We start from the raw sequence: 144,179 nt of genomic DNA on the forward strand, positions 1-144,179 counted from the left end.
TTGAAGAGGACTTGACCTATGAAGAGGTCCCAGTTGAAGTCTTCATATGTAATTCATATGGAATTACCCTCATCTTTTTCATTCTACTCAACCCTAAGGTAATAAGTCCTCTATGCTCACGTATTTAAGACTCTTATGTTTGAGTTTTTCAAGTCTTCATATGTATGCATATTCATGAATTTGAATTTTAAAGTTATGTTTTATGCAAAAGCTTAAAGGTTTCATGTTTGATGCATTTCAATTGTCATTATATATATGTTGGGTTGCTAGTCCTCGTGCCATGTCCTCTTCTATGTCAAATGGTTCTCATTTAAGGATGAATATTTCCAAGGGGGAGATAATGTAAGATCCTAAAAAAGTGAAAGGTCATAAATCAAGGAACCAAGGATAAATTTTCAGAGGGGTTGCAGAAACTGGCAACTGAGCCGACCACGAAAGTCGTCACGGACCGTGGTAAGAACCACAGGCTATGGTGAGCCACTGTGGCAGAGATTTAGAGACTCAAACTGCAGGGGACGAACCACGATGGAGGACCACATCTCGGTGCAGGAGTCATCAGCCTGCCCCGATACAAGAGTCATCAGATTCTATGTAATAGCTTTCATGGTCTTAAATATCGGTTGTGGTCACTTCCCCACAAAATGAATGTTCTAAGGGTTCTTACGATGATTTATCATGCATGCATCCACTTATGCACATTGCTTATAAATGTCTTTCTTTATGTTTCTTAATTTCATAGCATACTTACATACTTAGTACATTCAAAGTACTAATGCATATTTTTGCCTACATGATATCACCATGTAGGAACCGGCATTGCCCTACACTCTCCTCCTCATGTCTAGATTAATCATCGAAGGCTACTACTAGTGGTGAGTTTCCATGATACGGTAATAACACTCCTACCCTTTTCTGGATTATATTATGTTTAGATATTGAGTTTCACTTTGGTATATTTGATTAAATCTTGAGGGTGAGCTAGAAACATGTCTTAGCCCCCGCCAACTCTTAAAATGTAGAAGGGTATGTTGGACATAGTAAGTGACATTATGTTGAGTTTGACTCTTGTGTAATGTGAAGTCCCTTAGTCCCTATTATCCCCTTTATGTTTCCGCTTTTTGATTATCATTGCTGATGAATTGCTTGATGAATGCTAAAAGGCTTGGGTAAGGTGCCTCCAGGAGATTCATTCACCATGTCACATCTAGGCCCTAGGCTTGGGTCATGATAGATACCCTCATCTATTCATGCCTCCTAATGCTGATGTTGCTGGTAATATTCCTCTCTTATCCTTGAATCGAAGTTCATTCCAAGTTGAGTAATTGATATATATTCCTGAGTAGGAGTAGTTGATTATTCAAATGTCTAATTGTTGAATTCTTGATTGTATTAGTTCCTTGACTAAATCCATAGCTAGGTCTTTATTCGAGGATGAATGATTCCAAGGGGGAGATATTGTAACATCCTGTGTTATCCTAACCTAAGCTATGCTCAAAGACTAGAAGAAAAATTTGACTGAACAATAGACCATGAGAGAGGTCTATAATTCGTAGACTTTTTTATGAGTCGTAGGAATGACTCGTAGATCTCCCCAACACTTAGTAAAAATTTTGATTCGGAGAAGCCTTCCTACGAGCTACCATAACGAGTCGTGATCATTTCTATGGTTCTTAGAAATGACTCGTAGAAGCACCTAACACTTAGCCAAACAACAGAACTAGAGGGAAAGTCTACGAGTGGAATGGATGAGTCATCGAAATTCCTACGAGTTGTAGAAGTGACTCATAGAGAAAACTTCAAAGACTCAGAATATCAGGCTTCTCAGAAATCTGCAGGACGATCCAAGTCTACGACTCATCTAGTCTTTGATGACTCGTAGGCCTAGTTGTAGACCACCCTTTCTTCATCCCAATTTCCATGATTGAAGATAACGACTTATAGAAGTTACGACGAGTTGTAATGACGACTCATAGGTGGCTAATTTCAGGTTTTTAACATGAGTAGATTAAATTGTTTCCACCCCTCTTAGGCTAAAACCCTGATATTTTAAGACTAAAATAAGTCCCTTATCAGTACTTTGTATGCATAATACTCTCATTAACACTTAGATTACTTAGGATCTAGGATTTGAGGAGAGAAGAAAGGCTAGAGTTTAAATTCTTCAAGCGAGGTCTTCAAACTCTTGATTGTTCTTCGAGTCCAGGTATGTAAGGCTGAAAAAAAGTATGGATTTTTTTCTTTCATATGCCCATGATTGTGATAGGTAGACTGTGAATGGATTGAGTCCCCATTAATATGTTCTTGAGAATTTCCTTTTTAAAATTTACATATTTTAATGATTATTGATAAGTTCAATATTTTCCACAAATGAATTTCCTTGAACGTATAATTTGAACTACTTGTTTCATAAATTTTAAGAGCATGCTGATTGATATTGAATTGTATATGCCTAAGGATTGAGTCTAGAGCCTTGAATTGTGAATGTATGATTGTGACTGTGATATGAGTATGATGATAGTGTTGATGAACGGATAGTTCGATATATTTTCACAATCTAACCCAAGTGAATGGTCTCAACTTATTATTGTCATAAGTGATTGTCTAAAATATCCCTTAATCAAATGATTGGGAAAGATTGGGATTTTAATTGGTTGAGAAGATTGATTGATAAAACTGATGGATTGAAAGAGTCCAATAGAGACTTATTGATTTTCTTTGATTTGGATTGATTGTCTTATGAGCTTTGATTCTTGGGAGGAGTATCGAACACCAAATTGTGTAAGAGTAAGTATTAACTAAAACCCAATAACTACGTTGCTAAATGTAGGAGAGGATTGAACCATTAAGTCGAATGTTTTCTAAATTATTATCTGACATGATAGGCCTTGATTGGTTTTGGATTTATGATTGTTTGATTCGTTCTTACCTTGGCAAGGTATTGAACGAATGTGGTAACAACCTCGAATTGTTGTACTATCACTGGCTCATAAGTGATAGTTGTCGGATAAGAGAAACTTCCATATAGGTCTTGATAGTGCTCTGATTGGATTGGATTGGATTGGAATAGATTGGATTGTATTGTATATGATTGGTCTTTGTCTAAATCTTATTCTTGTTTAGAGTTAGGACATCTTGATTGAGTTGTTCACCTTCCCGATTTGAGATCTCTGAGTTGATTTGATTCTACCTTGATGTATGTTTCATTCTGCTATTCTACATACTCGTATATTTTATGTACTGACGTCCATTTGGGCCTGTGTCATTTTATGATACATAGATAGGTACCAGATATCATCAATAGGCTCATCGTTGAGGATATATCCCTATTCAGCTTATTGGTGAGTCCTCCCTACTTCTAGAGGATTCCATATTTATCTTTCTAGATTTTGAGTTTAGTTTTATTCATTTGATTTGAGGCAGCCATGAACCTGTCATTGGCACCATTTAGATGGTTGATAGAGGCTTCATAGACTAGATTGTGATGTTGCTGATTTATATCGTATTTGACTAATTTCTTTCATACTAGTTTATTGATTGGATTTGATAGATGGTTGGCCTTTGGCCATATTTTATGAGTAGTTTCTTGATAAGTAAGTCTTCCACTAATAGAATATGATTGAATGAAAGTATAATTGGACTAAGTGGTTCGCTTGAGGACCCACAATGGTCTTCAAGTGCCGGCCACATGTAAGGTACACTCTCAAACTATTCTGAGAGACCATACGAAGGTTAAGCTCATGGCTCTTAAGTAGGGTGGCATGACAGTGGCTTTTTATGAGGCTAAGTTTTATGCCTTATCTAGATATGCTACACATCTAGTGACTACAAAGAGGGAGAGGATCCATTTATTCGTCAAGGGATTAAATCCCGAGTTACATATATTTTCTGTTCAAATGACCTCTGCAGGTAGAAGCTTCAATGAAGAGATAGACTTTGTAAAGAAAGTGGAAGGAGTCTGACAAGATGAGAAGGACAAGGTTTTGTCTAAGAAGACCAAGAGTATATGCAACTTCAATGGTTATTACTCTAGAGATTCAGATAGACCAGAAATTGTAGCCCAATCAATTTTGTCTGCCATGCCCGCTTCTATAGGTGGTTACGTAGGGACTCCACAACAGAATCCTACTCAGGGTGGTCAAGGAGTTTCTTTTGCATCGGGTAGCAGGACATCTTTTGACCATGCTTGTTTTATTTGTGGGGAGTTAGAGCATGTAAGGAGGACTTGTCCCCATCTTAGCACTACTGATCCTGCGTTGTAGCAGACTTGAGTAGTGGTATCGGCAAGTGGAGGTAATAATGGTAGAAAAAGTCCACAAGGTAGGCGAGGAGGAAATCAGAGAGGCCATGGTAATGGTAATGCAGGGACAGAAGCAGTCAGCCAGGCAGAGAGGTTGCCTATCAAAACGACAGGGTACAGTTTTATGCTTTTTTGGACAAGATAGAGGCTGAGGCATCTGATGCGGTGATTACAAGTAGTATTTTGGTTTGTGACCGGATGGCTAATGTTTTCTTTGATCTGGGTTCTACTTACTCCTATGTGTTAGTACGATTTGCCTTGGGTCTTGGTATGAATTTTGATATTCTTGATGTCCCATTTCTACTCCAGTTGGAGAGTCTGTTGTAGTCACCCATGTCTATCGTTTTACCAAAAGGTCGCCATATGTTCCAGCATTATTACAAGTTTTAATAAAGTGGGAGATGTGTTGCCTTAGGTTCCCTCTATCCTCAAATTATTGTAGCTTTGGTGGTTGATAGTTTGTGGGGATAGATAGACAATTAATTTATCTGGTATATGGCTTGGAGTAATATAATGAACTTTTTGGAGTTCCGCTATATTGAGTTTTGATGGTGTTTATTATCATGTCTTGTTACTGTTGAAAAGATAACACCGCAGTTGAAACAAATTGTTTCTCCTTTTGAAATTTATACTTAGATAGAGATTCCTCAACGTCCTTATTTTGTGGATTGAAGCCAGACGGACAGGTAGGGACGTGATTTGACTCTCCAGATGCGAAGTCCTCCAACTTGTTCATAAGTTGAGCAATATGAAAAATTTTATCGTCAACAAACTTTTTCAAGGCTTCAATGGTTTGCTCCATCATTGCAAACTTCTTTTCCATGTCAGTTGAGTCAGTCACCAAGGCATTGATATTCATTAAAGTTAGAGAATCTGTTGAATCATCAGACTCACCAAAGTTGGAGCCAATTTGAGAAAGGTCTCTAAAGAACATGGGTGTGAGGTTATCCTCAAGGGTTGTAGTTAGGACCGTCATATGAGAGTCGTTATCTTTCACTGTTTTCAAAGAAGTGAAGTATTCAAATCCATCTAAGTCACAGATCTTGAACTTTCTTCGAGTAATTGAGCCAACATGACTAAGATCAGCAGATACAACAGTAGTAGAGTCCTTTCATAAAACATCACTAGTCTTTCTGAAGGCCATTATAGTAGTTGACTTTGTAGTTTCTGATTTACAAGAGAAAGAGACGAAGAGCAGAATTGATTCCACTAGGCGTGCCAAAATTTGTTCTCAACAAATTTTTAAAGTATCGAAAATTAACTGCAACTAAAAACAAATAAAAGAAAAAGGTAATTTTTATTGATGAATTTGTGAGTAAAATATAACAAGATATACTATTCTAGCCTAGATCAAGTTTGAGAACCAAGAGAAAATTTGAAGAAGGCCACTTCTTAGTGACCACAAGTGGGGTCCTACAGCTCGTAAAAAGTCCTATGAGTCATAGGAGGCACCCGTAGGTCCTTCCCATACTTAGAGAAATCTGAGTTTCTTTCAACCCACCCTATGAGTGGATTCTACAGCCCGTAAGAGTTCCTACGGACCATATGTGAGACTCAGAGACTCAGAATCTCTTGTGTGAAAGACGAGCCCTTTCGACGATCCGTAGAAGGTTTTACGATCCATAGAGATGGACTCGCAGAACCCACCCTCTGAAAATACCCCAGAACTTTTCCTACGAGTTAGCAGGATGATCCATCTCAGTGTCAATAATCCATAGAAGGGTGGTCGTAGACCCAATATCCAAGTTCTAGTAGGTCCTTATTTTGAATAATATTTCCTATGAGAGACCTTCTACGGTCCGTAGGAAGTCACCCGTAGCGGATCAAACCCAATTTAATGAGGAGCATTCTAATCTTTTCCCTACTTTTTTCAAACTTAACTCAAGCCGTTTTGAGACTAAATTTAGTCCCTTATCAGTATCCAACAAGGTTTTTCATTCATTAACAATTAGAAACTTTTGAGATCAAGAATTGGAGAGAAGGAGAAGAGCTAGGGTTGAAGAGTTTCAAGTCAAGTCTCCAAATTTTGACTAGATAATATTCGTTCCAGATATGTAAGGCTATCAAAATATTGGACTAAGTTCGTCCTCATGCCCTACATATTCCTATAGTCAAGTTGAATTTGAATTTGAGTTTCAATTCCAATAAATTGAATTCTTGAGTTGTTTATATAAAAAAAATTATTGAGTTATAGTATATGTTTGATTATACTTTATTGAGTTGAGTTTTGAGACTATGGATTCATGTTTGCATTCACATGAACCCTAATTGAATCTTGCATTTAATTATTTTATGCATTGCTTTGAGTTAGAGAATGATTATTTTCATTATTTACTTGAAAAAAGAGTTGAGCATGAGTTGAATTGAGAAGTCTCTTAAATAATATTTTGAGCATGAGTTGAGTTGAGAAGTCTGTTAATCATATTTTGAGCATGAGTATAAATACTTTTAAACACTTATTTTGAGATTACTTTTAAAAATTTATTTTGAGATTGAGTTGGGAAGCTAATTCATACTTTAATGCATTCATTGAGTTGAGATCATATCTATTTTTAAAAAATGAGATGAGTTGAGAAGAATTGAGTTTTGACTAAAGTCCAAAAGAGACTAAATGAGTTAATTGAGTAAATATACTCACTTGAGTTATAAGAATAATAAATTATATTTTTGAGAGTAGTATTGAGCACCAATTTGGTTAAGACTATAGCACAACTTGAAATCCCATAAACTACGTAGCAACTGTAGGATAGGATCATACTGTTCATTTGGACGACTCCTTATTGTCCCAAAAGAGGATTTTTCGTGCATCCAAAGATGAGTTGCTCCCTTACCTTGGCAATGTATTCGACGATTGTGGCAACGACAACAGTTCGTTGTATCATCACATAGCTCATAAGTGATGTTTGTCGGTTAGAGAAACTCCCCAAGAGTAAAACATTATATTTTCATATACTGAGTTACATTCACTGCTTCATGACTTTTAAAGCATTGTTTTATTATATTGCATGTTTCATTGAGTTGAGCTATTTTTAGAGTTGAGTTCCTTTAAGTTGAGTATCATGAGTAATTTTTCTTTCACCTATTTTACATACCGTACATTCCATATATTGATGTCATTTGGCTCTACATCTTTTTATGATGCAGGCACAGGTGATAAAGATCCTCAATAGACTCACCATTGAAGATCAGCTTTCTACTCAGCTTTGGTGAGACCTCTTTGCATTCGTAGGAGGTCTTGAGTCTTATTTCAGTCTTTACTTTTAGTCCTTTATTTACCAGTTCGATGTAGTCATGGGCCTTTCCCAATACCTATTTCAGAGTCAGTTAGTTAGAGGTTTCATAGACTAGTCAGATAGAGTTTCATTCGTTTGAGTTGTGTTTTGAAAACATTGAGTATTTCTATTTTGTATGTGGGGGGAGGAGGGGAATCATCAGTTCTTTTACTTTTATGATGCCCATCTGAGTACTTTTGATAGTTAAAGTCTTCCGCTTAGTGAGTCAATCAGGCCAAGAGTTCGATTGGGAACCAATAATGATTTTTGAGTGTCGATCACGCCTAGGGTGTAGACTCATGGCTTGACATAAAATTTTATTACTTTCTTGATTTTTTTCTCCTAAACTTCTCCAAGATTCGAGGGCCTTCGATAGCATAATTTTTAAATTTTTGGATGATTTGGATATCCTAGAGATGTATTTCAATCGTCGGGAATGTTGGTTAGTGCTTCGTTGCTTCGAAAAGATCTAAGGAAAAAATTTTGTCTATCACTCTTTGGAAGAACTATGCAGTAGATGTTGTAGCTTTCTACAATACTTGCTCCAATGCTTGTTGTAGTGTTTTCAGAGTGCCTTTGAATGTCATGTATATCCTCTATTTATAGTTGTAGGGGGGTGTACAAGGTTTCTTAGGATTAGTCAAAAGATGTCATTTTGATACTTGGCGGATTGTGATTGGTTCTTGAATTTGACTAGGACTACCACATCGTTTGGACACGTGACGTTATCTTGTTAGTCTTGGATGCCGAGTCAATGTGGCACGTGGCATGGGTTTGGGCTACAAGATGTAATGGACCTTGGACTTGAATTTATTAAAATGGACTAAATAATTTATAAAGCCCAAATTAATTAATCAACCAAAATGAACATGAATTAAATACAAAATTTTGTATGAACTTAACCTGATAAAATTTATGTCTATAAAATATTTTTAAAGAATGAATGAATGAGTCGATTTCCCCTCGATTTTTTGGATCAACTCAGTCCGTTGATTTTCTTTGATCGATATATTTTTGCACTATTTTTAATAGTGTAAGAAAAACACTGATTTTTCAAGAAATTTTTTTCGTGGAAAATATTCTTCTTCCTAAAAAGACTCTAGATCTAGCTTGTGCACGGTTCAAAACTTGTTAAAGGTCTTTTTCTTTCTTGCTTCTCGTCCTGCCCATCCCTCCTCCATTAGAATTTACTAGGATTGGCTAAATCGAACCCAATCCGCTGAAATCATTCAAGTTTGATCATTCATTAGTTCAACCTATTTCAACTCATTAAAGATAGTAGTGATATGTAGCTTAAATTTACTCATGGAAAATTTTGCCAGAATATTTTTAAAAAGACATTTTAAAAATTGATATATTATAAATAGTCATAATAAAGGAAAAAATAGTTTTATTAGGTACTAAAATTTATAAAAGAACAAATAAAATAATTAAAATTTAGTAGGAATTAGACGAATTTGGTTATGACCCGCATTTTAGCTCATTTCAGTCCAACCTATTTAAATCCAAATAGTTTTTTTATTAACTCAATACAATTTAATCCGCCCAAAATCAATCTAACTCACCTATTTGGCAACTCTAACATTTACTAAAGGGAAAAGACTCAAATATGTCATCGAATTTTGGAAAAAGACTCATTTATGTCATCTGTTAAAAATTTGGTTCATCTATGTCATTGCCTCTATGCCCTTGCCGTTTGAGAAAAGGCTCATTTATGCCATTATTTTTTAACTCCGATTTTGCAAAACCACCCAAACAACTTTTAACATTTTTCTGTTGGAATTTTGAATCAAATATACTTTTTTTGTTTCTTCTTGTTTAAGAACACATGAAGAACACCAAGAACTCTAAATTTTCAACTTTTTAAATTTTTCACGAAATCACCTCAAATTTCAATAGTAGCATCCCTCCGAGCTAGATATCAAAATTCAATATCTTTTGAACTCAAATTCAATCTAATCCAACAAGACGCTTAAAATTTTTTCAAAGTTTCAAAACTTTAACCTCCTTTAATGGTAGAATTTTCTCCACAACTCCAAATCACTTGAAATTTTAAACATAGAGATAGTGAACTTTAACATCAAAGGAGATTGAATTTTTGAGTTGTGTCAAAAAATCCATCATTAAAAGAGGTTTAAGTTTTGTAACTTTGAAGAAATTTTAAGTGTGTCTTGCTGGGTTAGATTGAATTCGAGCTCAAAAGATATTGAATTTTGATATCTAGCTTGAAGGGACGCTACGATTGAAATTTGAAGTAATTTCGTGAACAATTAAAAAAGTTGGAAATTTGGAGTTCTTGGTGTTCTTCACGTGTTCTTGAAGAAGAAGAAGCAAAAAGAGTATATTTGATTCAAAATTTCAATAGAAAAGTGTCAAAACTTGTTTGGGTAGTTTTGCAAAATCGGAGTTAAAAAATAATGACATAGATGAGTCTTTTCTCAATTAACAATGACATAAATAAACCAATTTTTTAACGAATGACATAAATAAACTTTTTTTCAAAGTTCAATGGCATATTTGAACTTTTTCTCTTTACTGAAAACAACTATTGGGGAGCAAAAAGAGAAAAGGGAACCACATTTGGAATATTAGAAAATCTAATGTTTCCAAATTGGTGTTAGCTTACAAGTAAGGCATGCAGCCGCAATAGTTATTTGTTTCATGACCAATCACTTTTGTGAAAGTGATGAACAACTTGATGATTACTGCATTGCAGCCTGTCATTTTATTAGTTTATGGACACTAATTTTTGGATGGTCCATGTCCACTTGACCACATTTTAAAATCTGTACATACATTGTACTGATTCTGACCAACTTCAAGTGTCAAAATCAGCCTAGGTCGTTGTAAACATACTTTCAGAGTTATGTGCACCCCCTTCTTCTTTTTTTTTGCTCAATTTGTTTCACAAATTTATCATTTTAGGACTAAAATTAGTTGGATATCACTATTAATAGCTTGTTATCTAATTTTAATTATTCAGTCATTTTGGCAAATAACGTGAAAGAGATTGATTGAGTTATTCTTGGAGTTCTATAGATTATTTTTTTTAGAGTGGACATGGAGCCGTGAATAATAGGGGAAGATAAGGTAAGAGAGCGAGAATTTTTAGTGAAATTGGAATCCTACGTTAAAGTAACACTTGACCATTGCGACTCTAATCCCAAAAGTTGAATGAGTTACGGTTTATTAATGCTTCATTTGGTCATAAAAGTTATTCACTTTTTTCTAAAATAACTTTTTAAAAAATTTGAAAATCAATGTATTGTCCATGAAAATGCAAATTCAATTTGCAGTTGTATTGCAAATTTGGAAAACAACATATAACTGTCATCCAATTCACTTTTCACTTTTGAAATTGTATAAATATGACATTATTACAACTTCTTCTTTTTTCAAAAAATAAAACCAAACACGACGCTATCTTCAATTCTAACTTCATAAATTTCAAATAATATGAAAACTATTTGAAATATATGGCCAAACACCACTTAGATTTTTTTTTTAATGCCTTGGAAGTTTGAACTTTTCTTGAACGTGTAGCCATTATGAGCTAGTCAATGTTGGGCCTATTATTATGGATGGCAAATGACAAATGCCAAACAAGAATAAGAAATGAGAAAATTAGATTAAATGATCGTTGGGTCAAAATCTTTTATCCAATGACATAGATGAGCTTACCTCTTAAAGGAGAACTTCCCCATTGACGGCTCACGAATATGAGTCCCACGTTTAGGAGAAGAAAGTACAATCACGACAAAACTTATTTGGAACAAATATATTAAGAACCACATTTGCTCAATGTTAAAATTTGATGTGCTGAAAACGTGAATCGTTTTGAATGAATAATATATGAAAAGACTTGAAACGTGATAGGAGCTCATCCCCATACTTTTTTAATAATATTTTTTGTTTATGTATCCAACACAAGAAAATAAGTAAAACAACTCACTTGTTTTCCTTGAAATATTTTCTTTTTTCTTACTTGTTCCGAACACACCCTAAATTGAATAACCTTTTTACCTTTTAATCTTTGCCCTGCCATCTACTTGTGCTTAAAGAAAAACTTGAAAGACACAAGACAATAAAATGTAATCATGAAGATTATAAAACCCTTCAACAAGCAATGCTTTTCTTGATTTTCTATTTTGGGAATATTTGAATGAAAATTCTTGCATTGCTAAGTAGGCAAAGGCATTTTGGTTCTGTCCCTCAACTTTAATCAAACACCACTGTGTTTTCCTCCTCTTTAAATCCAAGCTAAATTTCATATTGTATTCATTAAATAAAAAATTCTTATCAACTTTTTCCTTGTTGATCATGGCTGACTCAAATTTTGTTGATAGGGAGAAGCAAAAGCAAGCAGATAATGATATCAAGGACATGATCTCTTCTCTGACAAAACGCCTAGCCGGCCTCCAACGCGTGCACAAGGCAGCAGGAGACTCAGGCCAGAATCTTCAAGCTGGTGATGATGAAGATGATCATGGCACCAGAATCATCACTCTAGCTGGAACCAATGTGGGAGCCAGCATGCGCGGTGAGATGGATGAGAAAGCTGGCCTCGACGGTGTTTCACCAGGGGAACATGAGCCCTTAAAAACATATGTGAACAGCAATTTCCAGTCCATCAACAATTCCATCATGATGGGTGGTAGTTATTGTACTAATGACCCTGGTGTTCATTTGGACATCTCTGATTATGTGGATGAACAAGTTCCAACACCACAAGGACATAAAAACAAGAAAGGCAAGAAAAGTAAGCATCACAATGAACAGTCAGAATAGGCTTATGCCATAATCAAGAAATGTTCAATGATCAAGAAGCTGCTATAAAATTTCAAACTAATACTCTCTCCATATGAATAAACACCATAGCTTAGTTGAGTTCTGTGTGTTTCCTTCTTTTTTTCAAGGTCTCGTCTCTTGGCATGGAATTCCTGACAAGAACAGTCGCGATTACAGCCATTCGACTAGAGACCCAGTATTGATGCTTATCCTTATATATCAGAAAGGCAATTGAACATTTGTATTATTTTTAATGATCATAACATCTTATTAGATCTTTCTGCTATTTCTACTTCTCTCATATTAGTTGCAAAATATCTTATCTGCAGCCAATTTGAGTACACACTTGATTCTTAAAATTGACAGATTTAATAAGCTCTTTCCTTGAAGAACAAAAATGAACGATAAAAGCGCAGTTTTTTTATTACAAAAGCTAAGGTTAACAAAGAAAACTCGGAAGACGTATTGAAGTACTTATTGATAAAGTTGACATCAAGGGATCCTGGATTCAGAATTGGTTTCTAGATCTTTGAAGGGTAGCTCCTTCTCTTTTTTCTCTTCAGTTTCATGGACAACTTTTTGCATTTCTCTGTTCTTGCCCCAAAGCAGAAAGTATAAACCAGCAATTACAATAGCCGATCCAATTACACTGATCATGATTTGTTTACAAGGAAATTAGTTACTTTTAAGATGATTATTTGAAAAAATGGTTAAAAAAGAATTTAGAAGCTTTAAACTGTTGTAATCACCTTCCAAGATGGAGTTGTTCGTGTAGAATGGGAACGTCTAACAAGGCTGCCATAACTTGGACAAGAGGACTGAATGCTGCAGTGAAGACTGGACCCCTCTTCTTGACACACCATGACATTCCCACATAGCACATTCCTGAACCTATTAATCCCTGGCTTGGGAAAACTCATTGGTGTCAAGTAGAAACCAAAACAAGATAAAATTAATCAGTGGTAAAGTATACTCTTTCGAACTCAGAAGATAATAATGAGATAATTAAGTCTCCATTTTGTGTTTTGAAGTCATGCCATGACGATCTTCATTGTTATACAACATAGAAAGAGCTTCTCTACTTTTTGTCTCGTACGTTCCCTTTACAAACTAAAAGGAAAGGACATCTTTTGGTTCATAGAAGACTTGGCTTTTCTTTTACCTGCACATAGGAACCAATAAAAGAAATACTAGCATCTGAAGTCCAAGGAACTCTAATTTTCTCAAGCATCCAAGATTTTTGTTAGATTCCCAATTAGATGCTAATTGTCACAAGTCATTCAGAATTCCTAACGAATCCGTGAAAATCCTCTTATAACTTCTAAATTTTCAAGCACATACAGTAATGAATAACGCTATCTGTGGTGCTTCATATCTTTGTAAATAAATTGGTTGAACTGCAAACACTGAGAGATTAAAAAAAAAGGACAATGAGAAAGAGAGATTTCGAAGGATATAAAATTCCACATGAGGGACAGGAAATATCTATTTCTGCTACTTAGGAAGATAAGAACCTGTATTAAGTGAACTTACAGCATAGAGGATACTCAGCATATCTATCTTTTCCTTCGGAACCCAAATGGATAGTCTTCTGTCAATGGAAAAAGTCAAGACAGCCGATTGTATGGCGCTAAAGAAGGTCATAATAACAGTGCTAGAGTACTTGCATGGATATTTCTTTCCAATAAATGATTGGAGAAGGAACCACGAAGACCACAAAAGTGTCCCAGCAAACATGGCCAGAGAACCAAGGATCCATCTTTCCTTTATTTTCGAGGAACTAATGTCTCCTTCCGAGGATGAAGATACAGATGGTTGGTCTGAAAAATGAACCAAAGGGATGCCTTTGTAAAAAGTCAGTAAGAAGGCACCTCCAACACATACTAGTGTACCAATCGCTTTGGCTATTCCACTTCCGTGTTTGATGTTGATAGTCTCTAACCTGCATCAGTTTCATACATAACGGAGGTAAATTATCATTGGTAGGATTAGAAAATAGAGCAATTTAAGGCTATTTGTTAAATTTGAAATGAGAAAACCATAGCTTTCATACCCAAAAGGTAATGCCATAAGGAATGTGATCACAGGAACCATGTTGAGAAAGGCACATGAGAAAGTTGCAGATGTGTATTCCATGCCAAGAAGGAATAAGTATTGCGTAAGAGATGCCCTACAAAAATGATGTAACATATGGTGAAAATATTAAACAAGAAAACATAGCCATGAAAAAGAGACAATAACTTAGAAGATTATAGAGATCATTCCGACTTACCCAACAATGGCACTCAAAAAAAGGTTGCACAAGATTTGAGGGGTGAGTTTTGGTCTGGTGTTCCTGCAAGAAGCAATAAGTTGCATGTTCAGAGGAGGCAAAAATTTTACCATTTATTGGAGATGGAAATCTTTCTAAGAGACAATATTCATACTTTTCCAGAAAGAAGGCAACTGGGGCTAAAAAAATGGTTGAAATGGCCTGCCGATAAGTTATGAAGACCAAATGGTTCATCCCGTCCAGTATAATCTTCTTGAGAAGTATGTTACTAATAGCAAAAGCAAAATCGATTGTCAACATAATAAAAATAGGGTACCATTCCACATAGCTCTTCATCTGAGTATTTCCCTTTCAGTCAATACTTTTAACTTCTTTCTCTTAATCTGCCTCTTATTTGAATTATCGTAGCATGTTTTTAAACATGAAGATGAGATAAGACATTTAAAGTTCCACATGAACTTTAGTGGAGTAAAGAAAGTGCACACGGAGAAGGGATTAATTCCTGCAATCACATCAATGCTTTTATTCCACCAGAAAAAGTTGACATTTTGTTTAACATCATAAACTCCATCATTTTCCTTTTCTTTGTTTGAAAGATTACAGTTTACTCTATTTCCTTACTTTTGACTGATCCTTTCCATCATAAGCAAACTGATTGGGAATAAGTAACCATATTAATAAATTCACTGGTCTATAAATTAATTTATGTTTAGAACATTTAAAATGGGAGTCAACCCACTGATCCAAAAAAAAAATCCATTTTGGTATATAGAAGATAGTGTAGCAAGCATCTTGTGGGTGGGGGTCAAATAGAAATGATTCCCCTTCTTGCAGCATAGTATAACATCTAATGCATTTTTTATGTCTTGGTAACCTAAGCATCTAATGCTGCTTTTAGAACTTATATCCAGGCATCTTCAGAGTACAACAAGGGGACACAGAACAATTCATCATATTCATATAATAATACCTTAACTGTTCACTATTTCAAAATTCTTTAACACTACCTGATGGGACCAGGTATTTTCCTTACCACACAAACTCATAGAGGGAGGAGAGGAAATAGTTTTTAAGCAATAAATTGACTCGAAATGGGCTGAATAAAAGCTCGCGTATAATGGAATGACATTGTTGTCAACATTGTTAAAGAAATAAGTTAACTTGAGCATTACTCACGATACTCTATTACAGAAACTAGTTTAGAAAGCAAATCAAGATCAAGGAGAGTGATTCCACAGTATAATTTTCATGTATTACACGTACACCTTGTGACAAAGCGGGGTGTATGATCCGGAAGGACTGGAACTACGATAAAACTTTTCACCTTCAAAAGGGTCCATTCATGTGGACCAAGAAAGCATCCATATGCTTCAAGGATTTTTCCACATGAAAGAGCTAAAAGGGCGGATCAAATCTCTACTTTCTTGTACAGTTTAAAAGCGCCAAAAAAAGAAATATCCCACTTTGTTTGCAAGATATGAGGGCCACCAACAGAGGAGAATAGCTACATTGGTTATAAGTCACACCAGTGCTTTTAACCAGTAACATCACATTGATCTTTTCAATGGAAAGTAGGGGGTGGGGTGGACAATAGACATTCTTTCGTGTCCGTTATCTTAATCCTTATTCTTTTGTTCCATATCTAAGGTATTGAGCTGGAATCCTTCATTTCCTTTAGCAAAAGTGAGCCACACAATTATTTCCTAACAACTATTCATGCATTAAGAGGCATGGAACTAGTAAACAGAACCCTGCTAATTTCCTCTATTGGCATACTGAAGTTAAATGTGATGAGATTCTCTATTTCCATTTTTGGTTCCATATCCCAGATATCAGATTTTCTGGATGCTCATATTCTACATTGTAAGCATAACCTTTTATACAGAAATCAAATCTCATCGCTGCTCTTATTGCAGGCAGGTTCTTTCCCATCCACACAAATACTCTTCCGCAACATGCAACTTATTGTGTAAGCGCAAAGCAAATCATCATAACAGAGATTCTTGTTTTTAGCTCCATCTATTTGGTAAGAGCCTAATGACTACTCTTAAGTCTAACCTTAATTTAGGCCTTCAGTCATGGAGTGTTAACTCTGTTCATGTGAAAGCATAAGTCCATTTTTTTGCAAACATTACATACATATAGAAGGACCTTCTAAGAATATCCAGGTCTTAATGAGTAAGAGTTAAAATCAGATTATAGAGACTATGGAGAAATTAAAGTGTTCCTGGCAATATATGATCCACAGATGATAGTGAAATTTCATCCAGATAAGTAGGTTAATTGATCAAAATCAAGTATAACCAAATGATTATAAGTAACCGTCTAATGCACAAGATATCCACAAGTCTCAGTATTATCAGACAAACCAGAAGAAATACCAGCTGCAAGACAACTATAAGCCAAATACTATCTGCACAAGTTGATGGATTTTCCCTGCCTAAAAGTACGCATCAAAATAATGCAGCTGCAATGGAGCAGATGCCGCGCAGCTCTGTGCGATGTTCATTGTAATTTTTTCCTTTAACCATCCAGTATTCATAGCCCAACGACCTACTAATCCTGATTCACTCTAGGTAGATACACAAAGAGGAGCAGAGTACTTCCTACCAAAAGGTACTCCATTTCCACGTTCAAACCGAAGACCTCTAGTTAAGAATGGGGAAATCCCAACTACTGTACCCACTCTTTGCTGGTAATATACATTATGATTGCTTCTTGTTGAAACATGTCAATGGCTTTACACGAACATGATCTCGTCAAGATCCACCCTACAAAGTATATAAAAAGTCAAAAGATATATCAACACACCATTTTTGGTTTTTATTTGAATCAACAGTATAAGCCAAGTGTCCCGGTAGTGGAACACAATATCCTTTACTGTTATCTAGTGCTACTTATGCCACAGTGAACCCTAATATCTTTGCTTACAGTTATCTAGTGCTACTTCGTAGTGCTTAAAATTTTAATCATTCAGTTCTTTTCTTGTCTGGATTTGAGCAATTTGACCCCTTAGGTATTTTCCAAAGATAGAAAGACTGACCCTTTCAGATATTTTTCCAACAGAACCAGACTAGAAACCTAAGCTAATGCAGGAACATTGTCTTTAGGTTATCTACATGCGAACTGAACCAAATAATAAGTAGTTCATGACGTCCGAGATGCTTTTATGCAGAACATGCCATAATAAGTTATATCGATCTTCACACTTTGAGAAACCCGTAACGAAAAAACTTGTTATTTTTCTTTCTAAATGTTGGAGTTTCAGTTTTTGTCAAGATGTATCAAGTGCCAGAAGGAAGAGGTAGGAGGATATCATCAAGAAAAAATATTAACTGTTCCTTGGACCAAAACATGTTTGACAAACAAATTGGAACCAAGGCAAGGTGATGAAACCATAAAATCAGTGGTAATACTACTACAGAAATATCCACAAAAAACTAGAGCAAACATATTGCACCAACTTAGGTTCTATATATATATAAATTACTGCCCAGAAAGGAAGAATATGCTAGCAATGGTTGAAGCTAAGCAGTGCTCAGGGAGTCCTGGTATTTCAACAAACTAGATATACTAATTCAAATTGGAGATGAACAGCAAGGAGAAAATGTACTTTTTTGAGGGGTTCAAATGATAAAATGTAGTCTCTTTTCTTCATTTTATTAATTTCTTTTAGATAAATTTCCATTTAGTATATCATGTGTATCAAAAATCATGTAAGCTCAAGGCAAATGATATTTTAGCAATGGCCAGAAGCACAAGGATCCAATGCTATCCATTAGTCATATATTTAGACGGCAAATGCACTGGGGTGGAAGGAATGCCAAATGCTATTTCCAAAAAATGAAAAGGAAAATCCTTAGCATTTCTCAGCATTCAGTGTCTCTTCTGGACTCATCTTTTGCGAATTCAAAAAATGATACACAAACTCCACCACACAAGTCAATTCATCCTCTTGCAGGACTTGAACATCATTTACAGTGGAAAAATGAAGTTACTCTGGCCCTATCCAAGAAACACTCAGTAGTTCAAGATTCGCTTACATGCTTCAATTAGTATGAGTTAAGAAGCTCAAGAAGTCTTTTGATGCAAGACTCCACGGATCTCATGAAATTTTTTACATCTCACATTAGATTTTGGATCAACATGAACACTTAACCCCTCAGTACTGTTGGGAAATAAAATTCAGAAAAAGAGCAAGGGAATCTAACCAGACTCGTCAAAAAACTAGTCAGAAAATGAGATAAAAATCATGACCAACGGGGCAATTCAAATATCCAAAGATGAAGAATAGCATGGAGAACATTGTCTAACTCAACTGAAATTTAAATGGTTATCCAGAATCCTTCATCATAAAGTAACATCAAAATGCAAATCTATTTTTCTACTCTTGTCTAGCTTCAACTTTCTTCTTCTGCCAGAGGCGGTCCATTGCGCTGTCAGCATCACCCTGCAAAGATGAAACAACAAGATTGAAATTATTTTAACATCAGCTGAATGCCAAAGCATACATGTAAGTTAAATGGCCTGTTCAAATACTAAAGACAAACTTTGAATGCAGAAAGGAGTTAAGGGCAGATTAAAATTAGACATCCCAATCTATCTTGGATTGCTTAGGAAAAGCAAGAACCTAAACTTCCTCAGAAACCTAATGACACTTCCATCACATAGAGGAAACAGCCGTAAGATGTCTTGTTCATTATTTTCATGACATGAAAAAAGTTGAGGTTCTTACTTGAGAAGAGTTATGTACCTGAGCTGCTTTGACTTGGAAACTTTAACGTCTAAGCAGCTTAAAGTTCACTAAATTTTATGCCAGTGTACATTACAGACTATCCTTGCAACTGCATTGGTCCTTTTTTTGGGCAACTCCGAAATATTAAATCATGATTCACCAAGATGGTATCATATACAAGGTACATTTTTACATCAAATCTCAAAAATGCAGCTACCTTATACATTATCTATTAGTATATAAATTTACCAAAGGAATTACTAATACTAAAGAGAACAATCATAAATTAACCGGGAAAGAACTATCAACTTCAATGGCAAAAGTTAAACAGGTATTATAATCAAAGGGAAAAAGTACCTGAGCACGGATGAAACCACAGAGAGCAAAAGTTGTGAAACTGCCTGTGTACACACCCCTATCATCCAAATGACCAACATTAAGTTGAACAGAAGCATGATCCTTTGAGGTGATAAGCCTATTCGTAGCAGAACTGCAATTGTGGGCATATGTTAGCTAGATCACAACATGCAATTACACAAACAATGAATTAAAAAAACTCAAGAATCAAGCATACCATTTCCTGGGGATGTAAAGATCCATGTTTTGTCCCTCGTCGTTCTGCATCTTGGCTGGGTGTTCTTGGGTACTGAAATCAAGCTTTAACAATCTCTTTTTTCACAACAAATACTAAATCAGCAATAAGAAGGAAAACAAGAACCTTTCTAGATTCAAAACGAAACATTAGTCACTATTCTTCTTCATACATGATTAAACTGAAAATGCACAATTCATCATAAGTAAAAGCTCTCTCCATCACCAAGAACAACCTTTTTAACAACACAAAGGGTTGGATTTAACAAAGACACCAGAACATAGGATTTTCTCAGGCTTTAAAAGAAGCTTGTTATTCTACTCATAGGCCATTAAAATTTCCGGGATTCAACTTGAAGTTTCAAGAATTTGAAAAACAGCAAAAAAGGGTTTTCACTTTTTCCACCCCAAATTATTCATTAAAGTCAAAAATAACTCCAATTTGTATTCGTGGGCAAAACACCCACGTATTATGCCGCTTCTATAGAATATTCCCATTCATCAATAGCATAGTTTTTCAAACATACAAAAATTCTGAAAAGCAGAAAGTAGATTTGTCTCGTAGCAGTGTCGCAAGCAAAAAGAGAGAGAATTCTCCGTATAAAAACAGAAAGCAAACAACCAATAAGTGGCGTACCTGACTGAAATTAAGGGAGAGCTCTTCAATAGGGGCAAAGTGTGAAGAAGGGAAGGAAAGGGCAAAGCCTCCATTTAAACAGATGAGAATTTTTATCCACCCTAGTTGCTCTGTGTATACCCTCTGGGCTTATTTAGTCTCCTAGGCCCAATAACTTTTTCAAGTGGTCCGGCTATTTTTAGAGGATGAAAAAACTAGTTCCCAAAACTAAATGATGGAAAATAAAAGGGCAAACAATAAAAATCACACTAGTTTAAGGGTTAATTATTTGTCTTTTCGTGAGTGTTTGGTATTACAATTTCTATCATGTTTTAATCTCTAAATACATGTATTTGGAGTGTTCAGATTCATGTATCTCGGATACATGCTAAGCAGATATATCTAATTATGTAATATAACTGAAACATAGTAATTTAGGAGCAAATCACACATATAACGACTTAATCTATCGTATCACTAATAAAAAATATTCTAAATTCTTCTCATTTTTTCGAGCGTGATTTAGGGGGGTGATTAAGAGGGTGGATGCATAAGAGCTCTATTTTAGTCGCCCTACCTTTCAAGGTGGGGGTTAGGTTTGTGTACACTCTACCCTCCTCAAACTCACATGGTGGGATTATACTGGATTTGTTGTTGTTGTTGTATTAAGAGGATGGATGCATAAGAGCTCTATTTTAGATTAATTTTAAGAAGTGTTGTATCTCAATATCTCACTTCAAATATGGTACAAAATTATTAAATAGTGGAATAATAGGTGATATTTGAAAGTATGAGTTAAATTAGTAGATATGGAATGAATGTATGTCTAATTAAATAGTTTTTCCTAAAGAGAAGACATAAAGTGACACCTAAAATTGTCCTGAATTTTTAAAAAGACACCTTAACTTTGCGGACATCCTATTGCCTCATGAAAGTAAATACATCTATAAATAGACCATTTTGACCCACTTTCTCCCCATGTATGTTTTCACACAGATAACGCGCGTGAATGAGAAACTTTGCTTCCAAGAACAAATTAAAAAATCCCACATGTCAATTCTTTTTCTATTATTTAATTACCTCATTTTTAAATACACCATCTTCCCCAATTCTTTCAAAAGAGACATTGAAGTTTTTTAAAAAATTATTTCTCTCTCAAACGAAATCAGCCCAAAAAAGTAAGAACTTTCTAACTTCTTGTTAACTTCCAGCCGTTCAAGGTTTAATATCTTCTTAATTTCTTTAAAATTTTCAAGAAATCAAGAAAATTTAAACTTTTTATTAAATACTAGATAAATATGAAAACTCTAACCCGTTAATCTTGAATTCCTTATTTCTCAACTAGTCCTCCAAGAAATATAAACGTCGTAATTGAAGCAACCCTAAGTAGATATTCTTCAATTTCGTGTGTAATTTCAGAAGGAAAAAGAAGAAGAGAAAAGTGAGAAATGAAAAAGAAAAGAAAAGAAATATTGTTTATGTTGGTAGGTGAAACGTATCGGGTCGGATTAAACACGCATTTTGTTAATATTTAAATTAAATTAATTAATGAAAAGGGAGTGTGCATCACGAGCATATTCAAATTCTAGGATTAGAAAATGGATCAAAATGGTCTATTTACAAAGGTATTTAATACTTTTATGGGGTAATAGGACATCCGAATAGTTAAAATATCTTTTTGAAAATTTGGAACAACTTCAGATGTCACTTTATGTCTTTTCTCTAAATAAAATAATCAAATGGACCGAATTAAAGTGCAAAAAAGTGTACTTTTCTATCTTTAACGTATCTTATGCATTGAGTAAGAATAAATTTACTCCAGATACAATCTAAATAAAACTTCAAAAATCACTAGAGATTCTCACGAATCAGTACGATGACGTATGTCTTTCTTTGGGAGGCTATATTACATTTTAGAAAATTCTATTCTTTGATTTCTTATCATGCGTTATTCGCCTGGTCAAACTTTTAACACCTCCTCGTTCCATTTTCTCATTGAGAGTGAGTAGATATACTCGAATTCACACGCCAATAGTTGAGGCTAACATCGCACGGTATGGTACAAGACTTTGTAATGGGAAAAAAAGAGGTAGAAGTCTAAGGGATGAGTGGACAAAATTAGACTATTGTTATGATTCGATGACAAATGTAGTGAAGTTGTGATTTATTCTTTTGGCTCGATAATATTCTCCAAGAAATATGAATAATAGTGTGAAGAACTTCATAATTGTCTTATATTCTACGATTAATTGTTTAGTAAGGGGAGGAGTTCATGTATGGCATGATCGATATCAAAAAGAGAGTTAATGATTGAAAATGGTACGATTAGTGGAATAACTAGGTAATAAGCATCGTGACTTTAAAGACTATAATTAAGAAAGTTTGACATAACAAGACGGGCCACTCGAGGTATGATGAGGATTGAAATATTTTAATGGAGATTGAAATTTCTACTACATTCTTATGGTAGAAGTATATCAACAAGGATATGACAGTTCACTGTTAAGATTGATACATATATACTATTATCTTAAAGAAGGGTCAAAGTTATGGAGAATCAACGAATCGGTTAAGACAAAGATTGTAAGACATGAAAATCGCCTTTTTTATACGGAGGTTTAAGGTGGTATAGTTACTTTTAGGATTTGTATGAAGAGTATACTTTCTATATTATGAAGTGAAGGTGCAACAACGAATTTGAATGGTTTGAGATTTATGATACGACAATCATAATGGTACAATGCTTACTTGATTAGGGCCACGAGATATGCTAAACTTAGTTATCGACTGGGGTTTATGAAATGATTAGCTGGATATGGGTGGGTGACATAACCATTGAATAAAGACTGGGAGTAAAGAGTTCTTGATGGAAGGTGGTTGTTGGCTTTGGTCCATGTGGAAGAAAATTTCTTATGAGGATTGAGTTTTATAGAATATGCATTGATGATTCTTTTGTTAGGAGAATAATTACATATTCTCTTGAGATGAAGACAAGGATACATGCTATTTGGGGGCAAAGAATGATTGATTTGTGTAATGCATTGTTGTTACTTGCTGAGTAGACGCATATAGTACACTATATGTCACGATCCAACTATCGAGCAATGTAGACACCTACTCTAACACCTAGATAGAAGAATTCTTACCATCCTGATGACTAACTAGTAATGCAAAAGTAAACTAAAACATATTTAATGCCTTAATATAATAAGAATTAACGTCAAAATTTGTTCAATAGAAAACTTTTACAAAAATGGCTAAAAACCTCCCAATGAACTAGTCTAAACAGGTACAAGAGCTTCTAAAAATATGAATAATATGAAACCAGACATAATTCAACCATAAGGAAGAAAAGAGTTGAAGCTGTCGGAGATCGCCATTGTCTTTACCTATGAAACATCACTGAATCTGCAACCAGATTATATCAAGTGGCATAAAAAGAGTTGTATTAGCACAAGCAACACGTATGGGTAGGCATCATTGGCAACCCAAATCCTATATATAATCTCATCTAGATATTCAGAAGAATACATACAACATGAAGTTATGCACCCCACTCCCATAACAACAACCCTTACTGCCAGATATATCTTCCATGCATTCATACACTCTATCCCAAGTCCTACTACCCCATTCCGCTATCAACTCCAGTACTAAGAGTCAACCTACCCTTCGTATTCTATCATAACTTGACCCTCTATCACACTAAGGGCTCCCAAGCCTACCCTTCTTACCAAACACTTGGAATTACCTCCCTAAATCCAATCCCAACCTCAATATTTACTAACCATTCTTGATAACCGGTCCATCACCCCTCACTTAAAATCCCTTGTCAATACTCCTAGCCCTTGGCTCCCTAGCTAATTCAGTGAAACACATGCAATTCCCTTCCTTAACCATATTGACATACATAAATCACTCAAGATAGTAAATATAAGTAAAATACGAATCAACAACTTGGCTTAACATGCCCAATCCATAACAATAACTCGTACATAAGTTCAACACATCTTTCAGGTACAAGTACCCCCCAAAGATTCTTAAATCTTTTTCTACGGTGTTTAATATGTCATCTAGTATACTCAAGAACCACCCCATTATTAAACCACAATAATTTGTCCACTCATGGGCCGTCATATAGTAGTACATCATGATAAATTAAGTTGGTTTGCTCATGGAACCAACACATAGAAAATAATTAAATATGTACCAGCGTGGTACTCGAGCCAACCATTTAGTAATTTATACCATGCATGGTATTTGAGCTAACCAATAGATATCCTATACCAGGCGTGGTACCCAAGCCAATCAATAATCTATATCAGTGTGATTCCCGAGCCAATCGATAATCTCAACATCACACAATCACAATCATAGAATACAACCACACTTGCAAACTACAAGTAGTTAAGACAAGTTCATTACATGAGATTGGCAATAAGATAGCATATCACATTTATCCGTTTCTCTCCCTAATCAAGTACTATACCAGCAATACTAAAGAAACCATTGCGCACACACACATGGGTAGGTTAGAAATTAATTCAAGCATCTCCTACCTTAGGTGACCCTTCCAGAGAATTTCCCCAGCTCTTACTCTGAGTACCCACAGGTTTCCATCCATAGAAAAAACACCCAACAACAGTCACAAGGCCAACATTAGTAGCGAACCACCTTACCACCCTAAATAGCAACAAACACACATCTAATCATCCTGACTCTGTGTTCGAAGGCCTATGCATGAAATCTCTATCAATCTACCACGTATTATGTATTTAGAGACATGTCTTAACTATTTAGTTAAGTCTGGCCTACTTGGACATGAAGCAATTGTTGCGAAACTCTGAACACGAGCTTTCGGCTTCATGGGGGTGAATCCTAATAGAAGTAGGATTGGAATCCATGTTTCCCATTTGTGTTGGAATCCTTCCTCTCTATTGTTCCCAAGCTTGGAGCAGCATAGGATGGTTTTTGGAATAACCCTCGTCCTTTTTTCTACAGAAAAGAAGGAGACAGATTATAAAATATGTGTTTTCTATGTTCTGGTCCTATCAGCCCTTCTACAACGGCATGACAACCACTATAGCTGTGGCACCATAGCTAGAAAATTTCTGCTATGGCGGGTTCAAAATTCAAAATATTTGTCGTATCACCCAATTTAATTTGGCAGCATATTTTGCAAATTTTTTAGGGTCCCGCATGAGGTAGATTTTTGAATAATGACGGAACAAGACATTATAATAAATACCAATTTAACCATTATTCTTCCCGAAATAATCTTTAAGATGGCCAAAAAAAATCGATCGTGGAATACTATCGATCTATTTTGACAGTGTAAAGATAGGATTATTGCCTTACACAAACTATGGAAAATTCCCATATCTCCAGATACCCTAGTAGGCTAGGGCCTTGCTAATATACCATTTTAGGAAGATTAAACGAACGAAACAACTAAAGTTTCCTGCCTATCGACCTGGACCTTGCTATAGCGAGAATATTCTCATTATAGAAGTGCTGCTATTGCGATTGATGGGCCTCTATAGTGGGTCAAAACTCAAATATCGGGTCCCATTCCTCACCCTTTTCATTCAAAAACTCAGTTTTCTCTCATGATCACTTTTCTCTCGATGTTAAAACTTAGAAAATGGTCACATCCCCTACTATATTTCTTCATTATATGCATTTTGATTGTTGAATGCTAGAAATAGGGTGAATAGACTATGTATTGGGATGGTTTTTGAAATTTGAATATGTTGCTTTGATTTGGCCAAATTGTCGAAGCATGGGTGTTTTCCTTATGTTTACAACGCTCCTACAATATTCTAGCTGTAAGATTATGGGTTTTACAGTCAAATATGAGTTCAAAATGGTGGGGGAAGGTAAAGGATTGTTCTTGGTTGATACTTAGATTCGGAAGATATTTAGGAGTTATAATGCCAAATTTTTGCATGAAATAGTAGTAGGCACTTTAAAAACACTGATATAAAGTTATTTTGTTAAAAATGAAATTTTTGGGTCAACAGGTGCCATTTAAGCACCTCTTGAACTACTAGAATGATGAAGGTCGTTGATGTGGCCTTGCTATCCTATAGAGAAAGAATTCCTACTATAGCGACCTCGTGACAACAGGAGAAATTTCGCTATAGCAGGAGGATGTAGATAGTAGTCTCCCAGTCCGTCCAAGGGTGGAATTTTTCTTTGAATTGATTTTTCCTTGCATTTTATGAGTTCTAATCCACCCATTCATAATTTTTTGCAGATTCTATGATTCGATGACTACTAATCCAAAGCAAGATATACCCTTCGTGAGGTTTCCCAATGACACTAGTTGGGAGAGATAGTAGGATTATCAAATAACAAACTTCTATTTTGAGAGGGCCTTCACACGCATGATGTGGCAGAGAAAGCTAGCAAATTCCATGCTCAGCTTGAAGAGTCTGGTTAGGCCCCTTTGGTGGAGGCTCCCCTTACCACGCGTTAAGGCTGGGTGAAAAAGTTCTATGCCCTTCTTCTTACTGTCTGTTGGGATGACCCCAACCCTACTATATTTATCCTAGGAGTGAACATCCCTATGGATGTTCAGACTATCAATGAGGTACTAGAAGTGTCGGAGGTTTCAAATGATACTTATAAGGCTAAACTCTAGAAATGGACATGAAGTGGTCAAGGGATACACTAATTAAGGAAGAGTTTAGGAGTCGGGTATACTGGCCCACTACTGAGGGCATCACCAGCCTTTACTTCACAGCTGATCTAGGAAGTGTCTTAATTTGGTATCCCGAAAGATTCCCACATCGAGAAACCTCACCGATGTGACCTACCCTCGAGCCGTGTGGTGGACTTTGCCATATATGGCATTAAGCTAAGCTTTAGGACTCAGATTGTGTCAGAATGGAAAGACTTCTACTGGGGAAACAAGAAGGCTTATTTTCTTCCTGGACTAGTAAAGGCACTATGCAAGCGGGTTGGGGTGCCTGTAATGGATACCGACGTGGATCTATGCATGGATCCCCCTTTCAACCCTCTTTAAGTAAAAGTGGTTGGTTCTAAAGGAAAGAAAGGGAGAAAGGTGGGCGAAACATAGAGTAACCAGACTATGGAAGAGTCAACTGATAATGATGAAGATCCAGCCCCTCCTTCCAAGCCCCAGCCATAACCCCACATTGCTAGTAGCTATCTGGAGGGGGACTTAGCCGCTTGGAGGTGCCCCTACTGGAGTCACAACCCCATCTCCCTCTTCCCAAGACTATGCAGCGAGCCGTAGAGAGCTTGATGAGGAGAAAAGGAAGAGGCGTTCCCTAGATCTCATGCTTGCTTGGATGTGGAAGACCGTCAAGGTCATGTTCAGCTATGTCTCCCCTAACCAGGATCTCCCTAGCTTACGTCTGAAGACTTGTAGGAGTTACTCTTTTTGAGTGATACAAAGGAAAAGGACTCTAGATCTTCCGGCTAAGATTCTTCCCCCCCTCTTTTATTAAAAGTTATGACTTATTTTGGTTTTTGCCCCCGTTTGGGGTATGTACTAGACATATTTTCCCTTTCCTTATTTTAGCTTATGGATGCTGGTTTCTAACATTATTCACTATATATGCATGCTAGTTATTTTTGATCAACTTCCATTATTTCTACAGCAGCTCTAAATGAAAATTAGAGATTTAAAATGCCTCGGTAATGGAAAATGAAATAGGGGAAATTAGGAAAACAATCATTTCCTGCCCTCCCTGCTATAGTGGCTGACACACTGCTAAATTGACCTGTGCTATAGCGCAAAAATACTGCCATAGAGGAATGTCATAGTGGATCAGCCTCACTATGGAGGCCCTGATGAGGTTAGCCCAAAAATGAATTAATTTTTTTTGCAAAGTTCCCTCAACTCTCAATCCCTATAATCAATATTAATCCTGAAATTGCATTGTAGTTTCAAAGATAACCTCATACCTAACCCCAACAATGCATGTAAAGAATTTCGCACCATGTTAACATAAAATCAATCATGCAACACAACATAATGTTGTTCATCACATTGCATTCCCGCGATTATACTATAATTGCCTTTTTTCCCTATGGTTCCTAACCAAGTACGACTATCCCAAAATTGAAGTTTCTCTACAATCACAATTCATTTTGTTCCCTTATCAACGATCAATACATGCTCAAAATTTTTAACTTAATGGTTTTTTTAATCTACATAGTAACTTATATTCAACCCCTCACATAACCAATTATGACCTTTTCGAGACTACAACCCCACAGTCATACGGGCAGTTATACTTCACATATTTGCATTTATTTAGGCAATACCATGCACATAAAAACAATTATTAAGATTTGTCACTAAATTAAATCATGTTTAGTACTCTTTATTCGCATCATGAATGACCATTAGCAAATCATCCATGCATTTACATAACCTCTAAGGCCAGATACCAATTTGAACCTTCTTGGTTTCTACTTCCCTTGCTTTTGCCATTTTAGCCTGAACAACGATATTCAATTTACTTCATTGAGATACCAATTGGAATATGGAGATACCAATTAAACTCAACTCATACAAGCAAGTAACATACCATACAAAAGGAGTGAAGAAGTCAAATAATTTCCTAAAATGCTTCATAGTTCCTAGAAGATTAAATGTGGACGTTAACACACCAATCCTTAAGACTCTATTCCACATTTGTTCTCGTACTGAAAGATCGATAACCTGGTCTCTGATACCAAATTGTCACAATCCAACAATTGAGTCATGTGGGCACTACTCGAACACCTAGATAAGAGAACCCTTTCCACCTTGATGACTAACTAGTAGTGCGGAAGTAAACAAAAACATAATGTAATGCCTTAATATAATAAAAATTAACCTCAAAATCCATTCAATAGAAAACTTTTAGAAAAATGGTTGAAGACCCTAGGAACTAGTCCAAATAGGTATAAGAGCTTCTAAAAATATGAATAATATGAAAACAGACACAACTTCCACTATAAGGAAGGAAGGAGTAGAAGCTATCGGAGATCACCATCGTCTTTACCTTTGAAGCATCAATGATACTGTGACCAGACTATACCAAGTGGCATAATAAGAAAAGTATTAGTACAAACAAAACGTACTGATAGACATAATCAGCAATTCGAATCTATAACATAATTTAATGTAATTATTCAGAAGAAGGCATACAACTTGAAGTTATGCACCCTGCTTCCCTAACAGCAGTTGTTACTAGCAGATATACCTTTCATGCATTTATACACTCTATTCCAAGTTCTACTACCCCATTCCTCTTCCAGCTCTACTAATAAGTATCAACTTATCCTTCATATCTTGTCATAACTTGACCCTTTATCACATTAAGGCTTCCCAAGCCTACCCTTCTTACCAAACACTAGGAATTACCTCCCTAATCCATTCCCAACCTCAATATTTACTAACCATTCTTGATAACTGGTCCGTCACCCTCACTTAATATTCCTCGCCAACACTCTTAGCCTTTAGTTCCTTAGCTAATTCCGTGAACCACCTGCAATTCCCTTCCTTGACCACATTGATCAAGCCTCTTAGAATAACTAGCATGACTTAGAATAATATAAAAATCATCACAACAAAATGCAAAAAATAAGTCTTAAATATAGATGTCTCAATAAATGGGATATCTAAACATAATATCCAAATGAATGAAAAACATACTAGTCTGACATAGCCTTTACTACCATAGGCTGTCATAGAACAATTCCTAACTCACCTAAACCAATCTGAAACTAAAAGCAATAAAATAAATGACATCATATGGGTGGTTACGCCCTTAAAAAATGAAGACTCACCAAATAAGGTAATGCTGATCGGATGCAAGTACTAACCATGGGCGTGAGTAGGAGTGTCGTGACCTATAATATAAAATAATATAGGCAAAGAAGTATACAGTCAGTACTATGCAACATATTAAGTATGGAGAATATGCAATGCATGCCATAAATATGAAAATGCAATTGCCATGCTAAAATAGTAAGAAAACCTTTAAACATCATGAAAAATATAAGACATGGTCAATACAAAATAACTCGTAAGGAAATCATAGTGAAGCATAACATAGTGAGAATCATAAGTCATAGTGAGAAAAACCGTTAACTGACATAAACCATGTGAGTTATAAAATGGAGTCCGGTATCATACCTTCCGCATAGAAAAGAGATTGTCCTACTTGCCAAGGTTAGGACCATAAATATGAGCTATTATGGATCCAATAGCTAGAGTCAATTAATACTAAGTCTTACGGGGGCATATAGTTGTGGGATATGAGATTGCTACTAGAGACTTGACCTCTACTTATGGGAGAGCCTCCATCCCAATATCTATTTGGTGCTAGGTCAACTCTCAATGGAATAGTTATAAGCATAACATAATTTCATCATAGCATACTTGAAATCATAAGCATAGATCCTTTACCAAATCATGATTCATAACATTTCATAAGATACTTATCTAAGTATCAAAATCATGATAAGATCACATGGAAAACCTTCATGATAGCATACTTTGCAATGAAGCAACCTATGTCTTCATAGAAATCGTAATTGATTCTTTTCATAAAAATATCCTTGAATCATAGTTCGTAAATTTATGATGCATGCATAATTCATAAGCATAGTTCATACTCATAAAATAGACATAATGCATGGGTTCTTATAGAGTTCATCAAAATATGTAATTAAGACCCATTCATGCATAATAAGATTATTGAAATTGAGTAGGAGCATAATTAACTGAACCCAATGCAAGATCATCAAAATACCTAGGACTTAGGAAGAAATTATAAGAGGAATTGAAAATACTTTGGGACTCTATGGATGGAAGATGATCCACATATGAAATTCTCACATATCTCACTTAAATCTAGCCTTGGAATTTGAGAGGAGACTCAATTTTTTGAAACCCTAGCTTGGAGAAGAAGATGACCCTTGGAGAGAAAACCTTTGAATGTCTTAAAGAATATTAGGAGAATGGGAGTGAATGGGGGAAATTAGAAGGATTTGGGTAGATATAGGTGGTGCAATGTAGTCCGAAACAATATATCTTAATTGTTAAATGAATGGAAAATGTCCAAAATAACCCTAGAATTAATCTGCTATAAGTGACCTACGGTCGGACCCTTTCCACTAGTCATAGGTCACACCACGGGTCGTCAAAATGGTTTGTAGAAACCCTGTCCAAAATTTGAAGTTACTGGAATCATCTAATGACCTTGCTCGATAGATTCGTCAAACACACTCGTCTTGTACAACTTAAAGTTCCAACTTTTCCAATTTCTCTAAATCTCTACCTATGAACCCTCCTATTGGTCATAGGCCAATCTACAGACCATCATGTTGGTTCATAGAAAAGCTTTAGAGACTTGACATTTGTCAGACCTCAGCACCCTACCTATGAGTTCCTCCTATGGTCTGTAGGTCATTTATGGACCATAAGTGGAGTTCGTCAAAATTTCTAAAATATTTCCCAAGTGTTTGGGCTTCCTATGACTGCCCTGCTACGGGTCATAGACTTTTATATAGACTATAGGTTATTTTGTAGAAGCCTGCACCAGCAACATTCCTACAAATTTTCCTTTATTCTCACTTTCCAACTTTCGGGGTATTACAATATCTCCCCCTTGAGAATATTCGTCCTCCCATGAGACTCAAGCTAGCATGAATAGAGTAGAAAAGAGATCTAACAACCCAACATGAATACAAAACACATCAAAAATATATTAAAACATGGAGTAATCAACCCCAAGCTAAAATATGACTTTAAAATTGATTTCATGAACATGCATACATATGGAAACATGAGAATAACTTAGATGCATGAATCTAAAAGAATAAACATGAGGAAGAAATACCTCAATATGAAACTAAAGTGGAAGAATAGTGATGAGGATAATGGGACATCATATTGGCTTCGGCCTCCCAAGTAGCACCCTCAACTAGTTGATTCCTCCAAAGGACTTTAAAGGAAATAACTTATTTATTCCTCAACTTCCGGATTTGATGATCAAGAATCTTAACTGAAACTTTTTCACAAGATAGACTTTCTTTTACACCAACACTCTCCAATATCACAATAGAAGTAGGATCACCAATACACTTCCTCAAAAAAGGGACATGAAAAATCGGATGTACCGATGTCAATTTCAAAGGAAAATCCAACTCATAAGCCACCTTATCGAAGTGTCTCAAAATTTGATATGGGACTACATAACAGGGACTAAGCTTCCCTTTCTTTCCAAAATATATCACCCCTTTCATAGGCGATATTTTCAAGTAAACCCAATCATTCACTTCAAACTCAAGCCCTCTTCTTCTCACATTTGAATAAGATTTTTATCAACTTTGGACAGTTTTCAACCTTTCTCTAATGAGTCAAACTTTATCCATGGCTTCACAAGCTAACTTGGGCTCTATCAAAGCGACCTCGCAACCCTCAAACCACCTAATAGAAGATCTACACCTCCTACCATAAAGAGCCTCGAACAGAGCCATTTGAATACTAGAATGATAACTATTATTATAGGAAAACTCAATCAAAGGAAATGGTCATCCCAATTACCCTTGAAGTCAGTCACATAATCTCTCAATATATCTTCCAAAGTATGAATAGTCCACTCGGCTTGACCATCGTTCCGAGGGTGAAAAGTTGTACTAAGCTTAACTTGAGTACCAAGACCTTTTTGAAACAATCTCAAAAACTGAGAATTAAACTAAGTACCTCAGTTTGAAATGATAGACAATAAAACATTATGAAAATTAACCAACACTCGAATATTAAGCCTAGCATAATCCTTAGCCAAATAGTAAGTCTAAACGAGAAGAAAACACACTGACTTTGTCATTCTGTCTACAACAACCCAAATTGATTCTTGTTGATGACGCGTACGAGGCAATCCCGTGATGAGGTCCATATTCAATTCTTTTCACTTCTAAGTAGGAATCTCATTGTCTTTAGCCAAACCGCTCAGTTTTTTATGCTCAACATTTACTTATTGACAATAAGGACACTTAGCCGCAAATTCTGCAATATCCTTTTTCATGCTTTTACACCAATACATTTCCCTTAAATTATGATACATCTTAGTGGATCCCGGTGAATAGAATATTAAGAACTATGAGCTTCGAATAATATTATTTCCCTCAAGCTATCAACATCGGGAATACATAATTGACCTTGGTAACGAAGCACATTATCTCCCCCTTAAGAGAAAGCGTCAATGGCTTTTTTGGAAACCTCTTTCTTCAATTCAACCAAGGTTGGATGACTATCTTGTTTTGCCTTCACATACGACACAAGAGATGACTCTGAGCTATATTTCATAATAACACCACCCTCTTCAGAATCAACCAAACCAGCTAATCTATGCATATCTTGAACCAACTTCTTTTTCTCATCCTCAATCTAAGAAACACTCTTAATGGACAATCTACTAAGAGCATCGGCAACCATATTTGCCTTTCCCGAATAATAAAGAACACTCATGTCATAATCCTTCAACAACTCAAGTCATCTCTTTTGATGAAAATTCAAGCCCTTTTGCTTGAACACATATTGCAAACTCTTATGATCGATGAACATATTCATATTAACACCATAGAGATAATGTCTCCAAATGTTTAAAGAAAACACTATTGTCACTAACTCCAAATCATGAGTCGGGTAGTTCTTTTTGTACATCTTAAGTTGCCTAAAAGCATAAGCTACCACCTTCCCATTTTTCATCAACACACAACCAAGACCAACCCTCGAGGCATCAAAATACACAAAAAAAACCATTGGATCCTTCAGATAAATTCAAAACTAGGGCGGAAGTAAGTTAAACTTTCAACTCTTGGAAACTCTTCTCACATGCTTCAAACCATTAGAATTTCACCTTATTTTGAGTCAAAGTAGTCAAAGGCGAAGTAATAGAGGAAAATTATTTCAAAAACCATTTATAGTAACCGGCTAAGCCCAAGAAAATTTGAATATCTGAGGGAGAAAAGGGTCTAGGACACTGCTTAACCACTTTGGTCTTCTTAAGATCAACCCTTATACCATCACCAAAATAATATGGTCAAGAAACGCCACCGACCTCAGCCAAAACCCATACTTGGTAAACTTAGCAAATAATTGACAACCATCGAGAACTTGCAAGACAATTCTCAAATGATCGGCATGCTCGTCCTTACTCCGAGAATAGACTAAAATATCATTAATGAACACAATTATGAACATATCCAATTATTGCTTGAATACCCTATTCATCAAACCCATAAAAGTTGCGGGAGCATTTGTTAGTCTAAAAGAAATAACCAATAATTCTTAGTGATCATACCGAGTTCTGAAGGTCATCTTCAAAATGTCATATTCTCTCACTCCAAGCTAATAATAACCGGATAAAAGATCAATTTTGAAAAGTAGCTAGCACCTTGAAATTGATCAAGCAAGTCATCAATCCTTAGGATGGGATATTTATTCTTGATAGTGACATTGTTCAATTGTCGATAATCAATACACATACATAGAGAACCATCCTTATTTCGGACAAAAAGAACTGTAGTACCCCATGAAGAGATACTCAGTCTAATGAAGCCATTATCCAAAAGGTCCTTTAACTGATCTTTTAACTCCTTAAGTTTGGCCGGAGCCATTCTATAAAGAGGAATATTGATATGCTGGGTATTTGGGAGAAGATCAATATCAAAGTCACTTCCCTTTTGGGAGGAATATGAGGAGAATCATCAAAAAACACTTTTGGCAACTCATTCACAACAAGAATTGACTAAAGAGTAGGGGTTTTAGAATTTGCATCCCTCACTCGTACTAGATGATAGATGTCACCTTTAGAAATAATATTCTGAGCTTTAAGGCATGAGATAAATTGGCCCTTAAACAAAGAATTATTATCCTTCCACTCTATCAATGGTTCATTAGGGGATTAGAAATTAACCATCCGTGTTCTATGGTACATTGAAGCATAACAAGCATGAAGTTAATCCATATAAGAATATTTGTCATATCAAGCTCTACAAGGTCAATTAAGGTGCTTTTATGAAAACTTGAGACCAGACAATTTTTCCTACTTTTCCTACCTCCCATCCTACCAGCCTGAGACCCTCCTCAAATTCCCTAGTGACTACCTCTATGGCATTGACCTTGAGCATCGCCCCTAGTAGGAGGTGTTGCAGTTGAAACTAGCTGAGCTGCCTATAGAGTAGGCTTAATCATACCTTGCCAAAGACACTCTCTAGATCAGTGGTCAAGCTCACTACACTCAAAACAATCCTGAGAAGAACATCCACCATGGCCCAGAGAACCCGAATGTAAGCCTCTCAAAGTTTGACCACCAAATATAAAACACACGCTATAAATTTATTCATAGGATCTCTAGATTCGCAACTATAAATGGAGCATATTTTGATAATTGAATAAATTAGATACTCTCTCACGCTCATATTGCCTTGATTAAGATTGATGAACTCTTGAATCTTGGCCTATCTTAGTTCAAGGGGGAAGAAACGGTCAAGAAAGAGACCTTTGAACTCTTGAATCTTGGCCTTGCTTGAAAACCCTTAAACCCTAGCTTTCTTTTTTATCTCCAATCGCTTCTCTCGCAAGTTCTAAGTAAGAATAAGAGGAAAACCCATGTGGGTAAGTTAAGGGACTGATTTTTAGTCTATAAGCGTGTAAGGTTCAGTATGAAAAAGGCGAGAAAAGACAAGGATGCCCTTCATTAAAATTGGGTCGCGCACCTTCACAGAAGGCCACTATCGCCTGTGAAGCTCACCACAGGTCATGGTGGTGGAGTTGAGTTTGGGCCAGGAGTGTTCGGCTTCATGAAGGTCACTGTCATGCCCCGGAAGGGCACCCTAGACGTGGCCGACACTCGAAGACCATTGCTGGTCCCCAAGCAAACCACCTAGTCCAATCAAACATCCGTTCATTCAATCAACCAGCGAAAGGCTTAAAACAAAGAAATAATTTAGTGGGAAACTCAAATCATCAATCGAGCTTAAAGAAGAAAGGCCATAGGACAACAAAATTTAACTCCAATTTATGTCATTAAATAGTTTGACAAGGATAATTCAAAAAAATAAAATACTCAATCGACCCATCACTATCTAGTCTATGAAGCCTCTATCACTACTATCTAATTGGTGTCAATGACAGGTTCATGGCTACCTCAAATTAAAATGGAAAGACTAAACTCGATACAAGAATAACATAAGTGGTATCCTCCGAATGTAGGAGAGGACTCACCAATAAGCTGAGTGTGAACAGATCATCAACGGTGCGCCTATTGATGATCTCTTAAACCTGTCTCTGTATCATAAAATGATGCAGGTCCAAATGGATGTCAGTACATAAAATGTACGAGTATGTAATATGGCAGAATGAAACATGTGTCAAGGTAGAACAATACCGGTTTAAATATCTCAAGTCATAAAGATAAGATTTATTTCGTCAATTTTGGCTAAGAACTCAGAAGTCAAGTTTTCCAATCGGATGATCCATTAATCCAACTAGTAGAGGATTATAAATGGATAGATTTTTTTGATTTCCATCACCTCCTATCACTTCATCCGGATGATACGAATAGGGGACCATGTGCGGAGATCTTGCTGACAAAGAAGAGCTCTACCAGTCTCTCCTTTTTTTGATTCCTTCAAAGCTTTTTTATGAATGTCAACTAAGTATCGTAAGTAAATTGCTCCCGGTTGTTCAATCATTTGATAACCAGGGATGGAGGAGATGCCCCGTTAAGAGGTGTTATGCGCAGACCACTCAATCTTTTAGAAACTTTCATTACTTCCATGGTCGTGCCTCGTGGCAATTTAAGGGTAAGGACGAGATGGTTTTCTTTCACAGTACCACTCCCAACAATAGGAGTAGTAGAGCCATCAACAAGCTTTAGCTTACCCAATGAAAGTCCGTCCCAACAATTGTTGCAGAGGATATAAATATGAATATGAAAAAAAAAGGTAACCGCCTGGAGGACCAAAGCCGATCTTCGAAATGGGGAGAAATTCCCGCCAATGGCTGAGATGTTCAGTCGACTCCCTCCCCCTTTGTGGGGGTCCCGACCCCTACGAGTGAGCAGAAAAGGGAGGAGGAAAGAGGCCCGGCCCGGTCTTTATTTTGAAAAAGTCTTGCAAGAGACTTTTAAACAGTTCTTTTCGGTCTTTCAGGTCCGCTTGTCATATCAGGTGACGCGGAGAAAGCAGCTAAGAGCAAGAAGAAGTTGGTTTGTAATCAACGTTGGCTGATATTATGACAATACTAGGTAGCATAGATATCATTATGGGAGAAGTTGATCGTTGAAATGATAATTGATACAACAGAAATAGAGGCTATCAATTCTTTTTCCAAATTGGAATCCTTAAAAGAAGTCTATGGGATCATATGGATGCTTGTCCCTATTTTGACTCTTGTATTAGGAATCACAATAGGTGTACTAGTAATTGTTTGGTTAGAAAGAGAAATGAGTAGTATGAGATAAGGGGTATTTCCAATTTTCTCTTATTTATCGGGAGTTTAGTTCAGCGTCACAAACTTTTTTGTTTTCATGACGGAGAGTTCTTAAAAATATTTATGTTATGAAAGAGTACAAAAAAATTATTTTTCCTTATTTGATCATCCCAGACACGAACTAATCCTTCTCTCTCTCTCATGTATGCCCGGTTTTTGTCGAATCTTTTTTATCACCTTCAAAAACAAACCAGAATTCCATCTTGACATGATAAATAGTGATGACCACCTGCAGAGCGTAGTCCTCCCTGCAGACTCAATCAAGGTGTCATAAGTCTTAAGTAAGAATATAGTTTAGACAGAGATCAATCATATCCAATCCAATCCAATCATATACAATTATATACAATCCGATCTAATCCAATCATATACAATCCAATTCAATCCAATCATATACAATTCGATCTAATCCAATCATATACAATCCGATCTAATCCAATTATATACAATCGGATCCAATCCAATTATATATAATCCCATCACATACCATCTAATCCAATAATATATAATCCAATCACATAGTATCCAATCCAATCCAATCCAATCAAATACAATCCAATCAAATACAATCCAATCACATACTATCAAATCCAATCCAATCACATACTATCTAATTCAATTCAATCATATACAATCCAATCACATACTATCCAATCCAATCATATACAATCCAATCACATACTATCCAATCCAATCCAATCATATACAATCCAATCACATACCATCCAATCCAATCCAATCACATATTATCCAATCCAATTCAATAAAGTCAGAGGACTCAACTCAATAGATATACAAATTAGAATTTAGCAATGTTTTACAATTCGACTCAATCATCTACTATCATAATCAAGCCAATCATATCATGCACAATCCACTTAATTTGAGAGTTTCTCTAACAGACAAACATCACCTATGAGCTAGTGATGTACAACAAGCCAACGTTGTTGCTACGTTTGTTCATACTTTGCCAGGTTATGAACGAATCAACCAATCATGGATCCATCAATCAATCAAGTCCTATTATTTCAGAATAATGAAATAGGAAAATATCCAACTTTAATAGTCCAATCCCTTCCTATGTTGGCTACGTAGTTCATGAGATTCGAGTATGGACTATACTCTTAACTAATTCGGTACTCAATACTCCTTCCAAGACTCAATATGCTCATATATATCAAGTGAGTAAAAAACTCAAAATACTCATTTAGTCTCTTTGGACTTAGTTTCAAAACAACTCATTTAGTCTCATTGGACTCTTTTTAAAACTCAATCAATTTGGTCTCATTAGACTTTCTTTCACAATCAACTCATCTCAATCATCAAACTCTTCTTTTTAAATTTGATACAATCTCAACTCAATGAATGCAGAAATATTAGATGCAGTTAAAACATAATTTTAACTCCTTAACTCAAACTCAAAATAGATATTTTAATGTAAAAATGCTCAACTCATTTATACTCAAAATACTCACATTCAAAAATGATAATTAAGAGACTTCTCAAACTCAACTCATGCTTAAATTCTTTTTAAATCAAAGATGAAGATAATCATTCTTTAAACTCAAAATAGTGTATAAATAGTTTATGCAAAAATGTTCACAAATTATTTATTTTAAACTCATTCTCAAACAATCATTTATACTCATATGACTCCAATCAAATCAAATTATGCAAATCACATATAATGTACTCACATTAGACTCCAATCCATTTAATCTCAAACATCATCATCAACATACCTCTTCATCAATCATTCTACCTATGTTAAAGATAACCATCATTCACATCATCATTAAACATCTTGCTCTAAAATCCCCATTTATCTCTATATTCAATTTCACTCACACACATTAACAAAAATACATCATCTCCCTTTGAAAGCAATATTTACATAAAAACTATCAATCTCAACATCAAGATAAATTATAACAAAAAGAAATCTCATCTTGGATTTATGTAAATGAATACATGAATCCATACTCTCAATAAAACTCAACTCGAGAATACCATCAATACATATGAATTTATATACAAAAATTCATTGTAGTCAATATGTAACTACGGTTTGTCAAATAAATATGAAAGATAATTATTTAAGAATTCAAGTCATGAAAATCATCAATCAATTAATAGTATATAAAAATATTTTAAAATTTAGGAAAATTTCAAGACAATCTTCGTAGAAGGTTCAAGCCTTTCACAATTTTCATCCAACACATCTATGGGGCATATGGAAGAACTCAATCCATATTTTAGGTTAGCCTTACATACCTGGATTGAAGAAAAAATCAAGGATTTGATGGCCTTACTTGAAGAACTTGAATCCTAACTCTTCTTCTCTTCTCCAATTCTTGCTCTCAATGTTCTTGGATATTTTTGGAGAGAAAACTCCTTAGAAACTGATCTGGGGGCGGAGTTTAGCCCTAAAAATGCATCCAAGATCATATATATATTATTAGGAAGTTTTCTCAAGATGCCCCTACAAAATCTGGAAAACTGGACAAGTTTGTGACAGGTCCGTGATGCGGACTTATCGCGCACCTTTCTGGTCGACAAAAAAACAAAATTTGGAAAAATTGGGCAAGTCCGCGACAGGTCCGCATCGCGGACTTATCACGCACCTCTTTGTTCGACTAGGCATAAATTTTTACTCTAAACTCCAAAAAATACAATCTTAATGGCGTTGGAAAGAAGACTCAAAGACATTTAATTTTATAGGTTATGGGCCACCAATTCATTATATTCTAGGAGATATGGTCATTTGAAGTTGACCTTTATATGAAATCATTCGGAAACTTAGCCGAGAGGAATTCTTTGGAATCGGCTTGGTGTTAGAGATCCCTTATGACTCTAAAGCACATCTAATACACTTCAAATACTTAGAAATTGATCCTAACTCATATATACAACTAGAAGTCATCGAGTTCGATCCTACACGCACATAAAAAATAGCTCGAGTCTTGGCGAAAAAAAATTAGGGTATTACAGTTACCATGATCCGTGATGGCCACTATAGACCGTGGAGCCCATCATGGTTGTCCCACATTCTAAGGAGTCTTGGGGGTCAACTCCATGAAAGGGACTATATTTCATGGTGCTTACCATAAGTCGTGGTCCCTCTCATGAATTCCTCCCTTAACTTTTGTCCCTTTCACGGGACCTCTCCACAGATCGTGAAGATGAATACAAAAAGTGGTTGGTCTCATGGTCTTTGTCTGGTGAGATTTTCAGATCGTTCTAGAGTTAGTTTAGACTAGAAACTTTAGGAGTATTACAACCAACCTCCATCGGTGGGCAGCCCCCATCGAAGGAATTTCCTTATCTATTGAAAGACTCTAAGCCTATGGAGAGTGTTCTATAGGAAACATTACCCTGCGATATGTGAATGTCCTTAAACTCAAGGTTCATACATGCACTATTCTGAAAGTTCCTCGTGGTTATTTTGCATGGGGAACCCAATAGTAAATGAGTCAGAGATAAGGAATCTTATTATACAAAAGAATATACATTATTTCATTATTAAAAAATTCTTTTATTGAAAATTAGGCATTACAAAACTAAGAAAATCAATACCAAGTCAGTGTGGAATTAAAGGAGATTGTTTGATGGTGTATTGGATACAAGGCATGTTCTGATTAAGTTGGCAATATTGGAAGATTACGTAAAATTGTTATCCACGTCAGCAATTTTACATAAAAGCTAGGGATTCATAGTGGCAGATGCTTAAATTGAAGGGAGATCCTTGGCTTGAAGCAGATGTTTAAACAACAATAGAAGTAGTCTGGATATCGTTATCAAATTTACCTTTGAACTTTTTGGGAGGGAAGCAATTTTCTCGATTGATTCGGTAGTAGGCAAATCCTTATGGTGGATTTGGCTACCAAGAATCAAACAAGTCCTAGCTATGCCAAGGTAAAAGTTAAGGTGGATTTAGTAGCTAAGCTTCCTTAAAGGGTCAGAAGATAATGATACATGACGTGAAGTCCAAATTGATACAAATTGAATACAACCATAAGACCAAATACTGTAAAGAGTGTTGTTTACAAGGTCATGACCAAAGTACATGTTGGAACATACATCTAGAATTATATAAAATTAATAAAAAGGAAGAAAGGGATAATAAGAAGGACACCACTAAGAATCTAGAGAAGGTGGGTACGACTAAGAGGACAAGGATACTTACTAGTGGTAGAATGATTGGAAATTATAATAAATAAGAATAGATGCAGAGAAGGAATAAATATATGAAAGACAAATTAGGAAGGGTTATAAGAGAAACTGAGGATCATTAGAAAGTTAAAAATATAACTCTTTTGAAACATTAGTCAATGAGGATGAATTTGGAAGAAGAGCAATCTGAAGGAGCGGACAACAACAATAGAGGACAAAGGAAAGGCAAGCATATAATAGAGGGAAGTACAAAGGGGTGGGTTAGCCAAAGCTTTGGCAAGGATAATATAAAGGAGTTGAATCAATCAAAAGGAGATATTCCATGGAAGAAGATATGAAAGAAGGAAGAAAAAGAGAAAGCTAAAAAATAAAGGACGACATGTAGGAATTTAAGCAGCAAAGAACAACAAAAAATTGTTACAATGGAAGAAATAAGTAGCAAGGCAGATATGCAAAATATTGCGTAAGCTGGAGGTAAAAGTCAGGAAGAAAATGACAAGTTTGCATTGTGTATTATTCCATCCCAAGAAGATATACCATTAGCGAAGTTCATTAATAAGGAAGATTAGGAGTAGAATAATGATCAAATAGCTAAGAAGGAGAATTTATCTCCTAATCAGATAGAGCAAGTGAAAGGCTTTAATGGGAAATAAAGGAAGAAGGGTACTATTGATATTGTTGTACAAGCTCAGACAAGGCAAATAAGGAGTATAATGTCCAAGGCTAGTAAGTCCAAATGAATGCACTAATAGAGAATATTAGATCAGGGAATACACAAAAAGGAATTTATAAGACTTATTACATTAAGAGACATCATTATTATTTTCTCGGGCTAATTGAACCTCTTCAAGATTGCTGTCATGACCCAAGCTAGGCCTCAGATATGACACAACGCTTAGGATTCTAAGAGAACCCAAACAATCATCTTAGCATAGCATACATAAGGTAAGTAATAAATATTGAAAGAAAATCATAAATGCGGAAGATAAGTCTTAAATAACAATCTCTATAGAAGAGAAAACTCAAAACATAATATCCGAATAGATGGAACTACATGACCATAGTCTAACAATGCCTCTACTAACTATGACATGGGCTTAGGACAAGCCCTAGCTCACCCAAACATAAGAAATTAAATGTCATGAAAGAAAGCATAAAACTCATAAGAGTTGTGTCCTAGAAATATGACGACTCACTAATAATGTAATCAAGAGCAATCTAAAACTAACTACGTATGAGAGGATGAGAGTCAGACCCTACATTATGAGATTATGTAGGAAAAAGTATGTGTTAGTACATGAAATGCATTAAGTATATGAGAACATGCATAAGGTAAACATGATATCGAAAGAGTATAAAATATGAGATGCAAGACCAAGAATCCTTTATAATATGAAAATAAATCATAAGATATAAAATAAGGTCAATGCATCATTTAAAAGACATAAGAGAGTTTGTAAGAAACATAGTTTGCTTTGTGGGATATTAACCTTCACCGACAATTAAGACCATGTGAGTTATAACATGAAATCTGATGTAACTCCCACATCGAGAAAAGAGAAGCTACATGGTTTAGACCAATTCTTAATCACCTCAGTATTCTTAGGATCAACCATAATACCTTCACTGTAAATAATATGGCCAATGAAATCAACCGACGTCAACCAAACTCACACTTGCTAAACTTAGCAAATAATTGGCGATCCTTGAGAACTTGCAAGACAATCCCCAAATAATTGACATGCTCATCCTCACTCCAAGAATAGATCAAAATATCATCAATGAACATAATGATGAACATATCAAAATATTGCTTGAACACCATATTCATCAAGTTCATAAAAGTTGCAGGAGCATTTGTTATTCCAAAGGACATAACCAAAAATTTGTCTTTAGAATGTCACATTCTCTTACTCGAAGCTGATGATAACCCAATCGAAGATTGATCTTGAAAAATAACTCACTCTTTAAAGTTGATCGAACAAGTCATTAATCCTTGAAGTGGGATACTTATTCTTGATTGTGTTTTTTTTCAATTACCGATAACCAATATACATGCGTAGAGAACCATCCTACTTCCTACTAAACAGAATTAAAGCACCCCATGGAGAGATACTCAGTCTAATAAAACCCTTATCCAATAAATCCTTCAACTGATTTTTAACTCTTTGAGTTCTGCCGGAGACATTCTATAAGGAGGGATAGAGATAAGCTAGGTACCGAGAAGAAGATCAATTCCAAAGTCAATTTCTCTTTCGGAAGAAATATCCGGGAGATCATCAGGAAACACTTCCAGAAACTCATTAACAATTGAAATTGACTCAAGAGTAGGAACTTTGAAAATTGTTTCCCTAACCCATACATGATGATAGATACAACCTTTAGAAATTATTTTTCGAGCTTTAAGGCATGAGATGAATTGGCCCTTAAACATGGAATTACTACCCTTCCATTCTAGGATTGGCTTACTAGGAAACTGGAACTTAACCACTCTAATTTTACAATCAATAGAAGCACAATATGCATGAAGTCAATCTATACTAAGAATAATATTAAAATCAAACATATCAAGCTCTACAAGATCAATTGAAGTAATTTTAAGGAAAACAGTGACTGGACAATTTTTATAGATTCTTTTAGCCAAAACTGAATCACTAATAGGAGTATAAAACAAAAAAAGCTCTAACAAGATCTCTGAACTAGTATCAAATTTATGGCAAGGTAAGGAGTAACAAAAGATAGAGTATCACCCATAGCTAACAATGCATAAATATTAAACTCAAAGACTCATAACATACCGGTGACCACATTAGGGAGAATCCTCCAAATCCTATCGAGTCTGACCTGAAGTAGTACCTGGCTGAACCAGACAACCAGAAGTAGTAGTCTGAGTCTGAGGACGACCACTTATGCACGTAGTAGCAACTGAAGTACAATATTTCACTTGGTGACCCATCTTGCCACACCCAAAGCATGCACACAAACCTGTCAATCACTCTCCTCGATAGCTCTTCCCTCACTTGTTGCATGCGAGGATAGTTTGACCACTTAGACTTCCTTTTTGAGACTTAGGGTTAGACACATTATCCTTGTTGAACTTTGGAGATGGAGTATTATAAAAATTTTAATGGGATAACCTTTGGTGAAACTATTGACAGCCACCATCTTTGAACTTTAAATGGGAAAAGTTACCACTATCGGTCCTCACCCTTTTTGACTCTCTAGCCTTCTTCTTTAGTTTCTCCTCCTTAATTTGCTCGATATGTGTCACTAGCCTTGAAATGTATATTTCCTTTATCAACATTATAGTTCTACATTTTTTGACCATCAAGTTCGATACACCAGAGACAAACTTGCTCATATGAGCTCTAGAGTCGGCAACCATGAATGGAGCATACTTTGACAATTGAGTAAACTTCAATGTATACGCTCATGTTACCTTCTCTTAGATTGATAAACTCTTGAATCTTAGCCTCCCTTAGTTCAAAAGGGAAGAAACCGTCATGAAAGGCATCTTTGAACTCTTCCCAATCTACCAGACCCACATCTCTAGCCCTTTCACCATTCCATTTCTCATACTAAATTTGAGCCACACATTTTAATTGGTAAGCGGCTAAGTCCACCTTCTTAAATGGGATAACTCCCATGATGTCCACAATCTTGTAAATACCCTTGACGAACTCTTGGTGACTCTCTATCTAGCATGACAGATACTCTCGATCATCCTGGAATGGTCCGTAATACTTTAAATGTACCACCAAATAACAAAAAAGAGGTTGTGGCCTTTTGAAGATAACCAATGAACCCTTTACTAAATTATGGGTCTACTGGAACTCGATAGGAATACTCGATAAGGTATAATGAGACAACTAATGAAAACAAGCCCTGTACTCAAACAATGATAGGGAGCCCTACTCTAATCTATCGAACTAATTCCTACGCTGATCAGGAAGGCTATAAGGCACAAACCTCTTAAAGAATATCTCAGTGAACTACTCCCAACCCATCATGGGAGAATCGACAGGTCTGCAGCAAGAACTGATCTCTACCACTCTTTGTCTATTCTCGTAAACAGGTATGAAATATAAGTTACTAATGGTGATCCAGAATACAGGATCTCACTACAAATCCAAAATAAAAGAGAGGATCAGTTGTCACGTGTAATACCCTGACTAGAATCTATATTAAAAGTGACACAGAAGTAGGAGTGAGTACAATCTACATGTACTCAGTAGGTTTGACTGACTAAGTATAAGGAATTAATCAAACTTATGAAAAAAAATAAAGAAACATTTTCACCTGCATACAGAAAAATCCCACTCCGGCATTAGTGCCGCCAATTTATATAGAGTAGCGCGAGTAAAGTAAACATATAAGGTCAACTCGAAATCAAATATTATCAGTAAATCCAAATAACTCAAAGAGCAATACACTGAGATGATGCAATAGTGTGGTGGCACAACCAGTCATATATACCTGTAGAGCTAAGGCTTTTAGAAAAGAACCCATGGGGAACTCACAGTCCATATACCAAATCACAATCTCAATATATCATCAACTTGCCACCTAGCTCATGGTTAAGGATATAAAAAGTGTTAAATTTTTTTCTCAAAAAGAATTTCCACATTTCTCAACTTCTCAAATCAATGATATGATGAATGAGGATGAATGCATCACAATATATATGCATAGAGGAAATATTCAACTCAACATGTAATATAAGGCTCAAAGTTCTCGAAACTCAACCTACACATGATATACACCCTCAAATAGATAGTAATGGGAAGGAAGTATATTGAAATAAGTATTCACCCCTTTTAAAAATATTGCATTACTCATGTGTGATCGAAACCCCCAACTCAACCCCTTATGTGGGCATTAAAAGTCAAATAGTGTTACAAGCCTCTCTCACAGGCAAATCACGAATCATATTCTCTCAAAGAAAATAGAATAGAAAATAAGGCACCCACATGGTCTAAACCTTACAAATAAGCCCCCACATGGAAAATATAGTATAATCAAGTCCCCACACAAGAATCATAATATAAAAAACAGTCCCAAATCACATTAAGACCCCATCTCAAAGTTTACAACATAAGAATGATCAATTAACCAATCACCAATATCAAAGAAGGATAGCCAAACTATTAAACCCCATATTTTTTTCTTGCATAATATACATAGCGTGGCGTGGTTATATAAGGTGTGCATGAATGGGTATAGTACATCGGGAGAATGATACAATAAATGTGTGGTAATATCAAGAAACTAAAGTTTTAGATTAAAGAAAACCCTTAAATAATGGTTCAGGGTTAATGAAATGGCTCATGTAGCACCTCGCCCGTTCAGAAGGTTTAAAATAATTTGCACCTTTAGGATAAGGTCAGAGTATCTAATATGCTAAGAATAATGTTTTATAAGGTATTATAATAGCACAATAGTCATATGTTAAGTTTTTGTGTCAAGCTAGTTGCAAAATAAAGGTCAGCAAAAGTTATTGTAAGTTTCTCTTATAATTATTTTTAAACTTTGGGTCAAATCTCTAAGATAATTTCTCCCAATATATAAAGATTTATAAGGCCTAAAATCTATCAAATCGAAGGTCTACGAATCTAGTTTTCAACTAAAAAATGGAAAATCAAGCCTACATTCGAGTAAAAAGTTATGACTATTTTACTACGGACTGTTCAGACTGAAATTGCGTCGCGAATCGGATCGGGTCAAAAAAATGGTATAAGTCGGTAATTCTACTTTTAAGACCCCAAAACATTTCATTTTTATCCCAAAATAGTGAGACCTTAAGAGATGGTTCCAATGGTGTTCTTGAGAAATTAAGGTGCATTTTTAACTATTTCTACAGTTAAAGTTTGCCCCCGTGCCTAGAGATCTCTAAGCATGGAAATCATTTTCCCCTTCTATTAGCTGCGTTTGGAGCTATTTTTGGAAGATAGGACTTGGTAGTTTATGGTGTTTTCTCAATATTTACACTTGTTTTGCGAAGGTAATCATCTCAGGACTCTTTTATGATCGTTTTTACAAAGTTCTATGGACGTTTTTCCAAGTTATAATCCTATGGAAAATCTGTTGATTTAAGCTCAATTATAAACTGTTTATAGGTTCGTATAAGCTATGTATATATATGTTTGCGAATCTTAGAATGTAAAAAATAACTTTCGTAAGGAACTAGGGGCATTCAGACGTTTGTTGGAAAGGTATGTTAAGGCTAAGCTTCGTCCTTCCTTTTAGCACGAATTCTAGAAAACTCCTAAAATGCCAAATGTGATATTTTATTATTCTATTGCTAGAAAGACCTTCTGTGAAAGGCATTGGAATCATAGTTGAAGTATTTTCATGATGCTATTAGGTTGATATTTCACTCATTCGATTAAATAGGGAATTCAACATCTACATATGTTATTTTGTCGGCTTTCTTGACTATATGTTCGTGTGTGTGAATTCTTATTTGTCTTTGGGTGGTGTGACTTAAAAATATTAGAAAAGGCATTTAGTATTGGAGATCAATCCTTCTTCATCGTTAAAGTGTATTTTAAAAACTTTAAAGTAACACATCGATTTTCAAAAATCTCAAATATAATATTTATGCTTAAACTACTAAAACACTTGAATTTTGAAGGTACTTTCTTTTACTAATTATCAGGGAGTCAAGTATAAGAATTAAGTGAAGTACCTTAAGTTTCTTATGAACATCTTTAGTGTTAAGTTATTTTTTCAAAAGTCAAGTTAAAGTTTCAAGCTATTTTGAAAAACATATGAGATTCGACGAGACATTTGTATGTGATATGAAAGTCATTATGAGATTATGAAAATAAGAGTACTAATGAGCCAAGATTTGATAAGTTCTTGTTATGGCCTAATATGTGCATTTAAATTTCATATCATACATGGCATATTATGCATGGACTCCGAGATATAATCGGGGGTAAGGGGCCTATTTGCCCAAATGATTATATATATTGTACAGATGGTCATAGGTTGGCAATATGATGTCGGTTAGCTATCGAAAAGACGGTCATTGCTAGAATTTGGTTGGTTATGTCATGCATTTGCATTAGTATATATATATATATATATATATATATATACATACATGCATACATATCGACATATAATTACACTAGCATACCATGCATATTTAATTACTTTGAAATTGAATGTCGGCCATAGAGGCTATCAAAGTTTCAGTGTTAGGTGGTATCTCAATTACCCTTTTTACAACAACTATTTATGATTTTACTTTCTGCCTTACATATCAGTACATTTTTATTCGTACTAATATACCATTGCCTGGGAAGACTGTATTTTTGTTTCATTCGTGCAGGTCCAGGTAGGAATTCTAATCGACCCCTCTGCTAGGACTCGGGGTTCAACTGTGTGTTGGTAAGCTCCACCTCTTCCTGGAGCTTTCATAGGATGTTTACTTTTGTTTTATAGTTTGGGTATAGTCGGCGCCTTATCTCGATAGTGCTTATGACACTCTTAGAGGCTATTGTGGACACATTATTTGTGGTTTCCTTTTTGCAGCTTTCAGTCTCCAGCCCATGTGCTTGGCATGTATATATAAGTGTGTATGCATGTATGTCTTCAGTTGAGGCATCGTCGGCTAGCTAGTATTTTATCATTTTAGCTTATCTTCCTTTGTTTTTATAACTTATGGTTATTCATGTCATGACCTTAACAGTCCAGTCTTAGTATTTCAGATGTTGTGCCGCCTGACTTTTTAGGCCCTATTTTAGTTAGCTAGTATTTTTTTGGCTAAATCGATCGAATACGATATCGAGTGTCAGTCTCACTTCTCCGATTTTGGGGTGTGACACAAACCTATCTCGAAGGCCAAAAAATCCACCTGAATACTCTACAAGAGTTTTAACCTTAAATACTGACTCCAAAATCATCTCCAACTATCAAGAGTGGGAAGAATTCATCAAAGTGAGTTCAACGATACCCATATCGCAAGGTATAAGAACCGGGGTCAAAATCGTCCAAAAATTACCACAAAAATGAAAAAGTGTAAAATTGGAATTTTACTTTAAAATCATGTTCTACACATTAAGAGGAGTTCGTGGTTGAAAACCCCATTAAAATTGAGTAGAAATTGAGTTCGAAATCATGAAATTACTAATTTTGAAATTTGAGAGAAAAAACCCAAAATCCACATTGAAATCTTGATTTTGCAATGTTTTGGAAGATGAAATCATTAAAAAATGATTTAGAAATGGTAAAGTCTTACTCCAACAAGTTTTCTCAAAAGATTTCTTCAAAAATCATCTCTCCTAAGCTCCAATTGAGTAACAATGGTGGAAATAAGAAAAATGAGGAAGAAACCCGAAATTGGGCTATTTTCAACCAAAAATGGTCTGTTGACCGGGGTTAACTTGCACCAGCACCCTTCAAAATAGTTTTAGACCCTCATAACTTATCTGAAACCCTGTAAATATGATCCAATAGCGCAAATGGATCCTATAACTGTTATGAACAAAATACCCCCACTGACCTCTCTTAGGCATATAACTCAACTTTTACCCTAAATACTCAAAACAAACTCTAACGTCTCGGGGCTCTAACCAACCACCCTACTAGACCAAACTAAACGTTTCAAACACATAGAAACTAAAAGAATCACCATTCTACGCTTGAATCTCATAATGTTGATCAAAGTCAATTATCTCATAAAACTTTTACCCAAATTCTCAAAATCACCAAAATCTCTCCCGATGGCATCGAAGACCCCACAAACTATTCCCAAAATACAAACAAAGCATGAAACTGCAAAGAGGAAAGGAAACATGATCATTTCACATGAAAAAATAAATTTTCAAGAATTAGGATATTACATCTAGTCAGGCTGAAATTTTCAACTCTCTAACTGAAATATTTTCTCACCCAATTTCTTTTACAATTATATCATCCATAATGACAGAAAGGGTTGTTATACTTGTCCATGCCAGCATGCATGCTGTCGAGAAATTGTCTAGACTAGACTTAGTTATTGGCCTACCTAAACTAAAGTTTGTAAAGGATCATATTTGTGATGCTTGTAAACTTGGTAAGCTGACTCATACCTCTTTCAAAGTCAGAGAAATCGTGAACACTTTTAAGCCAACATTGATGGTAAAAGATATGCCTTCTTTATTGTTGACGTTTTCTCTCGTTTTACACGAGTTATTTTTTTAACTCATAAAAATAAAGTCTTTGATAATTTTTAAGTGTTCTATAGAGAATTCAAAGAGTATCAGGATATTTTATCTCTATTATACACAGTGATCATGGTGGAGAGTTTAAAAATAACGTATTTAAGAATTTTTGTGCTCAAAATGGTTTCACTAAGAATTTCTCGTCACCTCATTCTCCTCAACAAAATAGAGTAGTCGGAAAAAAAATTGTTCACTCTAAGATACTTTCACAATATTATTGCTGGATCGAAGCCTTCTAGACTATTTTTGGGCAGAAGCAGTAAGCATTGTCTGTCATTCTAAATAGGTGTCTTATCATACAGGTCTTAAAGAAAACTCTTTATGAATTGTGAAAGGAAAAGAAACTAAACATTAGTTATTTTCATCCCATCAAATGTAAGTTCTTTGTACACAATAATGGTAAGAACAGTTTGGATAAATTTAATTTCAGAAGTGATGAAGGTATATTTATAGGCTACTCTAATGTAAGTTGTGTTTTTTGAATATTTAATAAGAGAACTTTAAGGGTTGAAGAATCTATACGTCTTGAATTTTATGTCACTAACTCAAGACTGTAGGATTTTGAAAATAAATTGGTTGATGAAGAAACACCTTTTATTCCTATGTCCAATGACTCTCTCAAAGTGTTGCCATAGTTGACTCAGAAGAGCTAGCTCTCATCAACAATGAGTCGCCTGCCAATTCTGATAAAATAAATATTTTCAAAGAATAGAGATATAGTGCAAGCTTTTCAAATGATTTCATCAATGATAATTCAAATGATAAAATACAAATCAACGCCTTGTTGAAAAAATAAGTATTAGTAGCTCTTGTCTCTCAAATTAAGCCCAAACGAATAAACTAGGCAATAGAAGATGAATCATAAACACAGGCTATGAAGGAAAAATTTGATCAGTTTAAAAGAAATAAAAAATAAATTCTTACTGAGAGACTAAAATATTCTTGAGTAATTGAAGCTAAATGGATATTTCAAAAAAAGCTAAACGGAAACGGAGAAGTTATCAGAAACAAATCAAGATTAATAGCTCAAGGCTATTCTCAATAAGAAAGTATTGATTACGATGAAACTTTCACTCATTTTGCAAGGTTAAAATCCATTCATATTCTTTCAGCTTACGCTTCCTTCTATCGGTCTAAACTATTTCAAATGGATGTCAAAAGTGCTTTCTTGAATAGTTTCATAAAAGAACAAGTCTTTGTTAAACCACCCCTTGGTTTTAAAATCCCTCTTGCCCCGATTTTAAACTAACAAAAACTCTTTATGATTTAAAATAAGCTTACAAGGCTTGGTATGAGAGATTAAGCACTTTTTTATTAAACAATAAATTTTAAAGAGAAAAAATTGATACTACTCTTTTTATTCAAAGATAGGTTTCCAGCTTTCTAATAGTTCAAATTCATGTCGATTGTATTATTTTTGTTAGTTATAACTCTTTTTTGTGTGAGAATTTTGCAAATATTATGAAAGGAGAATTTGAAATGAGTCTTAGGGCAGAACTCACCTTTTTCTTAGACTACAAATCAAGTAGTCAACTAAAGGTACCATCATCAATGAGATTAAATACACAAAAGATCTTAAAAAGAAGTTTGGTGTGAAAAAAGATAAGGCCTTTGGAACTCCTATGAGTCCATCGACTTGTCTTGAAGCTGATGCTCCAAGAAAGAACGTGGATGAAAAGACCTATCATGGCATGATTAGATCTTTACTTTACTTGACTGCACGTCAACTAGACATTATGTATAATGAATGCAAATGTGCACAGTTCCAATCCGCTCCAAAGGAATCTCATCTCACTGCAACCAAAAGAATCACTCGCTATCTCATTGGCACATCTGAATTGGGACTATGGTACCCACACTCATTAAATTTTGATTTAATTGGTTAGTCAGATGTTGACTTTACAGATGACAAAAGTGATCAAAAAAACACCAGAAAAAAAAATCTAGGACAAGCATTAGTTCCTAGCATGACTGTTACACCCCACACTTTTAAACTCGAAATATCTCATAAGTTCCTTAGACATTATCATATGAGACTGATACGCTATGACACTATCTAACGACTCTAAGGAAGGGAGAATGTGATACCCCATAGTAGAGAAGGTTGGAAATGGAGTTATAAAAATCCAGAGGGAATTGAAGGCTAAGTAATGAGTCGTAGGACTCGATTTACCTACGTAAGTTATTAATGTAAAAGTCTTATATACTTGAGCTATTGAAGGACATACCAAATCTGCGTAGCAAGGATTACATAGGCTCTTAAAATAAGGTGAGGTGGCGAGCCTACGAGAGGGAGCAAAAACTAGTTTTCGAACTTACGAAAGTGAAGCAAGCAGGTGACAAACAAGCACCTCAAGCAAGCAAGTGACAAGAAAGCAGGTGACTCACCTGCCTTCTTGGGGAGAGGTGGACCCCGCTGCCACGTGGTGGCGTGTGATAGGCCGCATGAGCCTAGGTGGCGTCCTAGAGGGCTGCCACGTGTCACCCCTAAGGGGCTGCCACATGGCACCTTCTAAAGAGATTTATATGTGTTATGTGATGTATAACTTCAGTTTCTATCCAAAAATATCAGCCAAGGAGAGGAAAAAAATGTGAGAGAAAGGCAGCCATGGGTTTATGAAAATGTTATCGTCCAGTGGGGCTCTGTTATATGATATTATTTTATTTACAGTTCAATGTGACCACAGCTGATAGATATGTATAGGGGGGTCCAGGTCGGACCCCAGTCGCGGCCTACGGGGTTGGGTCGTGACAATGACAAAAAGCAAACTTTTGTAGCTTTATCTACTATAGAATCTGAATATCTAGCAGTTGGAAGCTGTGGTACTCAATTGTTATGGAAGATGATTCAATTATTAGACTACAATTTATCTCATAAAGTTGATACTTTGGTATCCACACTCATTAAATTTTGATTTAATTGGTTAGTCAGATGTTGACTTTACAGATGACAAAAGTGATCAAAAAAGCACCAGAGAAAAAATTCTAGGACAAGCATTAGTTCCTAGCATGACAAAAAGCAAACTTTTGTAGCTTTATCTACTATAGAATCTGAATATCTAGCAGTTGGAAGATGTGGCACTCAATTGTTATGGAAGATGATTCAATTATTAGACTACAATTTATACTTAATTGTTATGGAAGATGATTCAATTATCAGACTACAATTTATCTCATGAAGTTGATACTATTTTGTAACACGCTGGGTATTTAAGGTTATCCTTTATTCCATGTCGAATGTTTACGAACCTAATTCTGAGAGTTTTATTGTTACACTGATTGTGTTCATGAACATCTGACTTAAATTTGATTTTTTATATATTTTTAATTTCTTCTAGAAATGCTTTAACTTTTCGTGAAAAAATTTTCAATTACGATATAATTGTGTATGTGTTTATTTTTACAAGAGTTTTATAAATTATTAATATTTTAATGGAGATAGTAAGTCTAGCTATGTCAAGAAATTATTATTATATGAGGTATGCTTTATTTTAAAAAATTATATTAATTGTAATGTATTCAAAGAGTTATATGTATTTTACCACAAATTTATGCAATACCTGAATATATACATAAACAAGTAAAAATTATTTTGGGTGTTGCCACCCCCACTCTGCGAGGAGGTAAAGGAAATGGTCACCAAATCACCAACTAATTAGGTGGCATCACTTTGATATGTAACATTAATCGTGTGTATATGTAATGATCAAATTTGTTAAATTAGGCATTTTCTTTGGTTGGTAAAAGTGACCTTTTTTGCAGTTTATATCTCTATATGTATACTTTCTTCTATTTTAATTGTATAATGCAAGATATTTTTGGTAGTTGCATAAATAAGTAAGTCGCAAGGAGTATTGAGGTTTTCTTTTTAAAAGATTTACTCGTCCACCGAAAGAAAAGATTCAAACTTAATTCATGGTATGTTAAGGTTATTTTTTTCTTTTTTGGCATGATGATTCCTTAAGATTTGTTATTGTTGGGTATAGCGTAGTAACACCCAAATTTTTTTTAATCGAAATCAGACCGTGAATGAAAAAATTTAAGTTTGAAATTCAACAGAAAATGAGATTCACGAGTGGAATCTACAGATCGTAAATGGAACTACGGATCATAGATGAGACTCATAGATTGGCTCCTGACTTGGTGAAATTTCCAACCTCAATACCCTCTCTATAGATGGTACTTACTCCTCGTGGAATGAACCATGAACTGTAGAGGGCGTTTGTAGAAGAAGTTCAGAAACTCAATTTTTCAGGTAGACAAGATGAGCCCTGTCTACGAGTCGTAGTTCTTTCTACAGACCATAGACCAGTCTGTAGATCAAAGTTTTGAAGCCCCATCTTTTGTATAATTTCCACGATCCTTCAGTATGTCCCGTATAAGGGTCTACGATTTGTAGAATGGGTCAATAGACCCAAGGTCAGAATTTGAGAATTAAGCCAAGCTTTCCACGAGAGGCTTCTATGTAGAAGTTTCTACGAATCGTAGATGGTACCGTAGATGGTCTCTACCCGTTTTTAACAAGGGTTATTTTCATCTTTTTCCAACCCTTTTAAGCCTAAACTCCAACGATTTTATACCTATTTAAGGTTTTTATCAGTATTATTCCATCTATTTTCCCTCATAATCACTTCTAAGTCTTAAAGAAAGATTCAAAAGGAGAAAAGTTAGGGCTTCGAGCATTTTCTTCAAAGTTCTCCAAGAATCTAATTCTTCCAGATATGTAAGGCTATTCATAATGATAGACTAAGTCCGTCCTCATGTCCTACATCTAAATTCAGTCAATAAGATTTTAACCTAATCCCTTTCTTAAAATCGAGTTTCTAATTATTCTTTATTATTTGAATGCAAATCTCTATCGTTGAACTTATGATTACTTATATGATTCTAACTCTTTATTGTTGCTCATGCTTATTTTTACATGAACCCTATGAGTTGTTGGAGGTTTTACTTTGCTATACATTGTGCATTGTTTTCAATTTAAGTAAAAGTATTTCAAAACAAATAGTAGAACAAGAGTTTTAAGGGAACTTGAGTATCCCAAGTGCACTACTTGATTTTGAAGCTTTTGCACTACTATTCATTATGCATGATATTAGAGTTTGACTAAGATAAAGTATTTGACAATACTATTCAACTTGCATAATTTTCAAAGTTTAAGTAAGTTAACGTATTATACATTATTATTGAGAATGAGTTTTGAGAAAAATTGATTGGTTCCAAATGCATTATTTATATTGATTAAAATCATGTTTATTTTTAAAAAAAGCATGAAGAGATTGAGAAAGTTTTCAGTCAGTTAAAATGAAGTCCATTATGACTACAGAGAAGTATTTTGAGTACTAACTCAACCTAGAGATTTTTATGAGTATGAGCATTATTGCATCTTCTAGGAGTAGTATTAACACCGATTTGGTTAAGAGTTCAGATAACTTAAATTACATAAACTTTGTAGCCAGTGTAAGATAAGATTGTGTCGTTGGTTCGGGCGACTCCTCACTAGCCTTCCTGAGGGCTTTTTATATGGATACATGAGTTGAGTTTACATCTCTTATCTTGGCAAGGTAATGGATGACTTTGGCAACGTGAGTAGTACATTGTATCATCACGAGACTCAAAGTGATGATTATAGGTTAGAGAAACTCCGCAAGAAAAGAAAAGTTATTATTTTAAGAATTTCATTTATTACCTTACTTCAGTTATAAAGTTTTGAGGTTTTTATTACACTTGCATTGATTTACATTTCAGTCAAGTTATTTTAATATTTCTTTCAGCATGAGTATTCGGTTCATTTATTATTTCATTCATCTTTATTACACACCGTACATTTCATGTACTAACGTCATTCGATGCTGCATCGTGTTATGATATAGATTCAGGTACTCACGATTGTAGACACTTCAGTAAGATTTCTTTCTATCAGCAGTTAATGAGACCTCCTCACTTTCGAAGGGCTCCAGTTTAGTTAGTTTAATTTATTTGATTTTTTAGTCATTGTTAGTAGAATAGTCAGGTAGTTGTGGGTCTTGTCTCGGTACCTATCTCAGTTTAGTAGAGAATTCATAAATAGATAAAATTAGTGAGTCAGTTTAGTCTTTCGTACTTAGAAGTTTTAAATATTTTTTTATTATTATTATTGTTATTATTATTATTATTAGCATTTATATTCAGATTTATTCAGACTTTTCCATGAGGTTTACTTAAATGTTTTAAAGGTGCACTTTATGAAGCTTCCACATGTATGTTTAGTCTTCATTCAGTAGTCAATCAGGACAAGAGTTCACTTGGGACCAATAATGATTTTTGAGTGTTGGTCATATCCAGGGTGTAGGCTCAGGGCGTGACAAGCGTGCTATCAAAGAGTCAATTATTAGATGTTTCTACACTAAATTTTTAAAAAAACACCTATTCGATGATATCGATGTTACTTTTGTTAAGAATTCATAGTCGTTGATGTTGGTCCCATGGCAAGTTGGTGAGTGGAAGAGATTGTATCTATGGTTGTGATTATTTGATTACAGTGATTGTCAGGTTAATTACAATATTAAGGTTGTGGTACAGAGGAGGTACATTTAATATGGATTACTTGTGGTATTTTATTTGTTTAACATTTATGTTTTCATAGATATCATGATGGCTTCGATGGCCCAAACAAGACTTGTGTGCTAGTTGGTTATTATTTTATATGAATTATTGAGAGTAGTTATTTTCTTTGTAGGCTTTTAGATATCATGGTGGCCTCGACGATCCAAATAGGATTTGTGTAGTATATGTTATTGCTTTATATGAACTGTTGGGTTAGCTGAAATTGTGGTTGTGGCTTGATGTTTGTATTGTTTGTCTACATACATACACATGGTGCATATACATTGCATTTTATGACCTTTGAGTCTATGATCGGGGTGTTAAACTATGCCACATGTATATTCATGACATTTTTCATTTGAGTCTATGGATCAAGGTGTTCACCTACACCATATTGCATTGCATTTTATATTATTGTGTATTATGCTTGAGTTATTGTTGTTAGATGAGTACGAAATCTTTGAGCTTGGGTATGTGTTGGTACTATAGTGACATAAGATGGGGTAGATGTAGGAAAATTAGACAGTAAGTTATCGGCAACAAGTTATTCTTGTTGTAGTTTCTACAATTGTGTGACTTGATGTAGGAGTAGGTATGGCCATTCATGGCTACAGTTGGTTTTGTTCAGATTGTGTTGCATTACATTGCATTCATTATCATGTGATTGTCGTTGATACCAGCCAAGCTTACGAGGGCTCGAGTAAGTGGTTGCGTGACTGTTGGTTATTTAGATTGTCTGTTTTATTGTGGTTTCAATTTTGGTTATGTTTCTATAATTCTGTCGCCTTACATATTCAGTACATTATTTTGTACTAATGTCGCCATTGCTTGGAAGCGCTGCATTCATGCCTCTAGGTTATCAGGTAGAAAAAGAACCTCATACATATGGTCGTGTTCAACTTAAGATGGGTACGCTCTATTTTTCTGGAGTTGTTGAGTTTAGAATCTTCTTTAGTTTTATATCGGTAATGGATATGTCGGGGCCCTGTCCCAATTCGTGATTAGTAGGTTTTCATCTTAAAGGCTTGTAGACATCTGTTATGAATTGAGTAGTAACTTGCGGTCTAGTTGGTCTTGTAGTAAACTTCTATAATATTCAAGTTTGTTCTCATTGTGTTTCTTTAGATTTGGCTTGGCCTTAATGGCCTGTGTTTGTTGTGTGAGTTGGTTTCAGTCGATTCGCTTGGTCAAGTACGACACTAGGTGCCTATCGTGCCTTTCAGATTTTGGGGCATGCCATATTTTTTGTGATAATATTAGTGTTATTAATTTATCTAAATATATTGTTCATTATTCTAGAGAAAAATCTATAAATATCAAACATCATTTTGTTAGAAATCATATTGAAAATAGAGATTTTATGCTTGAATTCGTAGATTCTGAAAATCACTTCACTGATATTTTTACCAAATCTCTATTAGAAGAAAAATTTTGTTTCTTTAGAAATAGTCTTGATATTACCTCTTTTAAATCAATCATTCACTCTACCTTTTTCTCCTTTCTTTTTCGTTCATAAAATCCTTCTGTAAAACCCTTCATCATTTTTCTTATTGATTCCCTCTTTTTTTTCTCCTTATTCTTTCATCTTTTTTCCATGACCAGAACAAAATCTACGGAGTCTCTCAAAAATGTTGCTAATTATTTCTATGATACCCTCAATCGTGACATCCTTTTCCTCTCTTCTAACTCTCTAGAGGACATATCCGACACCCCTTCATCTGCCTCCAAAAAGAGATCCTGCTCTATGAAGAAGAAAAAAAATAAGAAATTGCGCCTTGATAAGTCCGTATCTTTCTATCCAGAAGGCATACAGAGGTTTTGGGATGTTGAGCAAAATAAGACGTATGAAGCCTTCAAAAATTGGCCCGTAGTTTCTGGTCGAGCTATCAACTTGGGTCAGTTGAAGGACTCTCACTGTGTTGTAAGTACTTTTTTCAAGGCTCAAAAGTTATCTTCTTTTTTAGTCTCTGTGGACTTAAATTTTATGGGGAACTTATTCGTCAATTTTATGCTAATCTCCATGTCTCTAAAATTAGTGGTAAGTTGGAAATACTTGTTATGAGAAATCGTATTATAATGAATGAATGTTTTTTCGAAGATATATTTGATTCTAAATTTTGGTGTTGTACCTTACATGAATGGTATTTGGCCTGAGAATTTTGAAGTATTCCTAGAAGCTACCAAAGCAGCTATTGCAAAATCAAGATCTAATCTCTCAAATTTTGGCCTTCTATCTCTTTGCATTGGGAATCACATTCTGGGTCACATTATAGCTACCACTCTGGTTCCCTAAAAGTGTTCTGTAAGTAGCATCTCGACTCAAGATGTGTTTATTCTCTACTGCCTTCTCAAGAAATACACGATAAATTAGGTTGTCTGATTTAAGGAATACATGATGAAAAGTGTCGAGGAATCAAATGTGACATTTAGCTTGTCCTATGGTCTTCTCATTTCTCGGATTCTAATGGACTCCTTGTTCAATCTTTCTAAATTCAAACCTGTTAAAGTCTCTGCAGCCTATGATACTTGCACTTTCTCAAGCATGGGATATGTCTTAATCAGAAAAAATGGCAAAAGAAGGACTTAGTAAAAGCAAAGACTGAAACTCTTAAGGTGGCCAGAATTTGTACTGACTCAGTTGCTCAGTTACTCAAGGACATGGAGGACACCAACGCTTGGTGGTGCTACATGAAACTGCAGATAAAATTCTTCACATGTATAAGAACATCAACACAGACGTAGAAAAACTTTGCATTGTCATGGATGGATTGAAACAAGAAATGGTCTTCACTGTGAATAAGTTGATTAAACAAGTTGACTCCTTCAAGGCAGGAGCTAGCTTCTCCAACACTGAGCTCGATGTCTTTGTCCTGACTTTCTATTCCAACTTTTCAAAGAATGTGGAACGTTCCTACAATACCTTTTGTAAAAATATTCTCAGCACTATTAAGTACTTTTTTAGTGACCATTAATCCCCTTTGTTCTCTATTTTGGTGCCTGGTTAAGACAATATTCTCTCTGGGGTCTGTTCCCATGTTTTTGACTATGTAATCTGGGTTTTCTATGCCCTTCTAAACTTCTTGTGTGTTGTCTTTCTTTTATCTTTCATAAAGCTTTGTACTCTCTCAAGTCTACACTTGTGAAAGAAAAGAGAAAAAAGATATCAATGTGGGTTATATACGTAGAGATTGTGTTTAGGAAGTAAATCTGATTGAAAATCAGATAGAGTCAGGAACTGCAAACATTGTATCCACAAGTCTGCAAGAAGTTCTAAGGGAAATTCTTATAATCCAAGGGGACTGAACTAGGCACCATACCAGTGATCTAAATCAGTATAAAATCAGTGTCACTTACTTTCGTGCTTTATATTTTCTTATTATCTGTTATACTAATTTATAGAAAAGTCAACTTCCTTTCTTGAGCAGTCGACTAAGATTTTTTTTTTAAATTTACCATTTCCTTTTAATTTTCAATACTTATACCACCCCACCTCCTTATTTATCTTCCACACCCGCTTAATCTTTCCATATTCTCAAAAATTAATGTCTTTACGGTTGTTCTTTTATATGCCCAATAAATAAAGATGTTTTTTTTTTTTTTTTTTTTTTTTTTTTTTTTTTTTTTCAGGTGAATTGAAGAGATATCTGGTGGATTCATCATCATATGAGTAATTTTTAGTTGTTCATACAAGTATTGAAAAGTAACTCAAGGAACACAAAAACTAGTAGCAAAAGTAGCAAATCAAGAAGGTTTGCAAGGCTGATCATCTTCCATCTTCATTCCGCTCAAAGGTTCACTTAATGGCAGGCGGAGTGGTCTGCCCCTATAATGAGCTTCAATTTTCGTTTTCACTGGTCAAACGGTGTTGTCTGGAACCTTTTGCAAGGCTGATCTTGAGTTTACTGCCTCCTTTCCACTAGGATCTTTTGAGATCTTTAATAAATAAAGATGTTCAAATTATATCGTATGCATTTGAATGTAGTTGAAAGAGAGAGAAAATTCTCGAAGGTTTTCTCTCTATTTCTATTGCGCTCATATTGTAATATTGTTACTTTTTAGTTTTGATTTTACGACAAGAACAGCAAAATAGTTTACTCCAATTCCTCAACCAGCGGGGAAAGCCCCTGAAACCCTATCCTCTTGCAAAGAAAATTCCCATGCGATCTCCTCATATTCTCCCTGCCCCTTCACGTTCTTCTTCTCTTCCCCTCAGTGAATTCATAACTTTCAATCCAAATTCAACATCATATTTTCTTTTTTTATTGAATTCGTTTTTGTATTTTGGGATTTGTCTCGGTTTTCCCTTTTCCATCCTTTTCAATTCAAATATGTGACATATGCATATATGATTCACTGCGGTTGTCATTTTCCAGAAAAAACTTGGCAAATATTACTTCAATGGGGGCCTTAACATGTAGTAACCGAAAACGTGGTGACGATTTTTTCACCTCGAAGTTCAAAACCCCACTTTCAGTTTCCTCTAACGTTGACCACATGTCCAAAAAACCTAGGCTCTCTCCTTCTATGAACCAAATTCAAGATCACCCTTTTCCCAGAAAATCAATAGCTGCAAGGATTTTCAAATACCCATCTTATATAACTCCCATAAAAAGAGAAATTCATGCTCCTTGTAGACGGTCAAGAGTTAGGTCCAACTCAAATTCTCAAAAAATGGGGAATTTTCTAACTCAACAGTATGATAGAGCTAAAAGAAGTGCATTTGAAACGCTGAGGTACGTGAAAAAAGATAAAGAAGTGATAAACATTGATGATGAGGAAATTTGTGAAGAGGATTCAAGTGTTAAGGAATTGGGAACTGGGGTTGTTGCAAAAACGGGTCTTGCTAGTGGGTCGGGACAGAGATGGAAGGAGACTAATGGGGTTGTTGAAATCATGGATAATCCTGCTGGTGTTAAGGATGTGGATTCAGTTGTAACAGTATCGGATGATGTGAATTTGAAGGTAGAGAATGCAGAAAAGATGCTGGATTCATTATCTTTGAGTAGCAAGTTTGATTTTTTTTCTTCATCTTCTGTACCTCCGTATAAGAAATTGCTGGGTTCAGCTGAGAAAAGGAATGATAATTTAAAGAGACTGCAGTTTGATATAGAGTATACTGAGAAGCTTCGTCAGACACAACATTTGTTAAGGCCTCAGAAGAAAGAAGAACATGTTAAGGAGGTATAAAATTGCTGGAGCCTTTATTATAATGTCTTCTGCATGCACTTTTAGGGCTTGTTTGATTTGTAATTATATGAAAAATTAAGCCGGGTCTAAACTCATTAGCTTATGTCGTTATTTTGTGGTTTATTAACTTGTAGGATGTGATTACAGAACCCTTTGTGCTCCTTGCTGAGGAGGAAGAGGCTGAAGTTTCTCGTGCTTTATCTAATTCTAGCAGGTATAATTAAACTTCAATTTGTTTTCAGACTTGTCCAATTTTCAATTTTGCAATTTCTTCTTATGTTTTTCACGGACTTATTTTTGCAGGAGGAAGGTTTTGGCAACACATAAAAACTCCAATATAGATATCACTGGAGAGATATTGCAGTGTTTGAGACCTGGGGCATGGTTGAACGATGAGGTAATACTTTATGTCAGTTACTGAACTGTGGTGGCTATAGAAACTGCTGGAATGGAGTAAGGGAATGAGGAAGTTTTCTTCTTTTGCAGGTCATTAATGTGTATCTTGAGTTACTAAAAGAGAGAGAAAGAAGGGAGCCCAAAAAGTTCTTGAAATGTCATTTCTTTAGCACATTCTTTTACAAGAAGGTCAGTTCTATGCCTTTAAAATCATATTCGAGTTTCAAAGTTATTCAGTTGCTTGCTAGGTTGCTCTATATGCTGTGTATTCAAGGATAAAGTGTATGAGTCATTCTAGGTTTATATCACTTATCTTCTGCATGGATTTCATGATGAGGAGTGATTTTATTTCCTTCGTCTTTTTCTTTTTCCTTCTCATTTCACATTTATTTGAATTGGAGTTTGTTTTTCCAAGTTGTTATAAGCATCAGATTAGCTAGCCCGACCACCACAGTTATCAAAAAAATAAAGGATTTACACAGTACACCCCATTCTGCCCGTTACTTTATACTCAAATAAGAAAAAATGCACTTTTATCGTAGATGCCCGGAGCATAGATTGGCATGCTTGATCATTAATCTTTTCTAGCCTTTTATAAAGAAATGTTTTTCTTTTATTTGATGAAGTAAACAGCTTCATTGTAGTCGTCAAGAAGATGCAAAAGAGTATTGCATTTGAGGTTATAAAAATATTGAGTTGGACTCCTAAATATAGGTGCTATCCTAAGACTAGAGAGCTAACAAAATGCAAAAATTGTCGGGGGATATATTGTTCCAGCTGCATAAATTCAAAAGACGTCTAGCCTTAATAGACTGGTTTGGAGCTGATAAACCATCAAAGCATCTTCTGTTCCTTTCTGCCTTGAAATTCTAGCAAATGCAAGGTGGAATCATCCTCCATATGAAGCTACTCCAACATTCAAAAGCCTCTTTGGTGGTCTGTGGCATGACCCTGTAAGAATAGGAATAGGAACAAGAATAATATATACAATCCTACTTAGAATAGGAATATGAATAGAAATAGCATATAGAATCCTACTTAGAAAATGATTGTATTATAGTGTCCTAGTTGGAAAAGGAGTCTAATCTAGTGTCTATAAAAGTATAAATAGGGTCTCAATGTAATAATGTAGATACGCATTCAATAAAACTTTTCTCCTATACTTCGCACACGGTATCAGAGCCTCTATGAGCTTGGTAGAGAGTCAAAGAGCTTCCGCTGCCGGTGGGCGGCTATTATCCATATATGCCACCCATTTAGCCAATGATTATGTTATCAAAAGTTGGGTCACCGTATATCTTTCAGGTGACTATTTTTCTCATATCTAATTTGCGTAGTACCATGCATCTTTTCAGTGACTATTCTCTCATATTTAATTGCGTAGTACCATGCATTCATTCGGACTACATTCTCACCGTGCATCATTCCGATGACTAATATTTCATTCTTATTTGTGTAGCACCATGCCATCTTTCTGGCGACTACTTTCTCATATTTTATTTGTGTAGAGTCGTGCCATCATTCTGATCCTATCCATATAATTTCTCTTTTTAGTAGGGTCGTGCCGTCAATCCAACCCTACCCATATAATTTTGTCTCAGTTGGATTGTGCCATCATTCCGACCCTATTCATATAATTTTATTTCTCAGACTGTGACCACTTTCAGCCATCAAATCTACTAATCCGGCGCATGAGTATGTTCGGACCAGTTTTACGGTGAATTTCTTGTTTAGGATCTACTCATCTCTTGATTTCGAGATGATCCATATATTTTATACCAAATTTCGAGTACTTTCCAGTGACTATTGCATTATTTCCGACAAAACAAAGTTTTCCTAGAGTTTTTTTTTTCCTGTTGCAGATTTACTTTTGCCAAAAGAATAAAGGGTATATTCATATATTTGGGCTTGATTATAGTGATATTTTCTTTCCCGTGGCTAAAATAGCAAATGCCCACCTTTTTCTATCTTATGGTTGTTGTTCTCCATTGGTCTTTTAATCAGTTGGACATTAAGTATTTTTTCTCCACGGTGATCTCGAGGAAGAAGTCTATATGGAGCAACCACTTGTTTTGTTGCTTAGGGGGATCTAGCAGCCTTGTATGTCGATTGTTTGAATCACTCTGGTCTGAAACGGTCTTCTCAAGCTTGGTTTGGGAAGTTCAGCACTGTAATTCAGGAATTTATCACTCTATGTTTTATCGACATTATGCATCAAATCCAGAATTTCATTAGAAGACTAAACATATTGAGATTGAGTATCAATGTTTCACCGAACCCTTCATCGATCCTCGTATTAATTATATTTGTAACAAGCTAGGTACATATGACTTGTATGTACCAGCTTGATGGGGAGTGTTAGAATAGGAATAGGAACACAAATAATATATACAATCCTACTAAGAATAAGAATAGAAATAGTATATAGAATTTTACTTAGAAAAGGATTGTATTGTAGTGTCCTAGTTGGAAATGGTATCTAATCTAGTGTCTATAAATAGGGTCCCTATGTAATAATGTAGATACACAATTCAATAATATTTTTCTCCTAGAGTCTAAAAATGGAGAGCAGTATACTCCACATATCATTGCAACTGTCCCTTCTGGAAAAGATGATTTTTGGTTTCTATGGCCTTACAACACATAAACATCTATTCAGAATCTGGATGCTTCTTTTGCTGAGGATTTCCTGAATTAGTTAGGCTTCATGCAGGGCCGTCCAGCTGAAATATATGATATTTAGTGGCAGTTTTGTCCTCCAAATTAACTTCCAGGGCCAGCAGGCCACCATTTCATTTTGTACTCAAAAAGAAGCATGTCATCTTTGACAGAATCGTTCCCATTCCTGGTGTTACCCCATTACCCCATTTTAGCCTGTCTTCTGACTGGGAATTTATAGTGTAGCCCTCTGGTTTAGAGAGAAGGTTGAGGAGTTCTTCTTATTCCAGTCATGTATGGTTCTCTTGAAAGGAGCTTTCCAAGTGTTTCCTTCTCTGTTTTGAGGGATGAAAGAGTATGGATACCTAGAGATCCGAAATAGGTTAGGAAGTCGTCCTTTAGCTTACATCTGCTTAGCCACTTGTCTTTCCAGAATTTGATGTGCATTCCATTGCCTGGAATAAAGTGGGAGTTTTGTGAGAATTCCCCCTACAGTTTTGCATATGCGCTTCCTGGGGCCAACCCCATATGGAGCTTTAGATAATTTAGTACACCTGTGATTCTGGACACCATGTTTAGCATTTAAGACTTCCTTCCAAAGGGCCTGCTCTTCCTGTGTGTACCTCCATAGCCACTTCATTAGGAGAGCTTTGTTGTGCATTTCCAGATTTTTTATACCCAGCCTTCCTTGAGTTTTAGTCACTGTGACTTTGGACCACTTCACTAAGTAAAATTTGTTCCCTTTCTGTTACCTTGTCATTGGAAAGATCTTATGATTTTTTCAATCTGATTCAGGACCTTGCTTGGCATAGAAAATAGGGACATGTTAGTAGGGATGCTGTCCAGGACATTTTTGACTAGTGTAAGTCTTCCCCTCATTGAAAGAGATTGTATTTGCCGTGTTGCAAGCCTCTTCTCACATTTCTCAATCATCCCATTTCAGATGTCAGTAGCTTTGTATTTAGCACCTAATGGAAGCCCTAGGTAAGTGGTAGGTAGTGAACCAGTATTGCAGCATAAAATTCCAGTCAAGTCCTCCAGAATTGGCACCTCATTTACAGGGTGTATGACACTCTTTAGCATGTTGATATTTAAGCCTGGCAAGGCTTCAAATCAAGTAGTGTTAGATTGAGATATAACATCTGGGACTTAATCTTCCTTTTAGACTTTACTCTCCTGATGACGTTTGGAACACATTTTAGCACCTTCTTGGTGCTGGTGTTGATACTTAGAGATGACAAAGATGCTGCTTGCAATGTACTGAGTTTTTTATAACTGAGAATTTTCTGACGGCCAATGGTGCAAAATTCAGAACTTGGTGGATGATGCTCCTCCACGCTCGGACCCTTCTCCACTTAAATACCAGACTTTTGTTTGAACTTGTGACGTGCAATTAGAATGTACTAACTAGTGCCTGCTCTAAAATAAAATCTCATTCGTGTATCAATAACCATGTTGCCCTCTTACCCTGGCCTCAAAGAAAAGTAACGTTTGCAGGGTTTGTCGTCTTTATCACAGTTTCCTTATCTAATCTGCAAGGTTCATGATTACCAATTATTTCATCACCAACTATTTCTGGTCACAATTTGTTAATGAATATCTGATAGTTGCTATGCTGATCTCAGTAGAGAACATTGCTTCTAATGCTGATTTGAGTTTCTGAGTAATGCATGATTTGATGGTTGACACTGTTTGGTTTTCTCAGCCAAGTTGGTCTTGTAATTTTCTTGTTAATAATCTGTAGATGCCTACTATGTGCCCGAATTTATCCTTTTTATTCAACATCATTGCACCTTACTTACTGGATAAAGCTTTCTATATCAAATAGATTTATCCACCCCCCAAGTGAAATCTGTGTGTAAGATTCTTATATAAAGCTTCTTACAAGTAGAAGGTTATATCTGCTAATTGTTCTTGTGGACATTTTCTGCAATTTCAGTTAATCAGTGGCAAGGGAGGCTATAACTATCAAGCTGTGAAAAGATGGACATCCCAAAGGAAGCTGGGGTATTGCCTCTTTGAATGTGATAAAGTAAGAATTTCCATCATTCATCTCTCTTTTCTTACTTTGTTTTATTGTCTATTGTATATTGATTGCTATGTTCTAATTTACTTAGATTTTTGTCCCTATCCACAAACAATCACATTGGTGCTTAGCTGTCATGAACAAGAAGGATGAAAAGTTCCAATATCTTGATTCACTCGGAGGAAGAGATCAGCAAGTACTGGAAGTGCTGGTATGTTTTGCATCTTCTTACTGGGAATTAGTTTTTCAAGAGAATGCATATGTGACATTTTTGTTTTCAATTCTTATCCCATTTACTTCCTTTCTGACTGTACCGTGTCAATTGTCATAATAGGTTCTATGCAGCCTGCTACATAGTATTATTTCTTAATTGGAGCTTGAGTAGGCAGAAAAACATTACCACCTGCATTAAGCCTTTAATATGTTAGTAGTGATGATGATGGAATTTGCTGGTTAATAGTGGATAAAAATAGATGAGAGGTTTTAATCTTGTTTATGTTGCCTCCTAAGCAGATGGGGTTGCTCTGGGTTGAATTGCTGTTCATATCCAATGGAGTTGCACAATCCAATTGGTTAGGCTTTTTACAAGACTGGTTAAGTGTAGATAAGGGCACCCTCTTCCCTTGTCGCTATTTAGTAATATTTGTTGTTTTTGTTATACTGTTCCAATTTTTTGTATTTTCCTTTTGTTTCCTTCCCGAAGGGGAGCCTTGGAGTAACTGGTAAAGTTGCTGCCATATGACTAGGAGGTTACGTGTTCAAGCCTTGGAAACAGCCTCTAGCAGAAATGCAAGGTAAGGCTACGTACAATAGACCCTTGTGGTCGGGCCCTTCCCCGGACCCAGCGCATAGAGGGAGCTTAGTGCACCGAGCTGGCCCTTTTCTTTCCTTCCCGTCTTAATTCTTCCCAGCTTGGATGTAATATACTGTCAGTTGTACTTGGGTGTGATCTTATACCTAATTCCTGTTGGAATTTGGTAGTGTCTAAAGAGTTTCTTGAAAAGAAAATGAGAGATAGTGCAAAAAGGTTGAGGGGTGGGCCCCTTATCTTCGGGTTTCAGACTGTGCAGCACCATCTCTCAGGGATTTCTTGGTTATCAAAAAAATAATATAATATGTATATGTATATAATATGCGATTGTTCATTTCAGAATACACATTTAGTCCCTAGTTGAGTCTTACCATAGTCTAGTGGACTAAAATGCAGGAAGATAATGTAATTTTTTTACCTTGATTTCATGGCGTTATGCCCTGCTTAATCTGGTAGTGAAATGAATGAATGAAAGAAAATATAAAAAGCAAAAGTTAAGAGAACTTTTAACACTGATTGATGCAATTAGTGTTCGGAAAAAAGAACCTCATGTTTATTGAGTTTTGTTTTAAGATTGAAGGATGTCATGATCTGCGGAAATTGGAAAATACATGTGCAGGCTAGGTACTTCATTGACGAGGTGAAGGACAAGAATGGGAAAGATATTGATGTTAGTTCATGGAAGCTAGAATTTGTTGAGGACCTCCCAGAACAAGAGAATGGGTGCGTTGTACCTGAGTCTCTTTTTTAAAAATTTATTTATTAATTGATAAAGATGTAGTACTTTAATCTTGTTGGTCTAACAAGTTCTTCTGACATGTTGGAGGCTAGTTAAGTGTAGACGCTTTGCACGTGTGTATCACATTGATTAATAATAAATGTATATAAAAAGAACAAATTGTTGTGTTTAGACTATATTACTAAGTATAAAACTTTAAAAATAACGTAAAATTTTTTAAGATAAGAAGTGTACTTAGGGAGAAACATGATGCATATACATCAATATAGATGTACAAACAAAGATATGTATACTAATAGACCTCTGAAGATTAAAACCAAAATCTCTAACCTTTCTTTGCCTTCTGCAACATGAAGTAATACAATTTGTGGCTTGAATCACTATGTTATGAATCAACAAATCTAGGGAAAAATAAGAAAATAATTAGATCATTAATTGCCCGTTAATCAATCATGTGTAACCTTAACATACTATATAACTTAAAAAGAACAAAATTTGGAAAGAGAAAAGTACTATCGAGTATGGTCTTTAGGAGATTTTGCTATTTTTTCTCATCGGTGAAATTATTCTATAGACGTGCACTTTTTAAACCCTAATAGTATTTTGTTTGCCACCAAAATTTGAAGATAGTATTTTTTTGGGGGGGAACTGGTAACTTTTGTATTCCTCAGCATTAAGGGCTATGCTGGCCACCTCCAAAAGTTGTTACAAGGAAAGAAAAAAAAAACAAAACGATACTTACAAAGAGCCTATGAAGTCAACTAATTGGATCTCCTCTTCTATATCCTGTTCTTTACACCAAAAGCCTAAAGTGGTAATTACTTTCCATTTGATCTCCTGCATTGTACATTCTTTTCCTTTAAAAAAATCTTTGGTTCCTTTCTTTCCATATAATCCACCAAATACATGCTGGAACTGTCCTCTATCATCTTTTCTGACTCTTGCTGCTTCCCCATTTGATCCATTAACTTAGGAGGTCAGAAGTATGCTCTAGCATAATCCAATTTTCATTGGCTACGCTAGTAAACAAAGCCCACACCTGTGCAGTTACTTTACAATGCATGAGCAAATACTTGTTGGTCTCCAAAGCCTCTTTGCAAAGGAGACATCTGGATGCTATGTTGATACCCTTCTTCTGAATAGCCTCATGAGTTAGACACCTCTTCGTAGCAACCATCCAAGTGAAGCACTTCACTGTGGTTGGGGCCACACTTTTCCATATTGTTCTCCAAGGTCCAGTGGATCTTCCTGCACTTCCTCTAAGCCCCCAGTTGTTCACAGAGAATCTCCCATCTTTGTGATGTCCCCATGCCATTCTGTCTGGCTCTAGAGTAGTGCCAGGGAATCCACCAATCAGGCTCAAGAGCTCCACCACTCTATCAATCTCCTAGTCATTAAGCATCCTTCTAAACACTAGATTCCAACCTTGTGGAGACCACAACTCCTCTATCATGCTATCAGGATTTGTACATATTAAAAAAAGTCTAGGAAACATGTCCCTTAGAATCCCATTTCCACACCAATCATCATACCAGAACTTTGCTTTGTCCCCTTTGCCTACCACTATCTCTGAGTTGTTCTTGAGACTTATCCATAAGTTTCTGATGATCCTCCACACCCCAACACCATAAGTTTCGCTGACTTCACTAGTGCATCAGAGATCCTGTTGACCAAATTTGTGATGTATTATCTCTTTCCATAGGGCCTGGTCCTCCTGATTATACCTCCACAACCATTTTGAAAGTAGGCTCTTGTTATGTATCTTTAAATTCCTCACTCCTAATCCCACATTTTTTATGCTTTGTTGTACTATAGGCCATTTAACAAGATTGAAGGCCTTTTCTATCTTGTTCCCTTGTCAAAGAAAATTTCTTCTAAGGGCATCCAAAACCATTACTGCCTTACTAGGAATAGGGAATAGGGACATCACATAAGTGGGTAGAGAATCCAAGACTGAGTTGATTAGTGCAACTCTTCCTCCCAAAGATAGGTATTGGGATTTCCATATAGCCAATTTCTTCTTTGTTTTCTCAATAATGCCATCCCAAATTTTTTCTGCTTTGTGCTTGGAACCGAAAGGCATGCCTAGGTAAACTGTTGACAGTTTTTCTACCCTGCACTTCAAAATACTTGCCAGAACCTCAATCTGATGCACCTCATTTATTGGAAAAATACTACTCTTCAATTGACTTTGAGTCCTGAGCAAGCTTCAAAAATCACCAAGATCACTCGTAAATAACATATTTGTTCCTGCTCAGCTTCACAGAATACCACTGTGTCATCTGCATACAATTAATGTGTGAGTTCCCTTGTAACATTTTCCTTGTTCTTTATATTAAACCCCCTTATCCAGCTATTCTGCGAGGCAACTCTCATCAACATATCCAGACCCTCCATGGCTAAGATAGAGAGAAAAAGAAAAGGGGACAGAGGGTCCCCTTGTCTCAATCCTCTTTCTACCGAAAAAAACCAACTGGTTCTCCATTTACAAGAAGGAGAACCTAGTGGTTTTAATGCAGAAATTTATCTAGCTAAGCCATCTCCACCCAAACCTCATCTGCCTTAGAATGTTGATTAGGAACTCCCAATTCAAGCGAGCATATGTCTTCTCTATATCTAGCTTGTACATCAGCCCAGGGGTTCCTCCTCTGATTCTAGAGTCAATGCATTCACTAGCTAAAAGTGCAGCATCCATTATTTGCTTTCCTTTGATGAAAGCCATTTGGTGCTTATTTACTAGTCTACTAATCACCTTCTTCAACCTCTCTGCCAGAACCTTGGGTGTGATCTTGTATACCCCTGTGATCAGACTAATAGGCCTAAAATCCCTTAGCTCATTTGCTCCCACCTTCTTTGGAATTAAAGCTACAAAGGTGGCATTTAATATCAACTCTATTTCTTAAAAAATGAATAAAAGGAAAGAATTAGATATTTATGACTTTTCACGTTAGTAGTGTTGTTTATTTATGACGCTTCACTTTATATTATATTATATATACTTCAATAAAATTATGGGTGAAAATCATTTTCATCCCCCAACTTTGCTTTTAAAATCAAACTCCCCCCTTTATCCTAATTAAATTTTTAAAATTCCTTTGATACCCTTTCATTATCAATTTTTTTTTACTTCGTTAGAAATCATGATATTTTTATTTTTTTATTTAATGTAACAATTTTTTCATAAATGCATAAACATTATTTTTGAACAAAAAAGTGAAAAATACTAATTAAGTATATAAGTTAATGATGTTCTATAGTGAAGTAAATTAGCATAATGAGAAAATTAATTTTATTAATAATAATCAAAACTCTAATATTTATTTATACAAGTGAAAATAGCAAGGAATAATAACTATACAAATATATTTCAATGTAGGAAATACAAACAATTAATTTAATTAAGGATATTTTTTAAAGATTGTATTATTTAGAATTTAAATTATTTTAGATTATAATTTATGTAATACTCCATCAATGTCAAACAAAACTTGTTTATTTATATAGAAGAGAATATCCACTGCCATTTATATTACTTGACTCTCGTTCTAAAAATAGTTGTTTTAATTTACTTGTCCAATTTAAGAAATTTTTAATATCTTTTTATTTCTACCCTTAGTATTAAATAACTGCATAAAATAGTAATAGTCAAATTTAAGGTTTCAAAATATTATTAATAATGTTAGTTTAGTAAAATACACCTCTAATTAATTTTTTTAAGGGGTGATATATCAAGAAGAGTCAAGTAATATGAAATGCATGGAGTAAAATAGTGGAGGAAAAAAAATATACGTATACATACATATACACACACTTAATGCATATTATATTGAAATAACGGTCATAAGAATAATATTAAATTTTGTGATAAATTCTTTAAAATATTATTCTACTTATAATGTTAAAAAGTTTAAAGAAAAAGTTATAAATATCTATATTCAAAAGTAAATTATATATAATATAAAGAGATATTAAACATATGTGATATAATAAGGGTAAAATGGACAATGCATGGGATAAAGGGGGAGCATGATTATTGTTCAAAGTTGAGGGAGGAGTTTGATTTTAAAAGCAAAGTTTGGGGGGGGGGGGTGAAAATGATTTTCACCCATAAAATTATAGGAATAGAAGTCCTAACTTGGATGGAAAGTAATTGAAAGCCTAATTTTTTGTGGCTTTATATGATTAAAATTCTATTGCAAGTATGACAACAAATTGTGACTTCAAAAGCTTGTTTATTAGCATTAGGACATATTAGCTTGAATAGCGTGTATTTTTTGAATTAAAGTATTGTTATTTTAAATTAAAATATTCATTCAATTCTTTTAACTGAACTCTTTCTGTAATATTTTTAATTCTTTTGGTTATTTATTTTGTTTACCATAATTTAAGTAAGATATATATAAGGCAAAAATATTGATTTTAGAGTCTTAAATGTTAGGACTTTTAATATAGTTCAAATAAGGAAACATTTAAAAAACTGTTGTAAATGATAGTGATGTCTATGAAGATATAGTGAATGTCTATCTTAAAAGTTAGAAGCCCTTACTTTGGGACCAAGTCAATTTTTTCCTACAAGGGTTCTCTTCATTGCAAATAATCCGTCAAGAGAAATAAGAACTACTCTCTTCTCTCCCTTATTCTTCGATTCTTCTATAGTGATGCTTGATAAAGCTCAATCAGGTGTTTGGGAGTACGATAGAGACGTGCATAGTGTTCTTTTCCACCAAATCGGAGGCAACCACTTGCTCTAACTGTTTTATGCTTCTCATTCTTTTTTTTCTGGTGATGGTGATATTTCTTTGATGAATGATTAACACTAAGAGAATAATTTCGTTCTTGAATAATCACAACCAGGGTCGCGACCTTTTCCATGCCTAGCGTGATGGGCGTACACCTCATCCACTTTAGGGAATGGTTTAGATCTAGTAGGTCGATTTTCGTGATTTCTCATTAAAAAAATATTGTTTTGTTCAATCACGAGAAAATGAGAAATTAGTTCAGAATACTTCTTAAAACCTTTCTCTCGATATTGTTGCTGTAGGAGCACATTTAGGCATGAAAGGTGGAAAACGTCTTTTCCATCATATTAACATCACTAACCATATCTCCACATAATTTCAACTGTGAAGTATGTGAAGTAATTCTGGACATAGCAAAATTGTACTCGTGAATAGACTTAAAGTCTTGTATCCTCAGATGCATCCAATCATATCAACACGAGACTCTGCCGTCTTGAAATTCGAAGGCTAAAATATTTTTTTCCTCCTATTTAATATGGCTAATCTTACAAAACTTGAGTTTGTTTCCCTTCATAGTTTTGGCAAGAACTACCTTTCATGAGTGTTGGATGCTGAAACCATTTTGAATGAAATAGGTCTTGGAGACACCATTAAGAGTGAAAATGAAGCATAAAACCAAAACTGTGTTAAAGTGATGATATTCTTGCATCCTCATTTTGCACAATTGAAAGCACAATATTCGTCTTTAGGGGGAAGAGTCGCATTAATAAACTCAGTGTTGGACTCTTTTTTTTTTTTTTTTTTTTTTTTGGGGGGGGGGGGGAACAGACCCTACACGAGGCTCCCACCTCTCGTGCACAGTCAGGGGTTGAGCAACACCCCCAAGCCTTAACATAAATAAATAAAGTAAAAATACACGGAGGGGGACATAAACCTTACCTCCGATCCTATGTTGGTTCATAAGTCGGCTAACCTACTAAGGTTGGCTAACTCATTCCCATTACAAAATAAAGGCTAACTAAAAACTAGAAAGCATTAAACCTATGGGAGGACTCCTCCCGGTACAAGTCGATTAAGTAAGCATAAATGAGGGAGACTCTCCCCTTCCATGAGAAAAACAAGAAAGTAACCTACACTAGTCCTCTTCAACTACGCGACGAATCACATAGTTAAACTGAAACAGAACAAGTATACGAAACTTCTATCTCGCATGGGATGAGAAAGTTCTATTCATCTTGCCCTTTTTAGTCTTGTCATACCAGGTAAGTCCAAATGGAGAGATGCATCAACTTTAATATCATGATTATAGCAGCTATGGAGGATGAAAAAATGGAAGGAAGTGTATCAGTCAGCCGCTTTGGAGCTGTATTAGTCAGCATGTTTGGAGATGTTGTGGATTGGGGATCCAGCTGCAATTTAAGGGAGGCTTCAACTTCCTGTTGCCTTTCTAAACTGTAGTATCCTGCAGTAGAATTGCACATTAAGAGGTGCAATTCTGCTGATTCATGCTGCAGTTCTGCAAGCTTCTTGGATGCTGCATGTTGCTGGAGATGTTGTGTATTGAGGCTTGTATCCCCAAATGTTCTCCAGCTACCTGCAACTGCATAACACCAAGCCAACAAGACCAAAAACAAAGATCCACAAACAGAACTGCTGTGGATGGACCAATTGCTGTGGATGTAGCTCCTCATGTTGTTATTGTTGTTGAAACAGTTGTACCTGTTGCACCATGCTTTTGCTGTTGTATATTGCAACCTGTAGGAGAAATAGCCTTGGTTTGAGTGTTTAACTGATGGAGCCTTGCCTTTTGGAAGGTTCCATTGCTGCTGTATTATGTGTCTGCACTCCAATAAATAATCAAACAAGGAGTTCCAAGTAGCTTGGATGTAATGGTGTTGATGCAGGTAATAAAGGATGGTATCTGGCATGGTTGGATTGTTGGTGAAGGCTGGTGATGCTCCTGCATCTCTAGAATTTGTCTCCCTTTGTTTGGATCTCTGTATACCTGCACAAACAAGTAGCCAAAGAAACAAGGGAATGTGGGGGGGGGGGGGGGTATAGTCTGCTGCAAACCTGTAGCCAGCTTCCTGGTGCCTCCATAGTGGATAAGCTCAGTTGTTTGTTGTTGCAAGTTACCTTCAGGAGAAGACCTTTCCTCATGATCAGTTCCTTAGAACACCTGCACATACAAACAAACACAAAGCATTGAAAGTAACAGACCTCAAAGAGTGCTTTGGAGCTTGTTAGCTTTAAATCGGCTAACTTTTTCAAGGCCGCTCGACTAACGTCTCCAATTATCCGATTGAGGTGAAACTTCTTGGGCTTTGCAATTACTATATTTGCTGTATTCCTGCAACATTTGGGGGTCTTTTGTACAAGATGGAGACTCCAAGTTGTGAAGTGCATCAGTTGGAGACTTAGTCGACTAACTTTTTCAAGGTCGCTCGACTAACGTCTCCACTTATCCGTTGGAGGTGAAACTTCTTGAGATTTGCAAATACTGTATTTTCTGTATTCTTGCAACATTTGGAGGTCATTTGGATAGGCTGGAGGCTCCAAGCTGTGAAAAGCTCCATTTGGGGACTTAAGTCTGATAACTTTTTCAAGGTCGCTCGACTAACGTCTCCAATTATCCATTTGAGTTGAAACTCCATGGGATCTTCAGGAAGTGTATTTGCAGTAATCCTGCACAATATGGAGGCATTTTGGTGATGCCTGATGTATTTGTTAAGTACTGCTGGTTGCTTTTGGTCTCTTGTGCTGCTGTTATAAAGCTGCTGTTGTTTATCAATTGGAGCCACTGCTACTTCTGTAATGTGGCTTGTGCAAAGTCTGCTAACATTTGAATTCCTATACCTGTTAAGCCAAGAAGGAAGAGAAGACAAAATACAAACTATTCTACTTCTTACCTCTAAGGTTAGACTGGTTATTCTAAGAAAATAATAAAGATAGTAATAAGGAAGGGAGATTTTCCTTTTGCCAGGAGTTCTAACTGTGAGATCTTCAAGGTATTTATAGCTATGCATAGATAAAAGCATGTTGAAGTTTGAGTTAGAACCAAAAATGGAATGAGTTAGGGAGGTTTCTTTAGTCTCCTGAGTTTCTTTCTTCTGAAAGAAGGCATTTCCAGCTTGTCCATCTCAAGGTATGCCTTAGCTTGTTTGGGGAGATCATGCACAGTGAAATAGAGTTCAGGAGATTTGCATTTGTGGCTGTGTTTGGATAAGATATCAGCTGTGTAATTTGCTTCTCTAAGGATGTGTTTACAGCTGAAAGTTTGGAATTGGTTGATGATGTTGTTTAAATTGTCCAGCAGCTCCTTTATTGACCAAGGGGGTTTTGCTTCTTGTTGTAACCACCTGATTAGTAGTTGAGAATCTACCTCTAACTCTACCTGTAAATAACCAAGATGAATACACCAAGATAGACCAAAGATAGCAGCCCTGATTTCTGCTTGGTTGTTAGTTCCTTCCCCCAATGGAACTGCATAGGCAAAGATAAGGTCACTATGAGTATTTCTAAGTATTCCTCCTCCACCAATGTTGCCTGGGTTGTTTAGGGCACTACCATCTGTATTTAGCTTTACCATGTGATCAGCTGGTTTGATCCAGCATACAGGGGTAATTTTGGTGTCATGGTAGCATTGTTCCACTGAAATGACTAGGTCCTTCCAGTTATTTGGCCATTCAATATAAGGAAAAGCTGTGATGAGCAGGTTAGAGATGCCTTTGTACACAGAAAATTTGACTCTTGAAAGGTTAGATTTCTTTCCACCATATTTGGAAGCACATCTATTCTTCCATAAGTTCCAACAAATGAAGATAGGGATTGCTTGTAACAGGAGTTTATGTGCTGCATTCTTGTGTTTAGATGTCCACCATCTCATAAGCATATTTATAAGAGGTGTGTAATCCTTTTTTATGCCCAAAGAATCAGCAAACACCCTCCAAATATTCTTGGCAAAGGTTCCTGCAACAAAAGTGTGATCAATGGTGTCTTGGCCAGGGCTTTCACAACAATGGCACTGAGAGGGGGGTTTGCCAAAGCTGGTTATTTTCTCATTAGTAGGTAATTTCCTTCTAAGAGCTCTCCAAACCAGAAAGGAGCATTTGAAAGGTATTAGTTGGTGCCAAGTACATGCATTCAGCATAGTATTTGTCCTCTTGTCTCTAATGAGCTCCCAGGCAGAAGAACAACTGAACTCCCCATTGGTAGTAGGAATCCAGTATGGATGGTCCTGTTTGAGGGGTTGGTAGTTGAATTGAGTTGCTAAAATGTTAGGAACAAACTGAGGAGGGGCTTTTTGGATAATGGGATCAACATTCCATTGGCCATTAGTTAGAAAAGCTGAAACTTGGGTGTGGTTAAACCTACAGCTGTTAGCAGAAAAATGAGCTAAAGGGCCAACACCCAGCCAGTTATCCCACCAAAAAAGACAAGAGCCAGACTTAATTTGCCACTGAATGTGAGGCTCAATGTTGTGTTTGTTGTTCATGAGGTGCTTCCAAATTAAGGACTGACCAGTGTCCCACTTTTTTGTAATAATATTGGCCCTCTGACAGTATTTGGATTTAAGGAATTCTCCCCACAAGGTGTTCTTGGTTCTAAGGGTCCACCACTGCTTGTATTGAAAAGATTTGACCACATCAGTGATTTGTCTAAACCCTATGCCCCCTTCATCATAAGGATAGCTAAGGTTCTTCCATGAGGACCAGTGGTACTTTCTCTTGTCATTTTTCCATCCCCAGAAGAAGTTAGCAGTGATGCTCTGAATCTGCTTAATGATGGTTGAGGGAGGGATGCTGGCTGAAAGCAAATGTATTGGCATGGCTTGAATAACATGCTTCACAAGAATAGCTCTACCCCCATAGCTCAGGATTTTAGCATGCCAACCAGTTATTCTGCTTACAACTTTTGCAATAAGATCAGAGTAGTAAATAATTCTTTGCCTACCAATATAAATAGGACATCCCAGGTATGTTATAGGACTACTCTTTTGGTTGAAACCAGTGATACTCTTGATTCTCAGTACAGTAGACTTGAAAGCATTGGAGGGAACCATGAAATGACTTTTTTGCTTGTTAATCAATTGTCCAGAAACTCTTTCATAGGTAGTTAATGTTTCCATAATGAGATCTAAGGTGTGCCTTCTTCCAGAAGTAAAGATGATAATATCATCTGCAAAACTCAGATGATTGATCTGAGGTCCCTTTTTTGCCATAAAGAAGCCATGGAATTGGGGGTGATGATGAAGATTATTCAGTAGTCTGGACAGCACTTCAGCACCTAAGACAAATAAAGCAGGGGAGAGAGGATCACCTTGTTTGAGACCCCTTGTGGAGTGAAAGAAACCATGTCTTGATCCATTGACTATAACAGAGTACCAGTTTTCAGCCATGATTCTCCAAACCATGTCAATGAAGGTTTCTTTAAATCCCATTCTTCTCATCACAAGACAAGTGTAATTCCAAGAGACCCTATCATAAGCCTTGGTCATGTCAAGTTTTATCACAACATTGCCTCCAACATTTGGTTTTTTGATCTGGTGGATTATTTCCTGGGCAAGCATTATATTTTCAGAGATGTTTCTATTCTTGACAAAGCCAGATTGGTTCAAGGAAATAAGGTTGGGAAGAATAGGAGCAAGTCTTAGGTAGAGGAGTTTGGAAATGATTTTGTTTGTGAAGTTGCTAAGGCTTATGGGTCTGAACTCAGAGATTTTTGTAGGATGGTTTACTTTTGGGAGTAGAACCAAACAAGTATGGGTGAAATATTTATGCATAGTTTGTCCACAAAAGAAGGATATGATCACTTTAAGGAGGTCTTCTTTGATGATGTCCCAGCACACCTGAAAGAAATTTCCATTCATCCCATCAGGGCCAGCAGCAGAGTGAGGATTCATAGTAAAAACAACAGTTTTCACTTCTTCCATAGTAGGCATGGCTTGTAGCTCATCATTGTCTTTGTCAGTCACCATTGTAGGGATGCATTGGAGTGTCTGCTGTTGGATGTGCTCCTCCTTTCCAGTAAAAATTTGTTGGAAATATTCACAAGCAGCATCAGCTATCTCTTTATCACCTTGCACCCAAGAGCCTTCTTCATTTTGGATTCTGTGGATGTGGAGCTTTCTTCTCCTGCCTCTGATGAGAGCATGAAAGTAGCTAGAGTTCCTGTCACCTTCTTTGAACCAGTGAAGTTGAGACTTTTGTCTGAGGATAGAATCCTCCATCTTCATGTATCTAATGTACTCAGCATTGATAGCATGCAGTTGAGACCTATTTTCAAAGCTCCAGGAGAACTGTAAAATCAAAGTGGGCAATGGTAACAATGTTAGGTTTTGGAAGGATAACTGGATATGGGAAATACCACTGCAGGATAAATTTCCAAATCTCATGTTACTATCTAGCAATTCTGAAATTGTTGTGTCTGATTGCTAGTCCCCCAGGGTTGGGATCTTAACTTCAGAAGGCACTTAAATGACCGAGAGGTAGAAAGAGTAGTTGACTTGCTATAATAAGTGGATACTTTTGGTGGGACAACAATGGAGCCCGACAGACTTAGATGGAGACACAATTAAGAAGGAAGTTTCACAGTAAATAAGCTATACAAGAGGTTGAATAACATTATGCAGGAGGAAGAGCTGAAGATAAGGAGAACTGTCTGGAAGAACATAGCCCCTACAAAAGTGAAATGCTTCACATGGTTAGTGGTAAAAAAGGCATGCCTTACTCATAAAGTGTTACCAAAGAAGGGGAGAGTTGTGGTGACTAGATGTTTTTTGTGCAATGAGATTGAGGAGACAAACAATCACTTGTTCCTACACTGTAAATTCACAGTTAAATACTTGAACATACAACTGATCTAATGAGCTGTTGGATGAAAAGAGGGAGAAGTAAAAGTCGGAAAAATGGTGGAGGATAATACCCTCTTGCATATGGTGGTCAGTCTGGAGGGAGAGAAATGGAAGGTGTTTTAAAGACAAGATCAGATCAGTTCATGATGTGAAATGGAATTGTTTGGTGACTTTATTTTTTTGGTGTAAACAAAACTTTATAGAGGAAATAGAGGAATTAGTAGAATTTCTAGGAGCTTTGTAAAGCTAGAGGCTACTTCTCTGTAACATGTATTTATTGGTGGCCAGCATTCCCAATGCTGAAGAATACAACAGTACTAATTTCTCAAACAAAAGATAAATTTGAGGGGAAGAAGGTCAGTCATAATCATTCCAGAACTGACTTTTAACTCCGGTTGGGAGTTCATAGCAAAGAAAGTGGGTAGATTTTTATTTGCCCAGAAGATGGAGGAGAACAGGATTGAACAGAGACTGGTGGATGACAATATTCCCTACATAGAAGCCTTGAATAAATAGGAGTGGAGGGTCCTGTTCACATTGATGACAACAACAACACAGTAAGTGAGGTATTGAAAAGGAGTTTGGTGGGTTTCTTTGAAGTGAAGGATAAGAACTATCCTACGTTGTTAGAAATTAGAAGATGGACAAGCAGCATCCAGGAAAATCAATCATGGAATAAACATTTATGAAATTGGGAAAGGAAGATTTCTCTTCGAATTTGCGAGAAGGAACACAACAGAACATGTGAAAGCTGGAGAATGGACTCGAAATGAGACTTTTCTTCAGCTAGAATGGTGGAGTCCGGCATAAGGCACAATGGGAGAGGGAGATAGACCCACCACAACCTGGACTAGGATTGTGGGTCTTCCTCTACACCTTTGGTCGAAAAAAGTTTTTTTGGACCATCGAAAATCTTTTTGGAGGTTGGATCGAAACAGAGGAAGAGACAAAGCTTCGTAACCATCTCAAATGGGCAAGAATTTGTGTGCAAGGAGATGGCTCGAAAATCCCTAAGGAGGTGTCCATAAAAAGTGTCAGTGTGATTTTTGTCTTGCAGCTGTGGACTGAAACGCCGGCGAGGCTTTACACTGTAGAAGACAAAGGACCCAATCCTTTGGTCCAGCAGATTTCAGTTCTTTACCCTAAGGATAATAAGGGGATACCTGCAATCGACAGACTGAAGTCACATGTTTCTTTGATCAAGCAAATTTCAGTTTTTTATCCTAAGGAAAATAAGGGAAAACCTGCAATTGACATACTGAAGTCACATGCTTTTGATTTTGCTAGTACAAGCGAATTTAAAAATCTCTCAAATAGACAAGTGGGCCTAGTTTTGTCTGCAAATGAGACTGACCCAATTTCCTTTGAAAATAAAAGTCCAGTTTCAATTAAAGAAAAGCCTAATGAAAACCAAAAATGGGCATGTTAGTCTTTTTAAAGACTTAAGCAATCTAAAACTGAAAACAGAGTACAACTTGACACCTCCAGCACGCCGGAGGAGGGGAGCAGAATGGGAATTTCAAACATGCAAATGGAGGCAGTAGCCGACCTAACTCTAGAGGTCGGAAATAAATTATCCACAGAAGAGAGAGTTGATGATATAAGGGCTTGTGAATGATGTGAATCGCAAGAAGCAAAAAGCGATTTACAAATCCGATTGATAATCGACGTAGAGCCTGTGAATATTCAATCACCCAGCACCCAAGAAATAGTGGAAACAGAAGCTTCAAATTGGGTTAACTCCCACATCTTAGAGCTGAGCAACAACTATAGGGTAGCTTTTGTAGGCTTTGAGAAGAAACACTAGCTCTTCTTATGAGAATTGATGAAAGGAAAGATTCTTTAGATAAAAAGAGTCAAGAGGAGACAACTACAAGCCCAAAAAGTAGAGGAATTGGCAAGAATGAGTTAAAAAATCTGAAATCAAACCTGAATGAAGAGGTAGAAGGAGTCAAGAATAGGTGGAGAAACTTATCTTTGACTTATAAATGAAAGTCAAATTAATCAACTGGAATGTGAGGGGGCTTAATAGTTAGAGTAGCAGAGTACTGATCAAAACTTTATTTCGAAAGTGGAAGACTGACATATGTTGCTTGCAAGAAACAAAAGTACATATGGGAGTAGAATACTTTAGCCAAACAGCTTTGGCCGTGTATATGGATGAAATGTGGGTATACGGAGGCAGATGGTAACAAAGAGGGAATCTTAATCATGTGGGACAGTAGGAACCGGAGGGCGACTCAAGTTGAGATGGGACAACATTTCATAACCTATGAATTTGTCTCAACTCAAAACTCTTTCACCTGGTACTTAACAGGGGTGTATGCTCCACATACCCGAGAAGAGAAATTAGTTTGCTGGGAAGAGATATCTGCCGTTAAAGAATATGTGGGGACCTTGGGTGGCCTGTGGTGATTTCAAATCAATCAGAAGTAGAGGGAAAGAAGAGGGTGCAATAGAATCACTAATGTGTAATAACTGATTTTACCAGGTAGATTGAAGAAATGAAACTACATGATCCTCACATGAATGGAGGAAAATTTACATGGTTCGGGGGGGTCAATCATGCTAGTGCGGCCAGACTCGATAGATTCTTGTTCTCTATGGAGTGGGAGGAGAGCTTTAAGAACATTAGACAAAAGTTATGCCTAGAGCAATGTCTGATCACTGTCTTGTCACTCTAGAATGTGGACACTGAGAACATAAAAGATCAAACTTTAAGTTTGAAAATTGGTGGTTTAAAGTGGAGAGGTTCAAGAAATTGGTACATTCATGGTGGAATAAGTTCACCGTGGAAGGTCGTCCAGACTACAAGCTAAATGTTAAACTTAGAATGCTCAAACAAAAGCTGAAAGATTGGAGATAAACCACCTTAAGGGAATGACCAATAAAAAGAATAGTTTACTAGAAGAATTGGCAGGAATTTATCTGACAATGGAAAGTAGGGAAGTAGGGACTTATCTGAGGAAGAAATGATGGGAAGACCAACCATTGTAGTTGAATTAGAAATGGCTAAAAAGGAGGAGGCAAAATGGAGATAGAAATCTCGAGTGTTGTGATTGAAGCAGGGTGACAAAACAGTTTTTCCAAAGAATGGCAACTATTCACAAAATATTTAACACTATTGACAGTTTAGTGGTTAGAGGAGAAGAAATTATAAAATCTGATGAAATTAAGACTCCTATGGTTGAGTTTTATAGAAGACTTTACTCAGAATCAGAAAGTTGGAGGCCAGGTTTTGACATGACAGTTTGCCCAACCATTTCACAACAGGAACAAACTTGGCTTCAAAGACCTTTCTCTGAAGAAGAGGTGCTGAGTGCAATCAAGCAATGTGATGGAGACAAAGCCCCGACCCAAATGGTTCGACAATGAGCTTCTTCGAAGTTTGTTGGGACACGTTGAAGGAGGATCTAATGGTAACTGTTCATGACTTCCATCAAAAAGAGTTGTTTGAAAAGTCTTTCAATGCCACCTTCATAGGAATGAATACCGAACAAAGCTGGAGCTGAGGAGCTTAAGGATTTCAGACCTATCAGCCTAATAGGAAGTGTCCACAAGATACTTTCCAAGCTTATTACTAAAAGATTGAAGTCAGTTATGGGGAAACTAGTAAATGAACACCAAATAAGTCGTGGTTGATTTTGATTCGAGGATCTTACGCGGCGGAGCGAACTCTTCTATCGTGTTGCATTTTCTCTGGCGGACCCCCCTCGTGATGGTGCTTCAGGATTCCAATGTACTGCGTCCAAGATCAGAACGAGCTTGCCGGTGGACCACTGCCGTCCCATTCTTTCCGATCGGACCTTGCCAATTCCTTTTCTATCCCTATATTAGAATTAGCCCGACTTGCAAGTTTAACTCAGACGTAGCTCCCTTCTTTTTTGGGGGGTGTGAAGCAGTGTCAAACCAAAATACCCAACAAACATTAGCTCGTTCCCAACGGAGATCTTTTTTTTTTCTTTTTTCTTTCGCATTTCTCATCAAAGGATTGAAGTCAGTTATGGGGAAACTAGTAAATGAACACCAAATAGCTTTTCTAAATGGCATGCAAATTATGGATGTGACTCTCTTAGCAAATGAATTAGTGGATTCCAGAGTGAAACAAAAAGTTCCCGGAATCTTATGCAAACTTGACCTAGAGAAGGCATATGACCATGTTAACCGGGAAGTTTCTACTGAAGGTACAATAATGAAGGCTTCTTTTCGTCTGGGAGCGGGTTGAGGCAGGGTGATCCTATATCACCTTTTTAGTTTATCTTAGCTATGGAGGGGCCTAACCACATGATCGGGAGGGCAAGGGCAAATGGTTGGTTAGAGGGTTTCCAAGTTCAGGTGCAAAGATATAGAGAAGATGAAAGGGGAGTCACACATCTGCTTTATGCAGATGACTCACTAATATTTTGTGAAGCTGAAGTATCACAAATCAGACATATCACTATTTTTTAAGGCATTTCTAGTCTTCATGTTAATTGGCAAAAGAGTTCTCTACCCAGTGAACAAAGTTGATATGGAGATATTAGCAAGTAATCTTGGATGCCAGGTAACTACTGCCTTACCCACAAAGTACCTAGGGATGCTCCTGAGTGCAAAGAACAAAGAGATGGAGGTTTGGGGAGAAGTGCTAGAGAGATGTGACAGAACATTGGCAAGATGGAAGAGTCAATATTTGTACCTAGGAGGGAGATCAACACTAGCCAAACTTGTGTTGGATTCCTTTCCTTCCTATATGATGAGCCTATTTCCTATACCAAAGAGTATTGTGAAGAGAATAAATTTGCTCAGAAGAACTTTTTTTTGGAATGGAAACAAGGAGCAGAAATGTTACAACCTTGTAAAATGGGATGTTGTAACACTTCATAAGAAGCAGGAGGTGTTCAATTATTAGAAACAAAATTTTCCAAAAATTGGTTGGGCTGCAACTCGCCTACATGAAGCTGGAATCGCTAGTTTTGGTTGTGGTGTCCGAAGACTATTCGGAGACTGTGGCCTCAGTTTCAAGAAAATAATCAACTCAAGGTGGTAATGGCCTGGAGATTGATTTCTGGAATGAACTTTGGATAGGTGAAAGGAGCTTAAAATCTCTCTTCCTTGATCTGTTTCTCCTCAGTCAACAGACTAGGGTCACTATAGCTCAATGTGGATCATACAAGGTTGGAATTTCAACAATGATTGGGAGGTTCAAAGAGTTGCAAATTTGCTTATGGTGATAAATGATTTCAATGGAACTACCAATACACCTGACAGACCAGTGTGGAAACTTCACAACAATGGTGCGGTCATTGTGAAGTCATGCTATTGGAGGAGAAATACTGGCCAACTACAAATTAGGAATTGGCCTTGGAAGCTAATATGGAAAGCCAAAGTCCCCTTGAAAGTTTCTTGTTTTGTGTGTTAGTTTGCAGAAAAGCTTGTTTGACACATGAAGTACTACAGAGAAGATTTGCTCAAGATATTTTATGTGTGACCAAGATGCTAAAATAAGTAGCCATCTATTTCTACTTTGTAAAGCAGCTGCAAATCTGTGGAACATGTTCTTGTGTATACTTGGAGTGTGTTGGGTGGTTCCCAAAACTACTAAAAAGTATGATGGACTGCTGGAAAGAGATTGGAAGAAGAGAGTCAGAAGAGGACTGGTGGGAATTGATCCCTGCAAGTATCTGGTGGACATTGTGGAAGGAAAGAAATGCAAGAAGCTTTGAAGACAAAAGCAACAACATTCAAAAAATCATAATGAATTGCCTTTGTCTTCTATATTTTTGGTGTAAACAGGATATGATGGAGGATATAGAACTTTTTGTTGATTTTATGGGGAAATTGTAAAGCTCCATAGACTAGTTCTTATGGCTTTCTGTTTTTTACCCTATGGGATGTAAGTGCTCACTCTCATCATTGTTTGGTTTTTGTGAATATACAGTTGCCTGTTCCTCAAAAAAGAAGAGGAAATTCTAAATCAACAATGGAAATCCACCCATCACTAACCTAGATTTAGCCATGGTAAAATAGACTAACCTAAAGTGAATTCACCCTTGAACTACACTCTTCAAAGAGTTTCTTCATTCAATATCCAAAATCTCTCTTCTTAAGAAAATGGCTAAGGCATCTATTTATAGGATGCCTCTTTCAAGAGTGACCTGGGAAAATGAGCTAAAAGGGTTATTTGAGAGTGGAATGAAGGATAGGGGATTTCTATTTCTTTTTCTTTTTCTTTTGTTATAAACATTTAATTAGGGGTTAATTATGAAGAGATGGGGTTGATTTAAAATATTTGTAAACTTAGGGTAAAAAATTAAAAGATCAAATTTTTTTAACAAAACCCAAAATTCCATCAATTTTCTAAACGCATTTCTTCCTCTTTCTCTGTTCTCCTCTCTTCTCTTCTCTTTTCTTTTCCCCAATTCCTTCTCCTTTATTTGATTTTCTCTGTTCTCCTCTACTCTCTTCTCTTTTCTTTTCCTCAATTCTTTCACTCCGATTTGATTGTGAAAATTATAAAAAAAATTGATGAAAAGAGAAGAGAAGAGATGAGAGGATATGTTGTTTATATAAACAGGAGTTGTTCAAGCAATCAAGAGATGTTGTTTAAACAATCCTAAGTTGTTTAGTTCAAACAACAGAAGTTGTTTAAACAACCAAAAGTTGTTTAGTTCAAACAACCAGAAGATATTTAAACAACCCTAAGTTGTTTAGGTGTTTTTTATGATTCTTTAGTTAAAACAATGAGAATATTTTAAATATCAGCTAGTTGTTTGGAGAAATATGAAAATGTTTGCTAATTGTTTTGGAGATCGAGATATGAAAACATTTGTTAGTTGTTTAGACAAATGTTTAAACATCTGCTAGTTGTTTGGAGGTGATGATGACGTGGAGGAGGGGAGGTTGGGGGGAGGATGGGGCTGAGGGGTGGATGAGGGGCAGGGAAAAAAAGAGATGGGGTCTTTTGTAAATTAAAAAATTTTGTGGGTTCTTAAAATATGTGTCATTATCACTAATTAAAGAAGAATTTCTTTTACTTCATTTTCAAGACTTGTGTCCTATTTTTTTTATTTACACTCTCAAAAGTCTCTTTTAATTCACTCCCCCGAGTGACCTTTTTAAACAAATAGCCCAAAAGTGGATTTATTAAACTACTTAAAATGTAGCCACGAATGGCTAATCCTTCTCACAATCTCCTCAACTTGAATCTCTTCACTTTGGCCTTCCAAGCTATCATCCACATGAGGAAGCCCTTCCATTGGTGTCTAATAAGATCCTCCCAAGCTCCACTTTGTATCATCGTGGCTTGTGTAGCTCGGGGTATCGGTGTAGCATGAATTGTGCTAACCGTGCTTGTATCAGAACCTTCCCTCTTTTTTAAAAATATCTGTAAGTTTATTTAGCTTGTTTTTTGTGAAATACACTAAAATTGGAGGGAAAATGGATGGGAACTTAAATTTTTGTGCTTAAAGTTCTATGACGTGCTGACGGCAAAGAGAAATTGATCAAATGAAACTTCAAACTAGAAGGGAAGGTATATTAAGTTTTGTTAAACTATTGGGAAGGTCTAGTTAATTGACCCTAGATTTTGTGACAATAGCGTGCCCAATCTATTTTTAGCTTGTTCGGGTTACAAGAAATATGAATCAACTTTGGATCTCTATTGGCGCTTATTTTCTACTGACTGACTTCTGTGGATAGTTTGTTGTCTGATCATACTGATAAAAACTGCCGCTATGAACAGGTTCGACTGTGGTATGTTCATGATCAAGTATGCTGATTTCTACAGCAGAGATATAGGACTCTGTTTCAGTCAGGTAAAACAATCTACTGGAATACTCACTGCAGTTCTGGATGAAAATGAAAACGACGAGGCAAACTGTTCAAAACCGGGTTTTGAGTAGGAAGGGGAACTAGTGTGTACACATACATATATATTGCATGTGTACACACTCAATATATGTGTATATGTTTTTTTTTTTTTTTGGTTTGGGGGGGGGGGGGTATTATACTAAAATATTTCCCCTTTGGGTTTCTTGATGCTAAAAGTATGACTTTTGATCTTCCCCTGCTATGTTAAAATGCGAAAAACTCTCCAGGAGCTGTGTATCATTACTGCTTCTCTTTCTCTCACTCTCTGAAAACCTTCTCAGTTTGTTCCCATGTTCACCGATTTCTTGGCCATGAACAAACTCTTCCTACATGTTAATACTTCTTTTGGGTTATAAAGAACTCCATCTCTACCATTGAGATGAAGGTGGTTGTAATTTTTTCCTAAGCAAGTTTTGTACCAGGCAGCTAGCTTGTCCTAATTTTTGGAAGCCTAATTTTCCTACTTTTCTCCTTGTTCTTTGTGATAGAAGTGCTTTCTTGTTTTCCCTTGTGGAAAATGATCTTTGTTTTTGCTAATATGTTTTTAAGATACCTAGGGACCTGGGTGGTGGTGGCTGGTGTAGTAGCCCTGGTGACTGATTTTATGCAAGAAAACATGCTTATTGAAACTATAGATAATGTTGCCCTTTCCTTGTAGGACCACATGCCATATTTTAGGTCCAGGACTGTCAAGGAGATCTTATGGTTGAAAGCTCAGTAAAAAGTCTGAACATGCTCTTTGCTGCAACTTCACATATCCTGTGTCAGCATCGGCGTGGACTATGTAGTTTGTTGGAATGATTGATGCATTGCTAACAATTTCCTGAAGGCCTTATCTGATTTGTATATTTGGTGATTTGACTGTCTGATGAAGGCATGATTTTGTAGGTTGGGGTTGGAAGTGCTCTAGTTTTTGTTCTTTACTCTTTCCTTTTTACGTAGGTCTTTACAATTCTCAAATATAGCATCCAACTGTGTTTTGGAGAAGGCTTAGAACAATTGTGTAGTTCCTTGCTGGCCACTAAACCTTCTCTACTTATGAAGGTAGACTAGAAAGCAAGCTCAAAGTAGTAATGTATGAAATTGTTTCTTTTTGTCAGCAAAGAGAAATTTAAAGATTTCTGGTGTATGATCTGTTTAGGTACGCGTAGGCATGTGTTGCGCACATTGGGGTTACATTCTCGTCACCAGGAAAAGTTTATTCAGTTGACATTTCGTGTTAAGTTGGCCTTGTTGGTTCAGTTCAGTTTGTTTCTCATTCCAAAAGTCAGAAGTAGAGAATTTTCTTTTTTGAAATGTTTCAATGTATGCGTTTTTAGTTTCCCAGAATCCTGAGTTTATTCAATTAATATTTGATTCTTTTGCAACGAATAGTTGTCAGACTGGTTATATTAGCAGCGAGTGAAACTGATGAACTAGCTGTGCTATGTATAAAGGGTCATAAAGCAGTTGAAGTGGCTGATGAACTAGCTTGAATATTTACTGAAACACAACGAAGTATCATATAGTAGTTGAAGTGAAACTGATGAACATGCTTGATTGCTGAAACACAATGAAATATTTTAAATGTTTTGGATAGAAGAACAAACAGTATATGTTAAGGTCGGAACAGGCTCTAACCACAACTGTTCTATATACGAAGTATATCAATTTCATTGTCTGACTTTAAAGTTTTTCTTTTCAGCTGCAACCACTAAATTCTGAGCAACATAGTATAAGTTGGAATAATACATTCCTGATAACACAGTAACATATACGGACTAATGTCCATGCTGTCGCCCAAGTCTGAATCTTTACCAGCTTACACCTCTGAACCACTCCTTCACCAGAGAATCTGAAGAGACTTCTTAAACTGTGACAAGAGCAGCATGGTACAAGAGCAATGCTAAAACATCTGTTGTTTCATTTGTGCAAAAGATCAGAAAAGGCCACCATTTTTTCCTCTTCAAGTAATTTGCTCAATGAAACTTCTGCTTGATGGCTTGCGTACCCGTTTGGCAAAAAAGGAATAAGATATTTCTTGAAATAATTACAAAAAGGAGAAGTAAAAAGAAGGTAGAAATAGGTGCCCCAATGATTGTATCCATGTAACTTGTTGCCTAGCGTGGTCCCCTCTTTCTACTCAGTATTTCCTGCTCTTTCAACCGATGCTGGAACCTGGCAAGGCGGGCCTGGAGGCTGACCAGACTTGCTGCTTTGCGTGATAGCACAAAACTCAGGTGTGTGACATAACTGTCGATGAGACTACCAGGTTGATCGACTTCAGCCAACAGTTTCATTTCCTGTTAGTGAAAGGCAAAATATCTTAATCATCTCAAGCACATCACTGACAGTCTCATATTTTGCTTCCCTGGTCAACATAATTTATTTATTTATTTAATTGGTTTTGTTTATAGGAACTCAAGAGGGTATAATAAAAGTTTGCACAATACAATGATCACGTTAAATATCATCACCAGACAAACAGAGAAAAGAAGTAAAGATGGACAAAAATTTGAATCTGTGCACTTTCCAGATAAATGTCACAGAATCACTGAATTTCTATTTGTGACAAATGAAGTAAAATAAGTGATGAATTTTCCTACTGCCCTCTTAATTCAGATCTGATCTAAAGAATCGTAGCACATAAAAACAGGGGAAGATTGTAGTAAGACATAAAATTGGGTGAGAAAAGGTTTTAACTAAAAAAAGGGTGAAATGCATTTCATGCTTTCAAGCAAGCATGGAAATCTTATAGACATGGGATCACCTATGACTTGTGTTGCTTCACAAATAAAAGCACCTAACTCTTGGATGAATGGGCATTGCATCTAAAATAAATACCAAAAGAGATTTGAATGAAAATCTTATAGACAAGGGATCACCCATGACTTGTGTTGCTTCAGAAATAAAAGCATCTAAACTCTTGGATGAATGAAACATTGCATCTAAAATAAATATCAAAAGAGATTGAAGAATTAAGATGACTAAGGGAAATAATACAGTTGACAACTACCATGCATGTCACAGAAATAGAGGAAATTTACTGGCAATCCACCAACAATATTCCTAGGTTTTGAAAGGAGGTAATTTTTAGGAATGTTAATTGAACAAGAATCATTGGATATTTTGCTTACTTCACGAACAATCTCCATTGTGTCTTCAATTTCTTTTCTATGGGCAGCAATCAAGGCCTCTTCTTCCTTCACACAGAAAGAAAGAAAATTAGCAGATGCCAATGGAGAGTTCATGACAGTTGTTCAAGTAGAGAAACAAATACCGTCCTTCCTCAACAACCAAAGCACAAAAAAAAAAGCATAAAAAAACAAAGAAAATGGTAATAAATGCAAAGGGTAAGCGCAGGCAGAGTGTAAGCTAACCTCCAGTATCTCATTGATATTGTCATCTCGAGGGGGTGAATTAAGTTCATTTTGTCTTGTTCCAATATTTTTTATGTTAGGGATATTTGTACTTTGTTGTTTGTAACTTGTAGACAATGAGTCTGAGCTTGAAACATCTATTTTTGACCCGTCTCCTGGCCTTTCTGGCTTTTCAGGTTTTTCATCTCTAGAAACTTTCCTCCGAGGTGGAGACACTTTCTGCACCTTGTCTTCTGTATCAGCTGAACTTTGCATGTTTGGTGTTGAGTACATTTTCTGACCAGCTGGAACATGATAGCTATTCTTCACCTCAAATTTGTCCCTCTCCACACCACCAGAATTTGTCCCACTTTCCTCCCACCCAGTGAAGGTATGAGTTGAAGCAAAACTAGAGGTTTGTTTGCGCTCACTAGAGGGATTGTAAGATGTACTTTCTCTCGCCATCCTTCTACTTACTTCTGATACTTTTGATTCTTGAGGTTGCTCACTAGCATCTTCTGCCTCAGTGGAAGCAACTAGAGTTGGTGCAGAAGAAGGTTCCTTCATCATCGGGAGTATTATGCCTGCATTCTGATCCTTCTTTGTGTTTCCACTTTTAGATAGACTTTTAACCCTGTTGATCAAATGTCAATAGGTTGCAATACATAATAAACGAAAACAAACATTCAACTCATACAATAAAAGCGACGGTACCTGTCTGCATATCTTAATGTATTGAGTGTGTGTTCACATGATCCAGCATTTGGAGAAATGCAAGAAATCATAACAGTTCTTGAGTTGCCAACAAAGGAGTCACGAAGCACCTCAGTAAGTTTGCTCCCACGGAATGGAATATGAATCTGGTCATTGTCAAGAGCACGAATACACTCTTTAAGAGCCAACAAGCTCTTGTTAATTTCTGCTCCCTCAATCCTGGAAACAAATGAAAATGTAGGTTCAATATAGTACTTCAGCATACCAGCATCAAGGCATATAGAAGTGCAAGTGATTTGGCCCCTTTTCCCTTTTTTTGGAACAACCATTAGTAGGAAGGGTATTTTTGAGCCAAAAACATAATGGAGGGTAAATCTGACCTATTTCGAATAGTTCAAGGGTATCTTTGGCCCTTTTCCCTTAAAAAAAATCTTTTATATATACTGTCATGAAATTTCAAACAAAACTTTTAGGAAACAAATACTGTACTGTTGAAAGTCAATAATTAAAGCATCAAACTTCATGGCATCCTTGCTTGCAGTAACGAAAAAACATAGAATTGGTCTTCATGACATCAACTTCAATTTATTCCACACTGAAAAGAAATGCTGAGCATCCAGATGTGTGTCCCATGAGAACTTACCTTGTTTGTCGGTCATTATCAGTCGTGTCCGCACCTCTCTCACTTCCAGCAAGGTCAATAAAAGAAATCTTCCCGATCACTTTTCCACCCTTAGAATCATTTCCATCATTATTTCGCCTGGAGTCCTTCACCTCATTGTGCTTCTTGACAACCAGCTGTAATATTGCGTGTGATCTTGATGATTCCTCATTTGCACCAGTGGAACCTGTACTCCTAGCAGCGTTTCCCCTCTCAATATATTCTTTCACAATCTGCACATCTGAAACTTCAAATTCTTGGAGTCCAACAATGCAAACCTGTTGCCGGCCATCTTCCCTCATACAGAGTTTCCTGCGTAAAAGTAATGGAGTAATTTGGTAAAACATTGATAAAAGAAAAAAAGAGAGACATGAGGCTCTAAATTCATGAAAAAATCTTTGCGAAGATTTCACATTTATCTACAAGTTGAACGGCCCAGAAAAAATAAATGCACTATGTGCATACACTCTGCCATGTTGTGCTCATAGTTTCTGTAATTTCATATGGTATGAAAATAAAGTGAGAGATACCAGCATCTCATAAGTCATGACTCCATATTGTGTAACAGAGACCTACTGAAAGGCTCTAGGCTAGAAAACAAGAAACGCAAAAAGAATTAATCTAAAGTTTTTAGATTTATGTCTCTGGCATGACATCTACTCAGTAGTTTCTCTCTCTCTCTCTCTCTCTCTCTCTCTCTCTCACACACACACACACACACAATATATGTATGCCCATATACATGCTTTTTTTTAATAAGTAATAGGTTGTATATTGACATCCCACATAGAAGGAAAAAAGAACTAGATGTCCCACATAGGATAAGGATACTAACTTTCTATCACTGAGAAGATCGAACAGTTTTCCACCATATATTTCAAAAACACTAAGCCACAACTTGAATTTCTGACTACGATACATTGGCTGATGCAACAATCTCATAAGATCTTCCGCAGCTCTAAGAGGCAAAGGTTGCATTGTGTACGTCTTACCACTCCCTGACATCAAAAAAGAAAGAAAAAGGACATACGTGAATTTGATGATAACCAACTATGCAGATTCCGAGAGTAACAGAACTACAGAAGACAAAGCAATAGCAGTAAGAAGAAATACAAATTCAATGGTTACAGGCTTATAAAAACTTCCATTAGAAGACACTCATAAAGAGAAAAACCAAAGTATACATAAAAAATACAATGGCTTAGTGTCTATCATGTGGTCCATTTCTGACCATGGAAGAAGGAAGTGGAAGCTGCAATAGTCCCATGCCTACATATTATGTTTTCAACGACTATCCAAATGTAGCATAACTGTTAAAGAAGGGAGACATAATTATTCCTTCAACTCCAGAAGGAAAAACATTCCAAAGGAATTACCCTCGTGCATTCAATAACTCACTGTTTTAATGACCAAGCAGGTCAAAGAACAAGATTAGATGAATGAGATCACGACATAACTCGAAATTGGAAAAATCTCAACACAATTTTTAAGAGCTCCTTCATCTTGGATCTCATCTGCCAAGCTTAATTCCCTTCTACAAATCCTCCCAAAACTTAGATACCAAACACAGAGAAGTATAGAACAACTCTAGCAGCAATTATCAAAAGGCGAGGAGATAATTGAGCACCCTATATTAACTATCAAAAAAATAAACGAGTACCTTATATTAAAAACTGAAACAAATATGTGAAGAAATACAGACAAACCTGTCTGGCCATAAGCGAAACATGTTGCTTTTGTCCGCTGAAAGATAATAGGAATAATTGGTTGCACAGTAACCCGATACACCTGCAAAGTATTGCATAAGGCACAACCATGATATAAAACTGGAACCTAACACATTAAGTAGAAAAAATGTTTTACACATCAAAGAATGGAAGAATGAGAAGGGAAATATTGAGGGTAGAGGAAATCCTTGCAAAGCAATGCAGTTAGGTAGGGACAATAAGTCCGTAGTGACGGGAATCTAGGAATGAATGGGGTTCTTCCCTATTAATATAAAAAGAATATCTATTTAGAGTTATAAACTCAAGGCAGTCTAAATCATTGTGACATGATCGCAGGACAAGTGCATAAATCGGTTGTCTTTGTGATAAGTATTTCCATTTGTATGATGAAATAATACCTCATCATTTGTAACATGTTCATCTAGGACAGCATCAAAACAGAATTCATGCTTCTCCACATAAGCTGTCAAATCCACCTTCCATAACAAAACCAAAACTCAGTTCCTCAAAGACTTAAAAGGTCAAAATAAGCCACCGTAAAGCATCATCAGCCCTTCAAATTATACGATGCAAGTGTCAAAAATATGTAAATACAGATGACAAACCTTAAGCTTGGGTTCATGAACAATGAGAGAAGCGTTGTCAGATACACTGACAATGTCATCCTCTTTCCGAGCAATCTCCTTCTTATTTACAGGTCTTTTACGTACCTAATCACACACAATTATCAGCTTTAGAAAATTTCAACAAGGAAAAGACCTGGTATATCATCTCAACGACTATGTAACCTACAGCAAGGGTAAGAGGAACATTCAAATTTAAATGCAGCGATAAAAGAACATTCTGTAGTATTACCAGATACTACCTACTTCCTAAATGTACATTAGTTTGACATTATTAGTTGTAAAATATTTGAGTTGATTTTATTTTGAGCTTGGTAGAGAAGTACTGAAAATAATGGTATGAATGTGTACCAATGGTCTAGTCAATATTAGTTTGAATTGTAGAATAAAGAACACATTTTCTTATAAAGAAAGAGGGACATGAACTGCACATTAATTTATAGTACATGTAAAACTGATGTACCACTACTTTAATCTTTGCGACATTGTTTTCCCTTGCATTGTTTTCTTTATCAACTGGCGGAAATCCAGTTGCAGCATCAGTGTCTGGAGATGCTTTTTGCTGCTGACTGGTAGGAGCATCAAAGTCACCATCGAAGAAGTAGTTTACTGCCGGCATAAAAGGTGAAGGCTCAAATGGTTCAGAAATAACATGCTATAATGAAAATAAAGCAAACATTAGTACTCGACAATTCTCCTCTACACAAGACAGAGTAAGGGGCAGTGTCACTTAATACGACAAGAAATGAACTCAGATATAACTATAGACACATCTTATGTTCTTCACTTTCCCAGCAAGAACACAATGTACTTAATAGAACAAATTACGATGTGATTCTAACTAAGAGAGTAATGTCTATACAAGAAAGAAAACAGCTACATCACAACCTCTTTAAATTCTGGAAAGCTTCAATCTTTAACAAGCACAATGGTCACTAAATCCATAGTGGTCTTCGTTTAAAACTCATTATCCAAGAAGGTAATGAAGTTTTGTTGATTGTGAAATGCATGCTTTCACAACTTTTAATAGTATCTGAGAAAAAGCATCAAAATACCTATTTTTATTTGGTACTTCCTGCTCCATCCTCTCTGCATTTTTGAGTTTAACAACACATTGCCAAATGCATCCAAATGTTAATCTAATTTCATCTTTATATTATAATACCAGTGATATCCATTACTATTGAAATATTAGACACGGTAATATTTTTACTGTTTAATAGAATTCCAAAAAATGGACAGAAAGGATCAATTATTTTCTTGAATGAACCCATATTCAGTAACCCTTGTCTATATCCTTCTTCCTTTTCCTCTCCTTCATTGTAACTCTCCTTTTTGGTGGGGATTGGGAGACGGCATGTACAGTGGGGGGTGGGGGGGGAATAAAATGGGAATTGCCTGGGAGAAAAGTTGTGGTTGATTGTATCTAGCTGAACACCGCACAACTAACAGATGTACCCAGCTTAACAATTTGCTTTCTATTATTTTCATTTGAAAAGCTTAAACAATGTAAATTTTTATAATAGAAGTGCCAAAGTCAAATATTTTCATACCTCAGTCAAGAGCTCTGTATCATCCATAGAATGCAGATCCAGAAGCCCAGCCCCAAAGTCTCCTCTGAACTCAGGAGAATAAAAACCTTCCGACGCTCCGATCCCTCCAGAACTCTGTGTAGTAGGAGTATATGGCTCAGAAGCAGATTCACCATTAAAGTTGAGGTTTCTCATTAATTTGAGAAGCCTCTGCTTCTTCTCCATAGATTGTGTGCATCATATCCCTTTAAACAATATCCCAAGCCTCCCCATTACTAACAAACTTAACGAGAAACATCCATACAACCTAAGAATGCCACGATAAGGACACATGGTCATGGTCAAATGAAAGGGAACAAACATGGTCATGTTCAAATGGAAGGGAACAAGGGGTGGCAAAGGAAAGAATAAATGCCTGTGATAAACTCCTCAATACAGTGTGACTGACAGTAACCAAACATTGCAAGTAAGGTCAATGGAGTTTACAAGGATGTAAAGCTCCTCCTTTGAGTAAATAAAACAACTAAGTAATTTAAAGGCCACATCGTCATGTTCAAATGAAAGGGAACAAGGGGAGGCAAAGGAAAGTATAAATGCCTGTGATAACTCCTCATGTATTGTGACTGACAGTAAGCAAACATTGCAAGTAAGGTCAATGGAGTTTACAAGGATGCAATTCTCCTCCTTTGAGTAAATAAATCAACTGAGAAATTAACTAAACCACAGTATCCAGGAATGTGGGAAGATAGTCTACAATTTTATTCTCACTAACCACATTGGTAGTCAGTAGGTGTAAACACTAGAAGGACCAATGGGACCAGAGCAGTCAAAAGAATGACGATATGCCTCATATAAATCCTCAATATCCAATTTTGCACCATTGAAGCTAGGATAAATCAAACTAAAACTACAAAGAAGTGAATCACAGCAGGTTTCTCGGTTCCTTATTAAGCTCTAAAGTCTAGATTTGAGTAAAATGTACACATTATTAAAATTAAGAAATTTTACCTGCATAAGTAGGTTAGGAAGGAGACAGTGATCGACACCCGAAGAAGCCAAGGGAGAGGCCAGGTGTTGTAACCCAGCAGACTGAAGCCATCGCGCCTTGACAGCATCACCCGTGTCAACAGTGGGACCAGCATTGCCTGGGTGATCATACACAGCAGTAGCTGCCGGATTGCTCTGCTGCGTCTGGCCACCCATGTGGCACTGCAATCGCCTTTGAGGAGCCAGTTTTAAGATCTTCTATGCAATACTTCAACAACAGCACAAAGAAACAAAAACAGAAAGAAAAAAAAATCAAAAGCTGGACTTTTTTTCCCAATATATCAATTCTAACTCCACCTAGAAACAACACAACAACTACAGTACATCTCAATCTCAAACTAGTTGGAGTAAGTTATAAGAATCCTCTGTGTCCATTTCTCTCCATTTGGACCGTTTATTTCCAATGAAAGAAACCAAAAGAAAGTAGGAAAAAACGGGTAGATCATGCTTCAAGAACTAAGCTTTGAAAAGAAAAAAAAAGGGAGACTCACATGGAGGAAAACGTCCAAATCAATGAAGGGCATTCACGTTCACCAATTTCAGTATGAAACAACCCAGAAAACCAGTCGATTCTGATCTTAATCCTGAAATACAATTACTTCAAATCTACCTAACAATACAATGCATGTAAAAATCAACAAGCCTACACAAAAATTAAGAGAAAAAAAAATAAGATTAACACATATATAGAATCATAAACGTTCATAGAACTGGAATGCAATACCTGAAGCTGAATTGGATTAAATTTGATTGTCATCTGAGTGAAAATGGATAGAACCCAGAAAGGAAACAAACCTAACTTCTCCGAATTGGATTTAGAAATTTGATGATTATGTGATTCTTCTTTTTATCATATAAGTAACTAATTTCATCAAAAGAGATATTATACCCATATATTTTGTATATCGGAAAAGGTCATGATATAAAGCAATTTTTTGCTTTTTACGTGTTTGCCTAATGCTGACTCTTTTTTTGCTTTTGACGTGTTTGCCTAATGCTGATTTTAAGCCATAAAATTCTTAAAATCAGTCAAAAATGAAAAGTTGGAATTTCTAACTTTTTTTTTACAAAGTGCTTAAAGTCATTTTCTTTGACCATGGAAATTACTTTTATATCCCTTATATTTTAATTAAATTCTCAAACTACCTTTTTTTATTCTTTTAGCCCTAAAATTCACATCATAAGCACTTTTATCCAAACACTCAACTGATTATTTATAAAAATAATTTTCAGCACTTCAAATTTCTAAAAGTACTTCATAAATAAAAGTTATTTTTTTTAAGTCAATCCAAACGGGCGCATACTTGTTTGATTTGAATACAAGGTAGTATGACATTAGTCATACGTTGTTTTTTTTTTAATTGATTGTTTGATTTATTATAGTCAAAATAATATATATTGTGTAAATTTTAAAAATAAATTATTTGTTTATATCATCCACTTTATTTTGAAAAAATAACAAAAGAAGTACATGCTCCATCAGTCATCAGATATAACCATATAACTAGGGGTGTACATAAAACGGGTTGGTTCGGATTTTTTATAAATTAAATCAAATTATTTGTGTCGGATTATTAAATCTATAAACCAAACCAAACCAATAAAAATCGAGTTTTTTGATATCAATGTTTTTTGGGTTTTTCGAGTTTCTTTTTGGGTTTTTCGGGTTTCTCTGGTTTTTTGAGTTTTTTTCGGATTTCTCGAGTTTTTCATAGTATCTAATAAAAAGCACAGAGCAGTGCTTCTTAAAAAGAGTTCTAGTACAAAATATCAACATATAAGATGGAGGCAGAACACTGTTTGAAGTTTTAACTTTATAATATAACTTTATAAGATGAGTTTTTTTTGTATATTATTTAAATAAGTTTCTCAAGTCCAAATCTAAATGTATGAAAGAAAACAAAAATTATGAAAAAATTTTAAAAAATATTTATAAATTATATTTTAATAAATATTTATGTATAACATAATTTAAAAGTAGTATATCTATAATCGGGTCGGTTTGGGTTCGGTTTGATTTTTTTTAGTTAAAACCAAACCAACCCTATAATGGTAGGTTTTTTTTTTCAAACACCAAACCAAGTCAAACAAAACCACTAGTCGGGTTTTTTTCCCGGTTTGATTTGGTTTGTCGGTTTGGTGCGGTTTATCGATTTGCCCTGTACAACCCTACATATAACCAAAGCAATAAGAGCTTACAGGAAAATTTGGTCCAAATGGAATGGAAAAATAGAAAGAATCTATTTTATTTTTTTATGACAAGGGAAACCACAGTTGTTATCCTTTAGGTGTGCATAGGATAAAACTTTAGCTTCTATGCAATAGCTCGCAAATCACAAAGAATAGGTAATTCACACTAAGTAAGCCCAATGCGACGAGTTCAATCCAGAAGATAAACTCCTTGTTTTCTCTGGCAAGAGGTTTCGAACTTGAGTATTGTGAATGCTATTATACACGATATTAAAAATAATGTGAATATACATGAATGTGAAAAGTGATGTATAAAAAGGATTTAAAGAGATATTTTTGTTATTTTTCCTATTTATCCCGGAATAAATTATCGCAGAATTATTATACCACCCACGAAAAGGAATAACTTATCCCGATACTAATTATTAATCCTAAGATAAGTTATTCCAGCCTTACCGACCAAACAACTAATTAAGTAGCAATATAATTTAATCTCAAAATCTATTTGGTATTAAATTTCACAGCAAACTACCCTTGATACTATTACACAAATAATTCACATATAACTTTTTCTTCTAATAGGAATTTGATCCTTCTCACACATATTTTTTTGAGTTATTTGATTCAATGACTAATTTAAATTAATTATTTTGATAGTCAAATTTATTTCTTCACTAGCTTTCTTGTAAAATTTATAATAGAAGTCCCTAATTTTTAATTTTATTTTTTTGCCTTTTTCCATACACACTTCTTTATTTTTTATTTCTCATATATTTTTACTAAAAACTAATAGAAAAAAATGAAATAAGAATAAGAAACTCAAATAATGATAATTAACAAAGTCAATAAAAAATCACTTGTGTGAAGGATCATATATACCATTACATGAATTTTGTCAAAACTAAAAATCAAAAAAATTAATTAAAAATTATTTTTTTTCACTTTCGTTTTATGAAAAAAGTATATGGAAGCCACTTTTGTAATCGTACGAATATATGTGAATCATTTTTATAACGACAAAGATATATGTGAGCCATTTTTATAACGAGGATATATCAGTTCTAAATAAAAAATTGAGATATATCAGACTTTTCCCCTTTGTATATTGATGTATTAAACAGCTAAATTTGGTGGAGCTGTAAAGTGACTAAAATTCCCTTGGATTTGTTAAAAAAATATAAATATATTTTCATTTTATTTTTGTTATGTTTATGTTAAGTAAGATTTCTCATCAAGGATTTTGAAATATAGTTGCTGTGTAAGGGGGGTGATTAGTGCTTTTTAATCACCTAAAAGCATCCATAGTGCTTAATAGATCTCTCCAAATGTCTATATTTGCACCTATCACCAAGAACAATTCTACATATTTTAAAATGTATTGAGAAATATTGATATTAAAAAGAAACATTCGTAAGATTTTGGATTTTGATTTTCCATGTTCCCACTTTAACCTACTAACTTTTACGCCTTTTAAAAAAATGAGAATATCACATTGAAAGACAGATTAAAGAAAATAAATTTATATAGTAATTGAGGAAACAAAATCACATATATCTTCTGCCAAAAAAAAAAATCACATATATCCACGGTACCATTATTTGGAAGGATTTCGTAAATCTCATAGTGTTAAGAGTTAATTACATTCTATCTTTATATACTCTTTTTCAAATTACAAAAATCCCTTAAATTTGGTGAAATCCGGATACATCTCAAAACGTTCTGATACATCATGTAAAGTGATTGGATGTGATGTATCCGACTGATATATCGCGTTAAGTGATGTATCTGACGTTCTGATACATCACGTAAAGTGATGCATCCAAGAATATGAGAGAATATAGATTTTTATAATTTTTTCAAATGGTAGAAAATTTTTAAAAATATGATAAAATAAATTGTGTATTTAAATAATTTTTTCTTATTTGGAAGGATTCTGTGTCAATTTATTTAACATATTTTCTTACTATGTCCAAAAGGATGATATATTTTTTAATACTTAGTAGTAATAATCTTTTTGAATGTTATATTTGATGTTCATTACTCGAGTCGAGGTTCTTTCAAAAATAAATTTTCTGCCTCCTCGAGGTAAATATAAAGTCTATATACATTCTACTATTTTCAAACGCCATTTTAACACTATAGTAGATTTATTATTATTGTTGTTGCACTTAATAGTTATAGTTTGACTTAATTTTGTTTTCTGTTTATCTTTAATGAGATAAATTATAACTCACAAATACTATAATTTATTTTAGATACATATTTTTTTAAAAAAATAAATTAAATTACACATATTTATATAACTTAGGACGGAAGGAGCAGTATGGCATGATTAATACAACGTGCTGGAAAGTTATGTAGGTACATGAAGATTTATTTTAAAATATCTGGAGTGAAATATCTCATTAACACTTTTTTTTTGAATTTCTGTATGTGATGTTGATTTTTTTTTTTTTTTTGGTATGTGATGTTGATTGTTTTTCTCCTCCATATGTAAGACGTGGTTAGCATCTCTAGGCTTTTGTAAGAGATTTATTAAATATGTATAAATTTTAAATTTAGAACTTAGTTATTGACACTTGAAATTGTCCATAAGACTAAAAATTCTGATTTTGCCTCTTACTAGAGTACTACTCCCTCTATTTCATATTGTTTTTAATTAAATCAAATCAAATATTATCAAATTTCAAAATTGTAAATCAAACTAAGCCAAATAAAAATGAATTTATTTAATCTATCTGATTCTATTCCAACTAGATAGCCAACACAATCAGTGCAGGTTATTCGCTTAAAAGAGGAAAACTTCCATGAAAATCAGCTTCCGAGTCTCTGATTAATAGATATACATTTGTTATTTCGCTTCATTATTTCACCATGCAGGCTCATAAGCATGTTAATATAAACAACAATTGAAGTTCTTACATGATTACTATTACAATTGCATATTAAATGTAATACTCGATCACTAAATAAAGCTGAAAGATGCAAGGACCATCCAATTGCCAATCTGCCACCATATGTAATAACCTTTGGTTATGTATAAAATCTTTCATGTAAACTCTTTAACATGTGGTCTTAAATCTAAGAAATATCATTTCATTTGTAAGAAGCAGCAGCCCATTAAACCAGCAAAAAGATGGGGAAAAAATGGAGAACATGGCGTTTATAAGAGTTCTAATTTTGAATCAAGTTCCAGCAAACAAGAATTTCTTCATATACAACACGCCAACAGCTTGATGTTCAATGTATATAGCTATAAAGACCCACTGTGAAACAATATAACTATTTACAATAAACCACATAATTCTTCAGACATAAGAAACCATAGTATTAATGAAAAAGAAATAAATAGCAGTAATCTAACAGCTAACACGAACTAGATTTATAAAATTCATTAATGAGAAAGTCATTTGTTAAAAAAAAAGAAGAAGCTCAAACTTAAACATGAAAATGCGAAAATGTTATGAAAATGCTACCTACAACACATTCCACAACTTTAACCAATCCAAATTTTGTCATCCATTTGTTTGTCTGCTTGTTCTTTTTTCTTATCCTTCATTCTTTTGGGTCTTTTTTGAAATGTTATAAGATATATTTTATCTTCAGGTACTTCTAGTCTCCTAGATATGGACTTGGTTTGATTAATCAGAACATCAAACAAACAGTAATAGATAAATGGAAAAGGTTATCTGAATGCCCAAAAGAAAATGTGAATGCTGACAGATTAATTCAGCAACAATTAGGAAGCACTCCATTGCTTAACTTATCAATAACTTTCCAAATAATTTTCTTAGTATAATCAGTGCATCGTGTATCATATTCACTCATGTACTACATTCTCAACTTGATATAGTAACCAAAACATAATGAAGCTACCATTTAAGCTTTATAATATTTTCAATAATGTCTCAGTAGGATAGTACAAGTAGAATAGTATAGTGGCTAAATGACAGAAAGCTGATGACACTAAAAATAACAGTAATAATTTAAAGTTAGAAGCTCAATCCAGTTCACAAGTTGTAAAGCTATACCATCTAAGGATTACATGATTAGCTCCATCTTAGGGTGAGAACGTATCAATTAGTCATAAATCAGAAAGCATGGGATCAAAAAAGGCAATCAATCAGAATCAAGAAAATAACTCAAAAAATCTTGGTAAACACTGGAATCTTTACCCTGAAAAGCCAAATCCAGAAAAAAAAAAAAACCAAGACTCCCCTCAATCAAAGCCTCACAACAGAGCTGAATCTACTTTTTCTCAAGAAAATCAAATTGGACAGAAAACTAATCTCAATTATACATTACCTCGGTGAATATCGGAACCTTAGTAGTAGATGAAAGAAAAATGATGAAAATAAATTAGACACGAGAATTTTACGTGGAAACCCCTCTAAAAAGATAGAGTGGAAAAAACACAGGTAGAAGGATCTCACTATTTTATTATGGAGTATACAACTCTCAAATACAAGGAGAAAACAACAATTAACACTTCTCTTCTGTAAAAGGAACAACTAATAAAGAGGACACTCAAGACTACAATATTTATCTTGGTGTATAACTCTCTTTGTATTCTTGCTCTCTCTTTGTGGGATTTTTTTGGATGATATAAATGAGGGCATTAGGCCCTCTATTTATAGGAGGAACAAAACGCGTAAAATTTCTTTTACGCGCTTTGTATTTCAGAAAACGTGTTGCCAGCATTTTCTACACATTTGTTTTTGCTGTTTTTCCAACAAAACAACTGTGCCTTTTTGACTTTACCATTTTTCAACAATGGCTGCCCTTCTTTTTTCCACAGCAATTTATTGCATTTTTTATTTTCTTTGCATTCTCCCACTTGAAGATTTAATTGAGAATCAATTAAGTCTTCACATCATCCTTTCTACCAATTAATGCAATGTTACATTTCTGCTAGGCCAATAGAAGATCGACACCATATAAACTTGGTACTGTTGATCGGCTTTGTAAATATATCTGCTAGGTTGTCATTAGTGTGAATTTTCTGAATATCCACACTGCCTTCTTCCACCTTCTCACGAACAAAGTGATACTGAACTCGTATGTGCTTTGTCCTTGAATGAAATGCCGGATTCTTTGCAAGGTGCAAAGCGCTCTGACTGTCACAAAACAAAGCAACTCTCTCTTGTTTGTGCCCGAGCTCCTCCAGTAACATCTGTATCCATATTGCCTCTTTACTAGCTTGTGTAGCTGCTACATATTCTGCTTCCGTCGTAGATGTAGCCACGATAGATTGCAGTTTTGAAACCCAGCTTACAGCTCCTCCAGCAAGAGTAAACACATAACCTGTGGTGGACTTGCTTTTATCAAGATCACCTGCATAATCTGAATCAACATAACCTTTAACAGTAAAGTCTGATCCTCCATAACACATTGCAACATCTGAGGTACCCTTGATGTATCTCAGGATCCTCTTAACAGTATTCCAATGCTCTCTACCAGGATTAGTCATGTACCGACTAACCACTCCCACTGCTTGTGCAATGTCAGGTCTTGTACATACCATGGCGAACATTAAACTTCCCACTGCTGATGCATACGGTACTCGAGACATCTCCATCCTCTCTACTTCATTGCTAGGACTCATACTTGAGGATAACTTGAAATTAATAGGAAGTGGGGTAGAAATTGACTTACAATCTTGCATCTTGAAGCGTCTCAAGATTTTCTTCAAGTGGTTCTTTTGAGAAAGCCAAATCTTCCTATTATTTCTGTCTCGGTGAATTTACATCCTTAGAATCTTGTTTGCTGGTCCCAAGTTCTTATTTCAAACTCCCTAGCCAACTGTGCCTTTAAATTTGTGAGACGATCTTTGTTTGGGCCTGCTACCAACATGTCGTCAACATACAACAACAAAATAACAAAATCTTCATCACCAAATCTCTTGTAATAAACACAAGGATCTGAACTATGTCTGTTGTATCCAAGGCTTATAATGAAGAAATCAAATCTCTTATACCAATACCTCAGCGCCTGTTTGAGGCCATTTAGAGATTTGTTCAACCTGCAAACTAAGTTTTCTTTTCCTTGTTCTTCAAAACCTTTTGGTTGGAGCATGTAAATTTCTTCTTTAAGCTCTCCATGAAGAAATGCAGTTTTGACATCTAACTGCTCCAAGTATAAGTCAAATATAGCACACATCGCCAGGACCACTCGAATTGTTGTGAGTCGAACCACCGGAGAAAATATCTCATTGAAGTCTATACCTTCTTTCTGAGCAAATACTTTCACCACCAATCTTGCACGATATTTCTCCACTTGATCATTACCATTGCATTTGATCTTGTAGACCCATTTGTTTCCAATGGCCTTTCTTCCTTGTGGTAATTGAACAAGATCCCATGTTTTATTTTTATGGAGAGCTTCAATTTCTTCTTGCATTGCTGCCACCCACAGAGATGATTCTTGGCCTTTCATAGCCTCGTGAAAAGTTGAAGGCTCTCCATCTTTTGTTAGTAGACAGTATGCAATATTACTCTCTATAGAATAATCTGAGTGCCAAGCTGGTTCTCTTCTCTCCCTAGTTGACCGTCGAACTTCTGGAGTTTCGATCTCAGCTTGCTCTTGTTCTTTGTGCTCTGGTGCTGCTTCAGAAGAAGCTGAAACTTCTTCTATTTCTTCAACTTCAACTGTAGTAGTCTCTGATTTTTCTTTTGAAGTGCTACCTTCTTTTGCTTGTATCTTGTTTTCAATAAATACAACATCCCTGCTGATTACCACCTTGCGGGCTGTGGGATCCCACAAGCGATACCCCTTGACTCCATCAGCATACCCTAAGAAAATGCATTCCCTGGATTTTGGATCCAACTTTGATTTTTCTTGGGTGTTTTACATAACATAAGTAGAACTTCCGAATATATGTAAGCGAGAATAATCAGCTGGTTTTCCTGTCCACATCTCCATTGGCATTTTCAGATCAATTGCGGTTGATGGTGACCGATTGATCACATAACAGGCAGTTTTGACTGCTTCTGCCCAGAATGGTTTTTCCAACCCTGCAGTTGCCAACATAGCTCTTGTCCATTCCAATAAGGTTCTGTTCATCCGTTCTGCTACTCCATTTTGTTATGGAGTATATGCCACCGTGAACTGTCGTTTAATACCTTCTTGTTTACAGAAGTTATTAAATTCATCACCAGTGTATTCTCCTCCATTATCTGTCCTCAAACACTTGATCTTTTTCTTAGATTCAAGTTCCACCCGCGCTTTGAATTCTTTGAAAACTGAAAAAACATCTGCCTTCCTCTTGATTGGATACACCCAACTTCTCCTAGAGTAATTGTCGATAAATGACACGAAATATTTCGCTCCTCCTAGAGACTCCACCGGTGCTTGCCAGACATCAGAGTGAACTAGATGTAGTATTTCCTTGCTTTTAGCAGAGGAACTGCTAAACTTCAGTCTATTTTGCTTACTGGTAACACAATACTCACAAAAGGGTAGTGAAACCTTTTTGAGCCTGGAAGAAGTTTTTGCTCAGCAAGAATCTTCAAACCTCATTCCGACATATGGCCAAGTTTACGATGCCACATCATCGTTGATTCTTCAAATGAACTTGCTAACGCGTTTGATGCTTCTCCTTCTTGGTGTGTTTCACCTTTAAGCACATATAGATTTGCAACAAGTTTTTCTGCTTTCATCACTACAAGCGCTCCTTTGGATATTCTCATGACTCCACCATGAGTCTTATACGAACATCCATTATCATCTAGTTGTCCTAAAGACAATAGATTCTTCTTCAAGTCTTTTACATGTCGTACCTCCTAGATGGTGCGAACCGTGCCATCATACATCTTTATTTTGATGGACCCAATACCAATAACATCCAAAGCATGATCGTTTCCCATGAACACAGACCCTCCTGAGATAGGATTATATTGATAGAACCATTCTCTCCTGGAAGTCATGTGCCATGTTGCTCCTGTGTCCATGATCCAGACATCAGCGAAACGTTTTCTGCCTTCATTAATTGATATTGCCTCACTACATAAAATATCGCCACCATCCGAGGTACATGCAATATTCCCTTGAGCATTTGATGGCTCAGGGTTTTCACTCTTTTTCTTGAATCGACAATCTTTCTTGAAGTGTCCTTTCTTGCCATAGTTGTAGTACTTGATATTCTTCTTACTTCTTGATTGAGATCTGCCATGATTGTGACTCCCACTAGGGCTATGTTCCGTTGGTCTTCCTCTCACCATCATCAAGGCTTCAGCTTGCTGCAAACTTGCTTGTTTGTCTTCCTTATTTTTGTGCTGATTTTCTTCTTCCAAGACAACGGCTGCAATTTCATCGAAAACTAGACTGTCTGTATTGTTCGTCAGGTTGATGATGAGTTGATCATACGAGTCAGGCAGACTTTGAAGTAGAAGCTCCGCACGTTCAGTCCCCTCTATTTTGCAACCCATTGTTGTAAGTTGCGAAAACAGAGTATTCAAAGTATTAATGTGTTCAGTAACTGACATAGACTCTGCCATTCGAAGAGTATACAATTTTCTTTTTATGAAGATTTTATTATGTAAAGACTTGGCCTCATACAACCCTGTAAGAGTATCCCATATTTCCTTCGCCGTCTGCTTTTCTGCTACACTAGACAACACTTGATCAGCTAGTGCCAAGTGTAGATCAGCAACTGCATTGCTGTCTATGTCGTTCCACTTACTGTCATCAACAAAGTATGTGGGCCTGCCTTCAATTGCAGCTAAGAAATTGTCTTTTCTCAGTATTGCTTTTATTTTCATTTTCTACAATGAGAAATTAGTTCCATTGAATTTCTCAACGTCAAACTTTGTTGTACTCGACATTGTTATTTGCTTCACACCCTTTTAGATCATTTCTGAATATTTTGCGAACAATCGTGATAAACTATACCGTCACCGAAATTTACTATTCACATAAATAGTACTATTCACCGAATTTTACTATTCATGAAAAGTTACTATTCACAGATAGTACCTTCGCATAAAATAGACAGAATAACCGAGGGCTCTGATACCACTGTTGGGGGGAGGAAGCACCACAACTAAAGTTTGATATGATGAAAATGATGAAAATAAATTAGACACGAAAATTTTACGTGGAAACCCTCTAAAAGATAGAGGGGAAAAACCACGGGGTAGAAGGATCTCACTATTTTATTATGGAGTATACAGCTCTCAAATATAAGGAGAAAACAACAATTAACACTCTTCTCCTGTAAAAGGAACAACTATTAAAGAGGACACTCAAGACTACAATATATATTTTGGTGTATAACTCTCTTTGTATTCTTGCTCTCTCTTTGTGGGATTTTTTTGGATGATATAAATGAGGGCATTAGGTAAATGAGGGCATTAGGCCCTCTATTTATAGGAGGAACAAAACGCGTAAAATTTCTTTTACGCGCTTTGTATTTCAGAAAACGTGTTGCCAGCATTTTCTACACATTTGTTTTTGCTGTTTTTCCAACAAAACAGCTGTGCCTTTTTGACTTTACCATTTTTCAACAATGGCTGCCCTTCTTTTTTCCACAGCAATTTATTGCATTTTTTATTTTCTTTGCACAGGTGAGTGTTTTCATTTTTTTTATCACAGCTTTATTTGTGACACGTCAAAGCATCATATAATTCAATAATAGTAATAATAAAACACGCGGTAAGCCTAGAATAAATAGATGAAAATATCCTACAAGTAAATTAAACACTATTATATTATAATTTGATAATGAATGCTTTATATAACCCCACTTTGTTGCTTTTGTTGCTTATTCTTTCTTTCTCCTTATCTTCAACTGCATTTTGACTATAACTAGTAATTTGCAGTGTATAAGAAAACACACAAAATACATTCTAATTCTCTTCATTCTCTCTTTTTTGTACTATTTTTTATTAATTTGCTAAGTTTAATTTGTTTTATAACACGTTATCAGCACGAGCCTCCATCACTTTAAGCTATTAAAAAGGGTAACAAAAGGGTAAGAATTTTATTTTCTTAAAATGTCGAATATCTCTAAACTTGAATTTTTTACTCTTAATATATTTGGAAAAGGCTACTCATAATGGGCACTAGATGCCGAAATACACCTAGAATCGATGAGTCTGACAGATACCATCAAAGATGACAATATGACATCTAGTCAAGATCGTGCCAAAACCATGATATTTCTCCGCCACCATCTTGACGAGAGGTTAAAATTATAGTACCTCACATTAAAAGACCCCTTAAACTATGGAAGAATCTAAAAGAAAGATATGACCATCTGAAGTTAGTCATCCTTCCACGAGCACGTCATGATTGGCTTTAATCTAAGATTAATGGATTTTAAAAATATAACTAAAAATAATGCTGCCTTGTTTAGAATTATAGCATAGTTAAATTTCTACGGAGAAGAAATCACTAAACAAGACAAGCTTGAAAACACATACTCTACATTTCCACCCGCGAATATACTCCTGCAGCAATATCGCGAAAAGGATTTTAAAAAATATTCTGAATTACTTTCTCACCTTCTTATTGTTGAACGCCACAACGAACCGTTAATGAAAAATCATGATAGTCGGCTCGTTGATTCTTTGCCACTCCCTGAAGTGAATCAGACACTTGTACGTCTCAGACCGACAAATTATAATAAATATTCTCCATCACAATTAGTATTTGATCATGAGCCAAATATAGGCCATCTACGAATTTTTGGTTGTGCGGTATACGTGTATGTAGCACTACCCCAACGTACAAAGATGGTCCCTCAACAAAGGCTGAGCATATATGTTGGGTTTGACTCACCCTCTATAATTTTCTAGCTTGAACCGTTGATAGGAGACTTAGTTACTGCTCGATTTGTAGATTGTCGGTTTGATAAAATAATTTTTTCTCAATTAGAGGAAGATAAAAAGGATCCCGAAAGAGAAATTGTGTGAAAAATTTCATTACTATCTCATTTTGATCCATGTATCCACACGTGTGAGCAGGAGGTCCAGAAGATCATCCACTTACAGAACATAGCAAATCAAATGCCAGATGCATTTACTGATTTGAAATGGATAGCTAAGTCACATATCCCCGCAGTGAATGTGTCTATCCGGATTGATGTCCCAAAAAGACCATCTACTAGTATCATACCTTCTGGATCCCAAACACACCTGAAGCATGGTAGATCATTGGGTTTAAAGGATAACAATCCTAGAAAGAGAAACGTGAGGAATAATAAAGATGATACTACAAAAGAACCTCCTGTAAAAGGTCAATATTTGAGTAATCTTGATATTTCTGAAGAAATCAGTGAATCTGAGACTCAAGTGAATAAAGAACTTTCAATAAGTTCTACCGATGATGAGATAAATTTAGATAGATCAAAAATCAAGATTGATAATGTTTTTGCATATAATGTTGCACTTATCCTCATGCAAGATAGTGAAAGTCTTGAGCCTAAATCCATCGAAAGATGTCGACGTAGATGTGATTGGACAAAATGGTAAAAGGCAATTCAATCAGAATTATACTCACTTGCTAAACGTGAGGTTTTTGAACCTGTAGTTCAAACTCCGAAAAGTGTAAAACCAGTTGGTTATAGATGGGTTTTTGTGTGAAAACGAAATGAGAGAAACGAAATTATAAGAGACAAGACACGCCTTGTTGCACTTGGATTCTCTCAGAGACCCAGGGTCAATTATGAAAAAACATATTCACCCGTTATGGATGGAATATCTTTTCTATATCTCATCAGTCTAGTTGTACATAAAAGTCTTGAAATACATCTAATGGATGTAGTTATAACTTACCTTTATGGTTCACTTGATAATGAAATTTACATGAAAATTCTAGAAGGATTAAAATTATCTAAAGCATGTACTAAGTCTCGGGAGATGTACTCAATCAAATTGCAAAGATCTTTATATGGTCTGAAATAATCAGGGTGTATGTGGTATAATCATCTTTGTGATTACTTGATAAATGAATGTTATATAAATAATATCATTTTTCCATGTGTTTTTATTATAAAAATGGAATCAGATTTTGTTATACTCGCCGTTTATTTTGATGACATAAATCTCATTGGAACCCCTGAAGAGGTCCAAAAGATGATTAAATATCTAAAGAAAGAATTTGAGATGAAAGATGCTGGAAATATAAAATTTTGTCTGGGTATGCAAATTGAATATTTAGCAGATGGGGTCTTTGTCCACCAATCTGCTACACTGAGAAAATCTTAAAACGATTTTACATGGACAAAGAACATCCATTAAGTACTCCAATGGTTGTTCGAACATTTGAAGTGGAAAAAGATCCATTTCAACATCCAGAAGAGGATGAAAGAACTTCTTGGTCCTAAAGTATCATATCTCAGTGCTATTGGTGCACTTATATATCTTGCTAACGCAATCAGGACTGATATAACATTTTCTGTTAATTTGCTGGCAAGGTATAGTTCATCCCCAACGCGAAGACATTGGAATGGTATCAAACATATTTTGCGATACCTAAAGGGTACCATTGTTATGAGTTTGTTTTATACTAACAAAGGTTGTGTAGACCTTATTGATTATGCAAATGCAGGTTATTTATCATACCCACATAACACTCGATCTCAAACAGGCTATCTATTTACACACAGAGAAACTGCTATATCATGACGATCTACGAAGCAGTCTATTGTTGCTACTTCTTCAAATTATGCTGAAATAATAGCAATTCATGAAGCAAGTAGAGAATGTGTGTGGTTGAGATCAATGATATAGTTCATCAAAGAATGATGTGGCCTGAAAATTGATGTCAAAGTACCCATAGTTATATTTGAAGATGGGTGATTGTAGATAGGCTGATAAAATCAGTCCACTTTCTTCCAGTTAGAACTACATATTCAGCGGAGGACTATGCGAGGTTATATATCAAAGAGATAGTAAGACTTCATGGGATTCCCACATCTATTATCTCAGATAGAGGAGCTCAATTCATAGCTAGCTTCTGGAGATCATTTCAGATGGGATTGGGAACACAAATAAATCTTCGTACAATATTTCACCCTCAGATTGATGGGCAGGCTGAACATACTATGCAGACGCTAGAAGATATGTTACAGGTCTGTATTATTGACTTTGAAGGTAGTTGGGATGATAATTTACCACTTATTGAGTTTCCCTATAATAATATATACCATTCTAGCATCCATATGGCACCATATGAAGCTTTATAGGGCAGGAAGTGCAGGTCACCTATTGACTGGTTTGTTGTTGGTGAGGCTAAGTTAATTGGACCCGATATGATTCAACAAGCTATTGATAAGGTGAAGCTTATTCAGGTAAGTTTATTAGCAGCCTAGAGTCGACAGAAATCATATGCAGATAAGCGACGTCGACCCTTAGAGTTTCAGGTTAGTGATTGGGTGTTTTGAAGGTATCACCCATAAAGGGGGTAATGAGATTCGGTAAAAAAGAGAAGCTTAGCCCGAGATACATTGGCCCTTATCAAATTATTCGTAGAATAGGCAAGGTTGCCTATGAGTTAGACCTACCATCCGAGTTGGAAGTAGTACATCCAGTTTTTCACGTGTCAATGCTTCACAAATGTATAGGAAACCCTTTCAGAATATTTCCCATAGATGATGTCCAGGTAACAGAAGAGTTTTCCTACGGGGAAAAACCTATTGCCATCCTAGATCAGCAGATTAGGAGGTTGCGGACTAAGGACGTGGCTTCCATCAAAGTGCTGTGGTGAAATAATAATAGAGAAGAGATGACCTGGGAAGTCGAGGAGGAGATGAAGAACAAGTACCCTTACTTGTTCCATACACCTACATGTAACTTAAATTTTTAATTGGCTGAATTCGTAGAGAAATGAAATTTTCATATTGAATTTAACATTCGGGGATGAATGTTCTTAAGGGGGGAGTATATAATACCCCGTATTTGTTTTCATTGGCTAACGTTTTAGTATATTGTACTCAGTGTGGAATATTCATACATGTATGAGAAACCATGACTTGTAGGTGAATGTATTGGTTGGAAATGGATGGATAGTGTGGCAATGGTTTGAAATTTTACTGGTGGCATGTGATTTTTTTTAATTCTAAGAGGAATAGTAAGTTAAAGTAATAAGTATTAAGATTTGGACATGGTGTATATTTAATGGGTTGGTTATATGGTACTATTAAGCTAAGTAATGACTTATTATTGGGCCAATATAAGTGAGTTGTGGGAAAACCCAATTTTGAAATTTTTCTGGCAGCCCATTGTTGGTGGAATGAATGAGCATTTTGGGTTGCCAAACTCCAATAATATTTTTGGGACAAAAGCCTAATATGTTGTCCATATAATTAACTATTTTTGGTCCAAAATTAGCCCCAAAACCGATCCAAAAGAGCCTCATTAAAAGGGACAAAGATCAGGCAATTTTCAGCTTTACACTTCACAAAATTTCCAGAATTCTCTCCCACTTCTCCCTTATCTCAAAACCTATCCAATAATGTCCCAACACTCCTTGAACTTCAAAAATCTCTCCAAGATTAAGGTAAGTTGATTATTTATTATTTTAACTTGATTCTTCAATGGAATTCATTGGAATCATGCTATAGATGTTGGAAACACAAATCTGAAATTTTTGGAAAGCTGTCCAAAAATATTGATTTCTAACTTTTGAGAATTACTTTGATCTTTGGTTTGTTTTGAGAAGAATGATTTAGGATATTGTTGTGTAAGTCTAATAAGGGAATTAAAGATGTTAAAGGAAAGTTTATTGCTCATTTTTGGTATTTTTAAAGACGGAATTGAGAAGAGGTTTTACATGTTTTTGGTGTAAGGACTTTTGAGTTCAAATATGCTATTGTGTTGTGAAGTTATGTTGGGGCTGTGAGATGTTGTTTTTGTGCATGATATGGTTAAGGGATGTTTAATGTGTAAACCACAAAGGATGTGTAAAATTTGATTGAAGTAGAATAATATATTTGTATGGGTTAAATTAAATTAGTTACAAGAACTAATTGGAGACAGAAATCTATCCGCTAATATTATTGTCGACATGTGTTGGTTGTGGCTGTTTTAAGGTCACTTTTAAAGTAGTTATGCAGGGATTTATTGGTAAATAACTTTTGAATAAGGTGGTTGTTGTTTTTAAGTAAATGGTGCTGAATTTATATATTGTTTGGGCTTTTTTGGAGTTAATCAGGAAGTACTAATTGTAGGGAGTTGCTGCCTAGAATTTTGTTTGACAAACCCGTTTTTGGATGAGACTGCTGTTAGTAATTTTAGCATAACTCCTTGTGTAAAGCTCCGTTTTGAGTGATTAAAGATGTTCTGGAAAGATATTCCATATATATAAAACTTTCATTTAGGCTCTAAAACCTAGTTTTGCATTTATATACTCGAAAAATGGTGATGAAGTTTAGGAGAGGTGCTGTCCAAATTTTCAAAAATAACTTACCAACGATAGAGTACGTTTTATGCCTTACCATACCTTAACCGTAGTGCTGAACATTTTAATATAGGTTGAGACAATATTGGGCAGCATATACATATTGTGTGCAAGTAACTCTAAAGGTATGTAAAGCCTATCCCTTCTTTCTTTTGGCATGATCCATATGAAATCAACGGATGACGCGTGTATAAATTCCAAAGAAGCTCCTATTCTTAGAGACACTAAGATGGCTAATGTTCTTAATTCTTAGAAATTATATCATTATATTTTGATACATGCGTATGATTCTAGCTGTCCTATTTTGGTATAATTCATATTTTGATATAATTCATGCTTGGTATAATTCATAATGGCAATCGAAGGTTACTTGAAATAACTATTGTCTTGATTTTTAAATGATGATTCATTTTAATTATTCTTTTGAGTCCAAAATGATGATTTAAATGCATATGGTTTCTCATTACTCTGCTCGTGCATGTCTTAATGTATCTTTCACCAAGTTCCGGGCTGGGTATGTATTTGTGCACAGTTTCACTGCATTATTCACTGAGTTCCTCACTAGAGAGCCGGGTATGGTATATATATATATATATGATATGATATGATATGATGACATGGTGATATAATGATAACATCGAGCCCCATGATGGGCTAAATATGATATACATGTATATGATAGATTCACCGAGTCCATAATAGGCCGGATATGATATATGATATGATCATGCATGATTTTATTTCATAAGGCACATTTACAGTGATTTCTTGAGTATCATACTTGTCTCCTGAATCTCTACTTCAGATGTGATCTCATTTATGATATATTATGCTTTATATACTGAGTACATATATCGTACTAACACCCTTTTTTTGGAGGTCTGCGTTTTATGCTTGCAGGTATAGATATTCATTTTGGGGATCTGCCAGCTTAAGATTTCCACTCAGCTATTTCGGAAGTGCTCCATTTTCTTGGAGCCTAGAATTTTGGCATAGATATTTTGATGTATATATTTATTTATTCATGGGTACAGCGGAGCCCCGTCCCGTCATATGTTACTATTGATGTTCTTAGAGGTCTATCGACATATATGTGGGTGGTATATAGATGTTATCTAGTTGTACTAGTATGATATATATTTTGGAACGTTCCTATTCATAGTGACATCCTAGTCGGTTTGCATATATACATATATATTTTGGAATGTGATGTGTAGTGACAGCTTTGTCGGCTTATGTACCATATTGCCTTTGATGTTATAGCTCCCAGGAGACAGGTCGCATAAATATATAAATATGGGGCAGTTTTGATATGACATCCTATTTCCTTAAGTCCCATATCATATTTAGTTATGAATTGGTTATAAACAATAGATATGTGTATGAGTGTCTAGTCCGGGCTCCAGTCACGACCTACGGGGTTGGGTCGTGACAGGAAAATAGCCTTAGAGTGGGGTTTGGATGGAAAATAGCCCTAGGGTGGGATTAGGATCACAGGTTTTAGTTAAGATGAGAATTATGTTATAATTCATGTGAACTAGGCCATTGTATTGATCTTTGGTATATATGTGACTTATTTTAGACCAAGAATAAATGGAACAAACCTGGAAAGGAAAATCTCTTGCACTTTAGATTTGTTGAAGCTCAAATTCGGGGTAGGTGATGGTTTTGTTTTAAGTATGTATTTCATGTACTTGTTAAATTGCTTTATGATATGCATATGTGTATATGAATAGGGAAACATGTTTGTTTTATGTAAAATGATCACTTTCTGGCTTATTTTATGATGAACCTGTTCTTGGTTAAATAATGTTGACTATGGTTGTGAAATTTTAATTGCTTGTATTTTTGGATTGGGTGTCACATTCTGACACCTAATATGTTCTAACAAATATTTGGATCGGGTGTCACATTTCAACACAAACATGGGATCAGGTGTTACATTCCGACATACGTTAAGTATTTATAGGTCCCATGAGAGGACCTTGTTTTGAAATTGCATGATATTGGGATGGATGCACTGTGATGTTATTGAGTATTGACATAGGTGAAAATGGTTACATTATTCTATATATCTTTGCTTATTGTGTTGATTTTACTTGTCCATGATCTACTTACAAGCTATCCGCGTAATCCTACTAGTACACTATTGATTTGTGTACTGATACTATACTTGCGTTGTCTTTATTGAGTATAGGACATATTCAGCCGGCTGTGGAGAGAGCTCTCCTAGAGGAGTGATCTTGTTTGAGTCTAAGGGTAAGCTATTCTTTCATGCTGCCGTGGACTCTCTCATTTATCCTATTTCTTCATCTGGGACTTCGATGTTCAAACATTGGTTAACTCTTAATGATTTTCTTTTGAAGATTGCATTCCCTTTTCTAGACTTTGTTTGTGGTTTAGAGTTTTGGTACAATTGACTTTCAGTTCCAAGAATGTTTTCTGCATATTAAGTTTGTTGATTAGATTTTTATGAGTGTATAGGAAAGCAGTCTTATTGCTATTTACTAAGCTGCTTCCACATCTTTTATACTTATTTTATCTCTTGAATATGATAGTTGGGCTATTTTAATGGTTCTCCTTCTCTAGGGTTAGTGTGGTTGCCAATTACGATGGATAGGGGTCTTGAAAAATTTGGTATCAGAGTCCTAGGTTTGTTGATTGCATCATAATAAAATATGTCTAGTAAAGTCATGCGTAATGGTACAGAGATGTCTGTACTTTTTCTTCGAGAGGCTACAGGACTTTAGAAAAAGTTTTGTTTTCTTCTTCCCTTCGTGCTATAACTAAATTCCATTTGGTATCTGGTAATCTAAATTGGTATCTAATTTCTTTCACTCTCTTATCTGCAGATGGTTAGTAATTTCTATAATAGTGTATGGCCCATAGCTCCAGAGGAAGAACCAACTGTTTGAGGGCATGGTAGAGGTAAAGGCAGGAGAAGGAGATGTGGTAGGTTGCAAGGGAGAGCAGCACCATCCAAGGTGGAAGTTCTAGTTGAATAGGTGCCAGTAGGTGAGGCCCCTCTGCTTCCCATAATGAGATAGAGAAGAACCCAGATGTTTGAGAAGAGGGAGGAGTTGCTGAACATGAGGAAGACACCCAAAATGGGGCTGCTGGACTTCCCCATCTGGACCCTATTTTGGCATAAAAGATTATGGCCTTTTTGAGTGGGTTGGCTAGCACTGGCTCAATTCCCACCATGCCAGCTCTTGTTGCTCATCCTTTTGCTACTGCAGCTCTGCTAGTAGATAAGGTGGTAGGCACTGATGCTTTCTTTAAACCACTAATAGGTCCTGTTGTGGCTATCACTGAGCATGAAATGCTAACCAAATTTTTTCAGCTCAAGCCTCCAGTTTTCCATGGTACTGATAATGAGGATGCCTATAGATTCATTCTTGACGAATATGAGATGTTGCACAAGTTAGGGATAGTGCACCAGTACTGAGTGGAGTTTGTGACTTTTAAGCTGCAATGAGAGGCCAAGCAGTGGTGGAGGGCTTATGTAGAGTGTCATTCACTAGTGTTGCCGCCACTTACTTGGGTTCAATTTCATGCTCTGTTCGTGGAAAAATATGTTCCTCGTACCTTGAGGGACCGCAAGAAGGATGAGTTTATGGAACTAGAGAAAAGAGGTTAGTTAGTGGTTGCTTATGAGGCCAAATTTCATGCGTTGTCCATGTATGTTACTCAGCTGGTCACTATAGAGGAAGAGAGGATTCAACTATTTATGAAGGGGCTGAACCCGAGTTGCAGGTGCTGTCAGTTCACAAGACTTCGTCAGGCAGGAGTTTCAACGAAGTCATTAACTTCGTGAAAAAGGTAGAAGGTGAAAGGAGAGATGGTTAGGCCAAAGCTTTGGCTATGAAGCCCAAGAGCATAAGTAATTTCTAAGGATCATATTCTAGAGTGTCAAGCAGGCCGGTAATTACAGCTCGACCAATTCAGTCAACTCTATCCTCTTCTGCTGGTAGTTTTTTAGGTACTCCACAGTAGCATCTATCCTATGAGGGTCAAGGAACATCATTTATTGGTAGAAGAAATATCTTTTTATCGTGGTTGTTTCAATTTTGGAGAATCGGGGCATATACGGAGGGAATGTCCTCAACCCTGCAGGACCATTTTAGCACCCCAGTAGACCAGAGCAGTAGTAACCGCAGCCGGGGGAGGAAATGGTAGAGGATGTCCACAGAGTGGGCGAAGAGGAAATTAGAGGGGCTATGGGGGTCGAGGTAATGGTAGTGCAGGCCGAGGAGCAGCCCATCTAGGTAAAAAGGTGTCCTTTCAGGATGACCGAGCTCAGTTTTATGCATTTTTGGGCAAGACCGAGGCAGAGACATTTGATGCAGTGATCACAGATACTATTCTTATCTTCGATAGAATGGCTACTAGTTTTTTTGATCTAGGTTCTACTTATTCTTATGTGTCTATAATATATGCCTTGGGTTTTGATGCATTGTGTGATATACTAAATGCCCCTATTCATGTTTCTACCTCTGTTAGAGAGTCCGTCATAGTCACCCATTTATCGTGTTTGTTTTGTGGTGTTTATGGGGTACCATACTTGAGTTGAATTAGTGATTTTAGACGTGACCAATTTTGATGTGATATTAGGAATGACCTGGTTGTCCCCCTATTTTGCTGTGCTTAATTCTAATACAAAAACTGTTGTTCTAGAGATCTTAGGGAGAGAAAGGTTAGAGTGGGAAGGGGTGTACAAGCATAAGCCAACTAATGTCATATCTTTTCTCTAGGCTAGAAAAATGGTGGAGCAGGATTGTTTGGCCTATTTGCCCCATATTCGGAACATGAATGTACAGTCTCTTTCTATTGAGTCTATCCCGATAGTGTGTGAATTTTTGAAAGTGTTCCCTTCAGACATTCTTGGTATGCCTCCTGACAGGGATATAGATTTATGCATTGACTTAGAGCCAGACACTCATCCAATTTTCATTCCTCCCTAACGTATGGCTTCGACAGAGTTGAGAGAGCTTAAGGCTCAAATCTAGGAACTTCTGATAAGGGATTCATTTATCCAATGCTTCTCCGTGGGGTGCTCCAGTATTGTTTGTTAAGAAAAAATATGGTAGTATGAGAATATGCATTGACTACCAACAACTGAATAAGGTTACCATCACAAATAAATACCCTTTGCCTCGCATTGATAACCTTTTTTATTAGTTTCAAGGTGCATCCATTTTCTCAAAGATTGATCTCAGGTCTAGATACCATCAGTTGAAAATTAGCTTGAGGATGTGCCTAAAACAACTTTTAGAACTAGGTATGGGCACTATGAATTTTTTGTGATATCTTTTAGGCTGACCAATGCACCTGCACCCTTGATGAGTTTGATGAATAGGGTGTTCAAGTTTTTCCTAGATTCATTTGTGATTGTGATTATAGATGATATTTTGCTATATTCATAGAGTGAGCAGGAACATGCAGACCATCTCTGAATGGTCTTAGGTATTTTGGGAAAACAAAAGTTGTATGTAAAACTATCTAAGTGTGACTTCTTATTGCCTTCAGTTTCCTTTTTAGGCCATGTTGTTTCAAGAGAAGGGGTGATGGTAGACCTACAAAAGATTGAGGCAGTTAAGAACAAGGCTCGACCTAGTTCTGTCATCCAGATTAGAAGTTTTGTGGGACTAGCCATTTATTATCGCCGATTTATGAAGAACTTTGCTTCTATCGCTACTCACTTGACTAGGCTGACTAAAAAGGAGGTGCCATTCGAGTGGACCGAAAAGTGCGAAGAGATCTTCCAAAAGCTAAAGACTTTTCTAACCACAATACCAATTTTGACCCTGCCGATTGAAGGTAAAGACTTCATATTTTATTGTGATGCTTCACATTTTGGTTTGGGTGCTATGTTGATGCATGATAAAAACATCTTAGCTTGTGCTTCATGATAGTTAAAGGTGTATGAGAGGAACTACGCGACTCATGACTTAGAATTGGCATTGGTAGTATTTATACTGAAAATGTAAAGGCATTATCTGTATGGCGTCAAGTGTGAGGTGTTTGTTAATCACCACAGCTTACAACATGTGTTCACCCAGAAGGAATTTAATTTGAGACAGTGGAGGTGGATAGAGTTTCTCAAAGACTATGATGTCACTATACAATATCATCTAGGTAAGGCTAATGTGGTACCAGATGCATTAAGCTAAAAACCGGTTAGTATGGGGAGCCTATCCTGTTTGGAAGCCCGCAAGTGGCCCCTGGCTAGAGAAATTCAGGTTAGAGGCCAGGTTCATGAGGCTAGGAATCTCAGAGAAAGGTGGGGTAATGACCAGTATTGATCTAAGGCCTACTTTTATAGAGGATATTAAGACCAGCAGTTTGAAGATATAATGTTGAATGAAATTAGAGAAAAGATGTAGATGGGCAAGGCCCATGATTCAACACTTGATACAGGTGGAGTGCTTCACTTTAGCGGAAAGATTTGTGTTCCTCGGGGTAGATGGCTTAATTCAGAAAATTTTGTCAGAATATCATGGTTCGTGATGCTTTATTCACCCTGTAGTAATTAAGATGTATCAAGAATTGAAATATCTATACTCGTGGCCAGGTGTGAAGAAAGACATAGTTGAATATGTAGACAAGTGCTAGAACCGCCAATAAGTGAAATACGAGCACTAAAGACCTGTAGGTTTACTTCAAAGAGTGCCCATTCCAAAATGGAAGTAGGAGAAAATAGCTATGGACTTCGTGGTGGGACTTTCCAAGACTTTGGGGAAGTATGACTCCATTTGAGTGGTGGTTGACAGGTTGACGAATTCAACACATTTTATTCCGATTAGGGTGGACTATAATGCACAACAACTGGCAAGGATTTATGTGAAGTAGATAGTAAGGTTGCACTAGGTGTCCTTTTCCATTATTTCAGACCGCGGTACGTAGTTCACTTCTAAATTTTAGGAAAAATTGCATGAAGAGTTGGGCACTCAGCTTACTTTCCGCATAGCCTTTCATCCACAGATAAATAGACAATTAGAGAGGACAACAAAAGTCCAATAATGATGTTCATAAACTCATGTTGCAGACCACTCCTATCTTTGTTTGTTGGCATATATGGAAGAATAGATGTGCAAGTAAGTATGGAGGAAAGAAATCTAGTACTACTAGAGTTAAATTCTCCATAGTCAAGGACCTATACATGCTGATAAGCACTGCTTACCCTTACATTAAGTGGCCACAGAGCTGGAAGGAACTAGTTCCTATGATAGAACAGTGCCAACAAGACATGAGAGTGCCCAAAGTTATGTGGATCAGACCTCCATCTTCCTTTGTGAAGTTGAATACTGATGGGAGTACATTAGACAACCCTGGGAAAATTAGAGCAGGGGGGATATTATGAGACCACAATGGTAACTTAATATATGCCTTTGCAACTCAATTGGGAATGGGTACTAATAACCAAGTAGAAGTGCAGGCAACAACTATGGGCCTCAATTGGTGTCTCCAACATGGTTATAGTAGAGTGATATTGGAAGTTAATTCAGAACTATTGACTAAGTGGCTGAAATAAGACCTCAAACCACCCTAGAGCATTCACAGATATGTTACGAAATTACAGTCTTTGGTCTAGAAATTGGACTTCTTTCAGTGTAAACATATATTCAGAGAAGCAAACCATCCTGCAGATACCTTATCAAAATACAGCCACATGTTCAATGATACACAACACTTCTACAACTTCCAGCAGCTACCACATGAAACAAAGGGCTACATCAAGATGGATAAGTTAGGAATGGCAAGTTTCAGAAAGAAAACTCTAAAAAGGATCAAACAGTCCTCTTGATTGATTTCACTTCCAATGTGTTATAGACTATCTATGTGTAATTTGTTTTACTCCTTATTCCATCTAGTTAATTCCTATTGTAAGGGAAGATTCTCCCTAGTTTACTGCTTTAGTAGAACAACTAACATACAGCTAGAAGTAAGAGCTAGAATAGTGGTGTCCTCTTGTTTGCTTACCTTGTGCAGGTACTTTACACAACTGCACCCTCCAAGAACAAGAACTTCCACCTACCACAACAAACAAGAGCATACAACAACATCAATCCAGACCAGCAACACAACATCCAACACATGGATCCACACTCAACAACCATAAAAAATGAAGCTTAAGTTCCAATTTTGTTTCCTGTTGGGTATCTCTTTGTGCAGGTATCATGCCACCTTGAGCCATGTGGTGGTGTTGCAGTAGCTGAGCCTGGAGTTCATGCACCAACTACCATATACAAACATGCAACATCTCCACAATAACACATGGAGCAACTACAGTACAATAATAACAGGCTTCATTGAGCTACAAAGACAAGTACAACAGTTGTGGAACTCTACCAGTGTGCAACCACAACACCTAGATAGACTACAGCTGCTAACTGACATAAACAAATAGGTCTACAGTACTAAATTGACGAACAATTTGAAGTTTCAAACTGACAGAATGTAATAACCAACAACACCAAACACTATTAGGGGCTCCTTTTGCTTATTTGTTTGTGCAGGTACAAAGGCAGAGCTGCAACACCTATGTTTGCTCCCCCTTTTGTGCAGGTACATCACAAAGTTACAGGAGCCAACCACAAGTGTTTCAATATCCAATACCCCACAAGCACCTCCAGGGATACAACAACACATCCAGAAAAAACACACAACCACAACAACTTGGGGAAGTCCATTTCAGTTTGTGTTAGTTTGCTTTTTAGTTTTATTGGCTTGTTTTTATGAAGTTGCAGGTTGATGGAGTTATATTTATTGGGGACTTGGGAAGGATCAACAACAACCACCCAAGCTTCTTCAAAACTCCCAAATAAATACAAGACACAACACACACCTTTTTATAACTCCAACTTCCATCAACAACAAAGGTATAGATGCAGCCTTCAACAAAAAAGCCATCAGAGATACAACCACCACACTTTGCTTAGAACATCAGGAAGACAACTCAGAGCAGATGGAGCAATTTCCAAGAGCTCTAATGGTTCTAGCACTATAATAGCTGGCCTTGGAGATCCCCAACTATACACCAACAACTTCAATAGCAGCAACAGATGCCAGAAGGAGATGCAGAAAGGCTGTAAAACTATAACACCTATACCAACATTTGGAGATCCCTGCTTATCTGTTCAAGGTGTGTAGGTATACATCCAAACAACCCCGTTATGGAGAAAAAATGCAGCCTCCATATAAGTTACAAAGATACACCAGCCTTGTTCCTTGTATGTAATAGTTACTACAGCAACAACTTCTGTCAGAAGTAACACACAACAATATTCAGCATTATTCAGCTCCACCATGCATCTTGCAATACCAAATGGCTTCCAACTACTGCAGAATTGCATTAATGCCAACATAGGGAGATCCCAAGAAGTTGCAACTCATATGGGTAATCAGAGATATTAGTCGAGCGACCTTTAAAAATTTAGCCGACTTAAGCTTCACAAGTGGTGTACTTTTATATGTAACCAAATCTGCAGCACCATGCACTAACTTGGACGAAGCACTCCCATTTCATGGACAAACTCGGTATGAAAAAGATTAAGAAGGTGAAGATGACATGAACGATCTCAATCCATGGAAATTAGAAGTTTTATATACTTATTCTTCTTCAATTTAGCTATGTATTGAATGTAGCTTAGTTGAATAGGACTAGTGTAGGTTTGTTTCTCGTATTTACATGGAAGGGGAGAGTCTCCCTCATTTACACTTTTCTTAGTTACATTGTATCGAGAGGAGTCCTCTCATAGGTTTAGCGCTTTCCATCTAGTAATGGGGATGAGTTAGGTGATCTTAGTAGGTCAGCTGACTTATGAACCATCTTAAGTTCGGAGGTAAGGTTTATGTCCTCCTCCGTGTATTTTTACATTTATTTATTTATGATAAGGCTTGGGGGTGCTGCTCAACTCCTGACTGTGCACGAGAGGTGCGAGCCTCGTGTAGGGTCTGTTCCTATAAAAATACTTATAAGCTAGGATGGGTGGTCATTATGAGAGGGTTTTAACATGTGGGTAAGGATGGAAAATAACCTCAGAGTGGGGTTACGATCATGGGTTTTAGTCTAAGAAGGGAATTATGTTATAATTCATGATAGTTATGCCATTGTATTGATCCTTTGTATATATGTGAATTGTTTTACACCAAGAACATGCGGAAAGAACCTGGAAAGGGAAAGCTCTTGCACTTTACAGTTGTTGAAGCTCAAATTCGAGGTAGATGATGGTTTTATTTCCCGTATATATTTTATTTACTTGTTTAATTGCTTCATGATATACATATATGTATATGAATAGGGAAATATGCTAGAATTTATGTGAAATGATCACTTGCTAGCCTGTTTTGTGATGAAACTATTCTTGGTGAAATGATGTTGACTATGGTTGTGAAATTATGATTGCTTGTATGTTTGGATTGAGCGTCACATTCTGATGCATAATTGGATTGGGTGTTAAGTTTTAATATAGATTTGGATCTAGTGTCACTTTGGACACAAACATGAGATCAAGTGTCACTTCTGATACAAGTTAAGTGTTTATAGGTCCCATAAAAGGACACTTATATGAAATTGCATGAAATTGGGATGGATGCCCTGTGATCTTGTTGAGTACCGACTTAAGTGAAAATGGTTACGTTATTCTATATATATGTGCTTATTATGTTAAGTTTACTTGCCCATGATCTGCTTACAAGCTAGCCGCTTGATCTTACCAGTACACTATTGATTTTGTGTACTGATACTACACTTGCTCTTTCTTTGTTGAGTACAGGGCATATTCCGCCTGCTATGGAAAGACCTTTCCTAAAGGAGTGATCTTGTTTGAGTCCAAGGGTGAGCTATTCTTTCATGCTGCCATAGGCTTTTCCATTTATCCTAGTCCTTCGTCTGGGACTTAGATGTTCAAACAGTGCTTAACTCTTAATGATTTTCTTTTGGGGATTGCATTTCCTTTTCTATACTTGTTCGTGGTTTAGAGTTTTGGTACGATTGAATTTCAGTTCCTAGAATATTTTTTGCATGTTAAGTTTGTTGACTAGATTTTTTTGAGTGTATAGGAACTCAACCTTATTGCTATTTACTAAGTTTCTTCCATATCTTTTATACTTCTTGCATCTCGTGAATGTGATAGTTGGGTTGTATTAATGGTTCTCCCACCGGAGGATTAGTGTGGGTGTCAGTCACGACGGGTCGGGGTTATGACACTGTGGCCACGTCAGCTATAACCATGAGAACCACGGGACATCAGCCCACTATTAGCTGTTAGAATAGATGTATGCACGGGCCCATGATGCTGGGAAGAACTACCACTTCTGTGTGAACCCCTCCCGCCAAATGAGGCACCAGAAAACTGATCGGAATTACGGGCCCTCTTGGGATCCCCAAACTCTTCTTGAACCATCAATTCTGCCTCCTTAGCGTGCTCACTATGGAATGGAAGGAGGCCCCTTCATGGGCCGATTTGAACACATAGGATCGAATAAAAGGGAGCTTCCTAACTGTCTTCATAGCCTCTCGAAGAGAAGTACAGATGTTTCTATATCAATCTTGGAGAATCTACTTAGACTTGGCTTGTACACATGTGAGACCTATGAACTTGGGCTCTGATACCATTTTTTCATGACCCAAAATCGGTTGTGATGACACTTGTCCTATCCCCCAGAACAATTCAGCTTAAACCTAATAATTATAAGAGATACTGCGTAAATACTACATATATCAAATAAACAAAAGAGGAAGTCTTAAATAATCTCAAATAACCCTAAAAAATATGGTTTTTACATGTACAAGCCACTAATATTATGAAATGAAAGATAATACAAGTCTCAAATGTCTTTGTATCTTAAATAGAACAAAGCATAGAATAAAAAGAGACAAGGTAGTTCACCGGACGTTTATCAATTACCTCTCTAAGTCAACTCGAAGCCTCGAAGGATAATGGATAACTCAACTCACTGTCCGGGCTCAGAACCTGCACAAGTGTAGAAGTAAGGAGTGAGTACCAAACAACACGGTACTCAGCAACACAACTAATAAAACTAGGAAAATCTAAAGAATACAAAAACTCCTTCGTCCCAACCAAACCTCCATAACTACAACCTGCATAAAAAATCAGTCCAACCTAGATTTTACAATACAAAGTTCAAAATAATATGCTACATTTACAGTTAAGTCATCACAAGACAAAAATCATAAGTATCTCATGAATTGGACACAAGAATCAATACACCACAAATAAGTATGCAATGATGCCTATTCACAATTAATAATCGTGCATCAGTCACATTCACCGGCAATGATCTCGACATCACACATTCACCAATAATGACCTAGGCCTCACACTCTCGCCAAAAATGACCTTGGCAATATCCTGTCACCAAAAATGACCCAAGCATCACACTTTCACTAAAAATGACTTCGACAACAAAATCTCGTCGAAAATGACCTCAAGATCATACTCTCGTTGAAAATGACCTCGGCATCACACTCTCACGGACAATGACTCCGGTATCACGCTCTTATTGAAAATGACCTCGATATCACACTTTCATCGGAAATAACATCGGTCTCACACTTTCACCAGCAATAACGTCGGCATCACACTCTTCATCTATCACAGTTTCCAAGAACAAATTATAATTCAAAGTGTTCACACAATAATGAGGAAATGATAAGTTCCAGCAATTCATAATCACAATGGAACTATGAAGGCATATCATAAGATTCACATCAATGTCGATATCAAGCATTTCACACATTTCAATCATGATCATAATAACACATTATATTTTTATTAACCCCATTTATTTATTAAGATAAAATCATATGTATACCATCAACTCATTCCCATTACTCCCCAATGCAAATAAGAAAGGAAATTCGAGGATTCTAAAGATTTACAGAGTTTTAAAAGTTCACTTGCCTCAAATAATCAAGGAATCACTCCAGACCTTGAGCCTTCCCCTTTCGTACATTATCCAAAAAATCACAACTTAATAAAATAAATTATCACAATAAGATTTCAAAACTAACAACACCCATATCACTAATTTCTAGTCTAGACCCAAAAAACTTGGCCAAACCTATAATCAAGTCCAAAATTTCAAGTCTAGCTTTAGGTCTCAATTCCTCAGAACATCATAAATCCAATAGTATTCATCTAATACAGTACACCTAATATTTAATTATTTATCTCAATATATCAAAACTTGAATCATAATATAATAATTATATAAAGGATCTGGAGAAAAAAAAGAAACCAGTACATTAACTTACAAAACCACGAGTTCTCTGCAATGTCCCTAATGCATACATATCCAATTAATTAATTTATTTTTAATCTACCACTAGGGTTCAATCATTTGACAATGATTTCCATTCATTGTGGTACAGCCGCCGCTATCTACAAAATAAGTCAGTATCCACAATTATACCCCAAAGCCAAATTTCTAATTTTTTTAGTTCCTTTCTATCACGACCCCGATTCCTCAAGTTATGATGACACCTATTATAACCCACTAGTAGGTAAGATAACCCATAAACTCGGAACTCCAAGTAATGGGTTGAGGGAAGAAACAAAACAAGAGTGGCGAATTATAAAAATAAGCAGAAAGAATAAGGGGAAGTAAACCAAAATATGCTATAAACAGTTAAAGATCCCTTCGAGAATTTAGAAGTCACATGTACAGAGCTGCTACAAAATAAAAGATGTGTACAAGTTCTAAAAGTGGAACGGAAATATATATACAACAACTAGCTAGTATCAAAAGGCAAAAGACGGGCCATCTATGCTGAGGAAGACAAAAATGATCCAAAAATGCCAAGTGCTCACCCTAGTCTCTGAAGCTGACTGCAACATGATCGATCTATCCAAGGTGGTAGCTGGTACTCGGTCCTGTGTAGCATAAGTACCAAAATAACAGGTACCCAGTAGGCATCATAGGACGACTGAGCAGAAAAGGTAAAAACAATATAAAAAAGGAATAAGCCTAAATATGAACCAACATAAGCATCTAAAGTGAAAAGAGTACAGTCTATGAGAACTACATCTAACTATACCCAACTGGGCCCCCATAAGCCCAATAGGGACACTTGTGCGCAAGTTAAATAAAAATTCGGACGAACCCCCATAAGCCCAATGAGATATAGAATAACTACATATGATGTCAGGAACCGAAGAATTGTATCATTTCCAAACCCAAAATGTCCAAGAGTCAACAAACAAGGGGTGTCTTAGGGGGTCGAGGCCGGGACTAGGACCCAGCTGCTCGCCCGAATGTCCAACATAGCCAAGGCTGGGATTGGGTACCCAGATGCTTGCCATAATACATTGGTACTGTCAAGCCCGAGACTAGGTAGTCGAATGCTCTCCGTAACACATTAATATGATCAAGGCTAGTACTGGGTACTCAGATGCTCATCATACTAGCAAGCCGAAAGAGGTCGAGGCTGGGTACACGGATATTTCTTGATAATTTAGAACGGAGGCCGGGACTAGGTACCCGGATGCTCGTAGATAGTTTATCCTATGGTATCAAATATTCTCCTTCCAACTAGACAACAACAGTATTGAGAATCTCCTCCGCAAGGTGTCAACTGATATACCACCAAACCTGAACCAATGCTGAAGCTAAATGGTCATGAAATCTAGTATTGCTGATACATGTCGAAGTCATGACTATACCGAGTTATAAATAAGGATGTTATTAAGAGCAAGGGTATTGCCTAGATAAGGCCAACTACGAGGCACTAACCCACTACACAATTTTATAAGGATCTAAGTCCGCCAGAGCGACGCCGTGACAACTAAAATAGGTTTACAACCTATACTAAGGCCAAACGACTCCACAATATCAACAACATTCTCATTCAACTCTCTTAACAATACCAACGAATAACGACAAGATACACATGCTTCCAGATACCCAAAAACCTGATAAAAAGCCTAAACATGATTTCTAACACCTAAGATATACAGATAAGCTACCAACCCAAATTCCATCAATCTCAACATGATTTCACATATTTCAGCTCAGTCTAAAGAAATTAAAGCCGTAACCTACCGTTAGGCTAAACACACGAGCTCCAAATCACAGTGCCAGAGTCTTTCCCTTCTGAGCGGTCTTAGAATGCTGCCATACTATCAAAAATAGAATCACAATATCGATACGATCGTTTAGACGCTAATTTTATAATTTTTAGAGACAGACAAATTTCGGAGTCTAAAATGGAAAATATAGGACCTGCATTTGAAATTTCAGTTTTTAACCCAAAAATAAGTTCTAAACGTCACCCCACACTCACAAACAATATAACACAATTCAGGATGGGAAACTACGCTGGACAAGCATGCAATTATAATTCATAAAATTCAAATAAAAGGTCAAAATCATAGCTTCTTGATCATCTAATTCCAAAAATCCATGACCCTTCCAACCCAAAGAAATTACATAATGACGATCCTTGCAAAAATTACCACAATCTAGCCTCAAATATTACTCAAATCGGGTTTAAATTGATCAAGTTACAACCTCCAAAATTTCAAAAAAATACAAATTCAAAATTCATTAGAGCCGTAGCTAGATTCGATCTCTTACCTCACACAAAGCTTCTCCTCACGTTTTTGAGCACACCACTAGATTTCCCATAAAAATCTCTTGAATTTGGACCTTTAGATCATCATATTTGATCTTGAAATGAATGAAAAATCGAGGTATGAAGTGAAGCTATTTTCCAAGTAAATGCTGAAACTGGTTGCTTTAATAAAGGCGAGGGTGCACCAGATACTATGCACCAGCGCACCACCAGATTTCATCAATTACCAAATCCTTGGTTCCAATGCTCTAGACTCATTTGGAGTCATAAAAACACAAATCGTATATGGAATTTGATTGGAAATGATATTTCGAAATCATTGTTGTTGTCGAAATTCCTATCAGAGTTTGTTTCAATCAAATGTGGGTCCCACCCCTATGTATCAAAATCCACCGAAGGGTTCAAAATGAACCCGAAAGTCTCAAGAATCGAACAAAAGGTCATTCTAGACTAAACTCGATGTTTTAGAGCTAACCGCACAGTCAGAATTTCCATCCTAGTGTGTTTTTCAGGAAAGTTGACCAAAGTCAACCATAGGCCAAATTTCAAAGGCAAAAGCACCAAATGTCCTCAAAGTTGTATCGATTGCCTCGATGCTTATTCCGACCATGCTACTATCTTAATTTGACCATTCCGGAGCTAATGTAATTGTCAGAATTTTGTTCTAAGGTCATTTTTCTAAAGTTATGACCGAAGTTAATTTTTCAAGTTATAAAAGCTCCAAAACAAAGAAATAGGTCTAAAACCCAAACGAATGACCAGGCGGCCGTGCTACCGGCGTCAGCCCTAGAGTCGCTATAGGAATTCTCTAAATAATGAAATGGAAGCAGGATTAGGAAAATGACCTAGAGGGTCATTACAACATCCACTACTTAAAGTACTTTCGTCTACAAAAGTAAAGACAAGGGTATACCTAGAGGGACAAATAACATAGGGAACTGCTCCCGCATCTCTTTCTCGGTGTCTCAGGTAGCCTCCTCAAATGAACGATGGCTCCACTGGACCTTAACCACAAGGATGGAGTTAGAATGAAGATGGCAAACATCTCTGGCTAGAATAGAAACCGACTCCTTAACAAAAGTCAAGCGATCATCCAACTCAACAAAATCATACTGAAGCACGTGAGACTCATCTGGAATGTACCGGTGTAGCATAGAAACATGAAAAATAAGGTGTATAGCTGAAAATGTTGGTTGCAAAGCCAACTCATAAGCAACCTCTCCAAATCTCCTAAAAATCTCAAAGGGCCCGATATACCTGGGGCTAAGCTTACCCCGCCTGCGGAATCTTATCATGCCCTTCAAGGGTGACACTCGTAAGAACACCCAATTTCCAACCTCGAAACGCAAGGACCAATGCCTGCGATCAACATAACTCTACTGCCTACTCTTAGCTGTCCTCAGCCTATCCTAAATAACCCAAACTCTGGCTATGGCATCCTGAAGTAAATCGGTACTGTATGTTCCAAGATCTGAAGACTCAAAGCAACCAACGAGAGTGCGAGAACGCCTACCATATAAGGCCTCGAATGGGGCCATCTAAATACTAGAGTGGTAATTGTTGTTATACGCAAACTCCGCCAAAGGCAAGTACTGCTCCCAATGGCCCTCGAACTCTAACACACAAGCTCGCAGCATATCCTCCAGAATCTAAATAGTATGCTCTGACTGACCATTAGTCTGTGGATGAAATGTCATGCTAAGATCAACCTGGGTTCCCAACTCTCTCTGAAAGGCCCTCTAGAAACTAGAAGAAAACTGAGATCCCTTAGCTGATATAATGGACACTGGTACCCCGTGCAGACCAACCACCTCCTGAATATAGATTCGATCTAGACGATCTAGAGTAAAACTGGATCCTATTGGCAAGAAATATGCTGAATTGGTCAATCGATCAACGATGACCCAAATACCATTATTACCTCTAGGTGTCCGAGACAATCCCATCATGAAGTCCATGGTAATCTATTCCTATTTCCACTCGAGAATGGGTAATCTCTAAAAGATTCCACGTGTCATTGATGCTTGGCCATAACCTGCTGGCAACTCAAATAATAGGATACATACTCAACTATATCTCTCCTCATGCCACACTACCAGTAATGCTGTCTTAAATCCTAATACATCTTTGCGGACCCCCGGATGAATAGAGTACCTGGAATTATGGGCCTCGTGAAGGATCAACTGAATGAAGTCTCTAACTCTGGGATACAAAGGCTACCATAAAAACATAGTATTCCATCCGAATATATAGAAGCCTGGCCACCCTCGCCTCATAATACTAACTCTCGAAGCTCTACCAATGCCTCATCCTCGAACTGTCGACCACAAATCTGATCCAACAAAGATGACCGAGCTCCCAAAAAATCCAAAATCAATCTGGAATCTGAGATGTTCAACTTGAACATCCTATTAGCCAAAGATTGGATGTCCAAGGCTAGTGGTCACTCCGTAGCAGACAAGTAGGCTAAACTACCCATACTCCCTGTTTTGAGGCTCAAGGTGTCTACTACTAAATTCTCCTTGCATAGGTGGTAGAGGATAGAGATATCATAATAGGCTAGTAGCTTAATCTAATACCGCTGTCTAGAATTAAGATCCTTCTGACTCATAATGTATTGTAAACTGCGGTGATTTGTTTATATATCATAATGGACTCTGTATAAGTAGTGTCTCCACATCTTGAGTGTGAAAACTACCATCGCCAGCTTCAGGTCATGAGTGGGGTAGTTGCGTTCATAGATTCTCAACTGTCTAGAAACATACGCAATAACTCAACCCCACTGAATAAGTACATACCCAAGACCTACATAAGAAGCATCACAATATACCAAAAAGATCTCTCCCTCAATTGGAAGAGTCAGAATATGAGCGGTGGTGAGCAACTCCTTAAGCTTTTGAAAGCTCGACTCACACTCCTCGAACCACACAAAAGGAATATCCTAGTCGGTCAAACAGGTCAATAGGGCTACAATGATAGAGAAACCCTCAATGAAACACCTATAATACCCAGCCAATCCAACGAAGCTCCGAATCTCTATAACATATATGGTCCTAGGCCAACCACGAATAACCTTAATCTTTGTTGGATCTACCTTGATACCCTCTCGGGATACCATATGTCCTAGAAATGCCACAGACTTCAACCAAAACTCACACTTTAAGAATTTAGCATAAAACTGTTGATCTCTCAAAGTTGGAGCACAACCCTCAAGTTCTACGCGTGTCCCTCCCTACTCTGTGAGTATTCAAGTATATCATTGATGCAAGATAAGTCCTGAATACTCGAGTCATAAGGTCCATAAAAGCTACGGGGGCATTAGTAATCCCAAAAGACATCACAAGGAATTCGTAGTGGCCATAGCAAGTCTGAAGCTAATGGAACCGTTAGAATTCCGTTCTGAGGTCATTTTCCTGGAGTTATGACCAAAGTCAACTTTTCAAGTTATAAAAGCTCTGAAATAGGGAAAAGGGTCTAAAACCTAAACGAACGACCAGACGTCCATGCTACCAGCACCATTAGGTCATAAATGACCCGAGGTCGCTATAGAAATGCTCTAAATGATGAAAAAGAAGAAGTATTAGGAAAATAACTCGGAGGGTCATTACACTTTCCCAATCTAATTATAATATAATTTTATCATATATATATGTAGCAATAGATGTATGCACACACAGAACTAAAAGATCAATTGAAATTCTTACATGGAGCAGGTCATTTCCTCTTGCTATGTGTTCGACACCGCACACATAGGTTAGTTCTCAATCTTCTTCTTTTTTCTTTTTTCAAACTAATTATGTAGAAAAATCACAAATCCCACTAACTTCTTTTGATAAATAAAATGGTATAGGGTATTAAATATTAATACTTTAGCCCACCAATTAAATTAATTATCTAAAATCATCCATCAACTAATTAATTGTAGTTACCGAAAAGTCCATAATTTTTAATTTAAATTTATGGAAAGGGTATTTTATGAAGGATACATGACTCATTCTCAAAATGACCGAATGGGTCATTTCATTTGCATAAATTTAATTTTCAAACATTGAAGCTTCAAACTTTATTAATGGCTGAAACCAATTCTCTGTTGAGTTTGTGAAACAAAAATTAATAAGCATATGTTGTTTGTAACAGTGGATTTTCATTATGAAGCAAGACATACATAAGTATTTTTGGTAAGTCGATTGAGATAGAGATCGAAAGTGAATTATTGAGATGATTTCTCGATCAGATATTTAGTCCCATTGAAAGTGGGGTAGCTGAATCTATTTGATTTTTCATGGTAAAAGGTAATCAAAATAAGGTGTATTTGATGTGAATTAGTGAAAGAAAAATTAATAAGAATATATTGTTAGCAATTGTGGAGTTTCATCACAGAGGAATGCATGAAATTGGGTCAATTTAAGTAAGCATTGAAAATCTTGGCTAAATTATTTAAAGAAACTTTATGAGCTGAACTAGGGTATAATTATGTAACGACCTATCCCCATAGTTATGTATAGGTCAATGGAAAAAAAGAATTTTTGGCCAGAAAACTTCGGATAGTAACTTCGAATTTTTTTAGCCTAAGCTAGACTTAGATGAATTATGAATCAGGCGAGATCTGGGGTGACTTGGTGATAGGTGGAGGATAAAATCTATAATTTGATTTAGTTAGCTGATATCCAAGATGATACGCCTTTGCATAATCGTATTCGGGGTGAGTAAAACTCTCGAAATTAAACTTGGCATAAAAGGTATAATTTAAGATGCCATGGGATGCGAGTGTGTTGTAAAATAGTGCTTGGAGCTCATGTCCCGAGCTTACTGTCTCCATCTGTCCTTCCAGAGCGGGATTATTTCTACTAGAGCGGGGCCGCTAGAGCAGGATGGTCTCGTTGTGGCAGGATAGTCGCAAATTTAAGATGGAAAAAACCCAAGAACGATTTGATTCATTCACACTTTGTTCTTGAAAGACCTGAAATGACCTAGGAAAATTTTCTACAAGTTTCCACCCCAATTTGTACCAAAGGTAATTAATTTACTCTCTAAACTTGTTAATTAATTCCTAGAACCTATAATCTATCGTGGGTGATCTTGAAGGAGGGTTTTAGTTCAAAAAACTAACGATGAAAAGTAGACCTAGATTGGAGGTTAGGATCATGGATTGGCCTAGAATGAGAATTGTGTTATTATACATGTTTGTTAGGCCATTTTGTTTATCTTTTAGATGTATTTACTATTTTTAGACCAAGAACATGCATAACAAACCCGCAAAGGGAAAGCTCTTGCACTTTAGAATTATTGAAGCTCAAGTTTAAGGTAGGTGATGATTTTATTTCCATGATGTATTTCATGTACTTGTTAAATTGGTTCATGGTATGCATATGTGTATATGTATATGAATAGGGAAATATGCTAGAATTTATTGGAAATAATCACTTGCTAACCTGTTTTGTGATGAATCTGTTCTTAGTGACATAATGTTGAATACTAAATGTAATTATGGCTATTTTGTATTATGGGATCAGGTGTCATATTTCGACACAAAAATTGGATAAGGTGTCATGTTTTGATACATATTTGGATTGGGTGTCATATTCTAACACAAACCTCGAACCCGATGTCATATTCCGACACAAGTTGAGTGTTTGTAGGTCCCATGAGAGGACTCTTATGTGAAGTTAGATGATTTTGAGGTTGTTGAACTATGATCTTGCTGAATATTATTTGAGATGACATTTGTTAAGTTATTTTGTATATATGTGCTTATTATGTTGAGTTTATTTATCCATGATCCGCTTACTGGCTACCTGCGAGATCCTACCAGTACATTGTTAATTTTGTGTACTGATACTACACTTGATTTGTCTTTGTTGAGTACAAGACATATTCCACCGGCTGCGGAGAGAGCTTACCTAGAGGAGTAATAGTGTTCGAGTTCAAGGGTGAGCTATTCTTACAGGGTGCTTTGAACTCTCTATCTTTGATTCTAGTCCTTATTTTGGGACTTAGATGTTCAAACATTAGTGTTGTTTGATGACTTTCTATGGGAATTATATTCCATATTTAGGCTTGTAATTATTTAGAGTTTTGGTACGATTGACTTTCAGTTTCTAGGATGATTTTTCACATATTTGGATTGCTAATTAAGTATTTGTAAGTTTATGGGAGCTCTGTTTATGTTTTGTTAATTAAACCTGCTTCCACATCTTTAATTTTTTTTATATATTACAATTATTTGTTAGTTGGGCTATTGTAATGGTTCTTCCACCGGAGGATCAGTGACGGTGCCAGTTACGTTAGTTCGGAGTCGTGAAAAAGTTTGTATTACAACCCTAGGTTCATTGATCTCATCATATGAAAATGAGTCTAGTAGAGTCTTGCAGAAGGGTATGAAGATGTCTGTACATTTCTTCGAGAGGCTATAGGACTTTAGGAAAAGTCTCATAATCTTTTTTCCTTCTTGTTATAACTTTATTCCAATTTGTATTTGTTGATCCAAATTGGTATATAACATCTTTCAGTATCTTGTCTGTAGATAGTTAATACCTGTTATAACAGTGTATGACCCGTAGCTCTAGTAGAGCTAGAGGAAGAGCTATCCATTCGAGGGTGTGGTAGAGGTAGAGGCAGAAGAGGGAGACACGACAGAGATCGAAGGAGAGTAGCACCCACAAGGGTGGAAGTTCTTGTTTAAGAGGTTCCAGTTGGTAAGACTCCTCCCACTCCCCAGAATAAGCTAGAGGAGAACCCAGAGGTTGGAGAAAAGGAAGGAATTGCTAAACAAGAGGAAGACACCTAAATTGGGGATGCTACTCTTCCTCCTCTGGACCCTATTTTGGCACAATAGGTTCTGGCCTTTTTGAGTGGGTTGGCTGGAACTAGAGGAAGACACCACCAGGTTCTTTTGCTCATCCTTTTGCTGTTACAGCTCCGATGGTAGATGTGGTAGTAGGTACTGATGCCTTCTTCAGACCTCTCATAGGTCCTGTTATGACCAGTACTAATTATGATATGCTCACTAAGTTTCTAAATCTCAAACCTCTAGTCTTCCATGGTATTGAGAATGAGTACGCTTCTGAGTTCATCCTTGATTGCTAGGAGAGGTTGCATAAGATGGGCATAATATATCAGCATAGGGTGGAGTTCGTGACTTTTTTTAATTGCAGGGCAAGGCCAAGTAGTGGTGGATGGCATATGCGGAGTGTCGCTCACCAGTGCTACTCCCACTTACTTAAGTTTAGTTTTATGCCCTGTTCTTAGAAAAATATATGCCACGTACTTTGAGGGACCACAAGAAGCACGAGTTTATGGCACTAAAATAGGGAGGTCTGTCATTGGCTACTTATGAGGACAAATTTTATTTGTTATCCAGGATTGCTACTCAGCTGGTCACTACAGAGGAAGAGAGAATCTAATTATTTTTGAAGGGGCTAAACCTCGAGTTGTAAGTGTTGTCAATTCAAATGACTTCATTAGGAAGGAGTTTGAAAAAAGTCACTGACTTTGTGAAAAAGGTAGAAGGTGTGCGGAGATATGGGCAAGCCAAAGCTTTATCTAAGAAGCCCAAAAGCACATGTATTTTTTGGGTATTCTATTCTAAAAGGTCAGACAGGCTAGTAATTGCAGCCTAGCCAATTCAGTCAGCATTGCCTGTTTCTGCTAGGAGTTTTTCAGGTACTTTATAGTAGCATCCATTCCATGAGGGTAAAGGAGCATCATTTCCAGGTAGCAGGCCATCTTTTTATCATGGTTATTTCAATTATGGAGAATTAGGGCATATATGAAGAGAATGTCCTCAATCTCGCGAGACTGTTTCAGCACCCTAGAGGCCAGAGCAGTAGTAACCTCAGCTGGGGGAGGCAATGGTAGAGGATGTCCATATAGTGGGTGAAGAGGAAACTAGAAGGGATGTGGGGTCCGAGGTAATGGTAGTGCAGGTTTAGGAGAAGCCCAACCAGCAGGAAGGTGGGCTGTCAAGATAATCGGGCTCAGTTTTATGCATTTTCAGGCAAGACTGAGGCAGAGGCATCTGATGTAGTGACCATATGTACTATTCTTATTTGTGACCAAATGGCTACTATTTTATTTGATCCGGGTTTTACTTATTCTTATGTGTCTGTGAACTATGCCTTGGGTTTTGATACACTGTGTGATATACTAGATGCTCATGTTCATGTTTCTACTCCTATTGGAGAGTCATTCATGTTTATCGGGCTTGTTCAGTGGGGTTTATGGGATATCAGACTTGGTTTGAATTAGTGATTTTAGACATGATTGATTTTGATGTCATATTAGCATGACATAATTGTCCTCCTATTTTACTACGCTTAATTATAAAGCAAACACTGTAGCTCTAGAGATACTGGGGAGGGAAAGGTTAGAGTGGAAATGGGTATACAAGCGTAATCCATCTAAGATCATATATTTTCTCCAGGTTAAAAAAATGGAGGGGCAGGGTTGTTGGACCTATTTGGCCCACATTTAGAATATGGATATAAAGTCTCCTTCTGTTGAGTCTATCCTGGTAATGTGTGAATTTTTGGAAGTGTTTCTTTCAGACTTTCCTGGTATGACTCCTGACAGAGATATAGATTTTTGCATTGACTTATATTCGGGCACTCATCCAATTTCCATTCCTCCCTACCGTATGGCTCCGGCAGAGTTGAGAGAGCTAAAAGCTCAGATCCAGGAACTTCTTGATAAGGGATTTATTTATCCCAGTGCTTCTCCGTGGGGTGCTCTAGTGTTATTTGTTAAGAAAAAAATAGTAGTATGAGAATGTGCATTGGCTACCAACAACTAAATAAAGTTATGATCAGAAATAAATAACTTTTACCCTATATTGATAAGATTTTTGATCAGTTGCAAGGTGTATCAGTCTTCTCAAAGATTGATCCAAGTTTTGGGTACTATCAATTTGAAATTAGGCCTTAGGACGTGCCCAAAACCACTTTTAGAATTAGGTATGTACACTATGATTTTTGGTGATGTCTTTTGGGCTGACTAATGCACCTACAGACTTTATGAGTTTGATGAATGGGGTGTTCAAGTCATTGTTGGATTCATTTGTGATCATGTTTATAGATGATATTTGTATATATTCAAAAGGTGAACTGGAACATGCAGACCATCTCCGAATTGTCTTAGGTGTTTTGGGAAGATAAAAGTTGTATGCAAAATTATCTAAGTGTGAATTTTGGTTACATTCAGTTTCCTTTTTAGGCCATGTTGTTTCAAAGAAAAGGGTAATAATAGACCCACAAAATATTAAGGTAGGTAAGAACTGGGCTCGACCTAGTTTCGTGATCGAGGTTAGAAGTTTTGTGGAATTGGCCAATTATTATCGCCGGTTTGTGAAGAATTTTTCTTCTATTGTTATTTACTTGACTTGTCTGACTAAAAAAGAGGTGCCATTCGAGTGAACTGACAAGTGTGAAGAGAGCTTAAGAATCTTCTGACCACGACACCAATTTTGACCCTGCCAGTCAAAGGTAAAGACTTCATTAATTATTATGATGCCTCACATTCAGGTTTGCGTGTTGTGTTAATGCAGGATAAGAATATCATACCTTATGATTCACGGCAGTTGAAGCTGCATGAGAGGAACTATTTGACTCATGACTTGGAGTTGGTAGCGGTAGTATTTACATTGATAATCTGGAGACACTATCTGTATAGCGTAAAGTGTGAGGTGTTTACTGATCACCGCAGCTTATAACATGTGTTCACCAAGATAGACTTGAATTTGAGGCAGCGAAGTTGGATTGAGTTTCTCAAGGACTATGATGTCACTATCCAATATCATCCAAGAAAGGCTAATGTGGCAACAGACGTATTAAGCCAAAAACCGGTTAGCATGGGCAGTGTAGCCTATTTGGGAGCCCACAAACGGCCCCTAGCTAGAGCAATTTTGTCCTTAGAGGCCAGGTTCATGAGTCTAGGCATCTTAGAGAGGGGTGGGGTGATGACCAGTGTTCATCTAAGACCCACTTTTATAAAGGAGATTAAGACCAAATAGTTTGAAGATGTTAATTTAAATGAAATTTGAGGAAAGATGTTGATGGGCAAGGCCCAAAATTCAAACTTGATGCAGGTGGAGGTGCTCTACTTTAGGGAAAGGAGTTGTGTTCCATGGGTAGATGACTTAATTTTAAAAATTCTATCTAAATCTCATGGTTGGAGTAACTAAGATGTATCAAGACTTGAAACATCTGTACTGGTGGCCATGTGTGAAGAAAGACATAGCTGAATAAGTAGCCAAGTGTCAGAACTATCAGCAGGTAAAATATGAACATCAAAGACCTGCAGGTTTACTTCAAAGAATGCCTATTCCTAAATGGAAGTGGGAGAGAATATCTATGGACTTTGTGGTGGGACTTCACAATACCTTGGGAAGGTAGGACTCCATTTGGGTGGTGGTTGATAGGTTGAAAAAGTCAGCACACTTCATCCCGATTAAAGTTGACTATAATGCACAACAGTTGGCAAAGATTTATGTGAAAGGGATAGTAAGGCTGCATGGGGTGCCCCTCTCTATCTTTTCAGAACGTGTTACGTAGTTCACTTTTAAATTTTGGGGAAATTTACAAGAAGAGTCTAGCACTCAACTCACTTTTAATACAACTTTCTATCTACAGACAGATGGGCAGTCAGAAAGTATTATCCAAATGCTGGAAGATATGTTGAGGGTATGTGTGATCGACTTTGGGGACATTGGGACAAGTTCTTTCCTTTGTGTGAGTTCTCATACAACAATTGCTACCACTCCAGCATTGAGATAACATTATTCGAATCCCTTAATGGGTGGGAGTACAGGTCTCCCATAAGGTGGTTTGAAGCTAGAGAAGTGGAGCCATTGGGGATGGACTTGCTGAGGCATGTCAGGATAAGGTAAGGAGCATCCAAGCTAAACTTCTAGCAACTCAAAGTCGTCAAATTGAGTATGCTGACCGTAAGGTGAGGGACATGAAATTTGAAGCTGGTGAGAAGGTGCTTCTAAAGGTATCACCCACTAAAGTGGTAATCAGGATTGGTAAAAAAAGCAAATTCAGTCCTCGCTATATTAGCCCTTTTAAAATTTTGGACTGCGTAGGGACAATGGTGTATAGATTGGCCTTACCAGCTAGCTTGTCTAGGGTACACTCGATGTTCCATGTGTCAATGCTGAAAAAGTACCATAAAGATGGGGATTACATTATTAAATAGGACTCGGTTTGTTAAACAAGGATTTTTAGTATGAGGAAGAGCCAATTGCAATTCTTGATCGTGATGTATGGAAGTTAAGGACTAAGGAGATCAATATGGTAAATTTGAAATGGAAGCATCGTTCAGTGGAGGAATATGCTTGAAAGACTGAGAAGGACACACGAGATAACTATCCTTAGCTGTTTGTCGAAATAGGTACTACTCTATCTCTACTTTAACCATGTTTTCCCTAGTTGGTCACTACAGGATGAGTGATGGGTAAATTGATATCTATTGTAATGACCTATCCCCGTCTAATGGATAGGCCAATAGAGAAGGATTTTGGGCCAGAAAACTACGGGTAGTAACTTCAAAAAAATTCAGCCTAAGCTTGACTTGGATGAATTCTAAGTCAGGTGAGATGTGGGGTGACTTGCTGATAAGTGGAGGGTCAATTGGTAATTTGATTTAGTTAGCTAATAGAAAAGATGAAATGGGGCATGCAAAATTGCATTTGGGTGAGTAAAACTCTCAGAATTAGACTTGGCGTGAGAGGTATGATTTAAATGCCATTAGATAGGAGTGTGTTGTAAAATAGAAGTTTGGATCTCAAGTATCGAGCTCACTGTCTTTTTCTATCCCGCCAGAGCGGAATTATTTCCACCAGAGCAAGTCCGCTAGAGAGGGATGGTCCTGCTGTGGTGGAACATTCACGAATTTAAGACAAAAAAACCAGAAGGGTTTATTTTATTTCCACTTCATTCTTGAAAGACCAGAAATGACCTAGGGTAATTTTCTATTGGTTTCCACCCCAATTTGTGCCAAAGGTAATTAATTTACTCCCTAA

General features: G+C 36.3%; 4 protein-coding genes and 1 pseudogene across 12 annotated transcripts; 2 read left to right on the plus strand and 3 right to left on the minus strand.

Annotated features, from left to right (window-relative positions):
* The first annotated feature begins 11,833 nt into the window (after positions 1 to 11,833).
* On the plus strand, positions 11,834 to 12,649 carry LOC129887295 (uncharacterized). The gene has a single exon (XM_055962336.1). It carries the CDS (start codon positions 11,890 to 11,892, stop codon positions 12,355 to 12,357), a length of 468 nt encoding a protein of 155 aa, XP_055818311.1. The 5' UTR covers positions 11,834 to 11,889; the 3' UTR covers positions 12,358 to 12,649.
* A 74-nt stretch (positions 12,650 to 12,723) lies between these two features.
* LOC129887293 (WAT1-related protein At3g30340-like) lies at positions 12,724 to 18,732 on the minus strand. Its single transcript, XM_055962335.1, has 6 exons — positions 14,784 to 18,732; positions 14,630 to 14,692; positions 14,411 to 14,527; positions 13,891 to 14,299; positions 13,107 to 13,258; positions 12,724 to 13,006 (listed from the first exon to the last, which is right to left on the minus strand). Exons 1-6 carry the CDS (start codon positions 14,963 to 14,965, stop codon positions 12,850 to 12,852), a joined length of 1,080 nt encoding a protein of 359 aa, XP_055818310.1. The 5' UTR covers positions 14,966 to 18,732; the 3' UTR covers positions 12,724 to 12,849.
* Positions 18,733 to 18,868: 136 nt separating this feature from the next.
* On the minus strand, positions 18,869 to 20,721 carry LOC129887296 (40S ribosomal protein S21-2). 2 transcript variants are annotated; one of them, XM_055962337.1, is made up of 4 exons: positions 20,593 to 20,721; positions 19,939 to 20,031; positions 19,722 to 19,854; positions 18,869 to 19,079 (listed from the first exon to the last, which is right to left on the minus strand). In XM_055962337.1, exons 1-4 carry the CDS (start codon positions 20,664 to 20,666, stop codon positions 19,014 to 19,016), a joined length of 366 nt encoding a protein of 121 aa, XP_055818312.1. In that variant the 5' UTR covers positions 20,667 to 20,721; the 3' UTR covers positions 18,869 to 19,013. The 2 variants fall into 2 exon arrangements, with proteins under 2 accessions (XP_055818312.1, XP_055818313.1); XM_055962338.1 differs by having other exon boundaries at positions 19,939 to 20,021; positions 20,593 to 20,673.
* A 40,975-nt stretch (positions 20,722 to 61,696) lies between these two features.
* Positions 61,697 to 90,810, plus strand: LOC129887298 (ubiquitin-like-specific protease ESD4). Of its 8 annotated transcripts, none has more exons than XR_008766319.1 (10): positions 61,697 to 63,252; positions 63,393 to 63,472; positions 63,562 to 63,655; positions 63,745 to 63,843; positions 68,252 to 68,344; positions 68,430 to 68,549; positions 69,769 to 69,872; positions 89,201 to 89,273; positions 89,987 to 90,372; positions 90,470 to 90,551. XR_008766319.1 is itself a non-coding variant. In XM_055962340.1 (10 exons), the coding sequence occupies exons 1-10, from the start codon at positions 62,470 to 62,472 to the stop codon at positions 90,536 to 90,538; spliced, it is 1,617 nt and encodes a 538-aa protein (XP_055818315.1). In that variant the 5' UTR covers positions 61,697 to 62,469; the 3' UTR covers positions 90,539 to 90,810. The 8 variants fall into 8 exon arrangements, 7 of the variants coding, with proteins under 7 accessions (XP_055818315.1, XP_055818316.1, XP_055818317.1 ...); XM_055962340.1 differs by having other exon boundaries at positions 90,271 to 90,372; positions 90,470 to 90,810; XM_055962341.1 differs by lacking the exon at positions 89,987 to 90,372 and having other exon boundaries at positions 90,470 to 90,810.
* Positions 90,811 to 90,886: 76 nt separating this feature from the next.
* On the minus strand, positions 90,887 to 99,823 carry LOC129887297 (kinesin-like protein KIN-13A; annotated as a pseudogene).
* Between the last annotated feature and the right edge of the window lie 44,356 nt (positions 99,824 to 144,179).

Source organism: Solanum dulcamara, chromosome 4 (genome assembly GCF_947179165.1).
Source record: "Solanum dulcamara chromosome 4, daSolDulc1.2, whole genome shotgun sequence".
In the NCBI taxonomy this organism is placed as follows: Eukaryota; Viridiplantae; Streptophyta; class Magnoliopsida; order Solanales; family Solanaceae; genus Solanum; species Solanum dulcamara.

Bases quoted from the DNA above. Each gene is read 5' to 3' on its own strand.
- LOC129887296 (XM_055962337.1), bottom strand. From the start codon at position 20,666: ATGGAGGCTTTGCCCTTTCCTTCCCTTCTTCACACTTTGCCCCTATTG. The intron at 20,032-20,592 runs GTACGCCACTTA...GTGAAAAAAGAG, and splicing joins TCTCCCTTAATTTCAGTCAG to ATTGTTAAAGCTTGATTTCA. The intron at 19,855-19,938 runs GTATGCTTGATT...CCACAATTGCAG, and splicing joins CTTTACATCCCCAGGAAATG to TTCTGCTACGAATAGGCTTA.
- LOC129887293 (XM_055962335.1), bottom strand. From the start codon at position 14,965: ATGAAGAGCTATGTGGAATGGTACCCTATTTTTATTATGTTGACAATC. The intron at 14,693-14,783 runs GTATGAATATTG...TGCTTCTTGCAG, and splicing joins GTTGCCTTCTTTCTGGAAAA to GAACACCAGACCAAAACTCA. The intron at 14,528-14,629 runs GTAAGTCGGAAT...TCATTTTTGTAG, and splicing joins TTTTTGAGTGCCATTGTTGG to GGCATCTCTTACGCAATACT.
- LOC129887298 (XM_055962340.1), top strand. From the start codon at position 62,470: ATGGGGGCCTTAACATGTAGTAACCGAAAACGTGGTGACGATTTTTTC. The intron at 63,844-68,251 runs GTCAGTTCTATG...CTGCAATTTCAG, and splicing joins GCACATTCTTTTACAAGAAG to TTAATCAGTGGCAAGGGAGG. The intron at 89,274-90,270 runs GTAAAACAATCT...CTTTTTACGTAG, and splicing joins TAGGACTCTGTTTCAGTCAG to GTCTTTACAATTCTCAAATA.
- LOC129887295 (XM_055962336.1), top strand. From the start codon at position 11,890: ATGGCTGACTCAAATTTTGTTGATAGGGAGAAGCAAAAGCAAGCAGAT.